The 144179-nt window shown below is 35.0% G+C and overlaps 4 protein-coding genes across 16 annotated transcripts; 2 read left to right on the forward strand and 2 right to left on the reverse strand.

The window, feature by feature from the left end:
- Window positions 1-4415: 4415 nt before the first annotated feature.
- On the forward strand, window positions 4416-73525 carry Nse1 (SMC5-SMC6 complex component Non-SMC element 1). 3 transcript variants are annotated; one of them, XR_016323254.1, is made up of 8 exons: window positions 4416-4466; window positions 4499-4655; window positions 5116-5411; window positions 5762-5920; window positions 6657-6793; window positions 8322-8491; window positions 43545-43602; window positions 73469-73525. XR_016323254.1 is itself a non-coding variant. In XM_089728365.1 (7 exons), exons 2-6 carry the CDS (start codon window positions 4556-4558, stop codon window positions 8482-8484), a joined length of 855 nt encoding a protein of 284 aa, XP_089584491.1. In that variant the 5' UTR covers window positions 4416-4466; window positions 4499-4555; the 3' UTR covers window positions 8485-8491; window positions 24056-24283. The 3 variants fall into 3 exon arrangements, 2 of the variants coding, with proteins under 2 accessions (XP_089584491.1, XP_089584490.1); XM_089728365.1 differs by lacking the exons at window positions 43545-43602; window positions 73469-73525 and adding an exon at window positions 24056-24283; XM_089728364.1 differs by lacking the exons at window positions 43545-43602; window positions 73469-73525 and having other exon boundaries at window positions 4423-4466; window positions 8322-8776.
- LOC114241301 (uncharacterized) lies at window positions 8776-28856 on the reverse strand. Its single transcript, XM_028172087.2, has 31 exons — window positions 26804-28856; window positions 26480-26720; window positions 26279-26396; window positions 25931-26185; window positions 25274-25860; window positions 25034-25191; window positions 24047-24232; window positions 23269-23392; window positions 22409-22562; window positions 21465-21688; window positions 20707-20917; window positions 19434-19630; window positions 18393-18557; window positions 18116-18322; window positions 17831-18035; window positions 17211-17397; window positions 16958-17135; window positions 16328-16549; window positions 16086-16253; window positions 14959-15057; window positions 14819-14893; window positions 14638-14738; window positions 14516-14565; window positions 14223-14421; window positions 13128-13340; window positions 12847-12988; window positions 11858-12002; window positions 10932-11110; window positions 10126-10347; window positions 9694-9777; window positions 8776-9014 (listed from the first exon to the last, which is right to left on the reverse strand). The coding sequence occupies exons 1-31, from the start codon at window positions 27862-27864 to the stop codon at window positions 8853-8855; spliced, it is 6519 nt and encodes a 2172-aa protein (XP_028027888.2). The 5' UTR covers window positions 27865-28856; the 3' UTR covers window positions 8776-8852.
- On the forward strand, window positions 33846-105684 carry how (protein held out wings). Of its 11 annotated transcripts, none has more exons than XM_028172197.2 (8): window positions 33846-34184; window positions 73469-73602; window positions 91720-91836; window positions 92575-92715; window positions 93787-93907; window positions 96018-96311; window positions 99606-99721; window positions 102773-105684. In XM_028172197.2, the coding sequence occupies exons 1-7, from the start codon at window positions 34058-34060 to the stop codon at window positions 99677-99679; spliced, it is 1008 nt and encodes a 335-aa protein (XP_028027998.2). In that variant the 5' UTR covers window positions 33846-34057; the 3' UTR covers window positions 99680-99721; window positions 102773-105684. The 11 variants fall into 11 exon arrangements, 9 of the variants coding, with proteins under 9 accessions (XP_028027998.2, XP_028027999.2, XP_089584488.1 ...); XM_028172198.2 differs by having other exon boundaries at window positions 93787-93892; XR_016323251.1 differs by having other exon boundaries at window positions 33848-34184; window positions 95991-96311; window positions 97787-99721.
- A 21817-nt stretch (window positions 105685-127501) lies between these two features.
- On the reverse strand, window positions 127502-131994 carry LOC114241348 (uncharacterized). Its single transcript, XM_028172159.2, has 2 exons — window positions 131508-131994; window positions 127502-128875 (listed from the first exon to the last, which is right to left on the reverse strand). The coding sequence occupies exons 1-2, from the start codon at window positions 131694-131696 to the stop codon at window positions 128735-128737; spliced, it is 330 nt and encodes a 109-aa protein (XP_028027960.1). The 5' UTR covers window positions 131697-131994; the 3' UTR covers window positions 127502-128734.
- Between the last annotated feature and the right edge of the window lie 12185 nt (window positions 131995-144179).

Consider the following 144179-nt stretch of genomic DNA (forward strand, 5'->3'; position numbering starts at 1 on the left):
GCCAAGCCGCTGCCTACCGCATAATACTCTCCACAAGCCTCGTTTGAAGGAGGACATGTCATAGCTCGGGAAACATCGTGGAGGGGAGCTCATTCCATAGCCGGATGGTACGTGGCAAAAAAGACCTCTAGAAACGCACTGTGGATGACCGCAGTGGCTACAGGTAGTATGGATGAACTCTACTCCGGTGGCGGGCGGTGTGATGGTAAAAACGAGATGCCAGTATCATCTCGAACAATTCCTGCGTAACTGCAGGTAAAACGTGTAAGCTATATGACGTGCTTGGCTATATCTATTTGCGTCCCTATATGTGTGTTTTCTTCTTCTGGTCGTTCCCTCAATGCTGAGAACCGTGACTGTATGTCAATCTTCTCCACTCGGTCCGGTTCTGCGCCATATGTACCGCTCCCCGTAACTGGCCTCCAGTGACCTCCTTGAGTTGGTCCACACATCTAGCTGGCGCTCTTCCTCTAGCACGCTTCTCCCCCATTTGTCCGAAAATGATGAGTTTCTCCAGGTTGTGCAATGGGGATCGCATTATGTGCCCAAAGAAACTCCAGATCCTTTCCTGGCACGTATTCAGCAGGCGCTTGGTGACCTTCAGCTCTTCGAGGATGGAGACGTTGGTTCTCATAGCTGTATTATTAGTATTATTTTATTAGTATTGAGTGTATTTTGTTGTAGTATTTCGTTTAAAACCAGTGGACTCGTATTTATCCACAAACTTGCAAGTTGCATGGCTCGTGCTGTCTTTATGTTTCCAGCAAACTTTTTAAAGCAGTGTAATCATCCGTGCCCACCGACCGGAGGCGGTAAACTTTAACTACTATTTGGCACACTTTCAAACTTCAACCGTGTCTGCCACGGGTCTTGTATTGGTATTATTATCTTTTTTTGGAGTTCGATTAAGATATTTAGTCGCATTTCCCATTCTATTCGTGTATGCCCTGCACTTGAATGAATTTTACAGAGAGGTGTATGGAAAACTATAGCGTGTTCGAATTTAGTCGCAATAAAATGAAAGAAAAGTACCTACCGTAAATCTTACTGAGAAATATCATATACCTAGATTGAGTTTGCTAAAATAAAAGATAAAATGACACAGGAATCAAGAAATAACGAAAGTATCAAGATAAATTTTGTTGCACGTTCAATTCTCTTGTCTTGTTGAAGTCAACTGCTTTGACTTCAATGTCATCGGAATCTATTTAAACAGCAGTAAGTAAATATTTGTAAGAAAATTTTGTTCTCGCACGAATACCGGACATTAATGTTTGTATGAATCGTACTTACAGAGTCGGCCGTACGTATACGTGGTGTTTGGTGTTTTGAATGCGAACCAAATTGACTCCATTAAAAGTTTTGAAAGCGCTCGTAGCTCAGATAATTTACTGGGAGAGTTATGCCGTCTATGAAGGCGAAAGGTAGGTTTTGAAAACTAATGAATTTATGTGTTTATCTTTTGGGATTAAGCATCGGTTCGCCGATGCCTTCAGTAATTCACCTTTATACTTAAAAAGGCATACGAATTTACTATTTCGTAGTAAATATTAAGTTATTAAAATGAAATAGTAAAGCTTTTAATAAATAAAAAAAATCGAAATTACTCGTAGTCATTAGTAAAATAGATTAGAATTTTTAGTTTTACTAGTGTTCGCCCAATGATCGAAATCCGACCTTGTTTTTGACACCTCGAGATTTGGATTCATTTCAATATTATATTTTCTTTCTGTCGCGTTAATGACATAAAAAATATAATATTTTCAAGTTTTTTTTTTTAATAATGTTTCCCTTCGTAGACGTCGACTTCTGTTTCTGCAGGCTCCTGGCCCCTTCTCCACCACTCGACACTTCTTGGAAATAGAAGTGATCGCGAATAGAATCACAGTACGAAAAACTTATATGTAAATTAATATATTTTTGCAGCGATTTCAAGCGGTTATAATTTTTATTTTCTTCTTTTTTTTGCCGTTTTTTTTTTTTTTATATCGTCTCCTTTTAGCGGTAATTTTTATATTATCACAGATTATATAATATTAAGCAGTGTTCTCAAATATTCGTTTTTTAAATGTTGTAAATAAATTCGTTGGCGTTACCAGATTATCAGAGGAACTCACGATTTATTATACTTATTGCTAAGTGTTTGAGTATTAGAGCCTAAAGCCATCTGAAAATGATTGCCACCGCTGGCTCTTGATTGATACATTTAGAAGAAGTCTCAAATTTATTGATACATATCTATGTACCCTACCAGTAGCTGCAGTTAGAGGTAACCGAAGTCTCGTAGCCGTAAGCCTTGATGAATCGGCCTACATAGTGTAGGTATGGCACCAGTGAAGGATTCTCTAACCTTTTATTTCACCTACATAAACCTAATAATTAATCAGTAAAATACAAAAATAACATAAAAAAAAACGGATCTAGATTGTTACAAGTATCCAAGGCCTCAGCTAGAAAGCATTTATAAAAAATTACAAAAAATTACAAAATTACAAAAAATATAGGAGGTAATGAAATTAGCATTATTCTTTTAAAGTAACAACAGAATTAAGTTTTTTTTACAAAATGATGAATATCGGTGCCTCTTTAAACTTTATTGAGAAATAAATTATTACAAGACACATACCTAGTCCTATTTTATATTATTCCGTTATTTTTTTTGGTTTAGGATAAAATATCTAACACTCGCTTAAATTTCCCAAAATAAGTTCTGTACAATACCTAAAACTGAAATATACATAGTAAGTCATAGTTACTGACATACAGCAGTGCAATACAGTTGTTAATTCAATCTTATTTTATACATAAATTTCGCCTTCGAAAATAGGACTTTGGCTTCCTATAATTGATAAGAGAGCATGGAGACAGGACGCAGTAATTAGGGAGAGGAAAAGCAATTACAAATTTAATAGGAGTACACTGTTCGCAGTAGTATGTTTGTTCTAAGCTTAGGTATAATTAATTCATGCATTTAAACAATAGGATAAGAAACATTTAAATTATGTTAAAAGTAAATTTTGACTTTTTTATGGTTGAATAATATGAGTGGCCCGGAGGCCTTTCCAGTTTCACCAGGACAGGTGGGTGAGCAAAGGCTCAGCCAGAAGGGGTGGGATTTGCTAACAGCTGCCCGAGCGCCTCCGAAGGAGACCTAACAACTCAAGAGCAGCTGTTTCGCGAATGAATCTACTACCGGATCGGAATAGCGACCCGCTGAGAAGACCCGGCGAGAAACTCAGCAGGCTGATGCATGGGTTAGGTCGCATGTCGACCTCTTTGTCGAAGTTCGACGAGTACGGTTATCGGGTATTTTGACTATGGTAACTGTTGGATCGAAAATGCTATCTGTGTTTCCAAAGTTTATAAGGTTTACAGGTTTACTAGTTAAATAAAAATGTATGTAAGTCATAGCATAATAATAACATAAACACGCTTTGTTAAAATAATGCAACAGAGTGAACATTTAAAAAGACCGTTTTTATTCAACATAAAACATTCGGTTCCTTCATAGACGGAATTAAGACAACCTACCTTAAAAAAACGCTACCTAAAATTTTTTTAAGGCTACCTAAAAGAAACGTTCGTCTGCTCTAATGATGATATCCTCAAAAATGATGGTATGGATTCCCACGAGGCAACTGGGCGTCTTATCATCTCATTTCAATAAAATTTACTGCATAAAACCGAAAGAGGACTGAATATCAAATGCAGATCCTTTATTATAGAAAAAGTGAAGAATATTAATTCTGCTTCACGGCAGAAATAGGCAGGGTACCTACTCGTGCGGACTCACAAGCTTTCCTACTACTTACACTTCCTTTGGTTGCCTGGTAGAGAATGCCTTAGGCATTAAGTCCGCCAATATAAATTTTACAGGAAGTACACTTCTGTAATAAAAAAATAAAACAATAATTAGGCAAATTATAATTTTTGCGGATTTGATTTTTATCATACGTTGTTATTCCTTCACCGTGGAAGTGAATCGTGAACATTTGTTAAGTACGTATTTCATTGGAAAAATTTGTACCCACCGCGCCGGTGCGATTCGAACGGTGCATCGCTAGATACGAATGCACCGAACGTCTTATCCTTTAAGCCACGACGATTTCGACCACGAAATGTGGTCTTGCGTATTTTATTTGTTTATATACCGATGCATCGCTGCATATATACATACATATACTATACATACATATACCTAACTTTGCTCAGTATTACAATTTGATGTTGTGTGGCTATTATTGAAGAATTGTTTTGGTGAGTCCCAATGGAATGAATGGGATCAATCTGTGAATTTCCACCATTTTACGAGAATAGTTACTAGAGATAATTTGAAAAACAATGATGGGCTATACGATCATAAGCCCAGTGACCATTGACAGGTAGAAAAAAGCGACACTGACAGAGACAACGTTAAAATCATAGTTTCAAATTGTCAAACAAAATATTAATTTAGGACGTTCAAAATTTAAACCATAGATTATACACTTAATATATTATTTAAACCGCTTCGAAACTTTATAAATAAACACAAACTAAAAATTTTTAACCAGCCATGTCTTACAGTAAAGTTCACAGATATTTTTTAAGAACTATAGCCAGTAGCGGTGTTATGAGTGTTGATGAAGCTCATCGAGTCCTGATTAAATTTACAGGTATGTTCAAACTAAAGAAAAAAAAAAATTGCAATAATTTGGTTTCACGGAATCACCTGTGCAGTAAATTTACATTTTCTGTGTGAAATACAAAACTCATGTAGGTAATGTTGATATTGACAAGTAGCTGTGGCAGATCAAAGAAAGAAAGTTTGTAAAATTTAAATAATCTATTTTTAAGATCCACCATCCATTCCCACCTATTTTTGTAAGCCGATAAAAAAAGTTATATTTTATAAAGAAATTTACATTTGAATCACAAGTACATAACAGATTAGGATTTTTGAAAACAAAACATTGCCAATTTTTAGAAGCTTTGTTTTAAATACTTTAAAATTTATTCTTAAAAGCTCTCAAAATTATTTTTAACAAGTACATTTCCACCGACCTCAAGGCATACATAATGATTATATTTACAATACGTAGTATGCCACTAAAGCTAATAAAAAATATGTTTTAGGTGAGCCGATCTTGTTAAAGAACTGCATTCAAGAAATTAATGATGTTATCAGACCATATCAGCAGTCAATCAAAGTAACATACAATGAAAGTACAAATGAAGAAGTAGTTATATTCTTAACCCATGCTTGGGATTCAATATCTGAATCCCAAAAGATCTTTACAGCCAAGGAATTAGACTATTTCAGATTATTAATTGAAGAAATAATGAGTATTGATGTAAGAGAAATCACAGGCATTAATGCAATTAATTTGGTTAATAAAATGGGCCAGAAAATATCAATGCTCCAAGCTGAAGTATGTATTACAGTATTACTAATTGAATAGAGTATTTATTTTCTTTAAAACTTTTATTTTATAAACAGTATGCTATATTGTACAGGCTACTAATGTGACAGTGTACATAATGTAAATCCTTGAATAAGTTAAAATAATAAAAACAACACAACAAACCATAAATGAATATAAATAAGTTTGTCTCTATGAAAATTTTATCATAATCTCTAAGTCCCTTATGACTTACCTGACCATCCTACAGAGAGTGATCCTTAAAATTGAGTAAAAAGTTAGCTTTTTACTCAATTTTAAGGTCACTATGATTACAAATGTTGTATTTAAATGATAAATTTCATATCGAAATGTTTCAGAATTTATTGGCTAAATGGTGTAAAATGTACTACTTAGAGAAGATACAAAATAAATACCGCTTAGGTGTGAGAACCATAAATGAGTTTCAAGATTATTTTGAGAAATACATGCCTGATGTAATGAAAGATTGTTACATTTGTAAGAAAAATGTTTTTTGGGTAATATATCTGAACTTTAACTAATTATTGTATACTTAATAAACTAAATGCTAAAAAAGTTGCTATCATAAAAAAAATACTGCAAGGATTGTGATTGATAGGCAGTGTAGATTAATCATTCATCGTGTTATTTTACCTATTCTGTTGATACTAATGCCTTCCCGGTCTGTTGGTTAGTGTCCATAGATACTTTACAAAGGGATTTGATTTTTATTCAAAGTCATTGTCTTTGTTAAATTGGAGTTCCAGATTTGAGTGTAATACTGATATCTTATGTACATTTCCATTACTACCCACAAGATGAAAAGCTCTTAATTTGTTGCCATTTAATACAGAATGTGTTAAGCTAAAGTGCATAAGTTAACTAGTTAAATATTCCTCATTGTAAAACTCCTCTTGATTAATTAATTAGAAATCGTCAATGAAGAATCATGCATATTTTTTGTAATTGAATTACAATAGCAAGTTACATTATCTACACAATTTTGCTGCCTAACAATCATATGAAAGCCGAAATACAATAGATAAATATGGTTTTCTGCAAATTTATCTCCCTAAATATAAGTTTTTAAATTGTTTTTATAAGATCTGCATAAACTCATATTAAATGACTACATTTCATCTAGTGTCTATGGAGGTAAAATGGCATATAGGGAACTGACTTAACAAAATTATTAGGCTTCTGTTTTTGCTTAATAAAAAATATTTACTGAATATTTGAATGATTCTCTTTCAGGGGGCTAACTGCATAGCATGTGAAAAAGCTATTCATACTAGATGCCTTAATCAGTATTTAGAAAAAATAAAAAAATGGCCTTGTTGTAAAATCGACTTCAGTCCAGATCAACTGAAACAACTTAACGAAAGCCAGAGGTGAGTGATTCTTCTCGTTATAATCTACAATTTAAGGTGTTTGATTGCGACTCCTAAGCTCTTGCAATAAGGATGTGCTACAGTATAGTATTTTTTTGCTATCTAAAATTAAAATAAGAATAACATAAACCTATTCAGAATTTTTTATATGTTCAGAACTACTTTGAAAAGAAATTTGGGTCACGCTCCGCAACATTGTCATTATGGTGAAGTATATTATATAGTGTTATGCTCCTTCTTGTATTCAATTTAAAATATCAATTGTGATATCAGTTTCCATATTCTTATTCAAGCGAATATTGTTCAATACCAAACATACAAGAATTACTTGAAATCGAAGGGTGTTTATCGATATGTGAAAGATAATTGGCCCTAATAATAATTGGCCTTTTATCAATTATTACAAAAACATTATCGTATCGTATCGTTTATCGATTCAAATTGATCTCAAATTACAATGCATATAGTGCTACTAGTTTTCCGACAGCTTTGACCATATGGTTTTCACTTTATATTTGGTGGGCGGAGACTTGTTGGGATAAATGATGGCCTTTGTTTTTTGTCTATTATAATGAAATTTCTGTACCGAATGTCGTCTAAATCGGTTCACTGATTTTCGCGTGAAAATCTAACAGAAAGACAGAGTTACCTTCCTTAGGATGTATACTGTTAGCATTGATTAGAACAGGGCTGTCCAAACTACGGGCTAATTAAATTTACTACGTTGACAGGGGGCCGCAGGAAAATATATCCTCAAAAACAAAATACATTCCGGGAATTCCGCCAATAATAGTAAAATATAGCTTCACTTATAATTGATGTCATGGGAATGGAATGTTACAAGAATGAAGATAAATTATACCAAATATTGATTAGGTATATGTTTTGACAAAGGATTCTATGATCGTATTCTATGATATGAAAGTATTTATATCCAAAACTATTTTCTGATTAAAACATGCTGTTGCCGCGCCGTTGTCTGGACAGCCCTGGACTAGAACAATTCGATTATAAAAAAAGTTTAACTTTTATGCATAAATGTAACATACTTTGTGACAATTCTTAATATTACTGCCTCATCATTGATAGGCTCATCTTTTTAACTTTTTTTTATTGCTTAAATGGATGGACGAGCTCACAGCCCACCTGGTGTTAAGTGGTTACTGGAGCCCATATACATCTTAAGGTGGGTTTAAGATATAAGCTGTAAGGTCTCAGTATAGTTACACCTTACATATTACCGCTTCACGGTAGAAATAGGCAGGGCGATGGTACCTACCTGTGCGGACTCACAAGACGTCCTACCACCAGTGTAACTTTTAAGACGTTTAAGTTATGTACGATTTTTTGTCACTGTTATGCTGAAGAGCAGTTTAATCCGTAAGGAGAGCTAGTTGACATCAATCATTCTGATTGTGTAAAAGCCAATCAATCATTCAAACCGAGATATGTTATTTCTTCGCGGCAGTATTAAATAAGCGATGACCTTAGAAATATGATTTAAAGAAAAAACATAAATATATTTCAGAATGACTCAGATAACTCAAACCTTTGAAGACACACAGTCCATTGAAGAAAGGTCGGAGAATTCAACAGCTTCCAATGTAGAAAGTGATAATACAGAAGAAATGGAAAGAAGTCAAAATACAGATAACATACGACGTCGCTCTAGAAAAAGGAAGAGAGAATGAATTTATGGTACAAAATGTATTTTTATGTAGTTGTAGTTTTGTATGTGGAAACTTAGAACAAATATATATTTTTAATTTGCCCTTATTTTTGCCGTATTTACAAGCAACGTAATTTGGCTGGCATAAATAGTACGTAGCTCTTTAATACAAAATGTAGCTACGCAATTTATCTACACGAGTAATGAAGTTCGGTCAGAATTCTTTTCTAAAACAGACCAGTGTTTCAAATCGTGTCAATGTATATACTTATTTTCTCTATTCTGTATTTCTCAAATAAAATTCATCAATTTAACATTTTATATTTTTTAGAATCGAAAATTTCAATTTTTAAAACCATAAAACATTTATTCAACTGTTTCTAATTAAAACTAAATAGCTAAAAACATATTCTCAACTTTCTTCTGGACGATTTTCGCGGATTTCGGATAAAAATCCAACAAATATTTCCATTGTTCCAATTTCAAGTATACAATATCGACGACGGTGCGCGCTCGAAATGAGAAATGATGTAAGACTCCAACGTATAAACCCTGTAAAGAACATAATAATATGTTTTTAAATAACTTGAAATGGCGAAACTGATTTGAATGACCTCATTGACGTAATGATAGTTTTGTATATTGGGGGTGTGGCGGTAGCCATCATATAACGCAAGATATTTGACAAATGCCTGAATCTCGTTAATGACTTTTACAAGATAAGCTTGCATGTATACAAGTTCCGAACAACAACATTCGGACCGTCGATCACCCGCTCGGTAGAAGATCTTCCCTTTGTCGTATATCTATAGGGGCTATGCTCAATTTCCTAAGAGATGCCCTCCTCGTTAGGTTTGATAGATCCACTAAACAAGCCCGCTGTACTTTAACCCGTACAGTCCGAGCTCTGTAAAGAACGGAACTCTGGAGAGGGGCGACTGCGGTTAATACTGGAAGTAACTTCATGACTACCTCGAAGACCCGTGACCGATAAGCTTGTGGTCCATCTCGGTCGTGTCGCTTGTGTGTTCGGGACACTACATTGCTCCAACAATTTCTTGTCAGAATTGAATGCGATGTATGGTCAATCGGTAACTCAAAGTACTCATTTTAGAACTAGAGGCGACAGTATTCGCAACGTTGGCAAAGGATACCTTAAAGCTAACATATCTGTATTAATCGTTGATTAATCTCTGAAGAGTAAGATAACCAAGACAAGATCCAAACGTACTTGTGCGATACCGAAGCTGTCCTCGGGCCCCAAAATATCGTAAATAGACTCCGTCAAATTAGGATGAACTGTCAAAACTTCCACCTGTAAGGGAACCGTGTTGTTTAAATGTTGCCAAAGTTAAATTTAATACATTAAAATTTGCTGAGAACTAATGAGAGAAATGATATTTGCGATAATCTTTAAATAAATCATTGATTGAACATGATATGTTTCGTCTAAATGCTTTATAAAATTTGTACAAATTAGCAATTATCTCCAGTTTGATTTTGTTAAATTGCGTACGCCGTCTATTGAAGAAGATAGTCACAAATTACTGGTACATTTATGTGTAGCTTACCCGGAATTTTTTTGACTACTTTCACAATAAAAACCGTGTTAGTCTACTTCAATCTCCTTCTAAATAATCTACAACCAAAACTCAACAATTACTTGTCCTCTGTGGATAAAATAAATGCATTGGTCCGAGTCTCCGCACTGGACTATGTAGTTTCCGGGGAAGAAAACGCAATGTCTCATCCACAGAGCCAACATTCTCCGAAAATCTTCTTCGGTTCTCTTGAATATAACAGAGTCCCTGATATGAGATCCGTACACAGCCAACATCACCTGGCTGCGCAGACGACTTGGCAAGTTCAGGACTAATTCAGGCATCTACAATAAAAAGTATTAAGCAATTTTAGTAAATTAATACCTACTATAGTCGCTATGAGGCCCAGAGGTGGGAGCAGTGTGCTTAGTGCGAGCTTTTTAACGTTCTCGATGGCGTAAAAGTTAGCTCATATTTGTATGGAATGTGATCGTTTGCGTACGTTTGCCGCTAGGGGCGCTGTTCCAACTGCATACAAAATTGGGTTACTTTGGTAACTTTTACGCTATCGAGAATGTTAACAAACTTGCACTAAGCACACAGTATTCCACACGCGAGGCTGGACTTATGCTTTATAAAGCGAAAATCTCTGTGCAGGCGTGAAGTGCCGCTTCGCTCTGGTAAGGACTCCCACTATTTTGGACGCCAACTTGACTTTGTCCTCCAAATGACTCCGAAATTGGAAATCACTCGGAACGTCGACCCCAAGTATCTCAATATTCGTGGAAAGTTGTAGGGAAATTCCTTGGAATTGCATCAGCAAAAGATTCCCTTAAGATGTTTAATGTAAAACCGCATAACATATCCCCCTATAACATTTACAAATAAAACATGAAGCAATGTTAATGTAAACAACGGAACTTTAAACCTGTTTTCCTTGTTGTCGATTCCACAGTTCTTTTACATAGGCCCACATTTTTTCCATTTGATGGCCGCTCAAACCCATGTCTCTTAGGCCATCCCTAAGCTCATTTATTCCGTAGTCGTAAGCTATTCGCGATGATGAATGCGCCGATATTAATGCTGACATCTCCGATATTAGAAGACCTATACAAATTAAATGATTTTTGCGATTTTTTACGAATTACGAATATAAATTTATCATTCTTATAAACGGGACGAACAAGCGAGTTACAAAAGCGATGAATATACTTTATACCACTTACTACGCTGTTTGATATGCAAAAAGATCAAAAGTTTTTCCTCCAAACTGTTAAGACAACACTAGGTTTTTGTTGTCGTTAGGGCTTATACTCGTAGTCCATTGGATCATAAGCAAATCGATATGTGAAAAGTACATGCCATAACGCAATAGAAACTTTCAGTGCTGATATTGCCCGGATAAGCTGACGAGCTCTCGCCTGCCATATACATTACAACCCGCATGCTTGAGTCATGAGATCGAAGCCTCAATGACTGTTTCACTCTTCAAATCAGAACGCATTAATGATTTGCGGCATAGTTAAACTTAACCTTAACCATACGTACTCATAAAGCCAGTTTTATTATTATTTTTATTTATTGCTTAGATGGGTTGACGAGCTCACAGCCCACCTGGTGTTAAGTGGTTACTGGAGCCCATAGACATCCACAACGTAAATGCGCCACCCACCTTGAGATACAAGTTCTAAGGTCTCAAGTATAGTAACGACGGCTGCCCCACCCTTCAAACCAAAACGCATTACTACTTCGCGGCAGAAATAGGCAGGGTGGTGGTACCCACCCGCGCGGACTCACAAGAGGTCCTACCACCAGTAAAATTTACATACAATACGTTATACAGTATACGAGCACCTGTGCAGAATTTTATAATGATAATGATGATAATAGTTTCTATAACTTCGAAATTGTTTTGTGCTGTTACATCTCCAGTTCCCGTAATGGTCAGCAAGTTGATCACGTACCACAAGGACGCAATGTAAATCGTGAAGTAACTTTCCTGAAAGTTTTTTCATACGTTTTCTTTACCCAAAAATAATTATTTTGTTAATTGAATCGAGATAAAACTTGGCCGGCAAATGCTGGTCACGAGAAATAGAGTACCGCTTATCGGCTTACAATAGGAGAAAATACAAAACTGAGCATTTGGGGCCATAAAAACTTCGATATGTTCGACCCGGCTGAGGAACATTCTGGAAACTAAGGTCTCATTTTTGAGCAGTATCTTAAGACTAAAGTCTACAATTTATGTATGTTGACAGTGAGGACTTAAGATCATGAAATTAAATTATTCATGTCTACGAGATACTATAACGAAAGAAGAGCGCTTGACTGCCAGCCCACACTTAGCAAGCTGATGTTGACATTAGGCAGGACACATAGCGAGAGTAGTAAATAGATTTGAATAAGAATTGCGAGAATTCTTGATTGGAAATTAAATTGGGATTGCAAAGCGAACAGACAATTAGACCAAGGTTACAGAAACCCGACTTGACTTTAAGCGCTTGTGCTATATGAGGAAATTGTATATTCAGCTCTTTTTTTTTAATGCTTAGATGGGTGAACGAGCTCACAGCCCACCTAGTGTTAAGTGGTTACTGGAGCCCATGGACATCTACAACGTAAATGCGCCACCCACCTTGAGATATAAGTTCTAAGATCTCAGTATAGTTACAACGGTTGCCCCACCCTTCAAACTGAAACGCATTACTGCTTCACGGCAGAAATAGGCAGGGTGGTGGTACCTACCCGCGCGGACTCACAAGAGGTCCTACCACCAGTATATGACTGTACTGAAATTTATATACATAGACGATTATCATTATTATTGGTTTACAGTATACCTGTATATACTTGTGGGTTAAGTTAAGTTCTTTCTTCGACATCCAATTAGTGGACGTACAATGCACAGGCGTAAGGCACGATAACTTGAAAAATATGCAGGCGTTTATATGTGAAAGTATTGTTGCCCAAATTGCAATAGATCTGTAGGAAACAGTATTTTTAATGAATGACTTTGATGCGTAAGCTTATTCTTTTGATCGACTCAAATAGTTGCTTCAAGGATTGGTCTTGCTGTTATCATTGTTTGATTATTAATTTTATTTATACGATTGGCACTTACGTCAGTTTAAATAGTAGATTACCGGTTCCTATGTTTGTATTTTTCTGGCTTCGATAACTGAACATGTAAGAAATCCTGAATAGCTGCGGCGTGCGAAGATAACAAAAGAATATCATTTGCGTTGAAGGTTTTAGCGATAGAGTAAAAGCTATATAACTAATTGGTAAGTTCGCCAAAAAATCAAGTCTACGTAGAAAAATATTCGAGAAGTACCTGAAAAACGGAAAGAATATCTGTTTAGAGTGGATCGTGTCCACTGTTACGCCGGTAAGAGTATCTATCGCCGAATAGTCGAACGAATATCGAAGGATCTAGAAGCACCTACGCTCGAGAAGTACAACGCCATCTATTGTCAGATAGCGGAAACACAATACTCGAAATGTGGAATATTCTCGATAATTCTAGGGATGTAGTTTCGACTATAAAAGGGTTGCAGGGATGGCACGCAGTCTGTCAGTAATCTACCATTACCTGTAGCACACTTTATACACTTTACACACTTTATGTAGCGATGCAACGGTGTTCCAATCCCGCAAGCAAGTACCAATTCTTCTAATGAAATACGTACTTAACAAATGTTCCCGATTGACGTCCACGGTGAGGAACATCGTGTCATAAAAATCAAACCCGATAAATTATAATTTGTGCAATTACATGCATAAGTGACATAATAATATAATTACTACAACTGATAAGTGATGTCAATTATATTCATACGATTTTTACTTTGTTATCCGTGCATTTTTGCAGTCCACGGTTGATATAATTTTACTCTTGTTTTTTGTTATTGCACTCGATGTATGAACGAGAACATGGCCCACCTGCGGTCAAGTTGGTGTCGGAGGCTAAAGTTACCACAACATGAAGTCTGCTATTGGGATATGAGCTCGAAATCTGTCGCACCCTTCAAACTGAAATACAAGCTTCGCCGCAGAAGTAGACAAGATTGCGTTACCTACCCGCGTATTTTTTAATTATTTCTAAATAATTTTAATTAATTCTAATAATAAGGATATTATCATGTAGATCGATAAGTTTTGAAATAGTTAATTAGAAGATTAGTTAGAATAAAGCTTTTTAAGGTTTTTTACACACTTTTCTCGGACTTTCCTTGGGCTCAAAACGTAATCTCCATATCTGTTCAAGTATCCGGTGTGAATGTCCAAGAACAATTTGAAAATGAAAAGAGTGTCTACCACGACGCATTCGTAAAAGAAATAAGTAATTGATTGGAATGCCATTTGATAAATAAGCAACATAAAGTCGACGTAAGATGCGACGATAATTAAGTATTCTGGAAAATAAAAAAATTATGACTTATAAAGCATTTTTTTTATTTTTATATTTTAAAATTACTTAATTGTTTTATCCTTTGTTTAATAACTTACCCATGAATATTATAAATTTACTGTCAGGTATGATGCTCCGTCGGAACCATCTGTAATGGAAAAAAGACTGAGAAATAAAAAAAATAGAGTGACGTTCAAATCACAATCAAAAAAAGAAATACCTGTGTGGCTTAAAAATCAAGAACGTTGCCGATGTGAAATATAAATAGGTTGATGTTAATGATCTTGATCCGTGTGATTCGGCAGTACTTTTTTCGGGACTCTAAAACATATTAAATATAGGATAATTCGTTGATACCGCACATTGATACTTATGTACAGCTTAACTAAAAGAGTGCCTACCTCCATTTGTGAAATATCAATTTCGTTTTCGTCATCATTATCACCGGGCTCGTAACTCATAGCATATGTTTCAATCTGTAAAAAAAAACAACAATAAAGTAACTTTAAAATCAAGTTTTAGTTATGGTATTATTACTTACGTCATCGCTGTCCTTATCAAATGAAAACGTTGGCAATACGTAATCTTTGGCCGCTGAATCAACCGATTCTTTAACTTTCTTTAGCACAGAGGGATAGCTCTGTAACGAAGTTAACGTAATAACTCACTAATAAGATTTAAAACTATACAAACTTAAACTTAAAACTATTATATATATTATTCTTCTTCTTCTCAGTCGTGTCACTCTTGACAGAGTGGTCGTGATCGTCATGTAGTGTTGGAAGGGGCAGACTTGATGCGTCTCACGATGTCGCGCCATCTCTCCCTGCTCGAAGCCATTCTACTGCACTCATTTAAGGGACCTCCCACTGCAGTTTTAATTTGGTCGGTCCACCGCATTGGCGGCCTCCCGCGCGGTCTTGTACCATCAACGCTTCCCTGTACAACGAGGCGTTCTATGGACCGACCATCTCGTCGCGAAACGTGTCCGAAGAAATTCACCATTCGAGACTGTACTATACCAAATATTATAGTATAGTATATATAGCAGTCTACGAAGATAAACGAGTATACGACGCTGATGATGAGTGCTAACTGTCGCTCATAGACTTGAACACGGCTATAGGCATAGCAAAGTAACTGCTTATTGCTCATCGTTTTCAAACCTCGATTAAAAAGGACACAGCGGAGATAATTCCGAAGCCGGATGGTACGCGGACAAAATCTATACTAATATATAAATCTACAGTGGTTTTTACGGATGTTCCGTTATAACTACTGAAGCATGCATCCGATTGACTTGAAACTTGGTATCCATGTAGAATATACATGTACTTAATGGATAGGCTAATATTTATATGAGTGTTGGACTCCCTACACCAGTTGCGGAGGCGTTAATGATGAGAATCTTTATGGGGATGAGAAATAATAATGTTAATTTTAAATGCCCAGCGAAGCGGACGGGTACAGCTAGTATTCCTATAAAAGTATTGAAAATGATCGCAACCCTTCTACGTACCTACTGAGGATGAACTCTGCTCCGGTAGCGGGTTGTGTGTAAAACGAAAATAAAGGCTTCATTTCCACTAATTCCTTGAAATAGACCTCAGAGAACTCCTACGTAACATATGGTAAAAAAAAACAGAGATAACTGCTTGAGAACCTTGCCTTTAGTAAATTATAAAATTCTCTTCCGTCAATACTCAATAGATCTGTATTTCTGGAAGCTATAACGTTTGACTTGGTCAAGTATCTGCTTGCACCTCGTATGTTCCCGAAAATACCTCCAGGTCCCATACATGCCTCGACTTCATTTATATCTGATACTATGTCCACCTTTTTAAAAAGTTTAACAGACTTTAATTCACTAGAGTCATACATATATTTGATACGGAAATTGTTGATAGTACCTTGCCACGATATATTATATGCATATCACTCATTACTTCGTGTGATTTCAAAATCATGAAACCTTTTTGAAAATATTTCTCTTGAAGCTTTTTAGCCACCGCTCGAAAAAAAGCATATTCCAGGTTTTCGAATAGTGGTATTTCCCTAAGCGTTTTCTCGTACATGTATAAAACTGCGTCTTCTTTTAAATTCGAATGGAGTTTATCAAGAATTAACTGATGCTAAAAATAAGATTGTGATTTATAATAATTTATGTGTGAATATATATTTTTTTATTGCTAGATGGGTGGACGAGCTCACAGCCCACCTGTTGTTAAGTGGTTACTGGAGCCCATAGACATTTTCGACGTAAATGCGCCACCCACCTTGAGATATAAGTTCTAAGGTCTCAAGTATAGTTACAACGGCTGCCCCACCCTTCAAACCGAAACATAACTGCTTCACGGCAGAAATAGGCAGGGTGGTGGTGCCAACCCGCGCGGACTCACAAGACGTCCTACCACCAGTAATTACGCAAATTATAATTTTATGGGTTTCATTTTTATTACACGATGTTATTCCTTCAGCGTGGAAGTCAATCGTGAACATGATGATTGTCCATTGCCTTGCCGTACGAACTTAATACTTACACACCATCCACCCGTTCTTTTCCATTGATATTTCCAATATTCAATAACTGACTTCTTCAAATTCAAAGGAACCTTTTCTCTATTCAAGAACATTTGTAAATGTTTCATATTTTCTTGAAATTTTGTAACGACCGTATTGGCGATCGCTTTCAACGACGCTATCCTAGCGTAAACGTATCTAAAAGAAAAAAAAATGGAATTAATTAGTAAAAATGAAAATTGGAACTGTTAATATTGATCATAATTGATTCACCCAAAAAATAGCAGTCCGTGGATATTAGCGCATATTGACAATACAAGATGTCCGGTATCCTGCGCTGTGATGTCTCCAAAGCCTGCGCCACTAAGACTTGCAGCAGCCCAATAATAAGCCAAGAGAAAAACTGTTGATGGTGGATACTGCGTATCATTTTTTTCGTCTATCATGTCAATCCATGAACCTATGGAGTAAAATCCTATTATATGTCAGATTCCGTTTTCTATACTAATATTATAAAAAGGTTAGATTTGTTTGTTTGTTTGTATTGAATAGGCTCCGAAACTACTGAACCGATTTGAAAAATTCTTTCACTGAATTCTCGTTGAAATTTTTGTTAAAGATCCGAGCGAAGCCGGAGCGGGCCGCTTGTAAATTATCAAACACTGTAAATTTTAATGTGAGAAAAATGATTATACTTATCCGTTGATTTGCTGATAAGATTGATTAAATTAAATTAATTAAAAATGATACATTATTATCGATAGTACGATCATCAACCTTGCGACATGAGGTGGAAGTCTTAAGTTCACAACCTTTAAATCGGAACATATTACTGATTCGCGGTAGAAATAAACAGTGATAGTATACTCAGTAAACAGCGATAGTGTACTCACCACGCAGACATGCCATATTTCCACCTGGATTGTATTCAGACTTTATATACTTTTCTAGCGATTGCAATCGATTTATTTTGACTGAATAGTCATTTATATCTGTACCAATAACGTATGTACAAGATAGCATAATCAAAATTGAAGCGTATAGATTCAAAAAAAATAATGTTAATAGAAAGAATTGGACAACGCTCATGAGATACGCCTGCAAAGTACAGAAGAGTTTAGCAGTAAATCTTGGTCCGATTAAAGTGATATTAAATACCTACTAGGTGTATGACCTACCCGTTTCAAACCACTGATAGAATCAGCCCAAAAAGCCGTGCAGAGTTTATATATCTGCAGAACATTTACCATTTTTACAATGCAGTGGGAAAAGTGATTATGAGTCAGATGATCTTCAGTTGTGTGTCCTTCATCATGTTTTGGTATGAATAGTAACCATAACAAAAACCAAGGAAAACATGTTATCAGGTCTACAAGGAATGGACCCTGGAAATAATAACATTTTTAATAACTTGTCAGACTGAAATTACATAATTTTTGATGTGTGGATAATAACCTTAATATATCGTTTAGCTGTTAGATATGGATGAAATATTAACTGGTTTTTTTCTCCGTAATATGCCACATGCATCATTACATATAGATCTAAGTACATAATGTATTCAAAAGTCGATATTGACACTGCAAATGACCCGTATAGAGGAGCCATTGCTACTGCCACCTGTATTGAGAGAAAGATTTGTTAATTAGCCCTTCCGCAAGTATGCTAAAGATCAACCGTCACAATTCAATTTAATGGTGATATGGCATTAATTATGAATTTTGGAACTAAAATACTATAATAATAATAAAGCTTTCTTTATTCCATACAAAAATAATTAGCTCTTAGTTACAAACAATTTGAACATACATTAATGGATTAAAAAGTTAGTTTCTTGTATTAATTAACTGTTAATTATTATTTACATTATTTCTGTACGGACATCAAAAATACTGTAAAAATACATAATTTAAATATTTTGGTACGTTCCTGTGCATAAATACAAATGTATCGCAGATTATTGGAATGGGAGGTAATAGCCATGAGGGAGTTTTTAAAGAGTCCCTTCTTTATTTCGCCGTAAAATCGTGTTTTATGTAATTAACACCACAGTTGGAACAATATAAATTTTATTGTTATAGCGGCATAAACAATTCTAAGTAATTACATTATATTAGTTATTTATCACATTATAAATTATTTTTACGTTTTAAATATTTGGCGGTAAAAAGGTCCCGTGTCACAGACTATATTCTTTTTCCCACCTCTCGTGCGTTCCGGCTTACGCATCATAAAAATGTGCGTTCATAAACGCCACAGCCATATTTTGTAGAAAGATTTAAAATAAAAAACGGATTAGTCGGTTAAGTTTGTTTAATAGCCTATTTTTAGGTCTTTGGTTATTTTTGGAGTAAACAAATAAAATACGCAAGAGCACATCCCTTTCCTTTTTTCTCGAGGACACAAACACATCTTAACTCCGACCAATCTATTATTCTCTCTATGGTAAATTTGCTAAATGTAATCAAGATATCAAAATATTCTCTGAACCATTACCGGTATTAATAAACTGAGCATAAATGCGGAAAAAACTCTGATTATGCACCAGATGTTTAGAAATATTCCATCAGGTTTTATTACGACTGGCAGTAGGACATAGCGTGCGATGTTACTGAGCGCGGTGAATTGATTATAAGAATTCATATAGTTCATTTTGTTTTGGTTATAATAAGTGATAACGTTGATAAAAGAATCTGAAAGCAAAGGGTATTAATGGGATTAAAAAATATTGATATTGGATCTAGACATGAAAAAAGTACAAGACCTAAATTGTTTGGATTTCTGTTTCCTGTACCTTACGGATTTTATTTAACATATAAGCCAAACATTGCATAACATTACAAACTGATCCACGTTACTTTAATTATTTTTTTCATTCGTCAAAACCATTCTTGAAAATACAATCACGCCCTGTCCTAGCCTCTAAGTGTCAAATCTTTGATTTTTCAAGTTAAAAAAGGCACATCGTGCTAATTCTGAACTATGAATAGGATGGGTCATGCTCCACCTTGTCAGGGCCTTAAATTGATTGTCTTCTGCGGTGTTCGCTGAAGCATAGCTATATCGAAATGGGATGGGTCTTTGCGACGCAAACAAATTATGGTGTACTATTCTCCATTATCTATTAAATGTTCATCGTGAGGAGTAGTGCAAGTAGCTTCTCGTCTGCCTTCATTTTGCTAGGTTTGTTTTTGACTTCGAACGCCCATGCAAAATATAATGGTCTTTTTCGGGAAAATAACATTAGGTTGGTCTAATAGAATTTGTTACACAGCATTCAAATGTCCCCTGCTTATATTTTAACAATATTTTTAACACACATCAATCCGGGTCTCTACCGAATTTTGTCATAGCTTTTCTCCAATTAGTTTCCTTGGAGTACATACATTTTCCTCAGCGATCATAATTGAAGGCTGACTTACAATTTTCATCAATTAAAGGAAGATCCAAAATGAAACTACACGTAACTACCTCTTACGGTGCCGCACTGAGATGTTTCCCCAATTTGAAAACGTGCAAGGCAATACAATCTTGGGAAGAAAGTAAACTTGCGAAAATAAATAAAAATCACGTCTGTCAAATCTATCTAATGGACTTTGATCGTTTACTTAAAAAAAAACAATTTCTATGGCGTATATATTCTAATTTATTAAAAATGAATAAACGAGCTTTATATATATATATATAAATATATACATTCGAATCTCAGATATTTATGAGTAGAAGTTTGTCCCTTAAGTAATGTCATATCATTCAGATTTTCACGTACCGTCAAAAAAATCTTGAAGGATTCCTGTAATTTTAATTACTTTCTTACTTCTCGGACAAAATCGATGTTTAACGTACATATCAACGTTTTGCAATTTAGACAATGATTCAATGTACTGGAGCTCATTTGAAGTTAATAGATTCTCGTGTTCTTTCATGTCAGGGAAGAGACTTAGAGCCGACGAGTATGCCGAATAAGTTATAGATATCAGCTGGAAAAATCAATTTTATGAAAAATTTGAGGGTAGTTATCCTCAAACATAATCTCATTTAGTTTCTTGAGTTACAAGATACTTCAAACAACTTCAAACTACCTATTTTGTCTATGGAGTGGAATGGAGTGTGTTATTGAAATCTGTTTATCTGTCTTCCAAGTAGTTCTTCTACATTTGAATACCACATTCAGTTGTCTTTTAATGATAGTATTATATGAACGGTATATTTACGTTTTCATCTTGTACAGTTAGTATAAAGTCGTTTTAAAAATACAAACACCCAAGCAAAAATAGATCCTATGTACGATCCTACTACTGGGTTATTGCTGACGGTAGGACGTATTGTTAGCTCAGACGGTTGCGTACCATGACCCTGGCGATTGACTTCGATACGCCCTGATTTCTTAGTATGGTCTATTTGTTTTTTATTTCGTACATTAATAAACTTATACATTGAGATCATTATAAATCTGTTAACTCAAACATTGAATTGTATGTATGAACTATTGTATGTTTTGAAAACAAATATCAAATAATGACTTACTTTACAATGAGTTTTTGTAATAACAGTGTAAATAGCAGGGACACCGTACAGTAGCACCAGCAGACAAAGATGATTTCCTGGACCTATAATCCTTTCATGTTTTTTGTTGTTTTCGGTCATATAGGTAAGCATACAGTAGCCACTCTCAATTACATACATTTCCCTGGTAATTGTGCCGCTATAGTACAGTATTTCACCGGGGGGCAGTATGACGTCATGGGCCACTAAAAGAGATAGATTCTCAATTTTAAATAGACCTCAAAATAACCTAGTTTCATTCTACAGAGATATTCGTTCCGGTTTACATTCAATAAAAGTGTACTTCTTTTTTTCCTACCTATGCTGATAGCCTTGAGAGGCTATTTCAGCTTCGCCCTAACATGTAGGTGAGCTCACGGGGCTCAAACCAGAGTGTTGTTAACACTGGCCCTAGCAAGAGCCCTTCGTCGCAATGGAGTAGTTTGATGAGGACGGTGACCGATGCTTGTGATACCTAAAAGCACCGTTAACGGATCGGGAGGATCCGTAATGATGTGTTTTGGGCGACGTCGACTATTTACCATTCGGAGTGTACATGCAACAATCGTCGTGGCCTAAACACCAAACATCCGGTATACTCGTATAAAGCCAGCCAATATTCAATGCCAGTGTGTACATTGTGGCATTCTAAGCCAATAAAGATAGGCACCACGATCTTACTTATTTCTGCCGCGAAGTATTCATGCGTTCCAGTTTCAAGGGTGGGACAGTCATTATAGAATACTATTGAGATTTTACCCTATATGTCAAAGCGAGTCGTGGCTTTCACATAGTACAGATCATAGACTCCGGTAAACAATTAACACTTGATTTTGTATTTCATTTACATTTCGCTACAAAGTACACAACAATTGTAATAATAATAAACAATTTAAACTAAATAGAATGGCACAAAATGTAATTACTTTCAGTTAAACTCTGTATAAAAGCCTTGTTTTTTACTTTGAAGTAACGTATAGACGTTATCACTTTGAACCTTGCTTGATGTAGAACTTTCTTTCGAAGCTCTGACGGTATTACCGAGCTTTTTATCCAATTTTCTTCTGTTAGTTCTACGCCCTGTAATATAACAAGTTATTGATTTTGACTAACGAGGTACTGTTTTATATGTCTTTGTAGGCAGACGAGCATACGGCCTACCTGATGCTAAGTGGTTACCGTCGCTCATGGACGTCGCTGTCTACCATCTACTTTTGTGAAACACGTGAAAAACATTATAAATTATTTTCATAAACCATAATCTGTAAATCCATTAAATACCTACCGCACGCGTATATACCTCCGTTCATGCTGCTTATTTCCGCGGCCAAGCAGTCATGCATTCGGTTCGAAAGGTAAGACTGCGGTTAAACAATATAATTGAGATTTCGATCTCATATCTTAGGCTAGTTGAAATTCACGTTGTGATGTTCTATATGGTATGGGCTCCTGTAACAACTTTCTTTCATTTACCCACGTAATAAATTTATAAACGACTAGCTGTACCCGTCCGCTTCGCTGGGCATTTAAAATTAACATTATTATTTCTCACCCCCACAAAGATTCTCATCATTAGCCCCCCCGCAACTGGTGTAGGAAGTCCAACACTCATATAAATATTAGCCTATCCATTAACTACATGTATTTTCTACATGGATACCAAGTTTCAGTCAATCGGATGCATGTTTCAGTAGTTATAACGGAACATCCGTAGAAACCACTGTAGATTTATATATTAGTATAGGTACGTAAAAAGTACGTGATATAAGAGGGTTTGCATTCGTACCGAATTGTATTGCCACTGTAGTTCGTAGAAAGCCATAATTCTCGACTTTATCGTTTTGTGCATGTTGTTCTCTCTCATAAACTTGTTCACTGTTAAAATTATTTCTAGAAATGCTGTCTTAGTTCTGTGAAACATTATTAATTAAAAAGCTAATAGAGACAAGTGAGTAAATAATAGCAATCACTTTAGGTAAGGATATCGGAAATTGCAAATATCGGACTTGTATTTATGTACCTATGTATATTATATTAATTATGATTGTCATTGAAAAAAAAAATCCGATTTCAATGAAAACTATACATATTAAAGTTTGAGGTATCTTCTATGTGCACAGAAAATATGTACGTGTGCAAAATAAATATTGTGGGCCATAAAGATTTATTATTTATTATAGATCGTTAACGTTAAAAAATATGCTATGAAATCTCTCTTTTGTTCCAGTTAACCAATTATTAAAAATAACTGAAAACTACACTTTCAAACTGCATTGTAGTCTTGGTGTGTAATTAATTGCTTAAGGAATCAGTGTGCTTAGTGCGAATTTTTAACGTTTTGCCGCTAGGGGCGCTGTTCCAACTGCGTACAAATTTGAGTTAACTTTTACGCGATCGAGAACGTTAAAAAACTCGCACTAAGCACACAGACAGATATACAAAAATCGGTTGACTATTTGATATTTGAATAGCTAAATACGGGCATTATTTATTAGTCACAAAAATGGATTTGTTGCTGTTGTTTGTTTGTTGAAATAAGAACGTTTTAAAACCTATTGCGTTACCTTGACCAGTGCGTAACGACTGCTGAGAATTCCGAAATACAGTATCCGACCAATAAAACGCCATATAAACTGAGAAAAGCCACTACTGCCACATCGTATTGATCAACAGGAACGAAATCCCCGTAACCGATAGATAACATTATCGACGTAGAAAAGTACATGGATGTTAAAAGTGGATACGTTACTCTGAAATGTTTAGTATTAAAACCTAAGTAATACATTAGTTTATTGTTTTCATTTTAATTTATTATTATTAGTGAATTTTGCCACCCACTTCGAGAGATTAAATCGATTTAAGTCTCAATAGTATAGAATCATATTTATCCCGATCTTCAAACTGTAACGCAATACTGCGTTCTGGCGAAAATAAGCAGGGCGGTGGTATGGTATATCTACACTTTTGGGCTCACAAGACGCCCTACCATCAATAATTAAGCCCGCAAATTTATTTTATGCGGGTTTGATATTTATTACATGATCTATTCCTGAACATGTTTTAAGTACGTATTTCATTAGAAAAAATTGTACCTAGATGTGGGATTTTATGGGATTTTACACCGGCATAGTGTCATAGCTCGATACGAATACACCGGACATGTACATCTTGTCCTTTAGACCACGAAGACTTTGTAAGGTTTGGGGACTCCGAGATCAAATAGGTCAATGAACCCCCCTTTTGTGAGAGAATGATGCACTTGGGGGAGTCACAACCCTCAATAATGAGGAGAGCGACACAAGGAGGAATAGTTTATAGACATCACAAAGTACCGGTTCGTTAAATATAAAATAATTATCAAATGATATTTAGGAATTTAAGAATCAGTAATAACATACATATTAATATAATTTAAAATAAAAGTTTCTTAATCTTTGATTATTTAGTAGATACTTTAGCTAGTTCACAAATACTGCCGTATTAACTTCTATATTTTGTGAGGCAACATAAAAGAATCAGTCGGCTAGCCTATCATTAACATAGACACGCACTTGCTAGAAGCTACGTTACGTTTTACTTGGTCCTCGACAGTGCGAGCTCGGTTGAACCAAGATATTTCGGGGCATCGCTTCACATAGCATGATTCCAAATACAAAACAATTCCACACCAGTAACACAATAAGATTATGTAGACGCAGTACTTTAAAATCTGAAACATAATTCAAATAGAATAGAAGAAACAATAGCATAAGAGCTTAATAATACGAGGCCTTGCTAAACACATATTATACCTTTATTATAATGGTATTCAAAAGCAGTTTATTTTCCAATTTCTCAAAGTAATCACACAATCTCCATATCAAACACAATTTAACTCCTTTGCAAAAATAAAACAGATGGTCTCTATAATTGTCCGAGTAATGGACTGCTTTGTGAATTGTAACTATATATTCAAATGGAATTATTGAAATAATATCTAGGTAGAAACCTAGAGTGTTCATCCTATAACTTAGTATGCCTTTGAAATTTCTAATGTATTTCTTTTTCGTCTTAACTGCAGTCAAACTCGTAATGAATACGTTAAGGATTAAAGATATAGTGATAATTGTTTGAATGTAAAAGGTTAATCCATCTGGAAATTTCCTTAAAATACCGATAAAATATGGATAAAATATGCAAATGTATAAAACAAGCAGCAACATGTAGTGCTCCCAATATTTGGCAAGATAACAGTCTGCTTCCAAGATCCAAGGAAATGACGGGTTTATGCAAGTAAAAGAGGCAATTCTTTTTTTCACATGATCTGATATCATATACAAATCTAAGTAACTTTCTTCCAATTGATCTTCGTCGGTTATACTGTTTACATCTGTTTTACCTGTTAATCAAATTTAGATTTAATTTTTCATAAGATTAAACAAAAGCTGTCCCTAAAATTGCCAACTTACCTTGAATGTACCTTAATTTGTCTTTAAGACATTTAATACTACTTTTTTTTCGACTTCTTGAAGCATAAATGTTCAATGATAATCGCCTTTCATTTTCCCGATTTCGTTTTGTTCGTTTGCTTTTTTGTATTCGATCTTGAATTTCCGATCTTAATTTCTCATTTATCTCCGGATAAGTGATCATAAGTTGTATAAAACTTATTTTTGATAGAACTTGACATTCTACGTACGTCGCGGCTTTAACTGTACATCTTGCTGTAAGTAATGCAATCGTAGGTATTGAGCTTAAAGTCTAAATTCAAATTGTAATTTATGTAGGGTATAACAACCTAATTCATGTCTACAAACCAGGTATGTTGTGGAATAAAGCTATTTCGCCCAAACAGGTGCCTTTTGAAAAGGAAATCATCGGGCTCTCGTCATCTTCATCAGATAGTATTTCTATAACACCCTTAGTGAGACATACCTTAAACCAAAAGCAGCTGTTAATGTTGTTCTTATGATACCTAATTAAAAATTAAAAGTTATAAATAGAAAACAAAAGATTACCATAAAGGTCTTATTCTGGTTGTGACTATAAATAACATCACCCGGTAGGTAAAATTGATGAGTCATAGCCAGTGACAATCTCCTAAGGAACGATTCCGGAAGCTTCCTAAATAACAAAGAGCAATACAGCGGAACGGCGTTCAGATCGTAACATATTTCCATTTGCAGCGGAGACGGCAACATTTTCAACAGTACAGGTTTGAAAACTCCAGATTTCTGATACCAAAGATCTTCATAGTATCTAAAAAGGGAATTTTATTCATCAACTTGACGGTAAACAAACTTTTGCTCGTGACACCAAATATACAATCTAAATTCACTCACTTTAAGATTCGTGTGGTAGTTTCAGAGTCCATATTAATAGTCTCGAGGTATCTTCTAATTTTCGTCAATTGTCTGACATATTGTGCTCGTCTAGTACTTATTGTTAAAAATTGAGAGGTTAACGAACCCACAAAGACTATGGTCGTTAGTAAGAATCCTAACAAAGTTGCTAATATCGCAGTGATTCTCTCAATGGTCGTAACAGGGTAGAGGTCACCAAGAGCATTAGTAGTTAAAATCGTTACTGACCAATACGCACAAACATAATACCAATCTAATGTAGATTCAATCGGAAAATAAATCGCCGAATGAGACCAAGACGAATAAAATTTGTGCAAATCGAAACTTTGATTGGCAAATAAATACCAGATACACGTACTCGTGTGAACGGACAGTAAAAACAACGTCAAATATTGAAATAAAAATGTTGTCCATTGGTTGCTCCCAGCTTGTGAAGATTTATTGTAGAAGTACTCTATGATCCGATAAACTCGCAATGCGGCAAACAATGGAGATAAACTATGACAGTAAAACGAAAAATCACTATCAACTACTAAGTAACAAAATCCACATGGCAATGCTAGTACTGTATCTAAGATGACCTTGATCGTATCTGGTTCAACAATGTTAAGTGTTTTAGTCCACTGCTTGAAGAACTTTAAAAAAGCTTTTACTATCACATCGAACATAAATATGAAGTTTAAACAGATTATAAGTACTACAATACAAAAAGGGCGTTGGTTGGGCTTGCAAAAAGTGTAAATGGTACTGTCTAACAAATATGAGATAAATAGAGAACATAGTATAAAGAGGTCCCAAGAACTATTGGTGTAAATTAATAATAATGATTTTAGTTTGTTTTCAGAGAAATCCTGGCGTGTTTCTTGCAAAATTGCGTATGTTTTATGACGCTTTTCCTCATCGATCTCCAGGTAAACGTTGGGAGCAATAACTCCTGAAAACCCTTTTTCATGTTCGGACAGATTTCCTAAGTTAATTTCTATCTCGCTAGAAAAACGTTGATCGTCGGATATATCCTCTTCCGTTTCTCCACTTTGCATCTCCAGTTAACTATTTGAGGTCTAAACAGTTTATCGATACTTCTGTCCGTGGAACACTTACGTATTTGCGTAGAACTAGGTCGCTAAAGTAAAACTTTGTTTCGCAGAAATCATCACATATTTAACTACTCTTGTTCCCGTTTCTTGTAGGAAGTTTCAAATAATCTAACTGAAGCGAATTTCGTCACAGTCTAGTTGGTTATGCATAAAACGCTTTGGTATCGCACAACTGACATTCGTATTTTCAAATTTATTTGCGATGTTTTGAGTTTTCGTATTGCATCGGAGTTTCGAAATTTTAAAGTTGAAGTTAAGTCTTTAGATGGTTTTGTGACGTAATGTTTTCTCGCCACAAAAATCGTAGGCAGAAAACCGGATAAGTATATTGAAGACACGAGCTGTGCGCACGGCACTCCAACCTACATACATGATCATAAAGTAAGATAGAAAAAAATATGTCCACTTATTTTAAATTGTAGATTTTGTTAATCTAAGAATGCATGTTTTGTTATGATCATTATAAAATGATAAATAAATAATAATAAATAAATAATAAATAAATATTTACTAACAATCACGCCACGTTAACTGGTCCCGTGATAAGTTCGTAAAGAACTTGTGTTACAGGTATCAGATAACGGATATAAATGTAAGATTTTTATTATACACATACATATATTTAATATACATCCATAACCCTGGAAAAGACATTTATATTTATCATACAAATATCTTCCCTTGGCGGGATTCGAACCCGCGACCCCCGTTGTGTAGTGACCATGTCACTTACCACTACACCAGACGGCCGATTAATGATAGTGTTTATTTTCGTCACTTTAATATTGTGTATTAAAAACTAGGTTCGGATATTTGACGAGTGTTCAAGAAGTATTTTGTGCGTTCTTTTGCCATTAATCTGGTACATTTTAGATAATATAGTATGTATTATTGAAATATGAATATATGACAATTTGAAGTCGTCGTGGCCTAAAGGATAAGACGTCCGGTGCATTTGTATCTAGCGATGCAACGGTGCCTGAGTCCCGCAGGCGGGTACCAATTTTTCTAATGAAATACGTATTTGACAAATGTTCACGATTGACTTCCACGGTGAAAGAATAACATCGTGTAATAAAAATCAAACCGACAAAAAAAATTATAATTTGCGTAATTACTGGTGGTAGGGACCCCTTGTGAATCCGCACGGGTAAGTACCACTACCCCGGCTATTTCTACCGTGAAGCAGTAATTAATGCGTTTCGGCTTGAAGGGTGGGGCAGCCGTTGTAACTATACTGAGACCTTAGAACTTATATCTCAAGGTGGGTGGCGCATTTACGTTGTAGATGTCTATAGGCTCCAGTAACCACTTAACATCAGGTGGGCTGTGAGCTCATCCAACCATCTAAGCAATAAAAAATATATATTGAAATGCTGTGTGAATTTAAAAGAAATTTAAAGTGCGTCATTAATGTGTTGATAAAGTTGATTATGTAGAAACTGTTATTTCCACAGTAGATAGTTTCCATGTTAGTACATCCAAGCTCCAAAGCGCCTAGATAATTAGACTCGAGACTAGCTACCATAGTCGGCGCGGCCGCATAATCGCCTAACGTTTATGGAAGTCGAGACCGTGTATCGGTGAAAAATGTTGTCATAAAACGATTTTAATTTAAATAACTTTAGCATTTAGCCGTTCTTGTGTTGAGCTAATCTCAGTGTCTGTTTATTTAACTGAGTGACTTACGTACTTGCTGTAAGGAAAATGGAAGAAACATAATGATCGTCGATGATAAACCACATCTGTCACGTAACAATGAATAGAATCCTACTAATATTATAAATGTGAAAGTTTTTAAGAATGTATTAATGTTTGTTTGTTACTCTTTCACGCAAAAACTATTGCATAGATTTTCATGAAACTTAACAATAATATAGCTTACACATCAGAATAACACATAGGCTATAATTTGTAAAGATATTGTGTAAATTACCCAAAATATAACGATAAGTGTCAAGTAGGTAGGAAAAATCTGCCATCTGCAAGTTAATCTGGCTCGCGCTGCAAAAACCGTTGAAGTTAGACGTATGTTTGTGTATAATGTATGATGGAAATGGTTATCTTAAATAGTCCATCAAGCCCGCGACAGCATATATCTATCTTTTATCTGTAAACTACAGCTCTCGAAGCGAGGACCGGTCGCTAGTAATGAATGAATAAAGAAAAGCACGATTAGATTCATTTCAAATAAAATAAGTAAAGGGTATCGGAAAAGGCAATATTACATATTTTTTTGGATATAAGTTAGTCTATTAATACCTACTAATACTTTCAGTACAATGAAATTAACACTTAAACCTTATCATTTAAAGCCATCTATGAGCTCCTGTAACGAATTACACGCATTTCTTGGGGAAAAGTAAAAAAAAAAAATTGATTAGGCTTACATTAGTTCATATCTTTCATACATAATACCGAAATTGTTATCCGTTTAATTTGATAGATCCACTACATCAGATGGGGGTCAATTAACCATTTATCCTTTTAACGGAATTGATAAAACGTATCTATCTTGTGGGATTTTAATTGATCGAATGTACCGTTTTATAAACCAAATGTAGTGGATCTCGTGAGAAGCTTAATTTTTGAATTGATATTTAATTGAATGATTTAGTCTCTTAAAGTTTTATTTTAATCATTTAATTACCTATAGAAGTTGTAACTTCGAGAACCATTATTTAGACTTCGGTGTGATGTGGTTGCATAGATTATACACTAATGTACGACAAATTGTTGTGGTTATTCTGTAGGGTGTGTGCTTGATCATCTATACATATAAATAAAATTGGAGTGTCTTTTTGTAATATTGAAATAACCGCTTTTTACTACATGCATATGAATATACCTAGTCAGGTCATAAATTCTATCACATGTTTAATGTAAAATAATTGAAACAAGTTTATTCATTATGTAACCATTCATATACCAAAATGAACTTAACAAAACATAGATTCTTATGACACTAAAGTTTATTCAAAATTACCTCCGTGATTTTGAATACAGGCCTTCAATCTGCGCGGCCAGTCGTCTATCGCAGAACGAACGAGGTCCATGTCAATATCGGCGGCTGCCTTAATCAAGGATGTCTTGAGTGACTCCAAATTGAGATGAGGCTTTGAGCACGCCTTTTCCTCCAAGTGTTGCCATATCTTGTAATCTAACGGATTCAAATCCGGACTGGAGGAGGGCCAGTCTTCGTGCCGGATGAAGTCGATTTCACGCGCCGCCAGCCAGTCTTGTGTGCTCTTCTCTCTATGAGCTGGCGCCGAATCTTGTTGGAATACCCAGTGCCTGTTATTGAACATGGTATGAGAAACAGGTTCCACAAGGTTCGTCAGGACTGTATTTTGATACACAACTGCATTCGTTTTTACACCTTTCTCACAAAAATGTACCTCTGTTAAGCCCCAATAAGAAACTCCCAACCATACCATGAGCGAGGATGGAAAATGACCTCGTTGGACACGCGTAATACGGTTGCTCGCTTCTTCACTACTGTGTGCGTACACCTTATCATTTTGTTTGTTGTAGCTCTCTTCTACGGTAAAAATTTTTTCATCCGAAAAAAGAATTTCCCGATATTTTTTTCCCGCGTACCGCTTCAACAAAGCGCGGCATCTCTTCAGTCTCAGGTCCATTAGACGAGCATTCAGACGATGTCCTGTTTTTCTTCGATATGCCCGAAGCCCTAAGTCTTCATTTAACACCCTTTTCACCGTGGTTCTGCTTAACCCCATCTGAAGGGCCAACAGTTTACGTTTGGGATTTCTTTGAATTCGCGCCTTCACAGCTTTTATCACTGCTGGAGTCCTAACAGACCGAGGGCGACCACTTCTTGACCTGTCATCTACACTAGAGTCTTCATTGTATCGTTTGATGGTACGATAAACGAATCTTTTGGTTATATTCAAATTTTTCAGTATGTTAAAAATTTGAATTGGCGCGTAACCGCAACGATGCAACGCAATAACTGCAACACGGTCGGTTTTCTTTAAGCGTCCACTCCATATTTAAAAATGAGTAAAAATTCTAAAAGTATACATTTTTATTTTCATGAACAATTCGAAATTCGAATTCAATAAACTTTTTTGTGGCCAGCATTCTAAAAGAAAAGTTTTTACTGTGTGACAATACTTATGACCTGACTAGGTATATCTACAGTACATACACCAAAATGACATTTTTTACAATTTTTGTCTGTCTGTCCGTCTGTTTGTTCCGGATAATCTCTGGAACGGCTGTACCGATTCTGACGAGACTTTCACTGATAACTAGCTGAAGATATAAGGAGTAACTTAGGCAACTTTTTTTAGACTAGCTTCGCCCCGCGGGTGAAATCGCAGAACTCAGCTATCAATAACAAAATTTACACGTCATCTCGGATCCTCCCGATCCACTAACGGTGCTTTTAGGTACTTCAAGCACCGGTCACCGTTCTCGTCGAACCCGTCGCTTGCGACGAAGGGCTCGACGAGTAAATTAACTCTCAGACACAGCCCACTGAGTTTCTCGCCGGATCTTCTCAGTGGGTCGCGTTTCCGATCCGGTGGTAGATTCTGCGAAGCACGGCTCTTGCTAGGGTTCGTGTTAGCAACGTCATCAGGTTTGAGCCCCGCGAGCTCACCTACTAAAGTTAGGGTTACGCTGAAATAGCCCCTAGGGCTATCAGCATAGGTAGGAAAAAAAAAAAAAAAAATTTAATGTTTTAAATAAGTCGCTAGTTTTAAATAAAGTAGTGGGTTCCGAAGTTCTAAAGTGCTAAGAAATGATGATAAGACACAAAAATAAATGATTATACATAATTGTTTCGTATAAAGTAAAACTGTGGAACTAAGATAAGGTGGTTACAATTTATGCATTCGTTGTACGTAGGTAGCCTGCTAAATGTCAAACGATTGAATTTAAATAAAGCCAATTGCGATGACTCGCTGTATCTAGGAAATTCGTATCCTTGGATATCTAGGAAATGTGTATTCACAATAATAAATATGTATATAAATGCATATTTTCCTAGTAGAATTTCGTGGCTTGCACATTAGTGTGAATATTTTAATATATTTTTTCAATAATATAGAAACATCTAATTTTTTCCAATACTATGTGTTGCATGTAGAGTTCATTTGTTAAACAGAACTCATGCCGATCTGTGGTCAAACCTGAGTTTTAACATAAATTTAAAACTCAAGAATATAATTAAATACTTAATGTTTACAAAAAAAGGTAACCGTGATTAGGCTCTCATTGTTAAATTAAATAAATAAAAATGTTTTTCCTATTTGACTGTACCCACAGTTTTTTTAAAGCCATTATTATAGATAGCACCGTCTGGATTAGTGGTAATTGATCACTGGAATTCACGAACCGGTGGTAGATAGAGGAAAACACTGCTCTTTTTGGGGCTAATGATATCAAGTCCTCCAAGGTTGAGCCCCGCGAGCTCAGCTAACAAATCGTGCGTAGCTGGAATCGCCTTTTAAGCTGCCTGTCATTAGGTAGTGAAAAAATGAACTAATAACCGCCTAGTTGTGAATACCGCATTTAGTTTTGAATCATATGGGCGAAAAACGGCTGTTTAACAGCATCAAAAACAAGAAATCATAATTGCATTTATTATGATTTGTCGTTAGATAAATATCCTTATAGTTTATTACACCTGATGTTTTTAACCATTAATTATTGTCATGTCAATAATGAAATAAATTGTGGCTACCTACTGGTCAGTAGTTATTGGCTAACCCATTAAACGTCATTATGATTACAAAAAAAATGCACAGATGGAGCTACTGTTCCCCTCGCTAGCGAACGTAAGACAAAGACAACCACCTGTTTATCTCTACATACGGGTGCGAAAGAGCTGAATAGATGTTATTATTACGCCTACACTGTGGCCAGTAGTCGCACGCGCACGAAAAATCAAGAGCGCAAGCGCACCGCTATCGCCCACAACTTCACTTCGGTCAACTTCGTCATTCAGTGGTGTTCGAAACTTCGTTGTGTGTGGTAGTGAATATTAACTTTTCTAACACATTCTCACAAAAATAACATTTACTAGTAACTAAAGTACAATATACTGTATCTCAACGTGTTAGAATAGAAATATTACGTGACACTAGTTCTTTACATAGGGTTCAAAATGTGTGATAATACCAATCCTTCAACGCAAAGTATAGCGGACTACTTAGCTCAGTTGCTCAAAGACAGGAAGCAACTGGCTGCGTTCCCGAATGTTTTCATGCACATGGAGCGACTTCTGGATGAAGGTACGTTTCAACCCAGCTAAACAATCTAGATCGGCAGACTAAAGTGTAAGATTCTGTCGTTCAGCTTGTCACTGAGACGAACACAAATTCGATGCGTCGACAAATGCTCCAACGCACGCGATATTAAGTTTATTTTCGTCTTCGCTCGCCCGAGTTATGGTCCAGTGGTGTCTGTAATGTGATCTTTCATTTCGTAAAGGGAAACAAAATCGAACGTCAACCTGATGATTTGCGGTCAGTGACGTTAGATTGTCGCCAACGAAAGAGATCGGTGAAATGAGTGTATTAAACGGGTTTGGTGTCCACACTCACGTATCGCATTTGGCCACTCGACATCGCTATTGTAAAAAGTAGATTTTGATCACAATGGTATGACTGATTTCAGTTTTGAGGTTATAAATTAGCACGGACACGTCGAATTCAAAGTTTGGGTGGTTTATTGTTTTTCAGTGTTCGATTTTGCCTACGTCACTGGAATGTCACCGGTCAGTAGGTACCGTACGATTTACCTCTTCGAGTCGTAGGCGCAAGATTTGTACGCAGCGCAACGCAGGCGCAACTTCCAGCTCTACGTGTGTGTTTAGTTATACTTATATTTTATAACCTGCCCGCAACACAACCAGTCCATCGGTATTTGGTAGTTCTGTATTGTGTAGCCCTTATCTTTATTACTTCGAACGTAGTAATTATAGCCTATGCGCCTAATTTGCAACTTGTATTTTAATTGCTCGCTTTGTTTTTGTCATGTTTTATTTTACATACTTATTAATGTAGTAAATGAAATTCACATTTAAAATTCTTATTATGCTATATTACGACATTTCACGAAATCTGCTACGTCGTATGTCTTGAAGTGAGAAGTTTGGAACTTTGTATTCTATAACGAAGTACCTAGAACCTTTATAATGTTGGGCTTATCCATCTGTGCCCATAATATTATGTCACAATCAATTTACTCGGAAACTGATGGCAATAAATAAATGAAATTTAATTTTTTCGAGATTTTATACATAATTAAACAATGATCTCTGAAAAACAGAAAATAATATGCAAAATATATTTGCGCACCTTTAATAAATTGTTGACATATGAAATACTATATAGGGTAGTATAATACGTACTCCTTCAGAGTATAGCTAGAGGTATTAACATTAATTTTTTTAGTCATAAATGGGAGTGGGGCTGGCCGGGAACTACTATCCTTTTAATTTCACTGTTTCCAATATGTCGTTGTCCGTTTTTATAATCACTAACCACCCGAGAATTTATTTATCATTGCTTCGACAAATGTTGCAAATTTCGATTTCCGAACATAATCAAGAACTATTACAAAATTTTAGATTTAACCTTAAATTAATATAAAATTGTCTTTTGTTTTCGTCATAACGATTGAAACCAAAAATTATCTTTATTATTTTAACGCCATTAAATATGAAAAGTTTTAAGCTACGCTTCTATCACGTCACGCAACCTGTTAAATGATTCAAAAGATAAAGTTTCATTGAAACTCATTTGAAACCCAAGTCACGTATCGAAGCAAAGCAGAAACTATACGTTACATTTATAAGTATTATTATGCTTCTACTTTCATAAGATTGTGAATTTGAAACCGTTGTATAATAGACGTCCTTGAAACTATTTAATTGGTTTATTATATCTATAGACTGACATTGAACAAATACATGTAATGTTAATACAGTATTCACTTACAGTAAATTTACTGGATTTCAAACGATAGGTATTCTTCATAAATGCTTACGTTTGCTGTGAACAGAAGCATCAGCACATGGCCTCATCACCGCGTTGGTCTGTTCGTCTAATGTTTGCTTGCATTTCAAGGAGAAGTTACGACACGGAGCCTTTTATGAACAAACATTACTGTCCTGTCAATAAGTATCTAGACTTAACAGAACTTTAACAGTAATTTAAAAAAACAGCCACACTAATGTGTACCGTAAATTATTTTAAAATGCTTTAAATGATACTCGATAATATTTGGCTTCGGTTATATTCCTCTATAGTTGTCTTTATATGTATATAGACAACCATTCGGTATATGAGAATCACGTTTTGAATCGAATGGCGAAACATGTAAAAGATAATATAAATTATGTTCTCGTATATAGTTTCATGGTTTGTTTGGTATGTCGCTTTGGAGATCGACATTAGCGTCGACTTGACGAAAATATCGACGACAAACTGACAACTGACAGGCGTTGCATATCACGTTACGCTGATCGAAGGAATTAGAGCGCTCTTTGAGATTTTGGAGATAAAAATACGAAAACAGATAAAGGGTTACAAGTTACAAAATATATTTGGTAAATATTGAAATCTTAGTTTAAAAATACTTCCTACTCCTGATTCATGCGAATTGATTGTGAACAAGAAATTCAATTTAAGGAACTTTTTAAATCGACCTGATCATCTCCATTGTTTGCATTCCAATCCAAAGAAGGCTGGCTTGAACATCATCACAAAACAATGCACCGATTAAAATAAACATATTCGTCAATCAGAACGTTCAATTACTTTAAATAAACATATGATAAACATGGAATACAAGATAAAGGAACATCAATGAACAATACGATTTCGCTTTATCAGAAAGATACTATGATTGCAATATATTGTAAAAAGATGAACTGATTTGTAGATAATTTTTATCGAGTATGTTGTACACCCGTACTGTGGATTATGTACAGATAATAGATAAACGAGTTTAATAGCCTTTGAATATTGTTCTTATCGCTAAAAAGTTGTCACCCATTGAGATAATGCTACTTAATAGTATTTGTTTGAAAAAAAAATAGAAGCGCCGGTATAGTTTAAATCATAAAGATAATCTAGCAATTATGGTGGTTCTATTTTATTTTATTAAGTCTACAGTGTAGATTCACGTTTCTCCTAATTCTGCTAAAAATGATATCCACATAACTTTTAATTGAAGGTTTTGTTAGGTTCATAGTTTTTGTTGGAATAATACTACAAAACAAGACACTAGAAAGAATTGTCATCATATTGAAAGCTGATACACGTTGAAGTACAAGTTGAATTAATCTTAGAATTAATCTTAATTCAATAATAATACATACATTTAATTCTAAATAAATTTATGGAATAATAATCGAGATGTTTATGCGTAGGAAACGGCACCGCCTACCTATATGTTGACGAATCTGCAACCCTGTACCGAAGCGATTCTTTGTTGGGTCATTATAAGGTTGCTTAGTACGTGATTAGGCGCTGCGCCCACGCAGATGACCAAATAGGGTTGCCGTGGGTAGCGTGGAGGTGTAGAAGCCAAGGCTGTTCCAGTCGCTCTGTAACGCGTCGCGACTTACTGTGGGTTGTTTAATTATTATTATTCAATGATTTTAGGAAGAAACGAGTAGATTGCTTTTAAAAGTCAACAGGGTCAAGAAGTGAATTGGACGTAAAACAAAAGATTTGTTTTAGGGCCAGTATTCAGAGGATTATCCGGCAAATTTTTCACGCATTCGTTTCCCGTATTTGCCCACCAAATGAGATTAGTAGCAAGTCTTTAAAAGATAAATCGGGTCAGCTGTGAGGTTAATAATCGGCGATAAAGAATCAAAATCAAGGGGGCCGTACAGTCGACGCGCTGCATAATAAAAATAAAAACTGAACTAAATTTGTGTACTATGTAAAATAACAATTCCTTTGTTTCATTAAATTGTCAAACGAAACTATGTAGAAATCCATGACGTGGTCGCTGTGTGAAAACACTTGCCTTGCTTTCTTCCTTTGTGTCGCAACTTAAGAAAATGCCACAGAGTGCAAATATTGACACGCCATTCATTATCGCACCGACCTCGATAAGGCCTGTATCTCTGGAAAATTAAAGTGGATCAAACGAGGCGTCTATTCTATCGTTGTTCTCACGACACTGGTGTCGCTTAGTAGGTATATACAGATATCCGTTTATCTCAGGCGACGTGATTGTATTAATAATGAGAAAATGTACAAGGCAAGTACCTAAGAATAACAGCTTCCGAAGGGCGTAAAACAAATGTTTTTTTGTTTACCTGAGACACTTAAAGTTATAACTTATTGAATAGGATAATTCTGAATGTAGTTTTGCTTGATTATCTAATTTGTTAAGTACAGGAAATCAATACAAAATGTAGTATATTAGACGAACTAAGAAATATAATGCGTTATATTAGAGTAAATCATGAGTGCAAATTAAATATAAAACCGGGTGCATCGAAATACATTGTGAATCTCATATTCTAGGTAGGTACTCAATCTACGCCTTTAATCCGTACTATGTGTATAAAGATAATTGAATCTGACTGCTATTAAAATAAATAATTTACAATTCGTGTTTCTCCTTTTAAACTTGCATTTTAAAATGCTAATCGTCCTAATTGTATTTAATTCACTAATTTTCAGTATGTGAAACTAATAGATTAACTTCGAACTCACGAGTTGAGGAAATCTATTATTCAAACGTGAATACATTTTAAGCGCTCACTTGCAACGATACTTAATTTAGCATACGTGAATATTCAGCAGAGCACAACTAAGTAGGTATAGTAAGGCTGTTTGTTACACTGCCTACCTCTAAGGTTGGCCTTAAAGCGTGGGTGGTTCAACCCACGGTCCACGAAGGTGACTCCGGACACGCTCTTTTAATTTGTTGCCTTCGATCAGTTTGTTGTGCAATATTGAAAACGTTGATATACACGCAAGGATACAAGGATATATTATAGTTTCCGACTAGTGATCTAGACTGAAGCTATAACGAAATTAGTAAACCTAATTCCTTTTGCCTGTCCTTTGTGTTATCTGGCGGATGCTTTTATCTCACCCAAACAGGCTAGGTGTGCCGTGTGAACTGACCACAAACGTTTTAAGCAAGTCGCAGGATGTTTGAAAAAACTTGCCTAATATATTATTTACTTGCTTGTTTAATAAATGTCTGAATGAAAAAAAGCAATTATAATAGAATGGGAGCAGTAACTAAAGAACATAAACCGGCGATTTTTTTATTATTACTTTTCTGTCTTTTGTTTTTTTTGTTCGCTCAATTTTTTGGTATATTAGCGTAAACGAATTTTAATGCAGCTTTCACAGGTAAACAAATATTGAAATATATTGCTTTCAATAAAAGAGAACGTTGCCAAAAAATGTAACTTAAAAAATAAACTTTTCCTTGACTAAACTAAGGTACTAAATGAACCCTGTAAAGTTTTCAACCTCTGAACTGATTTCGACGAAATTCTGAATCGAAATAGTCTGAACTTTGAAGGTTACCTTTTGACGAGCGAAGCTGTGGGCAGAGAGAGATCTTTGAAATTATAAATTATGCCGAAAAGCTACTTTTAACTGACTAAGTAAATCAGCGGTCACAATAAGTGACGTTAGTAGGAAACGTAAATGCACGTACGATGGAAAATTGTTGACCCACATGCTACTAATGTAGCACAATGAGCAAATAAATCTTCTAGTTTAGACGGAATACATTTTCGATACATTGAAATTTTTATGTGAACCAGCTGCGCTACTATCACATTAAAACATTACCAGTAAAAAAAAGGCGGACATTAGTAGTTACCCTACAATACTTAGTGTTACATAATTTGTTTGGTTTTAATTGTCTCTACAAAATACTGTTATGTTCTAGAAACTAGTTGGTCACGATCGTGAAAATTGCTCCGGCTTATTTTTATCTTATACCTTTAAATGAGCAATTCTTGTACATTAATATATACTTATATATAATCTGAATCTCAGAAACGGCTCCAACGATTTTCATAAAATTTAGTATACAGGGGATTTCGGGGGCGATAAATCGATCTAGCTACGTTTTATTTTCAGAAAATGTTGTTTTATTCGTGTTTTCAATAATCAACTCTTCCAGACATCTATTGGCGAATAATAATACTATTTTTCAAAAAAAAACCGATCATCATCTAGTTATTATTCGTTGAAAACGAACGAACTTTTTTCGGATGTAATAAATATCGATTATAATTAAATTCAATTTGAAAGCCACAGATAGAATAGTTTTCGAATTTAAAAAAAATCGTATGTACGAACTATGTTTTATTATTAACTTCACTATAGCTAGGTGCGATAACGTTGGCTGGCCTTCACGCACTAATCGCGATGCAGTCGGGTGTACGTTGTCTGACCTGTTATTTAATATTTACACTGGCGATAGGCGATAGCTACCAATAATGACTAGTTATTAACTATTAACTTTTATAGCTTTACGTTCATAAATTATTGTAGTTAAGCTAACTGATAATCTGGAGGTAATTTTTATGAAATGCTACTTTTTAGATGATTGCTTTTACGATTTGAAACTATTGTAAAAAAAAGGTTATATTTTTTGACTATAAAACAAATTGACTATAAGAAATACGCTCTGAGAAGTGAAAACAGAAATACGCCGTTTAAATGTGGACAACTTAACGATTTATACCAAACTGGGCCAGTCTAGCTTTTCAACTTTCTCCAGAAGCTAGTAGGTGGCGACACCGAACCACATTTGCGCACTTACCTTGTGATAGCGTGGTACATCACCATTTCAGTTTTTCTTTGCCAGCAGAGAGAGAATAGAGGCGCGAGTATATTTCGGCAGCATCTATGTAAATTTGTTCAACAAACTTAGGAATAGTTATGACATCAACCTCGAATATGGCCATGTTTTTTTTCACGTGTGCTCCCGAGATTCGCTTTCTATAATCGATAGGTAAGGCGTTACTAACAAACAAGACAAACATGTCGAAAGTGCCGCTGTTGCGCCATGTGTGTGGGATGCACGGGCGCCAGTCGGCCGTCGGATCTAGTGTGTGCAGACGGCTTAAAGGGTCCCATTCATTTCGCATTAAGCAATTTGGTGAACGCACAAAGTTTACCGGTTCATTCATGCTCTTGTGTAATGGCTCTTTGTATCAACATAACGAGAGTCCGTTTTAATTTTGTTGCATTAGTTTTCCATGTTTCCGCTAAATGTAAACACGATTCGAACACTTACAATTTTTTATATTAAAATAAACAAGAGATTTGAAGGGATTTTTATACAAAAATCAACTTTAACGTCATTAGGAAACCGTTGAGTTAAATCAGTGTAGGAAACATTCAAATTAGATCTGTGAATTAATATAAAACTTGATTGGTCTGCGAGGAAGTGTTGATATTTATGTGAAATGATTTAATGTACTGGTCTAGATATTCGTATAAGATCTTAATAAAAAGGTCACGCCAACGTGAGTCATTGGCGCAAACTCGTCTGCACATGTCTTTAGCTTCGTATGTTCATAGATTATATTATCATCTCACTCGTTCCTGTCTACCTCACGATAGTTTTGTCACTCTCTAATTCTTTTAACACAACTACACGGTTCGCCTACGCAACATCATCTGTTAATTTAATTACTCGCAGTGTACATCGTCCATTTGATGCGCTCTCAATTTTTGTGAAAACAGTTTTTTTTCTTCTTTTTTTTTCAAACAGATACCGGTCATTAAGCGCTACAGGAATTGTTATATATAATGTTTTACTGCTGTCACTATGAAGTCCACATTGAGAATGATGTTGAATCATTTGATACTGAATAGAAATTCCTTTGTACAGTAATGAAATATTAAAAAAAGAACTGCAAACGATGCGTTTTTTTTAAGATATGCAACGGCGTGGCTGTGGCTTTATTGTTGATGTCCCACGCGAGACAGTTGTTGTCACTTTCCATGAGATGGGTTGGTTGCTCGATTCGCTGTTGAGGTCATACATGGACTAATTTAATTTAATTACCGTTTCTTCTTGGAACAAAGACAAGCTAATAACAAAATTTATATGCAGACTCGTTTTTGAAAATGTCAATAAATTAAATCAGTTTCTATTCAACTTGGACAGAATTCTTAATGAATTAATAGCTTTCGAAACTATTTCTAATAGATTGGCTAGAATAATGCAAACTTAATAAATTTCCTTTTTTGGGCCTCAAAATTCTGAGAACGCAAAAATATAATCTCAATAACATGTTTATTGATGAGATAAGTGGATCAATAAGTTGATCCTCATTTATTTTCATATTTTTTACTTCTACGTAACTTGATTATTGCATTATTACAAACATTGTTTTTTATTACCCAAGTTGAGTGCATATTTGCAAACTTTGACAATCATATTGTTGTATTGAGTACAATAAAATACAAAAAAAAATGTTTTACAACATGGCTGTCATATCAATAAAATATTAACAGCGTACGTGAACTAAATTCACATTTAATTTGGATTCAGGCCAATGAATAATATAATTAGGACGTTTAGCTAAGAAAATTTCCTAACAACATGTAAACTCTGCTGGTACTATAGCGGGCATTTTCATAGCTGGCACTATTATTACTCATTTTAAATTAAATATACAAATGCAATAGTAATATAAGTATTCCCTTTGAAACAAACTTTTGATGATTGTTCACAAAATTAATGTCCGCGAATAATTGACTGCTTTACATGTCAATGTCGTTATGATATTATTATCTCATACGGCTTTCAAAGCTATTAATCACAGAGCGATTGTGACTTAAATTCTAATTTCAGTGATAGAAAAAAATCTACACCCACGCCACTTAAAAATACAAAAAATCGTCATACTTAAATTTACCGGTTTTTTGTCCGACCAAAGTGTTTCGAGAACGAAAACAAATTATTGCCCAGGAAAGCGACCCACATGATTAACAATCGAAATGCTTACAAAAGCAGACTTTAAATTATTGGATTCATAACGTGTCTTTTAATATTTTCTAATAACAACGCCTGTAACTGTTGTTCGTTCTTAACCCGCATACGTGGTTATTGATCTCGCCTGCATTTCCCATTTTAAAAAAAAATGTTTATTACCTACTGCTACAAAGTCTTCAGACATTTGCCAACAAATATGAGCGTTCGAATCAAATTCCGCAATGCCAAATTTCATTCGATTGCATGTCTGGAAATAGGTTTGTTACGATTATAAATACGCGTTCAGCAAAAATGTTACATCGACCGTTCACCGGAACACTGTAACGACTCAAACAGACTTCTCTACTATACGTCTAAAAAATACTGAAGCTACAATAAATTTACAAACCATAAGGAACCTTCTCGCTATGCTTTAAGATTGAATTTTACTCGTTAATTTTCATCAAATAAGACTTATTACAAATTAATTGGATATTTTTAATGACACGGCGGAGGGTATTTATAAAACATCTGGATGCGAGAGGCCCACGGATATGGTACTTAGATGTAACATTTTAACCTGATTTGAGCTATAAGGTAAATTAATCTAGGACACATTTTATGGAATTGGTTTTTCATTAATTTGTTTCGTTTTTCAGGTAAGCTATACATGACACCGTGTTGGTGATAATGAAGGTTTAACATCAACCGTTTTGAGTAAGCAATTGTATTTTTACCTTAATTTATAATTAAATATATATAGATAGTGCATTTATTTTTTTAATTAAATGGGCCGACACGCTCTTCCGGGTCTGATGAAGAAACAGTTTACCGGATTACAGGTGCCCATAGACATCTTCGGTTGGCGCCTTTGAACAAGAACGCGATCATGCTGTTCATTAATAATACGTTGGCTGGTGCTTACTTCCTACTACCTTTTTTTTTTATTGCCCTTGTAGGCTGACGAGCATACGGCCCACCTGATGCTGAGTGGTTACCGTCGCCCATGGACTTCAGCAATGCTAGGGGCAGAGCCAAGCCGCTGCCTACCGTAACGCTACATACTTGAAACCTCTGTGCTTATCTACACCGCGTTTTCAAATATAAATTTTACCACGTATCCGGCTCTAGAATGAACTGAACTCCATATTCTTCATAGTGGTTCCAGAGGGTAATGACAGGTCCTCATTCAAACAAGATTGAAGGAAACCACTCTGGCCCTGGGATTACTAGTGTCTATAAATGATGATTACCACTTCATGAGGTGGGCCGTTGAACGGCCAAGGCAAAACAAAGGCGTATTAAATTGTGCCAAATCTATAATCTATAATTTATAAATAGACATATAAATACAAAACATTTCGGTATCCTGTTTTTCTCTATTTTCCACTGACTTTATATTTTGTTTACTTATTACTCGTTAACAAAGGTTAGTATTATGAAAAAGTAAACAAATCGAATGTGTACAAGATAAATGTGAAAACAACAAAATAGGTAAAGTAATAAATACAAAAAATGAATGCTAACGTCAGTGATTGTGGTGGAATTTCAATTATTAGGCGAACACTAGTTATATTATTAGCAGTTATTGATAAAGATCATAACATTAAATTCGCAAACAAGGAACATTATATATTTTGTTTATTTTTTGGTTCCTTCAAAAGTACAGTTTAAAAATAGCTGTATCCAATTTTTTTTAATTAACTGTACGGAACAGAAATAAAGTTGACAAGAGTGCGCTCATTAAACAACAATGCAGGGTGGGGTTGCGTGCCTAATAAAAATTACAAGATATCCAAAATGGGTGTGCCTAATGGACCCGTATACTCCGACTTTCGACTATGTGTAATCGTTTTGATCCGGACAAAGAATGTCGGCCATCTCCAATTAAAGCTGTAATTGATTGTAGTATGTATTAGCGAACTATAACATCGTCGTAAATGTCTTTGCTTTATCGAACAACTGCACAGTGGAATTTTCCATCTAATTAAATTAAACTAAACGACTTTATGTAAACCGTTATCCTGTTAGACCTTCAATTTGAAGCGTTTCACAAATGTAGTCTTCCAAAATTATAGATACGAACCCAACTAGTATTAAATAGCGTCTGTCACATATTTACTGATACTTATATGAGAATATGAAATGATCGCTCTGGCTCTGATGATGTGTGGCATGAATGGATGTTGGCGAGGCCGATGTTGGCAAAGTTTTAGGCCGAATCAATGACGCGAGGTTCCGCCAAGCTTCCGCCGGCGCCGCGCCTCTCCCGTCGCGCGTAAACAATAAAGTCGTTTATCTAGCCCCCCTCAAATAAATATATTAGAAGGGAACAAGGCCTTTATAGTACTCTGTACTCGATGTTAAACATAACGTAAGCTCGGCACCTACCTACAAGCGATGCTGTGCAGCGAGAAAACAAATTAAACAATGATTCATAATTGAATCAAAGGATGAAGCGTTACAAATGTTGCAAGAAGTATACAAATTTCGATAAATGTTGGCAAATTGCACGTTAGAAACGACCCGTTTGTCTAGCATTTCATGTTGGGTAAGCGATCCCGATTTATACTGGAACTGTGACGGTAGTTGAATAATTTTGTAGATGCAGCGTAATTATTTCAACCTTAAATAGTTTTCTCTTGCAGAGATCGCGTTTCAAATTACGCAACGAGAATGCGTCGGCGCAGATTTCGTCACCACGGAAAGCGCGCTGGCCCATTAAATTGTTTTATTATGAACTCGACGCCATCTTGTGTATTTTTGGCTGAAGTTTAAGTGTTTATCTGGTTGGGACTCTGTCCAAAGAGTAATTAGTTAGTGTGATTTTATTTTCGATGTCCTCGGGTGGTGAAAACAAACAACGACCGGTCGGCCTTTATGATGAAAAGCTAAGACCGTTTTTATTTTAAGTTCTTCAGTAAACGAATGTATTCATTTAAAATACATACTGCACGTAATTTAAACCGTATTCGTAAATTCTAAAGTAGCCCTAAAATTCACGTATGCTATCCAAATGCCAGATTACCTCCATAGCGTTCCTATACGTGAAAAGTTGAATGACCGGAACACCTCTGTCATCCTGCATCTCGTGGTCTCGCAGCTCTATCCGTTCCTCGCATCACTTGCTTCATTTTTCACAATCGTAGTCGTTGTTGCTATTGCTATTTTTAATTTCGGCTAAAAGATTATGAATGAGTCGCCACAAAATGACGCTGGACTATGTTACGCTGTCGCTTGAAATAAAATGTCGTTGCGCCACAAGGACGATCGTGTTTGAAAGTTAATGAGAATCGAACGGTCGAGCTTAATATATATACATGAAAAAATATCGAGAAATTTAATATTTATTTTTATTCGAGTTTGTATTCGGTTATTTTTTCTGTGATTTGTATAGTAACGTGTTTATTGTTTGTGTGTCTATCGTTTGAAAAACACGTAAACTATGTAGTTTATTCCATGTTTTCGAGCACCGCAGCATCGATTCGTTTTATGTAAATATAACCTTGTATGGTAATGATTAAATCTAGAGTAAATGAATGCACAATAAGCAAAGCATGACTTGGAGGCTTAGAGACAATTTACTTGTCATAAACTTTCCAGTCGGTTTATCCATTTTCGAATTTTAACTCATAAGTCACTACTAGGACCATAATAACGATTTCAAAGAAGTTAAAAAAATATTTTGTTTAAAAGTTATGAAACTGCTGGGTGAACTTAACACAGTATTGTGCTATAATTTGTTTTAAATACTTATGGGAAAGACTTAAAATAACTCGGATAACAAATAAAACAAAGGTTATTGGTCATCTTAAAATTATTCATTCAAATTTATATATTTTACATTGCCCACTTAATTTTTTATGGATTATTAATTTATTCACCATCGAAATCTCAGATTTAAGTATCTGATTATTCAAAAATGTACCGCTCTTTTGTTAATTCATAAATTGGTTGATTTTGTTAAACTGGTTTCAATATGCGTATTAAATTGAAATTGATACAAATAAAAAGAATTTAAACAACACAACTGCTCTTCATAGTTTTCGTATCGTGTGCTGTCAGCTCTGTTATTCTTGTTAGTGTTCTTGATCTGAATTATTGAACAAAACAGGTAAAACGCGAACATTTCGTGTAAACACGATTGCGATACTGTTATGCCATTTTCAAATTTCGGTCTGTTACTGTATTCCTGGCGTCAGACAATATTCATGTTACCTATTTGTTTTTGTTTGCCGTTTAATGATAAAGACAATATATGAATAAAATTACATTTGAAACTTAGGTTTCTAATAACTATAATTGTATTAAGTATAGCTTCAGAAAGTATTTAAAAATAAGCCTCAGTAGACTTTGTACTACTACCACTGCGCTGGCGCTATGGCCCCAAGAGAACTTGGCCTCCGACAATAAACATCGCCATTCGTCCCGTAAATATACATTCATATTAATTCATACACCTTTGTACAGTAAAATGTAATAAACACCAAATTTTGTTTTTTTTCAAATGGATTGTTTAATAATTTTAATGACAAGTAAGCGTATCATTTATAACTTTTAGTGACGGTAAAACGGCTTAGGATAATTTTGGTAATGTTTTTGGTTTGAAAATCTCAAGCAAGCTGCGTGGGAGACAGTTTCGACCCGGCACGCACTATAAATACTCGGCTAGTCCTTATCCGTTCATCAGTAGATTCCTGATACGGTACTTAGTAGAAAGTATAGTTTTCAATAAAAATATAATAACATATTTCATACTTGATTTTCCAGTTGAGCGAAGAAACATATGTGCAAAATGTGGAGCGTGAAATACAACATAGTTTACACATTTACAGTTACTTAGGTAGCAGCTTAAACCCAAACAAGTATAAGCTCGTGTTTTATCTTAATTTCTAAAAATCGATCTTTATTTTTTGTACCGTCCTTAAAATTTTACATGCTCCGTCTGAATACCGCAGTTGCGAGCCAACTACAAATTGTTTCGGCAAAGGTCAATGCCATCTTTAGATGGTTGATAGCAATTGAATCAGTTCCACTTGCAGTGAATTAATGTTGATTAACAGCGAATAGTGTGACATGACTGACTACTTTACTACTTAGAATCTGTTTCGTTTTACTCCTCTAAAGTTTTCATTTATGCATCCTATCTTATGTCATCATTGGATTGATTTCGATTTTATCACTCCAATTCAACCTGACTGCTGCTTCTATAAAACTCACTAAGTCAACATTACCAGATCTTTACTATGTTAAGCTAAAGTCACTTTATACTCAAATTTTATTCCCATTTTCAAGAATGAGGTAAAAAAAAAACTACGAAATATTTTCTGTGAAATTGATGTTGTTCTTTAGGTCGCGAAACGCAATTCGATCGTCCCTGATAACTTTCCCGCCACTAGGTCAGTTTTGCTTGGCTCGTATAACGGTACAATCAGGTTGTTGCCGTTCGCCGACATGTTATAATGTGATTGCAGTTTTAAAACGTTCATCGCGCTTAATACGATTCTAATAAAACTAAATTGAACTCTGTGCACCTGTAAAATATAAATATAAATTATCGTTCAATTATTAGGCAGCAGAACCTTGAACTTGGTATTTGAATTCGCATACACGATTGAACGTATAGTTTAGTTGGTTCGCATAATCAGATTTTCCAAGAGAAATAGGTCGAATGCGCGGATCGTAAATGTTATAAAGGGTCATAAAGAAACCTTAAGTCATACTTTCGCTGCGTTGTTGTCGACAGCTTGCTTATTTTCTTAAATAACGCAAATTAATAGCACTATCTTGTTAATGTATTTGTCGTGAAGACTGAACAGTTTTCGCGACGTTTCTTCCTGTCCTTGTTTTTAAAACATCTTTATTGATTCATTGAAATAATGAATACATTTTACGCTTGAACTTTGCTGGCCTCCAGAAGATTTTTTGGGGTTATCAGTGCTGTTACGCGAAATGCCTGATTACGTAATTGATTACTAACTATGCTTACTGCAAACGTTTTGGGGTAAACCAGATGAACTCTTTAACACGCTAGTCATTGGTGTAATATTTCCAATGAAAATGATTGTTGGCGTAGATATTTGCCTTCGTAGACACGTGTGGGGTTCGAATTAAGGCTCCTGTTACTACGGACGGATGATAAGTTCATGAGGCCGGGGTCGCGCACCGGTATCTTCTGATAAATAGTCTGGCAGAATATTATGAAAGATCCTTGGGCTTCGGTTGATAGTATGCGTTATGACTGGCTAAATCCACTGTTACGTTTACAACGCTTGAAGATATTACATTTCCATGTCACGTGACTGGATCTTTAGTCAAAGCATGACATCATTTTCGGACACTAAAAGATTAGTAATAGTGTAAACAGTGTTAGGCGTTTTATGAGCAGGTCCGGAATATACTTAGGATATTTTGCTTTCTAAAGTAGTAGGTATTTATGGTTTTTATAAACTTTTTATGACCAATGCTTGTGATTAGTAATTTTCTAGACGTGGACTAAGCAGGTTTACTAAATAGTAGGATATTTATATGTGTTATTATTATGTATAATATATTATCCCAAGAAAACAAATGGTTATCAAATTGCACTGCCATTTCTTAAAATCAAAATATAATAGCTTAAAATAAAGTTATGGTAAGAAAAACATATTCTAGTTTCGAACAGCAATACGCAAGATGTGTCACAATTTAGCAACAAGAACACTTTATTAAAATTCAAGACACCATGGATACGAAAGCATAATAACATCTGAATAACTGTACCCACTACCCACAAGCGAGACCGCTGTAATAGAATAAGAGATCCCTGTTGTTATTCGAATTCCTTTGGTGGATGACGTCATTACGCTCGGGAAACGCTGAGGTAATCTACAAAGGTCTTTTTAAAAAACCCGTAAAGGTATGCTTAGTTTTTACTCGACAGATTACAGAATAACATTAGTCATTGAAAAATCTTTAATTCGTTTAACATACGTTGTTCGTATATCGTAAGGCTTAGTGATGTCACACTTGCCCGGCGTTTTATGTCCGTTCGAATACTGCGCCTATAAATACATCAATTAAGATTTTGATTTACCGCGACGTAATCAAGGTTTGTGCTTAAGTATATTTGGCCGTTCTGAGCCTGAACGAATATAATTTTTTGTGAAGCTTTTGCAAGTTGACGCATTTGACGAACTTTTATTTAAGATTTTTCATTTAATTTACGCCAATAGTTTATCTTTAAACGTTGTCCAATAAAATAAACCTATCGATCGGTAAATAGTTTTGTTATACAGTAATAATACCAACTGGTGATACAGAAACAGCCTTTTATGACGTCTACTGGAAGTGATGTATCGGGGTTATTATACACCAATACCACACGGACTGTATGAACTGCCTCTAGGGCTATGGTCCAGGTGTCATATAAATCCGTGAAAGATCCGTTAAAAGCTTAAGTTTTTATTAGTACGAAAGAAACAAAAGTACAAAATTTTTAAGTCCACAAAATTTAATTTCTGTCTGCTTTAAATTTGTAATGGATTTTACGAAACATTAACATGGACATTCCGCAAACATATCTATCCATCACCATTTTATTTGTATCGTTCGGTGTTACTAAAGTACAGTTAACTTCAAAGACATTATACGTCCTCTTGAAAAACAATTCACGCGTTGCACAACATTTTCTTCTACACATCGAGACAAAGGGATGACCGTTAGTGGCTTTTACATTTCTGTTTGTTACATGCGATGCAGTCTTTACAATCGCTTTTCTTGTTTCCTGTCGTTCTACATTTATCGTTAATGTACTGTTTATTGTTGAATGCTGAAGCAGGTATGCCGTTATTTACTTAATTTTGAAATGAACTAGGATTAAATTTCGTCCTATATAAGTCCTCGAGTTTACTTATTATACAATTCGTGTAGGTTTTAAGGAGCACTTCATTTCAGAACTAATATTATACTTTAACTGAAAATTCAAGAAATCTTGATCAAGAAACGTTTTTGCACGGTACGGGTAATGTGGTTTCATTTTTTGATATACAAGCGGTGTTTGGTAAGGTAAAATTACTAATTTTAATGTTAACATATATAATTTAGCGGTAATAGTTATGAAACAAAACCGCTACTATCCGTAACAATATAACAATTGTATTTCTATTGTGCTTTTAACCGCAAGTCTCGTGCATTGTAAGTAAATTAAATGACCTGGGATTTCTAAAGAATCCTCAACATTAGACCTAAACATGGTGATTTCAGATTCTGAATTACAATAAAAAATTTCCACAATGAGTACTGTTTTATCATTCGAACCGACATTGAATTCAATTGCTTCGCTAATAAAATCTATTTTTGGTATTCGATTGTTTATAGCATCTGTTAAGTGCGTCGGCGTTTCGAGTTGTAGCAGACGTCTCGTGTTTCAGAAGCGTGATAGATATCGCATGCAACCGTTCTTTGTGGCGATCTGTGTGTTTACCCGATCCTGTAGACCGAATGGCAAACCGTCGACGTCGCCCAAAGCACGTCATCACGGATCCTCCTGATCCATTAACGGTGCTTTTAGGCACTACAAGCACCGGTCATCGCCCTCGTCGAACCCGTCGCTTGCGACGAAGGACTCGACGAGCGAATTAACCCACAGACACAGCCCACTGAGGTTCTCGCCGGATCTTCTCGGTGGGTCGCGTTTCCGATCCGGTGGTAGATTCTGCGAAGCACTGCTCTTGCTAGGGTCAATGTTAGCAACTCTCCAGTTTGAGCCCCGTGAGCTCACCTACACACGCTGAAATACCCTCTCAAGGCTATCAGCATAGGTAGGAAAAAAAAAGAAATCGATCTATGTTAGTATGTAGGTACCTTTAGTACTAACTTCGATTGTGAATAATGTAATTAAAACTACTTTTACGCGTTCACATATATTTTCATTTTATTACATCCGATGTTTCGAATCCTTTGCAGTGTCTGTGTTCTACAACTGACTAGTGTGTGTTTTATATTGTCTACGATTCGCGAAAATCGAAGAATGTGTTCTTGCTTTTTTTTTATTGCTTACATGGGTGGACGAGCTCACAGTCCACCTGGTGTTAAGTGGTTACTGGAGCCCATAGACATCTACAACATAAATGCGCCACCCACCTTGAGATATAAGTTCTAAGGTCTCAGTATAGTTACAACGGCTGCCCCACCCTTCAAACCGAAACGCATTACTGCTTCACGGCAGAAATAGGCAGGATGGTGGTACCTACCCGCGCGGACTCACAAGAGGTCCTACCACCAGTAAAAATAAATGACGTTAACTATTTCATTTGATCTCAAGAACGGCCGTCTGGTGTAGTGGTAAGTGACATGGTCACTACACAAGGGGGTCGCGGGTTCGAATTCCGCCAAGGGAAGATATTTGTATGATAAATATAAATGTCTTTTCCAGGGTTATGGATGTCTATTAAATATATGTATGTGTATAATAAAAATCTTACATTTATATCCGCTATCTGGTACCTGTAACACAAGTTCTTTACGAACTTATCACGGGACCAGTTAACGTGGCGTGATTGTTAGTAAATATTTATTTATTTATTTAATGTGAAAACATTCTAACCAATATAACACCAAATATACCATAAACAAGTGGTATAGCTCGAATATTTAAAACTGAAGCTTTAATACTAAAATTGGATTGAATTAAATTAAGTAGGTAAAATATGTAGTACGTAACTTATTCAGTATGAATTAAATTGGAGCTTGTAAAGGTTAATACATATGATGATTCATTTGTTTGTAGATCTCATTAACTAATCTGATGAATTTAAAATTTTAATCTAAGCATATTTCGTTATATATCCGCTCTATATGCTAATCAATAGTACATTTAAAGAAATCGTGAATATCGCCTATTATATAATTCGATCATAATCCATTCGTGACACGTTCTAGGCGTGTTTGAGGTTACTGTTGATCTAAAATAATATCAACGCATAAAGTAAAATCAAACTTGAATAGCAAGCTACGAATTGTTTTAAACTTTCATGGCTATTTACATATTAAAAAATATTGCCAAACGACGATTTTTATTTGTGAATGCTTTGATCACGGGTAGACTGATGATTTCTGGTAAAACTTTACAAAAGTAACAAAAGTAAAGTATGTAAAGTAACAAAAAGTAACTATAAAGGGAGAAGACATATCTTTTCCAATTCCAGTAAAAAAAAAAAAACGTGTGGCACTCTGGAACTGCCGCCGGTAAAGCTATTGCATAGCATTTTTTATCAACCTATACAAATATAATTAGACAATGATAATTTAATATTAAAACAATAATAAACTAGACCACGCTATATTAAACATTAATAAAAGCAAAACTTTAACTGTCCCCTTCACACTCATAAGCTAGACCGCGCGAGAGAGAGATGGGCAGATTTTTTATGATGCGCATGCAGTGTGGCGTCACGACACACGCTTATTCACAAACACTACACAAGCGCAACATGTGAATGTGTTGAACGCGAGCTACATGATAGGCGGAGTGAGGGTGTAAGGTTTTTTTCGTTACGGAATTTCATGATTCGGTCGCCGAGCTCAAGGCCCGCGATAAAAGCTATGCAATAGCTTAAAAATCGCCTTCTCCGTTAGCTATATATGGACCTTGTGTAAATAGTCACTTATTAGATTTAAAGCTTATAACGCCATTCTGACCCCATTTGCTAGACATTTCATCCCATAATGTGAAGCTTCTTACAAAGGTGTATTTAAAGGTTACAAAGCCTGTCGCGACAAGAATCATTCTTCGAGATTAATAGATGAACTAAATTGGAATACAAATTATCTTATTTATCTATTAAGAAAACCAGTATTGGACGTAACGAACGTTAATTTTATTTACAGTTAATATTTGTTATAATGACAATAAAATTATTGATGAAGCTTAAAATGTCATTCGTTTTGTTGAATGTCACATCATACGAGTATTTACCGTTCCGACAACGATTTCACGCCTCAATATGCGGTATTGTTACACTGAGCTCTGTATACTTGGCAATTTATCATAGGGATACAATAGGTCATGCATAGAATGACATAATAACTTTTGCGGTATCAGCACAGATAAGATATACACTTGAGATTGGCACTGAAAAGTATTGAAATTTTACTGCGGAACGATAAACGATCTAAATCATTATTTCTCATCAACATGCAACAGTAATGCTAGCCAGAATTCCGCAATTAAAGAAATATTAAATTAAATAATGAATTAAAGAAAAATTATAATTTGCGTAATTACTGGTGGTAGGAACTCTGGTGAGTCCGCACGGGTAGGTACCACCACCCCGCCTATTTCTGCCGTGAAGCAGTAATGCGCTTCGGTTTGAAGGGTGGGGCAGCCGTTGTAACTATACTGAGACCTTAGAACTTATATCTCAAGGTGGGTGGCGCATTTACGTCGTAGATGTCTATGAGCTCCAGTAACCACTTAACACCAGGTGGGCTGTGAGCTCGTCCACTCATCTAAGCAATAGAAAAAAATAAAAAAAAATAAAAAAATAAAAAATAAATTAACTAAAAAACGCATACATGTCAAGAGTTTTGAATAATAAAATTGTCTACCTTTCATAATAGGATCATATCGATATTATAATCAGCTTGTAGATTGTGTCACACCTACTGCCAATACATTCAAAACGTTTCCTTTTATTGACGCATGTCCTGTCCTTCAAACACGACATATTAAAAAAAACATTTTATTAATTATGTTATTAAAAGTCGTCCAACGCGCTATGTAGGCACCGAATATTCTTATGAAACACGTATTTAACACTTTCACGAATTAATTTCATAATGAATGAACATGAAACTAACAAAGGCATCTGGGGTAGGGTGGACCTTGCCTCAGGATGTCGGTCTTCTTTTTCTCCCTCTTCTCTCTTAGGTGGCGCCGGAGTCCGAGATAACCCGGTCTGTTACCCCTCTTGACCGGGTATCCGTAAACGGATTCCCCAGCGTTAAAAAAAATTATTGGACCTTGTCTCAAGGTGGGTGATGACATTCCATCATTCTTTGTGGTGGAACACCGAGAGGCCCGTGAAGCTTGTTCACCCGTCTATTTTTTTTGTTTTTTTTTTTTTATCGTGTATGCATACGGGCGTACGGTACCTTCGCTCATCGCTTTGCAGACTACTTGCGATTTAGTAACTCTCGTAAATCAAAATTTTACAAATTGATGGAAACATTTTATGAATCAGTCATTTATGTTAGAATGTTTTTAATATAGATAGAACAAACAGTTTGTATCTCTATATACGGGTATGGGTCGTGTTTTAAACGCCACCTACACCTCGCTCTTTAAGAAAATCCATATATGCGCCTATGGGCGTTCTGGCCAAGACACACGGCGAATTGGAACTCTTTGTTGTAAATTAATTGATGACTGTTTTTGCGGTGGGCGATTTCCCTTCGATATCGAAATCATCTAATGTAGGCGGCAGGTGACTAAAAGAGTGCCAAGGAAATAAAGTTAATGCTTTTGCTTTTGTAATCGTGGTTTCGTATCGAGTGTAGGAGGAATCAATGGGAGCAATTTTTTTTCGTTCGCTATCATTAAGTATTGGTAAATAAGATCTAATTTCATAATATTCTTTTCAAAACTAAATGCTGTAAGGTTTGAATTCTCATGATGCCATTAAATTCCGTTGTTACTGAAATTACATGCATAGTTTAATACGGAAAAATAATGTCGACTTCGAAATCTTCCTATGTTTAATATACAGCTAGGTTTTTCAAAAACTTAGTGGCTATTTTCAGCGACAACCCTGCAAGACCATGGTTTGATCGTCGTTGACTTCATTACAGATCTTTGATGGTATAGTAATAGTGAAATCATCAGTCGATGAATCCGGGCGATAACAGAATACAGCATAAAACAGAGAGCTGAAATTGCATTCACTATAAAATCGATAACCGATAGTCCATCCATCATTATTTGTCTTTCTAGAATATTCTAAATATGGCATCCACTTTGCCAATTTCGCCTTGCTTAAAAAACGCTGTTGACAGATATTAGAACACCGCTTTCCAATTCCAATGTGTGATAACGAATATATATGTTCCCTCTACCTAATCGTGGGTAGCTTAACACTTGCTAAAACTAAGCTTAGCAAGAGCAGTGCTTCTCAGATTCAACCACCCGATCGAAATCGCCTCTAACTGATAAATTCCGGCGAGAAATTCAGTGGGTTGTATGGTATGGGACATGTACCAATTTGAGGCACTACGAAGTCTGCCGGGTGAGCTAGTAAACAATATTTATGCATTGCACACACGTGCACCACATTTCTAAAACATTCATCCTTAATGCAGAAATAATAACCAGCACCTAGTGTTATGCAATCAGCCGGAAAATTTCCTTTTTTTAAACTATATATTTCGACGTAATGCTACAATGAGACTCTAATAACTTAATAAAAAGATGTGTGGTGTCGTGGGACACCGGATAGGAACGAAGTTCCATATAAAAAAAAAAAAACAAAAAGAATTACGAGAAAAAATCGCGTGGTGAAATATCGCTGTGCGGAAAACAAGGCCTTATTCCACGGACTTTTTCTTACGGTTTTACTATCACATTTTTTTTGGTTCGGTCGCGCAGCTAAATCCCTACCTCCTCCAAGCCTGCCGTAAGGAACTTCGTTCCAATAATGCATTATTTTTCTCTTCTAAAATCTACACTAACCAAAACAAGGTTTGATTGTTTTAGTTTAGTCACGTTGAAGTGGCCATGAAGTGGAAGTAAACCACTGCAGCTATTTCAACTACCGTTCATTCAGAGTCGTACACTTAAATAAATTATTTCAAGGACCGCGCTTGAAGTTGCCGAGTTACTCAATATCTCTAATTATAGATGCACAGATGACATAATCGTAGCATTAGGGTTTCAATACAACACGCCTATACATACATTAAAATGTAGGTTCAAATTATCTACTGCTGGTAGGACCTCTTGTGAGTCCGCGCGGGTAGGTACCACCGCCCTGCCTATTTTTGCAGTGAAGCAGTAATGCGTTTCGGTTTGAAGGGTAGGGCAGCCGTTGTAACTATACTGAGATCTTAGAACTTATCAAGGTAGGTGTCGCATTTACGTTGTCAATGTCTATGGGCTCCAGTAACCACTTAACACCAGGTGGGCTGTGAGCTCGTCCAACCATCTAAGCAATAAAAAAAAAACGAAATTATAATCCTTATTAAAATTGATATGAATCTATAGGTCCACGTTTGCTTTAAGCGCCAATGTTAAAACATAACTTGGTTTAAATGATTGATTGAATGGGATTCGTTATATCGACGATTAAAGTGTTTGAACTAATGAATTGTTATATTACCAACTCATATGTTTTCCTATGCCACTTCAAAAGCTGACGTAATGTTATTAATGTAAGCGTTTTTTTTTTATAAATTTCATTGAGTTGATCGACGTCTCATTAAGGGACCTCTGAACTTTGTGTCACATAGACAATAGTTCCTCAATCAATTAGTTGTCTAGCTCCGTGGGTGGTCCAGTCGGATATATTGCTTCATAATCAATAAAAATGCGCCTCTATTCGTGTCAAGTCAACTGACGGGTTGATGTGTTGGGCTTCATGTGCTAGATATGTAATGTACACTGTATGATGCGGCGCCAAATCCGGACAGAAATGTATACAAATTGAAACGGAAAACAAATTTTGCTTTTGAAGTTTCTACTTGTCTAAAACAAAATACCTTTAGAATTATTTTTTAACGTACCTATTCCTTTTTTTTGTTTGTTAAGTTTTCCCTTTTCAATTGTCTTGTATGGCCAACATAACGCAATCCGACTTGTTGAATAATTGTAAATTACCAACAATTTAACAGTGGCTTCGCAACATGGAGTAATAATTTACACGAAGCTCGAAAAAGGCAGCGTGAGATAGTCAAGATGTTTGGTTTGAATCGACAATGCTTTTCTATGATCAATAAACAAGAGAACCGAAATAGCCTTCTGTTAAAAGCTCAGTAAGATTCGTTAGATCATGACCTTCTACAAGTGATCAAGCGAATGTTATATCGAAATCCTTGGGCTATGGTACGGAAGATATTTCGAGAGCTGGACATCGTAATTTCAAAGTGAAACATGTTTTCATTAAGACCTTCAAAATGACAGTGTATAAGATACGAAATAAAAAAAATGGATTTTTTTATTGGAGTCTCAAAGTGAACTAATAAAGATACCTTCGACAAACCCTGGAGACTTTCTTTCCTTACAATTAGCACTACTTTGGCAAACGACTATACCGAATTCTGAATTTTTACCGAATTCTGCTCGTTTAAGGTCCCTTTTTATGTTCTAAAGTATGACCGCCAGGTTCATCTGACTTGAGCTTGGATTAGTGTTTAGTCTATTTTAGAGTCAAGCGACTGTGGACATTACGCAGTGTGTTGATGCTCTGAAGGTAACACTAATTCGGGACTGGACGAAACTGGACAAAATAACAAAAGACTAAATACCGAAAATTCATTGTGAAATTTATTAATATTTGATATATAGTTTTACTATGAGTAACGTACGAGTACGAATAAAAAACTTAAAAAAATGCAATAAAAAAATTCAATTTTTATTTTATTAATACTTTTTTTATTATTTTGTGAAAAAGATAATGAAAAAAATGTATCATAAATTGATTGTCTACATTGTTAGCTTTCAAATGACACCTCTTTCGTCTTCTTAAGACGTTTACATTGATATCAATGATTAAATTAGTCCAGGCGCCTGAGCTGCGAGGTAAAAAAAACAAAATTGCTGCCATTCTAGTATGGCGGGCCCAAAGAAAAGTAGTATAGTGATTTGTCGATAAAAATACCCATATTTTACCCCCCTTAAATCTCCGACACTGGTGCACGGGCACATTGTATAGTTGACATTGTGTTTACGATTTTCCTATGTTGTTAAATCTACATGCATTGCATCGCAAAAATAGACTAATTAGCTGCTGTTCACTCGAGGAGCAAATAGCCAGAACAAAATAATATAATTCACACTTGAGTCGTCTATTATCAAAGGCGGCAATCTGTACATTTGGACAAAAAAATTTTATTGATATGTCAATACAGATTTATTTGAATATAATCGTCTCCTTCAAAGAATACGGTTCAAAACCTGCATTAAATAAAGGTTAATAGTTAACCTGTTATTTATCTAAGATGTCGTTCCGAAGAGTTTTGTGACTGCCAAAGGAATACAAAGTCAATAATTCGTTTTTCTGATTTACCAATCATTGTCCAAAAGTCAGATTGCCGCCTTTGATAATAGTCGACTCACTTATACGCTTGTCAGCGGGATTTTCTTTAAAGAATGTCTTAACATATTATTATTTTTTCATAATATTCTATCGTGCCCAGTTTGACACGCGTAAAAAATAGAGTGAGTGCCAAAACTTTCAGACACATTAGCACACTCCTTCGAGAGAGGCAGTTATTTCCGACAACTACCTCCACTTTGATATGAGTTCAGTCTAAATGAATCGCAAAATGTTATTGGCAAACATCCGTTCTTTAAGCCTGTTTGACAATTAGAAATGTATTAAGGCGAAGCGCTTGTTTGTTTAGAGCTGCTAGAGATTAGTTTTGACAGTAATCTGAATGGAATTCAAAAATAAAATTTAAAATAGTTCTAGTGTCTCGAAATCGACCAGTAAATTCTACCGTTTATCTATATATTAATACGTGAAGCAAAAACTTTGTATCCCTTTTTACTTTTAAAATTGCGCGGACGGAGGAGTATGAAATTTTCCACACTTATAGAGAATATAGAGAGGAAGTGCAAAATGCTAATATTTTTTTAAAATAATGCATAATAATACATTAAATCAATAAAGAATACATTACACACACTACATACCATTTATTTGACGCACACACGCATGCATACTATTTATTGTCAAACTTTTGTTCTTGATGTCTGTTGTCAAATTAAGATTAAATATTGTTTGTCTTTGTAAATATTTTTTATAGTATAGTCTTGGCGAAATTTGTGATTATAAAAGTATAAAATACAATCATAATAGTGTATAAACTTACAATTCCAATTAATTATAGTCGAATTTCGACTACTGATCTTTCCGTTAAAAAAAAATCGACATAGTGCTAGCGTTTACTGTCGTTTTTTTTTTTGCTTGCTTTACGCTTTGCTTTAAATGAATATCAGTATAGTACATTACCCTATCAATGTAGGACAATGTTCTTAAATATAAGCACTTATTACTAAACCAATAATGCTGCCGCAGAATTTTTGTGGCGCGTCAACATTGCTAGTTAAATACTAAACTTTTTAAAACGTCTCAGTTGCATCACGCGTGCTCGTGCCAACTCAACTAAGATGCTACACGGATTGCACAACAGTAGACATATCGTCCGATTTATGAGTATATTGACATATGCAAATGTTTTGGCAATTAACAATGTAACCGGTCGATCAAACGACTTCCGGAATTATTAGAATAAAAACTAATTTAGAAATTATGTATTACATAAGTATAGATTTTGTAGACGTTAAAACATTTTTATTTATTGAAAATCTATAAAGTCATATGTATTGTATGTAATAAAATAAGTCTAACAGCATTCGATAGACAGAAATACTAAAACGCTGTATTGATTTTACTTTATTTATGTAACGACGGTGCCCGAGAGTAATGTAACCGCTTCAAATTTATTTGAAAGAAAAAGAAAAAAAAAACAATAGTTATTATTAAGATGTATCAAAGAATACGTGCCCTTGTTTTTTTATGCATATAAACACGGCGTAGCTTTTACGTTAAATTATTTTAATCATGCTTAAAACTCGCGAAAACTGAAGAAAATACTAATTCCCCACAAATTCATGAAATAAATTTAAAATAAATGATAGTGGTGTCGTAAGTAAGTCGCTCGGTGTTCTCACAGACTCACAGCGTGTCATCATCGTGTTGTTGACATAAATAAATATTTATGTACCCTAACAATCAACAAAACGACTTCACGCTGAGGGTAAAAAACTGCTTGTAAAATATAAGTAGTTAAATTTATGGATATTCTTGTAGATAGTGGTAAGGAATTCAAAGCCCGCACGAATGGAAAAGACTCCTGCTTATTTCTGCCGCATAGCAATCATATTGAATTCGGTTTGGAACGTATTCAAATATACTTTGAAATATTTTCTCAGGCTTGCCGGTTGCTGAAGGGGCTCTGAGTGGACCGTTGAATTAACAATGAAACGCTAAATATCTAGACTTATCTACTAATAAACGCGATGTAACGCCGCATGAGGGAGGACGTGTTATTGCTATATATTATTTCGCGAATATCGCCATCCCCTAGAAATATGAGAACGAAATCCTCAATTGCTTGTAAAACGTTTGCTACACAATCGTGTTTTGAATGAAATTTCGACCCATATCTTAAGGCGGGTAGCGGTATTACATTTTAGATTTTACGAACGCGACATTGGTAACGGCCCAGCTTTTAATACCACTATCAAATAAATAATTACGTACGTGTTTTGTTACGTGCGTAACAACTATTTTAAATTATTTCATCGAATCTATTGTTCTTTTAAAGACGTTGTATTTAGTTACGTGTGCCAAATTCGAATGATAATTCTCTGTTTTGAATTTGCTTTGATAACGTTATTTCGAAAGCGGGTCATAAATTTTGCACGAAATTTTATTGTCAAACGCATAGCCGGTGTTAGAATAAATGTTATAGTATTTTATATAATAACAGTTGAAATATAAATTATAAAATTTAACTACATATTACGAAATTTAGTATCGCTGTCACCAAGTCAGTGTCGCATATTCGAAGCCTTTCTTTTATGTTAATGACGAAATGTGAGTTTATGCAAATGTGTAGTATAATTTAAAAAAAAAACGACTACTTTTAATTGGTGTAGAAAAAAATCTAATTGTAATGCTTGCGTTTTAAATAAGCGGTATTACAGTGTTACTCCTGACAGATTTTCTTCAAGACATTTCGTGTTTACCCTTTTTCTTTCTTAAAACCATAATAGATTTTTTTATTCTAGGTGATTCCCCGTTCTCCCGTAATGATTGAGATTTTAATCGTCCGCCTAGTGTTGTTGTACGAAGTAACAGTGCTATTTTATTATATAACATTATAATATACACATGCTGTTCGGTTGCTCCTAAAAAAAATTGCTTGATTTGTGTAATTCTTTTATGGGTATGGAAAGTTCTAGAACTGGTCCCAAAAGTAATTCATTAACTTTAGTTGAGTGGTAGGTATTTAGTATTTAGTAGAACCATTTGATATTGCGTCTCGAACAAATTGGCGGAATTGGTTATGAGATTTCGGTAACCACTTGAGACCAAATATGCCGCGTGCTAGTCTACTTATAATTCAGTAAATAAATCAAATATCACTACAAAGATTGTATTTTTTTAACACGGGCATATTGGAAAAAAATATATCGACGTCTATTTTAATTACCAGCAGTTGTTGATAAATGAATTTGTTTTTTGCTATTCATGTATAGTACAGTTTTATTTAGAAGATCAAGATAAATGCAGCTACTTGTGTTTTAAATTATACTGTATTTTCTTTATTTCAATTGTTTTCATCAATGTTACTATACTTCTATATAATTTCTAATATATACTCTGCCTCATTTTAGAATTTTATCGGGATTTTGAAATGTTAACAGTATTTCATAAATTATGGTCAAAGTCATGGTGATAAAGATATTTTCCTGGAAGCCCCTGATTAGGTTCGCCTGACCTGGAGTTGACTCAGTCGTCGTGGCCTAAGGGATAACTGGCATTCGTGTTGAGCGATGCACCGGTGTTCGAATCCCAGGCGGGTACCAATTTTTCTAGTAAATTACGTACTCAACAAATGTTCACGATTGACTTCCACGGTGAAGGAATTACATCGTGTAATAAAAATGAAACCCGCAAAATTATAATTTGCGTAATTACTGGTGGTAGGACCTCTTGTGAGTCCGCGCGGGTAGGTACCACCGCCCTTCCTATTCCTATTTCTGTCGTGAAGCAGTAATGCGTTTCGGTTTGAAGGGTGGGGCAGCCGCTGTAACTATACTAAGATCTTAGAACTTATATCTCAAAGTGGGTGGCGCATTTACGTTGTAGATGTCCATGGGCTCCAGTAACCACTTAACACTGGGTGGGCTGTGAGCTCGTCCACCCATCTAAGCAATAAAAAAAAGCCTGAGTTTTTTTAAATATAATAACATCCCATTTTGGAATTTATAAGATTAACTTAAAGGCATTATTCGTTACGAACTATTTCTTCTTGGAAATATTCCCATTGTATTATTGCGTTCTATTTAATGAGAAAGTCGTTGTCCTATCATTATAATCAAGCTAGTTAGTACATTACTACTATGTACGCTAAGCTTGGACTGTCTATTGACAACAAAACGTCTTTAATACGTGAATAAGATAGTAATATACATACAAATTTCCTTCGCTCTGTATGGTCTGATGGTCCACGCCGACAATTCCTGACATTGTACCCTGGTGCCCAAAAACGAGGAAGGCTAATTGAAGGAACAAGGAGACAAAGAAGAAGATTAAAGGAATTTGTTTATAAATGTAAAATCAATGACTTCATGTCCTAAGGGCTAATGCGTCGTCTGACCTCAACAAAAACCAGTGTGATGTCATCAATATTAAAGGAAATTAATAATAGTCAGCGCGACGTTAGCGAATAATCATCAATACTACATACTACTGTTGTTGTTTTTGTTTCATAAGGAGCGTCTTAGTTATAAAATATATTGTGGATGCGTTTTTAGGCTTATAAGAGCGTGTTCACTTTTTGCTGTTCTTGAAAATTCTGCGTACCTACATGAAAAATAAAAAATAATAAATTTTTTGTTCAAAATGAAACCTGTTGTTTATCAAATTTTAATTGTCTTTCATTGTCTTATGAAATTTTAATGAAGAAAAGCATATATTACTGAGTCTCTGTTATGTTTTTTCATAAAACATATAATTCAATTTAAAACAAATAGGAATGCAGTGTGCTTGTAGAATATAAAATAACAAAACTTGAAACAAAAAATGTAAATGTCCTTCTAAATACGTAAATAGTGTTTCCATACCATCATATTGTTTACAAAAGTCATATATTTAGTCCATGTCCATAATTTAAAATAACCTCCACATTCACAGCTAAGTAGATATAGTCAGTTGTACCGGTACGACCTCATGCGGATTATTTCCACCTACGATTATTCCAACGTTCTACATAACTAGATTTTCTGTGTAATCACATCTGTAATTGTAATTACATGAAAACCTTGAAGAAGGAAATAGCAAGCATTAAGTAATTAATGAAAATAATCATACTTCATTATCGATCAGTATTATTAAGAATTTAGTTGGTGTGACCGTCCCGTGTATTTTGGTCGCGCGGTTCCGGTCGAAATAAACCACAATTTTGACTTCTACCCAGGGCCCTGAAACTGCGATACTCTAAGACATTTTTTTTATATGGAAACTAGCGACATCATTTAGCGGATGCCCCTAAACTTATGTTGTTAAAGTTAAGGCATTTAATTATTGTATAACTAAACACATAAAATAATAAATCATAAAAGTTTTTATTGGTTACAAGACAAATTGATTAAATTTCATCAATTTGTAGTTTTTAAAATTTACAAAACCATTCATTAAAAATAAAATATAGGATAGGTAATATGTTACTGCCATCTACAGGAGCAATAAGAAACTCATCGAAGTGAAGCCATCTACTGACCGACGCCCGTAAACATTTTTGTTGAGCGTTCTATGCTCCTAGCCCCTGACTTGATTAATGATCGTGTGGATTGTGTTATCTCTTAATATCAGGTTAGCCGCAAGCTAGTTTATGTAGACAACAGATTGGCTGTCTGGTAATGGTGATGTTCACGTCCAGTCTTTTTTTTACCTATGCTGATAGCCTTGCGAGGCTATATCAGCATTACCCTAGCGTGCAGGCTAGCTCTCAGAGCTTTAACCGGATGTGTTGCTAACACTGCGCTAGCAAGAGCAGTGCTTCGCAGAATCTACCACCGGATCGCAAACGCAATCCATTGAGAAAATCCGGCCAGAAACTCAGTGGGCTGTGTCTATGGATAACGACCAGTGTTGACTACTTATCATCCATTGTATGTCAAGAAGTGAAAGACTGTTTGGTTTAAGCGACATTTTTGCAACATTACAAGTCATTTAAAGTTTAAAAAAAAAAATGTATTGATTTTTCATATATTTGAATGGAGCAAACTTAATGGAAGTTTAATTCAAAACATCGAACTGTTGATGCTAATACCAAATAAAACGCAAGCGATAATGTATAATATATAACAATAATATAGTTTAATATAATAGCGTATAATGTCGCTTAAACCAAATATATTTTCACCCCTCGATATGCTCGTAGGGTCGCCGCACACGGGCAACTAGGCACATCCACAATCGCCGACACTTGAAGCTAGAAGCGGCTACAAAAGAAGCTGACGCGCGAGACAGTCACTTGTGGTCCATGTTGGACACTTGCGGTCGGTGGCCGCTCCTTTTTTAACACGTGCTTGCAGTATCATAATGGACTCCGACGAACAAATGAAGGGAGAGGGGGTGGGGAGTCGCGCGAGTGGCTTGTGTCGGCGTTTTGTGGCCGAGCCGATCACTAGAGGCGAGGTAGTGGCGATTTGTGGCGTGTGGCGACCACCGTCGTCGTCTACAGTGTGCGGCGAGTCCATGCAAAATGTATGAAAACAACAGGAAATAGGTCGGTGGCTGCGTTTTGTGGTTGTGACTCGTGACTTGTGTGCGGCGACACGTACATTTGCAATTAAAAAAAACCTACAAGCTTTAACCATGAGTAAAAAACTTAACAATTTTATGTTATCACTGATATGAAACAAATTACTAAATTCAAATTTATGAATTACACATTCACACGTATTATAAACGCGTTATTTTCACCATGAGGCTACTTGGTAAATGCATTTCCGTGCCTTTAAATTAATAATAAATGAAAATATATTGTTATGTGTAAACGACGTGTCTAATTTATTTTCGATTAACACTAAAGAGGATTTAATTATTCTACCATGAGTTGACGTCAATAGGCAATTAAACATTATACCCGGTGATATTAATGTAAGAATAAGCCTTTGGGTTTATAAACTAATTTGTATTCAACTGTATTTTGCAATTCCAACGAGCACCTATACGTTAAACAATTGTAACTGGTTTCTAACTGCTTAGAACTCTGTTACTGTGTTTTCATAATGACACCCACAAAGCCTGTTCAATAGGCCTTAATTCCTCGACACGGGCAGAACAGAAGGCAATGCATCGATACGCATAGTTTTATTACAGAAGCAGTCCTATAATATTCGTTTTATTGAATTTTACTTATACCTACCTAGTCAGCACAAACTAGTTTAATGTCTTCCTCCTAACACAAATTCGTGAACAGCTTTATTAGCCACACCGGAGGTTATAAAAATTCTATTGGGCAAACAGAATGGTGTCTTCGAACCACACTGACGCTACATTGATAAATACTAATGCGCAGTGCTAAAAGTCGTAACAGTATTCTTAGGGACGATCAGTAAACAGTAATCTTGTATGGCACCGATAAAACATTAGAAGGAAACTCCGGCTTCTCCAAACCGTGACCGTTTTGTATTTACAAACGGGTCGCGCGATTAAACCGTGAAAAATAAATATTAGGCGATAAATCAGCGAAAATGTCTGGTTTACTACATAGCTTTTATAGCCAATAAAAGAACCGTCAACCGTGGTCTGCGCTCAGAGAATAAATAGCGTAATTCCGAACGACGCACTGGAAGCTTGAATGCAGATTAACGAGTGGATTTACAAAATTTGACCCAATTTAATTTGAAATTTAATTTGTTTAATTCTACTAAAATAAAACTACTTCGTGTTGGGAGTGCGATTTCAATGTGTACCTTTATTCGTAATTATCACTATTGTTCATTGTTTAATTCTATCTATCTATCAATCCCAAACAATATATCTCCGCTTGTTTCGAACACTACTGTCAAGTTATTTGGGAAATAAATTTTTATAGTATATTAACTGGACACAAATAATACAAAGTGTCATTGATGAATATTTGTGCCTTTTTGTCTATTGGTTGTTAGGTTTTGTCAGAGCTGTTCATAAGCATGTTCTATAGCATTTACATAGCTGGTTTGGGCAATGCAATTCATGGCGTTTTGCTTCAAGTATTCTTAGCTATGTGTACATATATATTTTGTAGGTTAGCAACCAAGTTATTTGTGTAAATTAAATCGTGTCCCACTTACATTAAATTGAAACATTTAACAGAGTTTTGTTCCTTTTATATTTTGTAGGTAGAAATGTTGTCTTATTTATCACGCATTTATATTGTAAAGCCGTCAATTTATACTGGATCATTGAAATTCGCATGTACGACTCTGTGCTTAATGTATTGTTTTTATGCAAATATGATTCATGTTGTTACTTATTTAGTCACTTTTCTACTGAGAATTATTGTCATTCATCACACGGTTCGAAGTAATTACTGATGAGCGTTGTGGAACGACCTTCTCCGTCTCCGTATTGAAATCCCATTTGTTAAATTGATTTTAAGTAAAACATTGCTCTTCGGATTTCGGTACGGACGAAAAGGACGCGTGAAGAACGTTGTAAATATTATCGTGTCCCATTTTTGTATCTAACAAGAGCTGATACGTCGTTCAACGGTTTCTGTCTTTGAATAATTCATATTAGATATAATACATGACAGGCCATCGGTGATACTTGACATCGGAACCAGGAAGTCTATGTTATTGATGTCTCGCAGTTTAAACAAACTGATGCAGCTAGTCGACACATTCCAGTGTACTTAACAAGGCAGAATTATGTCGCCATACCTACCTTTTATAAAATTTTGATAGTAATTTAATACTACTATCTAGTCAAAGTATAATTCATATTGTAAGGTATAAACTTCAACGTGGTTCCAAGAATTAAATCTTAATTTGCATTGCAACGATATTCTAGTGTTTGCTTGCCCACACAGAATACGATTATACGAGTATTTATAAGGGCTTATGTCTCCCGGAAAATAATGTCAATTTGGTTTCTCAACTGTGATTTGTCAGGCGGTACTTGATTACAAATAGCCTCTTGTCTACCGATACAATGCAACAATGGTTCCCCCAAAACACGACGGATACGTACGTGTTCTTTGTTTGGTTCTGTCATATAAACTTCATTTGGTCGGAGGTTATCTCGCCTATGCTTAATTTTGTTAACTAACTCGTAACAAAAGGCTTGCTGTACAGCGAGACATGTTAATCATAAATACACTTCATGTCAAACTACGATGATTACGTCACACCTTTATAATTTTCGTGTCGACGCGAGGTGCAAATTTATGGCTCTTTATGTATTAATACTCATTTGTAAGCCATGGTGTTTTATTCTATACTAGCGGCCCGCTCCGGTTCCGCTCGGGTCTTTAACAAAAATTTCAACGATATTTGACGTTGTTTTATTTTTTTAAATAAAATAATACTTATTGCGGCATAACTATAATAGTTAGACATATGCTGTCGCGACACTTTTTGTAAATAATAATGTGTTCTACAAAGTCGTAGTATATTATTTTATTCTATCATCGATAGTTTACGCAGGGAACGCGACGTAAAGAATATTTTAGGTAATTTTTTTACCCTTTGGGGTTACACTATTGGAGTTTTAGTAAGAATCCCTATTTTTTTTCAAAAAATATTATAGCCTATGTCACTCGCGAATAGTGTAGCTTCCAAACAGTGAAATCATTTTTCAAATCGGTTCAGTGATTTCGGAGCCTATTCAATACAAACAAACAAACAAATCTTGTCTCTTTATAATATTATTAGTAGAGATTTATTAAAAAAAAAATATTTTTTTAGTTGCATTTTATATAAAAGCGTATTTTGTTAGTTTTTTTAAACTATTTATTAACTATGCACCTGAGATTCTATCGTAAAGAATTATGCGGCGATTGTTAACGTTTCATTGTTCTTGTCAATGCCTTGTTTTTACACGATTTGATGTCGCCTGTTGGTTAATTACATATTTAGTATTGAAGTGATTGCCTGCTCTTTGATTGCGCGGTTCGTCGACTCAACTAAACCATTTGCAATAGAACCGTGGTATGCGTGATGCATCGCTGCTTCCCGTGTGAAAAATTCCCGTTGACTTCATTGTTATAAATTTATACCTGTTTGTAAACGGTTCATGTTATACTAAACGAGAAAGCGGAAAAGATATCAGAGCCGTCTTTATCACACAATTATTATTTTTATCTGCTATCAAGAAATAGCTCACAGCTCTGATGTAAGATGTAACCGTAGGCCCATACCACAAGGCCTTCAACTTGATATCTAAGTCCTAACTGCTTTGGTACAACGGTTATCCTATTCTTCAAACCACACACCTGATTGGTTTACGACAGGAGTATGTGGGATTGTGATACCTACTTGTAACATGTACCAGTACAAAACCGCACATTTTGTTAATTCATAAGAATTTCTTTATCTTAATTGAGATTTTCTGCATAAGAAAATACAGATATTCTAACAATCAAACCATCAAATGCTATGAATTCTTCATTAATAAAATTGATTAAAATCGTCCACGCTCTGATTACTTTATCAAGTTTAATTATTAAAACACCAGGTTCCATTTTCACTGTCTAGACAATTACGCAGCCGCTCGACTGATTTACGCCACCTTCGTAATACACTACGGAGACGTTGCTTAAAGAAACTAATTGCACATACTGAATGAGTTCGAAAATAAAAGTGGTAACGATATGGAATCACAACGCGGACGACATAAGTGAGACCTGTATGCGTTTAGGTATGTAACTAACTGATTAACGTATACGTAAATATAACTCTTATGCTATTTCAACGGGCGTTTTATATAGTAGAATATAACTTTTATTAATACGCTTTTATTAGCTTCAGACGTATGTATGTAACGGAATCTTTGAACATGATTTTGACCCCCTTCAAAACGTCGGATTAACTCGAAATTTGGTATACTTATTAAGGACCGATGATAATTCAATATTAAACTAAATTTAGAAAAAAATTAAAGTCGACTAAAAATGAAAATAAATAATAGTTTAAAAAAACTAACAAAATACGCTTTCATAGAAAATCCAACTAAAAAATAGAAAATCAATTTTAATAAATTTGAATTAAAAATATGTAGTGTAAGAAAAAATATTTTTATTGTAAAAAAACCCTGGGGTGGATGGTATCAGTAGTTATAAATATTTTATTAACAGATATGAGTAGAAGGGTTATTTTGATAATATCCTAAAAAGCACCCCACGCAATAAAATCATTTTTTCTTACACTATTTTTAATTCAAATTTGTTAAAATTTATTTTCTATTTTTTTGTTGGATTTTCTATAAAAAGCGTATTTTGTTAGTTTTTTTAAACTATTATTTATAGGATTAACAATACGATGACAAGCATTGTGTTAAGGAAAATAAACTTTACGTAGCAATACCGGACCATAATTTAGGTTAATTCTGTTTTTCTTCATACATTTTATATCGAACATTATTTGGACGATCACACCAAAGGCCATAAAAGTGGTCTTAAATTTTTAATAAAAACATTAAAACAGACGTGGGCGGCGAAACGACACGGTCCGACATAAAAATCTAATCACGTCCAAAGGCGTCTAATTCCGTGCACTGATAGTTATCTCGTGCATCGAGCTACGTTATGCTAAATGAATAAATAAATGAGAATACACTCTACCTGTGGTAGGACCTTTTGTGAGTCCGCACGGGTAGGTACCACCACCCCGCCTACTTCTGTCGTAAAGCAGTAATGCGTTTCGGCTTGAAGGGTGGGACAGCCGTTGTAACTATACTGAGACCTTAAAACTTGCATCTCATTGTGGGTGGCGCATTTTCGTTGTAAATGTCTATGGGCTCCAGTAACCACTTAACACCAGGTGGGCTGTGAGCTCGTCCACCCATCTAAGCAATAAAAAATATATATAATGCGGGAGAGGTATTAGTGAATTAATGCAGTGACTGCAGCCCTGTCATTGTCGTGAATGACAATGGAAGTGAGATTGTATTGCATTAACTGAAACCGGTAACAGCGCTTGTATGTAGAGCGGGCAAAGCTCTCGGAGAAATCGTTAACGCGTATCTACTCATTCGCTATCGTGTATTTTTAACGGAAAGCCATTCGTTCATCTATGTATCATTAGTTATACTGTCACTTTTTTTTTTTATCTATTGCTGATGTCGTTACGTAGGTGGTCTTGAAGCTCGGAACGGCAATTGACATTTGTCATACACTGACAAGTCGCTGGTTATCCTATTGTAGTGGACACTCTACCTACGCGAGAGGCTCTCGACAGATCTTGAAAGTTTCAACAAAAGAAAAAACTTCAATAATTGAATATGCAATTTCGATAAGGGCACATGTCGCATATTTTGTCAAATACGTTTTTTTCATATACATGTAGTGTTGAGGCTTACCTACACACGTTTTATAATAATTCCAGTTATTTTCAATTGCTAATTAACACTAAAATATATCTCAAAAGTTAATATTTTAAATTTTACAATGCTTTAGAAAATAATCAACTTTTTTTTATTTGCTGAACATTTTACATTTTCGGAGATGTGCCCTTTTCGAAGTTGCATATTCAATTATTTTCGATATAACTTAAATCACATTCAAACACGTTAGAGTCGCTACAGTACAAATGGAGGGGACTCGAGAGGCTAAAATTACCTGTGCAGAACGGTCTGGATTGCGGTTAGGGTAATCTGAGCGAGTGGTAAAATTAAACCAATGTATCAAAATAATATCACGAGGTTTTAAATCGTTTGTGGAAAATATGCGATCGTAATTAATCTCTGTAGTGTTTATGAGCCATTTAAAATATATAAAGATGTATTTCGATTAAAATCCCATTGTTTATTAATTAAAAATTGATTAAATTTTAGGCTTGAAAGAAGAAGCGAATCATGGTTTTCAATCATCTTTATCGCTCTGCATTATGTCATCAGAAACTGAATGAATTCTTAATGTCTGTCAATTATCAGATGTAAATCGTAAGCATACTTGCGCAAGTGACCTTCTCGACTTATTTCAGAACTGGTCATCGTCTTATTGGAATACATTAATCAAAATCTAATAATTAGGAATTAACAAAGGAACAGCTTCAATGACAGTTACCTCAATTATTTTCCAGTTTTTTTTTTTGGCAAGGACTGTCATTTCAAACAGAAACAGCCTTATAGTATTAAATATAAACACAATTTAATATATGTATAGGTACATATTTTTTAAGTTGCTCTGGATACAGTCATGTAACTCCAACCATTATTTAATTTGTCATAACGTGTTGTCATAATTGACAACTGTTTGATAGGACGTATTAAGGATAAAAAACAAAAGTTACATAGAAGAAACCTATAAAGATTCGGATGACTCACTGCGTATGTTTTGTTTCTTTCTTTTGTAATGACCTAATAAAGCCAGGATCCTGTTCGCAATTGGGGTTATAAAAAGTGAAAAACATTATCTTGCTGTATAAAATTCGTGGGCATCGATGAAGTGAAGTCAGCTATTAAGTATATAATCCTTCGGCTATCACGTGAGCCCTGTAGCGGGTTAACGGCTTGTTAACTCACTCTGACCCCTTATAAGGTGTGAAAGCTCCTCCGCATTGTCGCCAGCCCCGATGGACCCAGTATGGGCAGCCTGATACGTGCTCCTTTCCACAAGAGCACATCGAGGTTGTAAGGAGATCAACAAATCCGTTTCAATCGATTTATGTCGAGTACACAAATGATTTGCAGCGTGCAAGAATTTCAATATGTTTGAAAACGGAATAAAACAAAAATTTAATGAAATGCCGGTTTCTTTTGCATTAACAATAAGTAATTGTGTAGCGCTCGCGATTCGGTTCGAACGGACATGTTTATACGAATTACAGAAACAGATGGTCAATGATTGCAAATTCCGGAAATTAGCCTACGTGAACTATGAGTCATCGATTCTTTATCTGGATAAGCAAGATAAAACGAGACTCCGTTTGCATAACGATTCTTCGTTTAAGGAGGGGAAATTGAGGGGAACTTGCGTAGGACTAACTCCATGTATGTATGTCACACCGACACTGACTAATGTTTGAAAACTAACAGTTTTGTCATCATTATTTGTTTATTGTAGGCTTTTTCTTCAAAAATGCTATTTTTAAATTGAATATCACTAATATCGTACATGTGCCTACACAAAATGCCGTCGTGATAATTTATTGGACACATGAAATTGAATTACGACCTTTTGTTTCAGCATTAATAAAACTTATTTCTATCCGAAGAACTATTACTAATAATACTCTTTTTTATCCCGAGACATTCTGTTTTATATTTACTCGTATGGGACGATCTTCTAAAATTATTTTCGCGATATGACATGTTACGTTTTGAAAATTTATTATAACAGATGCTTCCACGCGTTACTAATTTGAAAACATTTTTCTTTACAGAAATAGCAAAGGTCCGAGCGAGTCTATTTCAAATCAATGGAGTGAAGAAGGAACCACTCATATTACCAGAACCAGAAGGCATGGTGACTACACTCACAGAAAAAGTGTATGTGCCAGTCAAAGAACATCCCGATGTAAGTAATTTACTTTATAATAATGTTAGGGCAATTGGTTTTTTGTTATAATAGACTCTGCTCACTAAAATAAAATCGTTTTTTCACAATTACTGTGGTGACTACGTAAAAATATATAACGGGATCTATTCAACGCTGTTTTCATAAATATACACACAAATCGTATTTTGTTTGCATATATGTTTACAATGTTTTCTTATGTATCTCCGAAAATACGCTTTGCACTTGTCGAAACCGGGTCATCGACGGCTGCGTGTTTAAAATCAATCTGCTCCTCCACTTGCTGCTTTGAGAAAGTCAAATCAAACCGTATAGTTTGAAGTTTTAATAAAGAAATACAAGTCGTCAGATCTGGAAACTAGCACAATAGAACCGTAAGGCCTTTTATAAGTTAACTAGAGGTCCCGCAGTAGTCGAAATTCGACTATAATTAAATGGAATTGTAAGTTTGTACACTATTATGATTGTATTTTATACTTCTATAATCACAAATTTCGCCAAGACTACACTATAAAAAATATTAACAAAGACAAACCATATTCTATTCTCAATTTGACAACAGACGTCAAGAACAAAAGTTTGACAATAAATAGTATGCATGCGTGTGTGCGTCAAATACATGGTATGTAGTGTGTGTAACGTTTTCTTTATTGATTTAATATATCTTTTATGCATTATTTAAAAAAAAATATTAGCATTGTGCACTTCTCTATATTCTCTATAAGTGTGGAAAATTTCATCCTCCTCCGTCCACGCAATTTTCTTAAAAAGGGATACAAAGTTTTTGCTTCACGTATTAATATATAGATTCTTTACACAGAGGCGTGTTGTTATCGTTAACTTTTAATTGGGAACCATTTTAGTTATTTCGTCAACCTGTTCGTTTCTCCGATTTATGAATACTACGTATTTTTAATTAGAAAACAACGAAGTGATTGTCTTTTTGTCGGTTATGGAAATGTCAAGAGTTTGTTTGGTTTTATTTATATTCGTTTGATAATCAACAACGACTTTCATTAAGTTATCAATTTCCCAAACTTAATTAACAAGTGAAACCAATGTATCGAAAATATCGAATTGATACGAATGCATGTTGAAAGTGTCTGTGTTCTTCTTTTTTTTTTTTTTTTTTATTGCCTTTGTAGGCAGACGGGCATACGGCCCACCTGATGGTGAGCGGTTACCGTCGCCCATGGACTTCAGCAATGCCAGGGGCAGAGCCAAGCCGCTGCCTACCGCTTAATACTCTCCACAAGCCTCGTTTGAAGAAGGACATGTCATAGCGCTCGGGAAACACCGTGGAGGGGAGCTCATTCCATAGCCGGAACTCTTCTGTGAAACTTAAAATTTTTAACTGGTGGTAGGACCTCATGTGAGTCCGCACGGGTAGGTACCACCACCCCGCCTACTTCTGCGTGGAGCAGTAATGTGTTTCGGCTTGAAGGGTGGGGCAGCCGTTGTAACTATAATGAGACCTTAGCACTGATATCTCAAGGTGGGTGGCGCATTTGCGTTGTAAATGTCTATGGGCTCCAGTAACCACTTCACACCAGGTAGGCTGTGAGCTCATGCACCCATCTAAGCAATAAAAAATAAAAAACATTATAAGAACACATAATAGTTTCATTTTGATACCGTAATTCTATCACAACAGTGAGCGCAAAACTTGTGTTAGTCATACAGACCCAAGGCAGTCAGCATGCTACATTTGGAGACTTATGTCAGGGCTATCTCGTCTTAGGGGCGACCTGCGCGACCAGTTGATGTGTATCTAAACATTGTTATAAAACCTACAAGCATCTACTCACTGTAACAAATAAATTCTGGCTCATCCACAATAGAACGCGTTATTCAAGACCATATATAGCGAATAGTTCAACGAACTAAATGATTCATTCATGAATATTTACCCAATAATCAACATTTTCCTATTATGGTAACAGACATATCTCTGATGGCTGCCTGTGATAATTCTACAGACTTCTCCATAATATAAGAAAAAAGAATTGAAACGTTGAAGTCCTAATCAGTTGTACAAACAGTTACATTAAAATTCTGAATAGATTTAATATTGATCGCAGCCTTTGCAGTTCATTCGTATCGGTTATAAGTTTTTTACTGGTGGTGGGACCTCTTGTGAGTCCGCGCGGGTAGGTACCACCGCCCTGCCTATTTCTGCCGTGAAGCAGTAATGCGTTTCGGTTTGAAGGGTGGGACAGCCGTTGTAACTATACTGAGATCTTAGAACTTATATCTCAAGGTGGGTGGCGCATTTACGTTGTAGATGTCCATGGGCTCCAGTAACCACTTAACATCAGGTGGGCTGTGAGCTCGTGAACCAACACGATTAATAAAACATCCCAAATAGTGGTTAATAATTGAAATAATCATTCAATTCAATGTTTTTGCGTAACATTAAATTACCTATTTATATAAAATGTAGCAATTGTAACAGTTTTAACAGCAACAAATGTAGTACCTAGGCGGCACTGAAAATTTCGGGAATTAACGAAGTGACACAACATTACTATTTAAAAATGTATTTATTGCTTTTCGAAGTATTCTCCGCGAAATTTGACACATTTTTCCATACGATGGAACCAATCATTGAAGCAACCATTCCATTCGGAAGTTGGGGTCTCCAAAATGGCCGTTTTGTAGGCGTCCACAGCTTCTTCAGGTGATGAAAATCTCTGTCCACGCAATTTATTCTTTATTTTAGGGAAAGTATAGAAATCATTAGGGCTTAGGTCGGGGCTGTACGGCGGATGGTCTAATAATTCTATGTTTTCTTGCTCTAAAAACTCTTTTGTTCTGTGCGCGGTGTGAGAACTCGCATTGTCGTGATGGAGGATGATGCGGCGGTTGCAGTTCTCTTTACGGAGTTCAGAAACGACCTGTGGGAAACAAATGCTAGCATACCATTCTGCATTAACCGTTCTTTGTCCCTCAAGAGGAATAGTCGTAACATGGCCGGTTTTGGAGACAAACGTGGCCACCATTTTTTTTGCAACACTCCGTGAACAAACAATTTTTGTTGGCTTTAACTCATTTTCGAACACCCGAACTCGTGACTGGTTTTTTGTTTCGGGTTCGTACGCGTATATCCAGGATTCGTCACCTGATACAATGTTGTATACAGCATTTGAGGATCCTGCGTGGAATCTTTCGAGAGTTCTGACGCACCAAGTAACGCGAGCCGCTTTTTGCTCTTCACAGAGCGAATGCGGTATCCATCGGGAAAACAACTTTTTTACACCTAATTGTTCATGCAAGATTATTTGTATTTGACTCATGCCAATGTCTAAAGTTGCCTGAATTTCGCGGTATGTCACATGTCGATCTTCCTCAATCAGCTTACGCACAGCATCAACGTTTTCTTGGGTGACTGCAGTTTTTGGACGACCTTGACGGAGATCATCACTGAGCTTGACACGTCCACGTTGAAACTCAGCAAACCAGCGATAAATTGTGGTTTTGGATGGGGCTTCATCACCAAATGCAGAAATCATCCGGTCAACACACTGTTTTTGTGTTGAACCACTTCGAAAGTCATAATAAATCATCGCTCTTGAATTTTCTCGAGTCGATTCCATTTTCTCAATGACTAAACAAGTTTGACAAAACCCCGTGACAAGACCGAGAATCTTTTTTTAAATAAATAAATAAATGGTATTCGATTTTTAAAACCAATGAGTTTTCAATTAAAAATATTTTAATATGACAGGAACAGTGGAAATATTCCATTCCCGATACTTTTAGTGCAGCCCTCGTATCAACCAATCGCAAATCTATAGTTAGCCCGTCATAAGTGTATAATGGATCCAAAGTCGTCACACGTAATGTCGTGTTGTTTTCATGCATTTGTAAATTGTACGCAATAATTTTGGAAAATAAGTTTGTCCGTTTACTGGTTTTCGCTTAGTGTCTATTTTGTACTATTTAAATAACATGGATCAAGGTATCGTGACTTAAGCACAGTATTTTCGATAAGCGTTAAATTTAAAAACATAGTATTTGCTAATCAGAAATAGAGTCTTCTGCTGGACATCGAGTTTTTTCATTATTGTGATGTCCTTTGATTCGACTAATACATTAAAAACAAAAACAAAAAACTATACCCACGTAGTTTATATTCTAACAATAAAATAGTCAAGGTCCTATGTGTATTATTTTAAATTAATGAATACTAATTAAATGCGCGTCTATAGATTGATGATCAACAATATTCCTTGGAGACAGGGAGCGTGACTTGAATATTGAGTTTGTCACTATTCATGTGTATAAACGCGTGGAATGTTACAATGCAAACGTAAATCTTAAGATAAATTGAAACGCGGGATAGACATTGCTTGTACATCAAAAAGCAACTCAAAAAACCAGCCACGTACCTTATTAGGATCAAACGCAAAATTATGATCAGTCACAGGTTGTGTTTAGAACCTCGTTGAAATACTACACGTGCCTATTGAAAATGCGTATGAAAAAGTCTCCTACAAAACGTATTGCGATTTGAAATATTTTTTCCACCGTAAATTATTGTTTTCGCAATTGGCAATATCGCCGTTGTTGTTCCGTACGTTTTTTTTTTTTTTTTTTTTTATTGCTTAGCTGTGTGGACGAGCTCACAGCCCACCCGATGCTAAGTGGTTACTGGAGCCCATAGACATCTACAACGTAAATACGCCACACACCTTGAGATATAGTTCTAAGGTCTCAGTATAGTCACAACGGCTGCCCCACCCTTCAAACCGAAACGCATTACTGCTTCACGGCAGAAATAGGCGGGGCGGTGGTACCTACCCGTGCGGACTCACAAGTCCTACCACCAGTAAACGTTCGCGTAAATGCGTGTTGTAAAGTAAACCGGTGGCAGTCCAAAAATATATTGAACAGTATGCGATTCGTATGTCGGAGCATATTGTCGAAACAATAGTTTCGGTGCTTGGCGTGTGACTAATATCTTAAAATGTTTTACTTTTAGATTTTAACATTCGTTTTTATAGCTTAAACAAATGGTAACGTGTAAATGCTTTGATATTCCATTGTTTTAGACGTTACGTACAAGTATTTGGGATAAAACATAATGTACGCGTGTATTCATTATTTTAGAACAGTTTCTTTTGGTACGTGATCCGTGAAGAACATTTTTTCGTAGTCTCTTAAGAGTTGAGACTATCTTAAGGCCAACTAAACAGATTAAATATAATTGAAGTTTTTTTGTGTTATAAGCTACGCCATTAAAGTTTTTGATTTTAAAATTCAAATAACACGCATAGATCTCTTTCTATGGATTGAGATTTTCTAATGACCTACGAGAAAAAATTGTATAGTTAGGACGGCGCATACTCGATTCCGCATAGCTATTGCAACATAAGATATTCTGAACACACTGTCACTGCGTATGCGTATGGGAATCCTACCCGTCCATTGTGCTAAGTCATGGTTGACACAAGTTCCTGAGCACCTGAGCCAGTTCTACAGGCTGCTTAAGTATTACAGTAAAGCTTGTTGGCTGTATTAACAAGGACAACGAATTGATGTAACGTCAATTATTTCTGTTTTGATTGTGAAACACTGCCTCAGTTCATTGCAAATGAAAGATGGTTTCGTTTTCTTTATCTTTTCCTCAGACGATTTCGAGTAAGTAACTCAAATCTATGTCCGCCTTACGGTTTTATTATGATCGTCATTACGAAATCGCTTAATTTGATGTCTATAGTTATAAACTCTGTTATTACTTATAAAAATAATATAAATGGTGTAAACTGTAATGATATAATGCAACAAACGACTATGATCGAATCGCTAAGTTGTTTACTCCAGAGTCTACCTCCAATTACGGGGAAACATTATTAAATCCTGCCTTACTAGTGAGAACCGCTAGCTCGGCTTTTTACAGTCCACGAGGTACCATTTGACGCATGCTCTGACTGAAGGCTCGGGTTCATTATCTATCGACTCAGAGACGCCGACTGACGGAACTAGTGATGACCATGTTTAGCTATCTTAAACGAGTCCCTCCTCATCTACTTTACTCAAATATTAATTACAATGTAATTCATCATATCAACATTTTCAGTTCACCTTCAAACAAAAGTATGGAATTTTTCTTTGCATTTGTACTAACGAACCATTAGTTGGAAACAAAAATTATTGTTATCTATAGTACGAACCCGATCTACATTTTGTTTGTCCGAACATTTTAACTTGCTTTACTGAAAACATGTCTGGAGCGAGCCGTATGTGCTTTATCTATCATTCACGAGTGCAAACATCAGTAAAAGCCAGCGAATGTGTTTCATGAAGATAAAACAATCAATGCTAGTGTACCGTAACGAAATTTGTTTAGTTTACCGTTTGACTAGCGTTTTAGGACGATTGAAATTCTTCAAGAAGTAACTTTGTGTTTTTCGTTTATTTTGTATTTGTGTTAACGGCTGAGGCTAATGCCTTGTAAAATATAACAACGAACAAAAATGCTCGTTAAATATCGGATGAGGTAGTCACAGAGAAATCCAAAATTACGATACATTTATCTTTGGCGGAAGCATCAAAGAGTACGACAGTAGACATAAAATAAAAATAACGTAAGGTTTTTTTTTTGAATTACAAGTACAAGATGCCCGTGTGATATATTGTCATATTTGACAAACAAAAAATGAATAAATAGTGCGCGTGCTGTTGCCGTTTTAAATTGATACTAATATTCCTCATTAAGACCGATTAAAACTGTTTGATGTTTCAAGTAATGTCATTAGATTACATTTTTTTCGATTTTGATTGCATTAACTACATACGTTACTTCAAAAGCAAGCGTAGGCGCGTCGCTAATTTCCGTCCCATTTATCTCGCATGCCGTGTAAATCTGGACAAATGAAGAATGGATTCAATGAACTCTTCCAGCATCGATTTTCTATTTTGATCCATTATTTTTATTCGAGAATGTGTTCGAATTCATATTGATCATTTTGAATGGCGCTTGTCGTCCATGGAATGTTTAACATGCCGCGAGCATATTAAACGCATGCTTGTATAATGATAATAAATAGCTTGCACCGGTCCACCGACGGCAATGAGGTTGATTGGATTGGATGTGCTTCAACGCGGGGTCAGAGTTCACGAGCCATAACGGCTACCTCACAACGAGCGCTGCTTGTGCTGCATCAAAATATCTTATCTTGCTCTTAAAACACAAGTCTATTAATAACGGGCGATAGCGTCGGGCAACTACTGAGGCCTTATTCATGCTTTACTTCCCAATCAACTTAAATACACTTGAAAATAATGCCTGCGCTTTGTTTAAAAAAAATTAAGGCGTATATTCTTAACATTAGGTTTTCCGGTAAGATTTAAATGATTGCAGACTAAAGATAGCCGTTGTCTATTCGTCGTCCTTTTTCCCCTACCTATGCTGATAGCCTTGAGAGGCTACATCAGCTTCGCCCTAACGTGTAGGTGAACTCACGGGGCTCAAACCGGAGTGCTGTTAACACTGGCCCTAGCAAGAGCAGTGCTTCGCAGAATCTACCACCGGATCGGAAACGCGACGCACTGAGAAGATCCGGCGAGAAATTCAGTGGGCTGTGTCTGTGGGCTTCAAAATTTAAGTCGTATATTCTTAACATAAGTCTGAAAGTGGCACCTATGACAGAGAATTTGAGAAGTGCGCGTTTGGGATGGTATGGACATGTGATGAGACGAGATGAAAATGGAGTTGGTAAGAAAATGTTAACTATCAATGTGGAAGGATATAGAGGAAGAGGTAGACCTAAGAAGAAATGGATGGATTGCGTGAAAGACGATATGGGTAAGATGGGGGAAGTGAGCGAAGAAATGGTATATGATAGAAGAATATGGAAGGAGAAAACATGTTGCGACCCCAGGTAACTGGGAGAAGGGCAGAATAATGATGATGATTCTTAACATTAAATTTTCCGGTAAGATTTAAATGATTGCAGACTAAAGATAGCCGTTGTCTATTCGTCGGATAGTTAGTTACCTTTGTACCGCAATGCATCGAGAGCGGTAATGAGCCCGATCGGATTGGTTGTGCTCCGTCGGCCGGGTCACGGGTCGAGAGATTTAAACTCTATCTCGTCTAATGCATTCATTAACCATATTGTGTTGCATTTGGGTCTTGTTTTTTTTCTAATATCGTTAATTTTATAGCAACGTTTTCATATCGCCGTGATTAGAACACAATTTACTGCAAAGTTAAATAATAATTCTCACGAGTTTTTAATTTTCAACAGTACCTGATGCTGTTATGAAAATCATTGAACTATTGTAATAAAACCAATAATTTATTTCATATAATTAAGTGATGATTTATTATACCCGGGATCATTAAATAACATTTAGAAGTCAAGCAATTTTAGAAGTAATAATGTTACGAAAATTTATATTGTATCGTTCGTTCTCTTTGGCACATCTGGGTAACGCTAATTATTCATAAATAAATTTTAGCGTATGCTACGAAATCACAGCCAACTTCTAAGAAAACTATATTACTATTTGTAAATTCTAAATACGCCATCATATTGGGTTAGAAGTTCAAAATAATTGAATGCGCATGTACATTGGTTCGTGACTATTTTCATTGGTGAACCTTGGTAAATCATTAAAGTGTAAAATTTATTGTGAATTTCGTTATTTGTTGTAACAATGAATTATGAAAATGTGTAACGCTTTAAAATTTTGTATTCTAAATTCAATTTGTTGTTTTGGTCGATAGTAGATTTATTATTCCAAATATTTTATTTGATTGATGTGATTTAAGTAAGTTCTTTATGAACGAATTTATTTTCGTTTCCGAACACTATACTCCAGAACATAATATATTGGCGTATAGTTTTAATGTATTAAAATAGAAATCAAATGTGAAACGGCGATTATTTTCGGAAAAATATGAATAACAATTGATTTTTTTGACCACTGTTTTTTTTTAATATTCTTAGATGGGTAGACGAGCTCACAGCCCACCTGGTGTTAAGTGGTTACTGGAGCCCATAGACATCTACAACGTAAATGCGCCAACCACCTTGAGATATAATTTCTAAGGTCTCAAGTGTAGTTACAACGGCTGCCCCACCCTTCAAACCGAAACGCATTACTGCTTCACGGCAGAAATAGGCAGGATGGTGGTACCTACCCGCGCGGACTCACAAGAGGTCCTACCACCAGTAATAACTGATTAACTAGAACAATTATTTATGAAAAAAAAAATCCAATAAATTAAACGGAAAACTGATAAATCAGAGTGCATGGACCTAACGCTTCTCGGAACAAATAACTCCAAAGCCCTAAGGCCCCATACACAGATACTTACAGGGAATCGTGACCAATCATCTACGACAATAATAATTGCACTAGAATTAAACGATAAACCGACTGCAATATGGGAACTGTTTTAGTCCACCTGCAGTCGTCTCATATTGCGTTTAACAACCGACAATTGCTGACAAAAGGATTTCTGATCGCTATTGTTTTACTATGTGGAATTGTTACTTAGTAGAAACAACGTTGGATTTAAATTGTATGGATATGATCGTAATCCGTACCTTTCCTCTGTTTCTTATCTTAAACCTTATCAGGACGAGAAAATATTCTTATTTTCATATTAGTTTAGTATGAAACAAAGTCGCTTTCTCTGTCCCTATGTATGCTTAAATCTTTAAAACTACGCAACGGATTTTGATGCGGTTTTAATAGATAGAGTAATTGAAGAGGAACGTTTATATGTATAATAACATCCATTAAATAGTGGAGAAATCAATAATAAATTACAGTTTCCGAAGCGAAGCGAGGGCGGGTCGCTAGTATCAGTATAAAATGTATATTTGTTTTGTTGTAGGAATAACTCAGGATACCCTCTCTTTTCATGTAATGTTTGCTAATTTCCACTAATCAAAACCAAGAACCTACAGTAACAAAGAAAACAAGCTTGCTTAACAAAGTTTTAAATAAATTTAGATGTATTTTAATGACTTGCAGACAGATTGTACCATTCCTATTTGGGAGTATAAAAATGCTCTGACTAATTTTTGTTAGTAAGTACACAATAATTTAGTTTCATGATTGTGCAGAAATAATATGAAGTTTTGAATGCGAATTTAAATATTATGTCATTACTTAATTGTTATTTTGTTTTTATTAAAAATGCACAATTCTATTGAGCTGTCTTTTTTATGAAACAATGCAAGATTGTGTAGGTGTAATCTATGCGAAGACTGAATTAGTCTACATCATAGTAGTCCGTATGATTGGCGTTATCACATCCACCCACAGGGACCTATAAAACTAACCACTCAAAGTCCATTGGACTTGACAGCTTGCCGTCGTGAACGGCAAATGCATAAGTCATTTTAGAAACATTCGTGTTTTCTCTTGTTTTAAAGATTCTATAATTCCTTCAGTTGCTAACACTGATTTAGCCACAATGTAAGTCAAAATTGAACGATCCTTTTGTATAAATAATTATCAAACTAGACTCGATTCGTTGTTTGGCTTTGATTCGATCAGTACCGAAATTGACTGGCTCCCCCCCTAGACTAATATAAAGATTTCCTGATTTCATCGAAATCGGCCCAGACATTTCGGTTTCAATAGGAAACATGCATCGATTTATCTATATATCGATTTATGTATAAACTAGTTAAGCCCCGCTGTTCTGAACTGTGACAATCACTAAATGAATCCAATTCTTCAAAATATTCTTGCGTGCCTTGCAATGCATTAATTACCATTAAGGGTTTTATGCGACGAAAAATTCATGGAACTCAGTACAGCAACATAATTGCACTAAGCACCCACTGAAAAGAAATCTTATACATAAACATAGCTATTAATTGCAACGAGGTTCCATCCGCTTTTAACTTTGAATAAAATTAATGTGCGTAATTTAAATAAATGTACTTGTAATACGAGCTCATCCAATATTGTTTGCTACCGGCTATGAAAGATAGTGGCTTTATTTTTAAATAGTCAAGGGATGTTACCTAACAGGCTCGCGTCATCTTACACAGATCCCGTACACAAATATAGAGGCATTATAAATACTTGGAAATAAGTGTATATAACGTGAAATACGCATTTTTAACTAGAGTTATTGCTTAACAATTGACTAGTTGCTTCAGTTCCAAATGATAACAGTTAAAAATGTTATTATTAGATAATTAGAAAATTAATTAATAGTAATGTACTTACTAGCTACTTTTTTCTTGCGATGTTCAGTTTTTTTTTTGTTTTTTTTTCATAGATTGTGTTATCTTACTGCAATGAAAAAGTATTTGGGTGCAGTTATGAAACTAAATATTTCATCCACCTGTTTCTTTTTCGGTTTTTTTTTATTGTTATTGTATTCAAGGCTTCTGATGTTTAGAGCAACGTACACTTGAGTACATAATTTGTGTGTGCATCAACGCGTGGATGTAAATCCGATAGTAAGACGCCTTTGTAATTGTAGACGTTTCCACGTCTCATCTGATGCTATGTAAGCGGATTCGAGAGGCCTTAGGTATCACTATGTAAATACCACATACTATCTTGATACATCCAAGTTGCATTATACGCAGGACAGTTGCAGAAGTATCCAGTATTGTGGTACCTGCGCATGCGGCCGGACAGCTCCCCCCGCTAATTACGCAAATTCACGGTTTAGATTTTTATTACACGATGTTATGCCTTCGTTGTGCTTTCAAATCAAATCAATTTTTTTTTATTCAACATAAATGAAACTACATACGTGTTGAACGTCTGAAAACTAGCCTCCGTCCTGAGAAGAATTGGCAAGAATCTCAGCGTGCATGTCTTTTTTTTTTAATATTAGATTTTTTTTTAATATTCATATTTACAATGAGTATTATAACGTAACAATTATTATAATATTGAAATGCCCGGAGCAACTCATTCCCACTTCGTGCAATCTTCTAGATATTCCTTGACTTTATAGTAACCTTTATTGCACAGATGTTCTTTAATAGTTTTCTTAAACCATTGTATATGTAGGTTCTGAACATCTTGTGGGATTTTGTTGTACAGGCGCACAGTAATGCACCTTTCAGAATAACAAAGTTTGGATGTAGGTATATCCTGACCATAATTTATGGTTGGCGGCCATACAATTCGAGTGGTTTGCGGTATCATCGACGCGCTATCATTACGGCATAAAACCACTGCCAATTACGTTCGGCGAAGCTGCACATTTCTACTGAATACAAACACCATTGTAGTTACATTAGGGGCAATGTCACGTTAATTTAACTAATATATCCGGGCTTCGGTGCATTGCGTGAATTGTTGGAGTTGCTTGTTACCTACGTATCAATTATGGTTTTTTATTTATTGCGTTGTTGGGTGAACGTGCTTGCTATCGTTAAAAGAGTCCATATACATGACAAAGCGAATGTTGTCATTCACCTTGAGACATGAGGTCGAAGTCTCAATTGTATTTTATAAAGGCTGTCGATAGCTACCTAGAGCTACGTGTGGGCTTACGATACGTATTGATATGAGTACACTGGGTGGGTGTCTTACACTTTAGGCCAAGACGATTTATTGTGTGTTAAAGTTGCTATAGCAAAATGGGAGCATCTGCATTTAAATCGAGATTGAATGAAATTAAAAGTGATGGATTAGTTATTGAAATTATAAAAATATCATATCTGTTGGTTGTATGGTCCATGGATAATGCATGACAGATAGTAGTATTTATGGCTATTAGTATGCGATCCACTATAAGGGTATGCGACTGATGTTTTTCTATAGGTTCCCGTAACCTGATGATGAAATTTGATCATCTCCTGTGACCTACCTTGATTATGTGAGCTCGGTATTAAAATTGCTGCCTATTTTTGCTGCGCAGAAATTATGAGTTCCAGTGTATTGTTCATTTAAACATCTCTCTCGAATGGACAAAATGCACCACGATATGTCATTGAATCAATTATTTAACGGACCCAATGCGTAGGTGAGTTAATAACTAAATTGGAATTACATGAGCTGCCTCGACTGGCGTATGATCCAGTTCTGCTGCATTCCCTTTCTAGAAACAATGTGGCGTTCATCAAATTTGTAAAAGGTATACAATAAATCACGTTATGAAGTGGTCCGTCCAGAATTATGATTTCAGAATCAAATTAATTACCACTGGACCGTTATAAACCACGACGATTGAGTTTTAAATTTGAAAGTAACTAGTCAGGTCATAAGTATTGTCACACAGTAAAAACTTTTCTTTTAGAATGCTGGCCACAAAAAAGTTTATTGAATTCGAATTTCGAATTGTTCATGAAAATAAAAATGTATTATTTTAGAATTTTACTCATTTTTAAATATGGAGTGGACGCTTAAAGAAGACCGTGTTGCAGTTATTGCGTTGCATCGTTGCGGTTACGCGCCAATTCAAATTTTTAACATACTGAAAAATTTGAATATAACCAAAAGATTCGTTTATCGTACCATCAAACGATACAATGAAGACTCTAGTGTAGATGACAGGTCAAGAAGTGGTCGCCCTCGGTCTGTTAGGACTCCAGCAGTGATAAAAGCTGTGAAGGCGCGAATTCAAAGAAATCCCAAACGTGAGCAGAAACTGTTGGCCCTGCAGATGGGGTTAAGCAGAACCACGGTGAAAAGGGTGTTAAATGAAGACTTAGGGCTTCGGGCATATCGAAGAAAAACAGGACATCGTTTGAATGCTCGTCTAATGGACCTGAGACTGAAGAGATGCCGCGCTTTGTTGAAGCGGTACGCAGGAAAAAAAATTTCGGGAAATTATTATTTCGGATGAAAAATTTTTTACCGTAGAAGAGAGCTACAACAAACAAAATGATAAGGTGTACGCACACAGTAGTGAAGAAGCGAGCAACCGTATTCCGCGTGTCCAACGAGGTCATTTTCCATCCTCGCTCATGGTATGGTTGGAAGTTTCTTATTGGGGCTTAACAGAGGTACATTTTTGTGAGAAAGGTGTAAAAACGAATGCAGTTGTGTATCAAAATACAGTCCTGACGAACCTTGTGGAACCTGTTTCTCATACCATGTTCAATAACAGGCACTGGGTATTCCAACAAGACTCGGCGCCAGCTCATAGAGCGAAGAGCACACAAGACTGGCTGGCGGTGCGTGAAATCGACTTCATCCGGCACGAAGACTGGCCCTCCTCCAGTCCAGATTTGAATCCGTTAGATTACAAGATATGGCAACACTTGGAGGAAAAGGCATGCTCAAAGCCTCATCCCAATTTGGAGTCACTCAAGACATCCTTGATTAAGGCAGCCGCCGATATTGACATGGACCTCGTTCGTGCTGCGATAGACGACTGGCCGCGCTGATTGTAGGCCTGTATTCAAAATCACGGAGGTCATTTTGAATAAACTTTAGTGTCATACGAATCTATGTTTTGTTAAGTTCATTTTGGTATATGAATGGTTACATAATGAATAAACTTGTTTCAATTATTTTACATTAAACATGTGACAGAATTTATGACCTGACTAGGTATAACCAAACGATAAGCAATAGTTGAATTTAATAATGAAATGTTCTTGTATTTATGTTCTCATCTAGTCGTAAATCTAATAAACTGACACGCACGTAGAGATATATATATTAAAATAATATATAGTTTCCTTTAATAATTAGGCGCCTGCAGCATTAACAGCGTCTGTAACAACGTAAATAGATGTTGATTTATTTACATTACGAATCGATTATTTGTATTCGATTATTTTCCTGTTATTTTAGAATTGTTTCACGAATTATCGGTGATAAACGTTTCCAGTTATTGGAGACATCTGAACTTTGCTGGAGCATATCGTAAGATACCTCATGAAAAAAAAAACCATTTCTGAGAGACAAAATGTTATCTGTAACAACACGACACGATTTGCGATATGAAAACTCCTTGTGTGTAAATTATTAATATATTTGTTTGATAGAAACAAGTCAGAAATTAAAATGACCATACCAATTTTAGATTACTTTTTTAATCAGGCTCTCTACCTTGTAGGAGGCGTTTCGTGTTGCCGTAGGCTTCGACTCGAATGCAACAGAAATTTATCGGTCTGATGTGCTGGCGGCCAATTTCCCATAGGAACTATTGTTTACACCATAAAACGATTTCCTTATCTCGTTTCGAGCAAATTCGTTCTCGCAATCTGTTCATTCACGACCCGTTTAAAGTTGTAACGGTAATGAAACAGGTACATTGGTCGTCTTTGTTAATTTTGCTGACAATAGATGCAATTTCAGTCTCTTGCCAAGATATATCAATAGGTTTTTTTTTTATTGCTTAAATGGGTGGACGAGCTCACAGCCCACCTGGTGTTAAGTGGTTACTGGAGCCCATAGACATTTACAACGGAAATGCGTCACCCACCTTGAGATATAAGTTCTAAGGTCTCAGTATAGTTACAACGGCTGCCCCACCCTTCAAGCCGAAACGCATTACTGCTTCACGGCAGAAATGGGCGAGGTGGTGGTACCTACCCGTGCAGACTCACATGAGGTCCTACCACCAGTGTAAGAAATACATGCTGATCTGCAGTGTTGGTGTACAGAAACCGTTTAACTGGTATCAGATATACTGAAGAAAAGGAAAGTCGTGAAAAAATATAATGTAATTATTTTTTTGCTGTTTTGTGTTTGTATTTGAATAGGAACTAAAATTAACTGTGAGAGCCGTCCGGAGTAGCTCTCACGTTGTTTATTCTAGCGAAAACAAATCTAACGCACCATTGGATAAATATTATAAATTTATACAATGTAATTGCTTGTTATTTGCATACTAGTGTTGTTTGTGCTATCGCTGAATTCATTGTAGCTTTACACGTGTCAGCTGTGCCCAGAGACTGCCACGAGAGAAGCGTTCGGTCTAAAATAAAATACGTCGTGAATGTCCAACGTGATCGTTCTAACGTTCGTTCGTGTTTATGTTATTTAAAAATAAAATAATTACTTTTCTCATAAAAATATTACTTAGAGAGGGAAAGATGGAGTAACGTAAAAACGGGCGCGCTGCCAAACGATCGGGATTTGCGACAGAATTTCGAAATTTCTTAAATCCCCGAGTTCGTTCGTCTCGTCATTCCAGTCGTTTAAACATACACGGAATTTGTTTATCAGTTCCTTATTTTAAACGAATTCTTTTACGAAACTCTAACGCTGCTTTACATGGTTTTTGTAAGGGTCTTTGGTATTCTGCCAACGCCAATTTTTGGAACGAAGTTCCTTATGGGACGATGCGGAGGGGTACCCTAACCGGGAAAAAACGTCCGTAACGTAAGAATTTTATTAGTAATGCACACAGTGTACGACTTAACTTTGTAATAACGTACAAAAAATAACATATTTTTATTATATATTTTTTATAAATCAATGTGAATAAAATAAAGTTGATAACTTTGTAAAGTAGTTTTTTTTCTTTTATAAAAAAAATGATAATAAAAAATGTATAAGTACTCGAATAATTATTTTCTTTATACCTCGAATAGAACTTAAAATTCATATTTTTATAATAAGGAACTTCGTTCCTATCCGATGTCCCACGACACCACACGTCTTTTTTTTTTAAATATTAACTTTATATAAACACGAACTTACATGGAATTGAAAAAAATGTTTATAACTTCTCAGTGTTTATGACCGATCTTCTAAGGTGAGCTGTTTGTGGGAAGCCACTAAGTACTAGTAGTCCACTACAATTAGGGCCATTTGTAGATAACTGCTAGGTCTGTACGACTTCGGTAAACCGCGACAATGAACAAGAGAAAATAATACCTTAGAAACTGTATAAAAGAGTTCCGTATAGTTGATTTTTTAAAAATGGGTTATGTATGTTCTATGTTCATACTGGTCCAACATGTTTCTTTCTTTATATTTCTCTGACGCGAATAGAATGAGCTAGCAGTAATTAAATTTTCCGAAATCTTGCGCCATAACTTCTAATATAAATTGTATAGCCTAGTGAGCCTTCGGGTGCAATTTCTGAATTGTCAGATATGTATGAAATGTCAATATGTGATGTAGCTTAAACTTACAAAAACCACCAACAATATACAATGTGCAACTCTTGCGCGACAAAAAATACTTTATCTAAATTGAGAATTTGCCAATCGTAGTTAAATCAACAGATTGCCTCGCCTAGTTGCACAGTTGGTTAGTTTCATTGGACTTATTCAATCGATAAAGATATGAATCGGCATGTGAAGATTCGGTCCGTCTGTTCTTTGAGTGATTTATAATTTGTCGTCTATCAGCGTCACAGTCGCTGGACCGCGACGGGTAATGAATGCTGTCCCGTCTTGTTCGCGGCGCCTATTTCCGCGTCTCATATTTCTTATTGAAGTACATTGTCACAATCTAAATAACGAATCTATTGGTGTCGGTGGAGGTACACACAGTAAATGTGATTTATAACTGTACGATGAGTTGCGCCCAGTTTTTTTTTTAAACTTAATATTAATTTGTTATTGTTGATAAATTATATTTTTCAGTCATAACTAATGACATCTTCCAGCAATTTACACGCTGTCACAGTAAACAGCTTACCATGAAACATGCGACGTATTTTAACCTCAATATTTGTTTACTACGTTCGCATGTTTCTAGCGGACCGAACGGTTTCGTTCCTTGAAATATCCCTTCGAAAAAGTGTCAGTACAAAATTCATCGACAATTTGGCCTCTTGCCAACTAGTACATTTCTCGGCATTACTCTCAGATGGTTGAATGATACTGGTTCACAGTTCGTATATGTTTACTGACCACGAGTTAGAAGCATTCGGTTCTGTACAAGTTAAATTTACACTAGCACATTAAAATACACAGGAAATATGTTAAGCGTGTAACGAAGCGAGTAATTAATCCAACGGCTAATGGTGTTAGATCATACAATGCCATTTGGATTAGATAATCGCGAAACATTATAATCTTCGAAAATAGATGGTCCAAGAATTTGGGTGATTATAAATATTTATGAGACAATTATTAGCTGACGATGTATTAAAAAACTCTAACATCCGTTCTTACGACTTTTCGTTGCCAAGTTCCGTAGCAGTACGCGACGAAGAATATTTTCAGTCAAATTATAAAACTTCAATGTTTTTTTTTACAGTTCAATTTCGTGGGAAGGATTCTAGGACCCAGAGGTATGACCGCAAAACAGCTGGAACAAGAAACAGGGTGCAAAATTATGGTCAGAGGAAAAGGGTCAATGAGGGACAAGAAAAAGGTAATATCGATAACTTAACATGTTTATCTTGTTTTTGAATACATCTCTGTATATCTCTCAAGTGATTTCTAAAGCTAATAACTGGACACGTTTTACTAGTAACAGGACTGGATTTAGGTTTTGATTGCTCTTCAAATGAGATTCTATGTTTTGTAAAATGACAGAAGCCAATCGTAAATACGTTTGCTTATTTGTTAGTTGTTTAATAAATGATTTGATTTCCGTTTTACACGCAGCTTCGACGGAACCGATGTGAGATGTAATGTTTACATTCATTTTCCTTAATGATGTATTTACTGTTTTCGTTGTTAAAGCTAAATAGAAAATGATTGATTAAACACTTACGTCACTAGCTGAACGATCCATAGTCTTGTGCAATGTAATAAATGAAATTCTTTTTGAACAGACCTTTGATGTCAATAGTCTTTTGTGTTTAGTTGACAATCCAAGAAAGGAATATAATTGTTGACTTTCCCTAGTATTTGTATATTGTCACAAGTGTATGTTATTTCTGGATCAAATTCCTCTAGCTTAAATGGTTTGATCGATTTTAACTTCATTAACGGGATTTACATGGCTTATGCATAAATCTATTAATATTTTATCTGAAAATTTTCAACCTAGTTAAATATAATTACGTATTACTTTATTAATTACGTATCCTACTATTGTTTGTTTTGTTATTCGTAGAACTGAATAAAAATTAATTATTCTGTATGTTTTACTACAATATTCCAGGAAGATGCAAACAGGGGCAAACCCAATTGGGAACACTTAGCAGATGACCTCCACGTTCTGCTGACAGTTGAAGATACTGAAAACAGAGCCAAGATAAAGCTAGCGAGGGCCGTTGATGAAGTGAAGCGTCTCCTTGTGCCAGTAAGTATTCTAAAAACTGAAATATCATTACACGCGCTCTGTTGACTTCAAATTCCAGGAAAAAAACGCTGCAAATATATTAATGTATCGTGATGACCAACACTCAATAATTAATAAATATTTTAGCATATGGGTCATAAGAGAGTAACTTAGACGAGTAAATTAAATAATTAAAAAGCATTTAATAAATGGTTTTGTTGGACGACTCCATTGATTTCATCACAGTATGAATGAACATACAGTGGTGAAATCAAAAAGCATTTAGAATTCGATGTTAGTGTTTCAAGACGCAAAAATATATTATGTGAAATATTTTAAGAAACTTTAATCTATTACATATATTTAACTACTAATGTGACTAATATTCCACATTTGCTCCAAATATGCGGTTGCTAAAAATAATGGATTGTTAATAATGTGTAAATGCGATATAAAATATAATAGAATTACATTCAGCATTTATAGGTATCAGACTAGGAGTTCTCCAAATGGAGAATATTTTGAACAAACTTTGTGACTCCAAGAGGGTACAAAGTAGCTATAGTCACATAACAAACTAACGAGGCGACCATTGAAATCACGTGGTGAAACTATTTCTAGGTTACACTGCTCGTCGTAAAACACTTGACAGTTGTTAACACATTATCTTAATACAAAGGTTAAGATGTAGCGTATTTTCGTGATATTTAATATAAATTAAATTTGTATTTGCTATTACAGCGCGAAGTCCTAAGACGGAACGTAAAAAAACTATTCAGGACACTATTGAATACGCATTATATTTATTTAAGGTCTGATTACGTCATCTGTTTGAATTTTAGAACATTATCTCATTTTTGCTAATGAAAAGTATTATCCAAAAATAATACAATGTCATAAACTGATATTATTGTTCTTTTTTTGATATAAAAAAATCTTGTTTATTTAAATTCTACAACAAAGTGAACAAAACATAATGTATGTACTTTTGAGAATTATTTATAAAACTATCAAGGACATTACTCGTGTGTGTGTGTATACATCGTGTTCTTCAAATGAAATTTAAATATTTTGTTTAATCTTGTTTCACAGCAAGCTGACGGTGAAGATGAACTGAAGAAGCGCCAGTTGATGGAGTTGGCGATCATAAATGGAACTTACCGTGATTCCAGCTCGAAGGTGTCCGTTCCTGTGAACGGTCAGTGCCTAATAAGTATGGTCGCATTCATGTTATGTCACTAATATTTAATCATAAGTCACTAATTATTTGCAATAGGAATTACCTATTTAAGTTCAGTTATTAAATCTTCCATTAACGAACGTTTCGTAAAATTGGCGTCGTCCCGAAACATCTTTTCGAAAATTAAATTTAAATGATTCGTCGGACACAGATAATTTAATAATTCCATAGACAATACCTATACGCGATTCAGACAATAAATGTTATAGTCTACGAAGGTGATAAAATTAAGTTTCGATTCTGTTTTATCACTTCATAACGTAGTGATGTGCGATTTTATAGCCTCGGAACTGGTATTTCCTATGATCAGCCTCAAAGTACAAAACCGATGTTGTCTGACTAGTCTAACTAGAATAAATGTCGCCTCGAGGAGTAATTAACTGAACGTTTAGTCCGTAACTCAGGTTGCTTGATGATGCTTCATCGTTTCCTGAGAAATTGAAATTGTATAAATTGAAGAAAACTTATTTGATACTTTGTTTCGGAATGTAGAAACAATTCATTATTACCTACATAAGTATCGGTGTATTTTTTTTTTGCATTTTCCTTAGCAGTCACTCAGTTCTTTTTTGTATACCTTAGCGGGATATCAGTTTGATCAAGTGTTTTCATCCGTCTCCCGTGTTTTAATTAATCAATGTTTTCATAGCGTTTCCTATTGTAGCAACATGAGAATAAATTGAGCCTTTTGTTTGCCGAAGTGACTCATACAGGCGAGATGACTAAATTGATTTTTATGGCATGCTAGAATCAGTCCTCTGAGTTTTTACTGGACCCACTTCTCTTATCGTCGCTTGAGTAAGAACGTGCATTACTCGCATGATTGTTTCAAGCAACCGTCTGTTTGAAATTTGCAGTTATAAGTTTTTATTTTTCTTTCTTTTTTTTGGGTTTGTGTTATTGAAGTTTTATGAAACTGTCATTAACTATTATTTTACATAAAAAAAAACTGTGTTGGTTGGTGTAATATTTTTCAATGTGTGGAATAAGTTTATTTCACAGGTGCGAGGCGATGTGTTTTGTAATTAAATTTGTGGGTTTTGGTGGTAACAATGTGAGCTGAAACAATGTTTGCAATTCTACTTGTAATTTAAGTAATAATTTATTGGTGCATATTTTAATCGGTTTGATTTCACATTAATTAATCTCTGTCAAAATAGTTTTAAATTCTTGTTCGCTATTGCAGTTGGCATTAGTGATCTTGACTAGGTCTTAAAGCTTTTTTAGTAATTAAGGCAAACCTTGTGTCACTATGAACTATGTGGTTGACCTTTTACTCATAATATAATGGGCCTACAGGCTATACCAATTCGACTCGTTTTCATACGAATGTAGTATGTCCATGGGTTTGATTATTTGGAAGAAGACGACGATAAATTCAGTGGTCACACTGCAAGCGATGAATATTTAATCACAAGCTTCTAATCTAATGAAGAGGCCCGAGAATCTTCCATAATTATTTTTTATTTGACTAGTATTCAATAGTTGAAGTTAATTCAATACCTAGTTAAGATATGACAATTTTGACTTCGGTCCAATGTCTCAAGGTTTATATATAGTATTTGTTACCAGTAAGCTTCGGTACCTCTGGTAAAAATACGATAAGGATCAATTCTATTTATCTACAAATAAACAACTGGTCATTACAAATATGATAACCGTGTAAGGTATTCCGTTTTAATTTGGTTTGATAAATATTTAGGTATGAATTAGGAATGTAATAAAAATCATACCCGGAAAATTATAATTTGCATAATTACTGGTGGTAGGACCTCTTGTGAGTTCGCACGCGTAGGTGCCACCATCCTGCCTATTTCTGCCGTGAAGCAGTAATGCGTTTCGTCTTGAAGGGTGGGGCAGCCGTTGTAATTTTATTATATTGAGACCTTAGAACTTATATCTCAAAGCGGGTGGTGGCGTTTATACGTTTGGCGTTGGCTCTTAACATCAGGTGTACTGTGAGCTCGTGCACCCACAATAAATAAATAAAAAATGTAAACGGTGAACCGTAAAATATGCACAAGTGGATAGTGAGAGCACTTAGACGAATCCGCAGCTGACGAGGAATGGCGGCGCGTTGCAGCGGCGGCAGCCGAGACTCAACGTCTGCTGGCTCCCGGGGGCGTCGGCGGGGTGACCCTGCGCACTCCCGCGCCCCTCGGCGCGCCCCTCATCCTGTCCCCTCGCATGTCCGCGCCAGCTCAACCCGGCCTTCTCAACGGGGCAGGGGCGGGAGCGGCGGCTGGCCTGCTGTCCCCGGGCGAGCCCGCGCATCAGCTGATCTACGCGTCGCCCTACGACTACGCGAACTACGCAGCTCTAACCGCGGCCGCGAACCCGCTGCTAGCCACGGAGTACGCCGCTGCTGATCATACCGGTGGGTTGTTCGCCCGTTGATTTATTCTATTAGGGTTATGGCGTCGCGCGTTCGCATTACACATAGCACGACACACGACACCCGAATAATCACACAACTGTAATTTTACATACGTATGTTACGCTACTGTCTATATTCGTACACTTTCTGATAAGAACTCGTACATATTGGATACACACGAGTATGCAATAGTATATTAATTATTGCAAATAGATGTAACAGTACTAGATTTGATTGAATCTCAAAATATTAAAGTGTATTTCTATATAAGAATTTACTAAGTTAATTCTTAAGAAATTCATTGAAAGTTTAATTTTTTCGAACCGTTTATTGGAAATTTGGTCGAGACTATACACACTCACACACATACAAAAACTATTCAACAATATGATATGATTTTCTAGAACGTTCAATAATACGCCTTCACAGCTTCGTGCGACGCCTTGTCGACTAAATGTTTACTCAGTAATGAATCTTTAGTCAAGAAGGTTATTAATTATGAAAAAAAAGATAGGGCTCTTCTTATTTAATAAAATAAAACACTAACGCAGAAAATTTAGTAGGAGCGTCTCAAAAATTTTATTAAGCGGTAGGGTACTTAGATCGTTATGTCTGTCCTGCTCGCGCAAAAAGTATTATTATAAAGTGAGAGCGGGATGTAAATAAATAGTTAAGTAAAGGCTGATTGTGGAGTTTCTTGAAACTCCCACGTAGAAGACGTCCAGTGTAATCGTGAATAAATATCATACGCTTTAAAGAGTAGAAATAAAGAGCCATTAAAAATAAAATAACATAATAACAGCATGTTTTAAAGTTTGAACGCGATGTATTTTAAAATCAGTGAATGCTTCGATTTTTACCGAAACATCCGAATAAAATAATTAAAATAGGACCTTAATAAACAGCTATACGATTTAACACAAATTCCACTAATCACAGTCGAATGATAGATTATATTTGAATATCGTTAAAGCGACGGAATAAATTAACACGATGTTTTATATCGCCTCGTTGGTCTACATCAGTGTTTCCCAACCATTTTTGTGCCATCCCCACTGTAACGTTTCTAAAATTTTTTATGCCCCCAATCCATACATAATTTTGAACCGTAAAAATTTTTTTTTGTTCACTTAAGAAACATTGACGATAGGTTTTAGGAATTTCATAGTGATTTATGAAATTGTTATCTGAACACAGTAAGTAATATTTCAAAATATATCACAAAAAACTGAAATTCAAATTCAAAATTAAGTTTAATACAGATTTTCATATTAATTTAGCGCGATTTTACCCTTAATTATCAAATTGCCCCTTTGTCGGCCTCACGTTGGGAAACACCGGTCTAAATTGTGGATCTACCGCGAGATACCGTCGGAAAGCCTAACTTCATAACTTCTATTAACAATGTATTAACCAGTAACACATGGTGTGCGGCTCATGAACTGTGTGTGATATTGTTTTGATCGGGTTTACAGCGTCGAGGTATCTGCTAGCTGGCTTTTGACATTGGCCGCTACAGTCACAGCCGACAATAAGATACGGCGTCCACCAAACGCCGTTACACACATCGCAACATTATTACCATACTCCGTTCACGTATTAAAATTAGCCTTCGAAATTCACGGGACGTTTCTTAAAGTCATATATAAAAGCCATGATCAATCTTTAGTGTAAGATTCGTTTTAATTAAGATACGACATAGCGTATTATAGCGTCTCGAAATATTGTTGTTTTCAAACTTCTTTTTTGTTGTACGTTTTTTTTTTTCTGAAGAAATTTTGTTTTTGTTTTCGTTCGTTCAAAGATTATTATTTATTTTATTTCAGATTTTATTTATTCGTAATAGTAATATAATTATTGTTTGTTTATCGAATCTTAATTTTCGTGTTAATTCTAACGGCGGTTTGTCGTATTTAAACTGCCAATGGAATCTTTTAAGTTACCGATGTTTCATTTACGAAGACAAGTCCTATAACAGTCCTTGTTCGTATTTATATATTTTATCAAACACGACATTTTCCGAATAAATGGGAGATAGAGAACTGTATAGTTTCAACCATTTAAAGTAATTGTGATAACCCTTGCTTGTAACACAACTAATATTATTAACAATACGTTAATTTGTCCAAAATTCATTTAAAATTCTTAGTTGATGTGTAGATTTAAAAGAATAATATTGACACGTAATTGCATACGGTTTTACCGTTCGTCGGTTTTGAAAATTTCCAGAATACTTATGAATAGTGAATAAATTTGTTTTGTGCTAACAGTATCTTCAGTAACTTATATTAAAACGTCGACTACAAGCAAAAGGGACCAAATATTATTTGAATTGCAAACGAAAAAAAAAAAACTAGTTACTCATCTTTTATGCTACTTACATATATATATTTTTAACAAAACTGACAAAATTAATCGAGAATAAATTTCAATTTATTACTGAAAACTCTGGAACATTCTAGGTGGTTAAAAATTGCGCGTTGTAAAAGTAATGTTTTGTTTTTGAACAATATCGGGACAAAGTTTTACTTTTACGAAACAAAATCTTTACGTAAACTTAATAATTTATTAGCCATTTTTTTAATATATATTTATAAACATACCATAGGATAAGTATTATTATTATCTTTTAAAGATTTATTAGTTAGGATAGCGAAGAGTGAGCTTTACGAGTGAAATATACGCCGGTATATTGAAGTTTATTATTTAGATTTATTATGCAGCAGTTTTTGTACTGCCGAGTCAATTTTATTTAAAAACAAAAGAATATAGCCAGCCATTATCAGTACCTTAAATAGACCTAATACGGTCGGACTTTATAAATGTTTTATTTTGTTATTCTTTCCAAAGCAATATAGGTAGATAGTAATCTTATAGGCCTAGACATAATAGCAGAGATTAAGTGTTACTGCCATAATAAAAATAATATATTATACAAATCGATGAATCTGTGGCAGTGATAACTGGACTTGCGTTTAGGTTAGTGGAAGTGAACTTTTTCTATTTCTTCATAAATATTATATGAGATTATATTTAAACTTCAGCATTTATACGATGAAAGCCGGTTTCGTTTAGATTTTTTTTGAAAGCAATTTATTTATAGGCACGTCGAATTATTAAACATCACTACCCTCATATTCTCAAATTGATATACAATTTTTCGTATCACAGAATTGCCAAAAATTCTGAACAAAAATAAATTAATTTAGGTTTACCTTTAGGTTGGAACGAGTTTTGGAGGTTGTTGTATTATGTTCTGATTGAGACACAGTATAAACGTGAATGTGCCGCTAGGTGTGGTGCGGAGGGCGGGGCGAGTCGCGATGAGGGAGCACCCCTACCAACGCACGGCCTTACCGGCGCCTTAAACATCCGCCATTACGCGCTCACGCCGCCATTTTGTTAACAAGGTGAGAAGCGCGCGCGCACGCATGCTGATGGAATAAGTTTGCTTGCATCGTAGAATTGTGGCGCACATTTCGATTTCTTGATTTATAAACTGGTCTTATTATTTCATTGTCTTTTTAATCATGTTTCATTATTTTAATCATTACTTGAATATAAAATTCGTCATTATGGTTTTAAGCGCGAAGTTCCTTTTCGATTGTTAACTATGGTCCACTTGAATCACTAATACAACATCTTTTAAAGGTTTTTAGTATTAAAAAACAAATAATAACTCCCCAAACAGACAGTCCTTTTTTCTTGATGATAGTGAATAATTCAGTCTGAATATTAGTCGTTTGGTGACGTAACTCTTGCCGAAGATAGGAAGGAGAAAGAAGTGGAATGAGAATACATTCCTTGTGTGCATATCTAGTTTGAAAATTTTAATTATGGATCTCAAATCGACTTGACCAGTTCGCAAATTGAGAAACGATTTGTGGAACTTGGAATGTAATAGTTTTTAGATTAACGATGACGTAATACTTACGTTTTGGAAATATAAGATTTTCAGTGATGATTCTTTTGTAGCGTTCCAAGTTTCATGTGTTTTTTTTTTCTTTTCAGCATTCATATTCGTCTCAGTATGCGTGGGTGTCTTTGCTTTATTGTCTCTCTGTGTCACTATTTTTTATGTATTTATTATATTGTGTACTTATTAGTTACGTTCTTTTATAAGTATGAGAATAAGTTCGTTCACGCTTCGTACCGGATCTGGAGTGACACTGCATAATTTGAAAACTGTGATTTTTTTTTTATATTTTTTTTTCTCTTTTTATTTAATATAGATATTTTATAGACGTATTTACATGTTGTGATGCGAGGCATTATTTAAACCGCGATACGCTTTGTATAAGTTTAAAAACATTTCATCAGCGTTACCAAATTCATTTGTTGTTATCGATGATGTTGTTGCCAGAGTTCATGTCACAACATGTGATCTTCGAACAATCATTTTTCGGGTATATTCGAAGTATGCTCTAGGGAAGAAGGATTAAAGTCTAATTTCCTGTAGCCGTGGTCGTATTTTTCGATATTAGAATGTAATTGTGTTCAATATTGCCAAATAAGAATCCATTAAGGTGCTAAAATCGGGTTGTGGAGTCCTTCTTTCCTGTTTCTCGCCCAGTATTAGTCAAAGGAAAGTGCATTCTATGAAGTTGTGCCATCAGTCCAGTATTAAAAATAATGACCTTCCTTTGACTTCAAATCTCTGATAATCATCACAACTTTCTCTTAGTCAATGTAAGTTTTATATGAAAAATTTAAGCTAGTTGTTTTATTTTTATCATTATTGCCTAAGTATTTTATACACTTTCGTATTTTGAAAGTGTTTATTATTAGATAATTTGCACTTGTGTCCTTGTGGATTTAAAAAGGCATCCGTATTATGCCGTTTACGTATTTTTTCACGCTTTTTTATTATTATAATAATTATAAATAAATAAAAAATGAAAATTCAATCAGTAAAAGTATTCGTAATTTTATAAAATGATCTATTCTATATATACGATGATAAGTGAAAATGTTTTTGTATCGTTTCCGTTGTTGATTGTAAATAAATGCATTTTCAGAGGATTATAAATTTGAATAAATTGTCTGAAATTTCAATAGAGCGTTTTCTTTTTAGTCGATTTTCGCGGTTATTATTGAGTTATTAAAGCACAATTTCATGTGAACAATGTCGAATAAAGTTGATGACGTGAGTTATATGGTCGATTGTAGCCTCACACGACTAACATTGCAACTCCACAAGGCCAAGTTCCCGTTTTATTTTTTAATTTAATTTTTAATATTTTTAAGTGCACTTTTCATAACAGCTATCGGTCACAATTTGCAGATTATCTGTTACTATGTATTTATATTATATGAGTCACTAACATGCAAATATGTAATGACATTGTCCCGTTATCACAAAAATTAACAAATTTTATGAGAATGCCGCCATTTCGAATTATTTTAGACACATAGCAACGTTGTTTTGAACTAATTACATACTTGCATCTGGGTGCTATGGTTATAAATAAGTGTTAAGATAAATTTATGCTTGTTTGTTTGAGGAGTGCTTGATTCATTAAATGTTCCCATGGCAATATGATGCGTCAAGCATTGCTCCAATGGGAACTATTGGGCATTAATCCTATATTTGTAGATCATTATCATACTAAATTGAATTTAACAATTTTTTTTTATCAACACATTAACCGCGTAAACTAATTTTTGTTTCCGTGCAATTGTATTAATTAACTGGGCCGCAAAGACAACTTTATTTCGTGGCGCGAATGCCTGATAGCCTTCCCCTAATGTTTTTATTATTATTTATTTTTATTGTGAATTCCGTACACCAGTCATCAATCCGTTTAACGGTTTATCGCTTGAGTAGAAGCATGTCGTGCCCCCGAATGTAAATCACTACGAAAATTATTTTTCAATAATGATATTGTAATATATTTTTGTTTCATGCCAAACGCAGCTCGCAAATCGACCTAACGTATATATTATTATTATTGAGTGTTTATTCACTAACAGCTTGGAGTAAGTTTTTCATTTTATTTCAATATGTCCAAGACTGTTTTTAGATAAACACTAAATCCCATTCTAATTTGATCTCTATCAACTGCTGGCAGGGGTTATTTCAATAATGGCCCGATGACCCCAAATAGCTGTTTTTGTGAAGCGATTCTGATAGATGCATGAGTTTCTTTGTCCATTGAAAGCGTCGCTGTAGCAGTTTTACGCTTGCTTCGTGTTCAGAGCGGCAACGTCGCAATCTGAATTCGATTTTAGTTATAGCCGTACCTATACAAATTAGAGCCAGCTAAGCGTAAAATATCCGTGACATTTTAAATTATATTATGTAGTGACGTTTTCACTGAACATAGCGCGACACGCGATAATACTTGAAGCGTCTTTGAAACCGTAAACAGAGTGATCGTTACTCGTGTAGTCGGACCACGTGATTTTGATCGATACTAACATTCTGTTTTTTTTTTCTCTCTTCTCGTTAACATGGCTAGGTGAGTGCTAACGGCGCCGAGGAACTAACAGGAGACGCGTTCGGCCGCATCCCGCCGGGCCCTTTGCCGCCGCGTAACATTATCATCGGAACATCGACCACCATGTAGCTATAGCTGTTGGGCCTTTCACGTTAACATATACTATGTATTATCATAGTCTAACTATTAACATTATATGCCTGTTATGTTTATAACATGATGAACTTTATTAACAAATTTATTATTATTATTATATATATATTTTTTTTATTAAAATGAAATGGCACACGCCATCGACTATATTTACTTGTAATTTGTACTTCTGTTGTCGCTTGACCGTGACGTTGTTAAACCACGAAAATTTTAGGTTACCCTTTAAAAATAGATCGCGTTAAAAGTGTACAAAAATGGCTTCTGGATAGTTTCAAACTAAGATGTTGAAAAAAAATTATTGTTTTTCTGTTCACAAACACTTTTAACGCCGTCAAAACGAAACATAAGCCTTAATATCAGGCTTAAAGGTGAAATTAAGATAAATTACAGCATATATAGGTACAGAAAATGGTCTATAAATAACCTCTGTATACAGAACTAGAATGATCGTTAGCGCTAAGTGAAAAGTATCAAAATCGGTTGCGCAGACTATGTCGACAAGATGGCGGCGACATGAAGTAAGTACTCATATTGTAAACAGTTTAGTTTATCACGGTTAAATCTATTTCACATATCGTACAGTGATTTCGAAAGTTTATTCTAGGATAGCCTTCGTACACTCGTTGACCATATTTGTTTTAACTTCGGCAATGTTTCATAACGAAACCAAAGAATAACATTTTAATCGTGTTTTTTTTTTAAATATATTGTTTCGTGAGCTCTATTAGCCTAAATTAAAATCAAAAATGTCTTCCTCGTATAAATCACTTTATATTTGCGTCAACGAGTGTATGGTATTTATATATATTATATGTATAAATAAATATTTCAGCTATTTAGGCCGTTTACCAATTACAGCATAAGAGCGCATTATGCGGCATAATGCTCAACTAAGCTTCAGCATAATTCGGCATTGTGCGTCACTGAGTCGCATTATGCTCTGTAATTAACCATTACTTAATGGTACTTTCCAATTTTAGATGCACAATGCCGAATTATGCTGAAGCTTAGTTGAGCATTATGCCGCATAATGCGCTCTTTTGCTGTAATTGGAAAACGGTCACTATAAGTTACTTCTACAAGTTAAAAGAACGTTCGTGCATCCCCAAGTGCCTTAATGTACAATAAATATATATATTTTTAAAATGGTTCTATAGATTTGTTTATCGCTTTCATAATAGTTGATTTAGAAGAGATTAAATTATTGTTAACTTTGCTTAATGTTAATCTTTTAATAAAGTTCAGAAATATTTTAGGTATTAAGTATAATAGATATAGTGTCCAAATGTATTTTATTAGAATATTATTAGTGAAAGTTTGATTTGGACAATAATAATTTTAAGTGCCTTCGTTACAATCTCCAATGGAATCTCGGAGTTCGATCCCTCCTAAATATAGCAGAGATCTGTGTTTAGCAGTAAATTACATGAATTAAAAAAAAAAATCTCAATTCTTAATTTTCCAGTAACAAAGGCAATTACGTATTTTATTTTTTCTAGAATTGTAATTGTTATGATGTGTAGCTTAAATTGTTTTTTAAAGCAATAATAATTTTGAATAATATTTTTTTACATTTAACACTTAGTGCAATAGAGATGTTGTTTTCTATTTAAAAAAAAAATGTTTATTTTATCTCAACGTAGTACTAATAGTTGGGCGAATATTTTACACGAATACAGATCTGATATTGAGATTAATTCGGTAGAAGAAAATATATCGCGTTATGTTGTGAATAAAGAAAAATATATTTTCTATTAAAAATTACTTAGCGTAAAAAGTATATTTTATAGACGTATTTTGTATGGCACGACTATTTTTGTTTTTTTTTAATTAGGTGCTTTTTGTAATCACACAAAAGAAATGAAGTTTGAATACTAAATGTCGTTATTAAAAAGGCATTTCCCTAAATCATTACAATTGTTAATTATCATTACCTACCAAATCTTTTAAGTTATTTGTTAATCCGTCCGTTCAACGTAATCTACACATAATGTACTTAATTTTTTTTTTTAAACCACTACACCCGATTCGCTTATTAACGTTTCTCAATAATCTTGACGCGCTTCACTCACGTCCATACTGAATTCCGATACACATTTATGTATTTGGAAAAATAACGTATCTAATTGAAGACTAGATATTCAATTTTGTACACTGTTACATACTGTCATGTAGTATATATTTTTTTTAAATAATTAATAATTAAATAATAAATTTAAAAGAACCTCATCCGTTTCGCCTATCTGTAAGTTTTAAAAAAAAAACCTATTATAACTGGTGAGTGTACAAAAAAGCATTTGTTCAAACAGAATCATATTAAAATGCCATATAAGAAAAATAGCGGTGATTGTGATGAAAATTAAATAGCGTACAAATTATGTTAATAATTGTCTGTCTGCAAATAACTAGTAATAGTAACATGTTTCGTGGCTTAACGAAATTATTATTATCTCTTAATTGTGAAACATGCTAAGTGCCATCAGCAGACCGAATTTTCAATACATCTTTTTTTGTTTTGTATTAATTAATTCGTACTTATTTTATATGTAAACGTTACGGCTATCGCAAGTGCCTTAAATGAACTTGTACATATTTATTCTTCGAAATAAAGTATTAATATAGGGAAAGCAAATTCTTCCGTTGATAGAATCTTTTTCCAAAAAAAAAAAAAATCTTATAGATAACTTTTAATATTTTATAGTTAAGTGAGATTGTGCATATTGTCTGTTTTGATGTGTGTCTAAGATTGATTTGGCATTAGTAAATATCAGGAAAATGGATTTTGCGTTTTTTTTTTTTAAATAAATAATTTGTCTACCTAACCCCTATTACATAAGTAACATGTGAGTATTTACAAGTAAATGTAAGTATTACATATTTATACATACACATATCACCAAAAATAATATTAACCAAACAAAATAAGAATGAAATAAATTGTGTTTAACTCCATCTGCCGGCGTATTTAGGCAATTTTAATGTGCTTTCTTTTAGTATCTACATTTTCACTCTCCATTTTATATTTAGTTCAGTCAAGACAAAATAGATGGCAGTCTTAGAACAAATTTTAGAGCTCGACTCATTACAAACAAAAATCAACTTTTCTGATAGTTCTATTTTGTATTAAATGAGAAAGACATTATTGGTTAAAAGTTTAATCAGACGACTTTTGGATTGCGGTCAGCGTTCATAGACATTGTCAATGACTGCCAGAACTGCCGCCACCGACTGTTATATGATAATTACAGCTGATGTTAAATTGACACAACCGCTACCTCATCTATCTTTTAATATGTAGTCCCTCATGATTCGTCCATATTAACAACCAAAAAGTTTTCCTTCCTTTAACTTAATAATAAACTTAGCAGGTATAGGTACTGCTTTTTTAATGCTCATATTGTTGACAAGCTCACTTATTGTTAAATGGTTACCGGAGCCCATAGACGTCAACGACGTACCTAAATGCTGCCCCACCTTTCAAACCGAAACGCATTACTGCTTCACGGCAGAAATAAGCAGGGTGTTGGTAGCTACCCGCGCGGACTCACAAGAGGTCCTACCACCAGTAATTACGCAAATTATAATTTTGCGGGTTTGATTTTTATTACACGATGATAAGTGACTTGTTCCCAATTTATAATTATTATTATAAATTTTTATGATATAAATTCAAACCATTGCCTATTTTCGAAATTTCGACATCAGACTTTAAAACGCTCATGAAAAATTAAAATATTTTGAAAATGAATTTAAAAAAGTGGTCTCATTCATTCAGTCTGTGGTCTCCGAATAGACATTCAAATTAGGTACCTACCTATTTCAAATTATAGTGTGATCTTTTTTAAATATAATACGTAGACCTAACAGCTAAGTATTATTATAGCATAAAACGTGAAATTTTCGCTGAAATACGAAAAACATTCTCTCCCAGACCGTTTCAATTCCACAGTTATATTATTTAACTGAAAGCAATTTGAAGTTTTCACTGCAGTTCGAAATGGAATTTTAAATTTGTAGTCGCGTGTCCATTCCCAGGGCATGTGGGAACAAACAGCCGTGAACGTGGGCAACTACTGTGTATTCGCCGTTTTCGTGTTTCATTTTTCAGCCTGCCAACAAATATAGACTACGTAAATGCTAATTATTAAAAATGGCTTTTCATTACTGCCGTAGCCCCAATGTTTTTCTGTTAAATGTTTCTTTTTTTGTTGTATTTTTTAACAAAGACAGGCTAATTGAGTATATTCGTTGCCTTTATTCGTGTGTTTTTCTCTTCATAGTTTGATGGGTGGGGCAGCCGTTGTAACTATACTGAGACCTTAGAACTCATGTCTCAAGGTGGGTGGCGCATTTACGTCATAGATGTCTATGGGCTCCAGTAACCATTCCAGAATCCGATTACACTATCACTCTGCGGCTGTGCTTACTTAAATGAATACATAACTCACTGCCCAAATCATCTTCAGCGGGTTCACAGACACTAACATTGTGAATGCTAATAGGACAGGGCTGTTCTGCCCTTTTAAAAAAAAGTGGCAAAATGGAACCACTTGCCCATGCGGACTTGCAGTATGTTTTTTAGGTTGAAACTTGGCACCTCTTGGTGGTATATTGAACACAGTTAAACTGACAAAAGAATCCACTAAATCGTCCGATTTGGAATAGTACTTTAAGTGAAAGCATTACAGCTTCACGGCAGTTCAGTAACGTTTCGGTTTGAAGGGTAGGGCAGCCGTTGTAACTATACTTGAGACCTTAGAACTTATATCTCAAGATGGGTGGCGCATTTACATTGTAGATGTCTATGGGCTGAAGTAACCACTTAACACCAGGTGGGCTGTGAGCTCGTCCACTCATCTAAGCAATAAAAAGAAGAAAACAAAAATTTAGTTAAACAAAAATATCAAAATAATCAATAGGTCGAATGCTCACATATTATTATATGTATCCGTGATAATCTTAGACGGCGTAACACGAAAACGGCTTACGTTTTAAAATTATAATAAACACTGCCATTACGTAAGTAAGTCTGATCGATTTAAGTAATAAAATGGACTATAATATCACTATTTACGTTTACTTATTTCTTTAATAACATATAAGGATAAAAAAGCAATTTTATAACTCGTCATATTACCCTCGCCCCGTTTCTCTCTTAGCTTGGAATTGCCGATAGCATCAGCTCGTTGAGTTTCTTGCCATTCCTTCTGAGCCTGTTACGTTTTTGATCCGGTGGTAACTGCCTTTAGGATACTAGGCCTCAGATAGCAAGGAAGCAAATTTCGAAGTCATCGTGGCCTAGCGGATAAAACGTCCGGTGTGTTCGTATCGAGCGATGCACCGGTGTTTATTACGTTGTAGATGTCTATGGGCTCTGGTAACCACTTAACACCAGGCGGGCTGTGAGCTCGTCCACCTATCTATGCAATAAAAAAAAGCAAATATTCTTCACCTGACTGAGTCTTCGACTTCAACAATCCGTTCTTTCTAGGCGACGAAGTCTCTAGAACAATCGTGATCCTCCATCCCAAAAAGAAACTTGACATATTCAAGCTGATATTTTCTGAGTATAGTTCATCCGTACTACCTGGAGTTACTGCATTCATCCACAGTGCCAGTTACTAGAGGTTTTTTTTGCGACGTACCATCCGGCTTTGGAATGAGCTCTCCTCCACGATGTGTACCGAGCGCTATGACAATGACATGTCCTTCTTCAAACGAGGCTTGTGAGAGAGCACTTAACTGTAGGTAGCGTTTTGCCCCTGGCATTGCTGAAATCCATGGTCGACGGTAATCACTCACTGGTAATCAATCAACTCACTATCAGGTGGGCCGTATGCCCGTCTGCCTACAAGGGCAATAAAAAAAGAGCTATCCAGAATTTTCTGAATGATTTTTCCAGTTACGTTTAATAGTGTCATTACGCATAGGCGAGGCCAGTGGCGAACGGACACATGTCCTCTTATTAAAGACGATAGCACCACGAAACGATAACATTGATTTATATGCATGAGTTCTTATAAACGATGCATAATTGGAACTGCTTTTATTTTATCGCCATTAGTCGATGCTTATAATAAATCATCGTCAAGATTTATCGTGATAAGCCGTTCGTATAGGATGGTAGTTAAAGGGTGGTGTTTAGACTCCATAGGCATATTTTATGAAATGTTTTGAGATGGTATCACGTGTGGGTGGATACATTAGGCTTTTAATCACTGTCGAAGCCTTACGTCGACCTTAAGGGAATTCACTTGTGTGTAAATTCGGGATATTATATTAGAAAAACACATTATTTAATATATTTTGTACACACAGCTGTTAGAAAAGACACGTCAATAAGGATACAGAGTACAAGGGCACTACTTATTTCATGCTGAAATCTCTTCCAGTAGACCCGCAAAAGGAAAGAAGAATTAGGAACACAAACCTAGTGCATACAGTAAACATTACATATAGTAATATATACATATTACAAGATACAAAACAATATATATACATACTAATACACACACACACACACACACATACATATATATAACATACACACATATACTTACTTTATATTATAATACATTATACAAATATATAAAATTTATTTAAGATGGTAAGGATAAATAATGTTCCTTAACAGATTTCTTGAACGCTGCTATGGTTTTGCACGCTCGTATGCTTGGAGGGAGGGAATTCCAAAGTTATGCATTTTGCATTTTTCTTATATTGTTTTATGTATTTAAGGTCCTAATAATTTTTAGTTGTACTAGCAGGATGGTACCTACTCGTGCGGGCTTAATAACTCTATCTCCAATAAAGTTTTCAATTATCTCAGTATGCGGGTAGTTTACTGGTAATTTACTCCGAGAACGCCGCTGCCTATACTCCGGTGAATCTCTTAGTCGCGTTTTATGACACCCACACGAAGAGACGAGGTGGTGATATTCTAGACCATAGAGCTAACAGTTGTTAAAAATTTTACAGAGCAACGTTAATTTCTCAATTAGAACATGTCTTGCAAATCTGCTTCACAAACAAAGCGTCAATCGTGTTAAATAATTTTGTTTGTTTCGCTTCGGGTTGTGCGTGTGCATGGCAAGGGGTTCATGGCCGGAGGGGCAGCCGCTCGTAAAATTGCAGCGACCTGGGGGAGACGTCTCAAGACGGTCGTGCATTCTTACTTCGCGTAGCATATCTAAAAGAAACAGAATAACTATGGCAATTAAAATAGTCAGGAAATAATCATCCCGTTTAAACATCTGATTCCGAGACACGAAAAGTCATATTATGAGAAGTAACGAAAAAAAAAAACAGAAACGAACAATATAAGTCTAATATTTTGTAACTATTATTAGATTTTTATAGAATGTTAGTCATTTATAAATATTTTTTAATTTCTATCAATCAAAATATAGTATCGATTCATCTCTGCCAGCGGTAATTTAGTGGTAATTTTCCAATAGCCCTCTTCAAGAAATCAGGTGTATGGGAGCCAATAAGCTCTTCAAAGGCATTTTGTAATGCCTCCGGGGTGTTGAATTGTTTTCACCGCCAAGAGACTGTCCAAACTTTAAAAAATTAGAAGTAGCCGCAAGGTCTGATAAGTAATTCCACGATCGCCTTGAATTCCTCATTGTTGATTTTAGTTACTGAGCGACCACGGGGTTCATTTTTTGGATAAAAATTTCCATTTCGGAAGTGTTCAAACTAATAACGAGTAGTACTGTTACGCCGGTAAGAGTAACGCCATCTATCGCCGAATACCCAAACGAATATCGAAGGATCTAGTAGCATCTAGAACGCTCGAGAAATACAACGCCATCTATTTTTAGATAGCGGAAACACACATCGAAAGTAGTCGACTTGTAAGGAATGTTCTCGACGATTCTAGGGATTTCGTATCGACTATAAAAGTGTTGCAGAGATTGCACGTAGTCAGTTAGTAATCGGAACTACACGAAGCAAAACAGCGAACAAATAATAATAAAAAATTGTGTCACAGAACGAAGGTGCTTTTTAGAATATGTCTGTGCTACTATTCAACAACAGCTACGAGTAGGGTATTACCGTCTCTTTAAGTTAATTATAACCCCAATTTCCGTTAAGTTATATCTCTAATTTAACTTTCACAGTTATCTTTAATTATACTAATACCTAGTTATAGCATTTTGTGAACACACAAGGGTGAACTCCTTTTTTGCTGAAAAAGAATCACACGATTTAATAAGAAGGTTCAACTGGTTTCTGTTAGTATACTATACAATGTCCTCAAGAAATCAACCCGGACTTACGGCGACCTAGGGTGCCAGTGCTAGGGCCGTAAAACTACTTCCCCTAACATCAGGAGGTTACACGGTGCGATATTATTCACTTTTCCTTCCGACATTCCTTATAGAAAGAACGCATTATAGAAGTAGCAATCAGAAATTCGGAAATGTTAATAGGACCTAGAACGGAATTTTGTTAGTGGAAATCGAGGAAAATGTTTTTCTTTCAAATTTATTTCCCCGAACAGCTTAGGCTCTTAAAACGATACATGATATGTACTTCTATCGAGCGGGAGACGTTAGTTGGACCGACATAGCGATAGTCGAATTTTGTTCGGAACTTGTCTACATGCAAGCTTCTTTTGTAAATGTCATTGGCGTAGTTCATCCTTTTATATAGTACCAGTGGTCCCGCAAAATTGGTCAAAATCCGACAGACTTTATGCAATAACAAAAGTTTGACAATAAACAAAGAGTATATATGTGCGTGTGTGCGTGTGTTTGTGTGTCAAATACATGTTAGTTGTGTAATGTTTTTTATATATTTAATGTATTATTAATGCATTTTTTTTAGATATTAGCATTCTGCACTCCTCTATATTCTCTATAAGTGTGGGAAATTTCATACTCCTCCGTCTGCGCAATTTTCGTAAAAAGGGGTACAAAGTTTTTGCTTCACGTATTAATATATAGTATAGGTATGGCATAAGTTATAGACTCGTTAACCAAAACTAAAGTCAGTCTAGCAGCAGGAAATATAGAATACAAATCATGTATAGTAAAGGATTGTTTCGGATCTCTGTTATGAAACAAATCAATCCAAACTCGTACACGCCCTAGACCGCTTGATCACTGATTTTAAATAGCTTGGATCGATTGTGCCTACTGAAGCTAAATTTAAAACTTAAAGATGATACTTAAAGCCTCTTTCATCAAAAGACAATTTGCTTTAGTAATGACTTCCACAGTTCGGATTCCACCTCATTTTGTAACAGAATGATTAATGTCGAAGTATATAATGTTACTGGTGACCTGGGTAGGTCATGCCCAATATGCATTATTAAGGATAACTCAAAAACTACAGGTCAGATCTCCATAAAACTTTAATGGTATCACACGAGAAGGATCGGCTTTCAAATGAAAAAAACAAAATCAGTTGCCCTTGAAAAAAATTCTGAAGTATTACCACACATAAAAATACAGCTGAATTAACAAATTTCTTCGTTTATTAAAATTGGCTAAAAAGAAAATAATCATATATTCAATCTCTCTTTCTTTTATTATAATATGGTTTGCCAAGGCTTTGTCTGTTTTATTTTAGAATAATTGAAATAATTTCCCTCGAGAATTACATGCAAATTATAATAGTTGCTTTTGTAAGTATGTTTGATGTAGTTGAAGCTTGATAATTGTTTTTATTTTTATTATCATAACTATTAGGTACAATGTTGTAATGGATTGATGCTATCGAAAGATAATTAAATTTGATAAACAAGAAAATTAAACATTTTACTTCAATAATGACCTAAACTAAAATTAATAAAGGCATCCTTCAAATAATTTTTTTATCATCAGATTACGGAGGTATTACAATACAGATATTGCATAATGCACACTGAAATTTTCGATTCGCTTGTTGTCTAACATTTATGTGAGCTAACCGCGAGCATTTATGATAGGCCTCTGACAAAAACAAATTCCTACTTACACCTAAAGTATACAACAGAAATAACTAAGCAACGACTCTTATAAAATGGTTTGAAACAACGCTGTTCTCATCATGACATAAAATTTCGAAAACCCGTGGGCGTTATTAATAGCATAAGGAAAATCTGTGATATTTCCGTATTCTGAACATAATTGTGCACATAAATTAAAAGATTTCTGACGTTTGTAGCATTTTAAGGTGATTTCGTTTTTATTTTCTTATCGTTTTTGGACTGTATTCGTCTTAAGGAAACATTTAGATATGTTAAACGAACCGCTATATCACATTTTTATTTTACGCTATCGTTTCTACAGTTTGAAAATGTTCTGTGTTATAAATAGTTAATATCGAAGCTTGAAAGGCAAACGTGACTAAGCGACAATAACTACTTTGTATATAAATGATAGGCAATAACCATATTCGATGCGCAAAAAATATATATTTCTATGTCTATTAAAATCATTTCAAACCTACAGCTAGATCCGTTAAAAAAGATTTTTTTTCAGGTATTTCAACTTTAAATTAGTCTACTGTAAAGTTCACGCATTGTCGCTTAGTCACGTTTGCCTTTCAAGCGTCGAATTATTATTTTGAAGTCCTTAATGATAATAGGCTATGACAACTTGCGCTGTAGGTTGTCACCTATTACCTATACTTCAAATAGCCCCCAAGCCTTATTTACTCTTAGTACTTAGTTAAGATACGAAGTGATTTAGTACTGATAAAAACCGTAAGGGGGAGTGCACGTGTCATGAATAGACACTACTACTAGATATTATACAATTTCAGAATCTCCTTACGGAAATTCTAGAGAAGTTTCTAAATATATCCGTCCAAGGTGATTTGGCAAAACAGACTGAATAAATGACAACTAATTTGACAGATGTAGCTTCAACAAGATGGCCGGTTATCAACTGTCCAAGTTCTGAAATCCCTGTTACAAAACCCTCTACTACTGTTACTAAAATATAACATGATCATCTGAAAATTTAAATTTGATTTTCACGTGATATTAATTCATGACAGATTTGTTTACTTGAATCACATCATTTCAGGTATAAAAAAAACAGGTCTGGCGAAACAAAACCACATATAAAAACTAAAACACGTCCTTTTAAATGAGGGCGCATAAACCGAACTACAGCCATACACAATCCACTCAAGTATCATCACAAACATAAGGAAAACGTGTGAAAACGTTACAGGAAAAGGTCTGCTCGTTACAATGATTTATGGAACAACGTATAAAAAAGATGTACCGCAAACGCGTTTCACTGTAAGGTCCTTCTACTTTACGTGGTCAGAGAAATACTGCCCTATTACTTTCTCAATATGTTGGAAGTTTAGCACGGCTTATTTATTGTAGTCCATCATTTTTACGGACTATAAAAGGTTATATTCGACGTAAAACCGGACAGACATGGGACAAATTCGATGCACTCTACGCATGTTTTTAATGTGGGTGAAACAACATAAAAAAATATTACCGTTTTGTTGGCACTATCCGATATTGTTTCTATGACAGAATTTAGTACAGACACTTTGTTCGTTTTGATTAGAATTTTTTTTTTAATAACGACAATGCCAATGATTTGTCTTTCAAAAACTAATATGTGACAAAATTTGTTTGGTCTACTAATTATTCGTTAATTTCAAGACCGGCGAAGGAAACCTACAAAACTCTGCGCTTACATTATTTACAGTAGATTATACGAAATGATAATGAATAAAATCCAAATAATTCACACTACGAGTAAGCATGAAGGCGAAAAATAGGTATGTTATATAGACAGAATGGCGTGAACCAAACAGACCGAATAGCTTTTACGTCGCCGATTTTTTCAGTTTCACCGGCTATGCTGTTATTCCCGTATACTTTTCCACCCTATTTACAGTCATTTGTATGTACGAGATCGTTTCGGTTCTAGGAAACTTTCCTTTGCCAAAAAGCCTTCGTCAAGTTCTGAAAGTGTTTCGTGATTGTTTTACTGATGAGAAACCACTGAGTTACTGCTACAAACTTTTCTCGATGCTGGTTTATTATCTTACTTTCATTTTCTTCGGATCAGTTAGTTTTCCCTAAATAAATGTTTACGACAATAAGTTTGCGGTAGGCAGCGGCTTGGCTCTGCCCCTGGCATTGCTGAAGTCCATGGGCGACGGTAACCACTCACCATCAGGTGGGCCGTATGCTCAACTGCCTACAAGGGCAATAAAAATAAAATAAAAAACTAAATGCTCTTGATATATTTTTATCAGTATTAAGCTAGAAAATGAGCCTCAAACCCATTTTATTGTGCTGATGATATTTTTGGACAAATATCGGCAGTGAGCGTGACTTCGTTCAAGTGTTCAATAATAATAGTCTACATGAAGAAATTTATAAATTGCATGAATCTTTTGGTTTTTTTTTAAATATACACAGTTCCTTTATTCGCGAAGGTAACTATTTAATTCTGTTAAAATTTTACAAGTTTTACTGTCCGAAAGCAAATCAAAATGTTGTAAAAGCAAATATTTTAGAAAAATTACACAACCTTATGCAATGAAAATCGAAAAATTATCGAGAAGAACTTTTCAAAAGAGTCCTGGGAAACGAACAACTAATCTCTTAGTTTCACTAGGATATTGTTTTCTTACGACCGATTTTTATTAAAGACTAGCTGACCCGGCAGACTTCGTAGTGCCTCAATCGAGAAATAAAAGACCTAAACTTTTGTATAAAATAAACTTAAAACAAACAAAAGGAATCCGTCCGACGGGGGACACAGAAAAACAAAATTGTTATTTTTATTTAATTCCGAGCATTTTCATACTTATCTACCTTTTAAACCTTCTCTGGACTTCAACAAATAATTCAAGACCAAAATTAGCCAAATCGGTCCAGCCGTTCTCGATTTTTAGCGAGACTAACGAACAGCAATTCATTTTTATATATAGAGATTTAATTTGTTACAGCCGCAAAGAAAATGGGAAGCTATCGATCGTACAACAAAACGTGAACTACGTCATCAAAAGGTTCCCTATTCGAAATACATTCGAGTATCGTATCATCCCCATCTGAACTGGCCGTAACTATTTTACGAGCTCCATTCAAAGGTCCTATGTCTGGAGCCGCGGGGAATTTATTTAGTTCAAAAGTCTAGTTTTGTTTCTATTACTGGACTATGATGCTTTTACGATTTTAAGACTTTTTTATATTTATTACACACAAATATTTTCTCTTATTTAGAATAATAGAAATTAAAACCTAAGGTGAAACGTATTTGCCGATATATTATTATTATGAAAAAAAACAAAATGTGTGCAATTCACACGTGGTAGAAGTGAAACCTTCCAAAATTAAAATACAATTATCCTAAACGTCTTAAGTATATGTAAAATTTTGTCATTAGCAAATAATTGTAAGGTAGCGCCCTCTGTGAATTGATATTTTAATTTCACGTATAATCCTAAATTAACAAGAGCTTTCATACACACGTTAGTATTAAAAAAACTCACAGATGGCGCTGTATTAAATAGTATGTATATTTCTGTCTCATTCTTTGCTGGCTTCATCCTACACATTTTTGTATTTGTGTCTATTACCTGTCGTTTTTTCCGTTGCATCCGGTTTGAAATCACAACGATTCTAAAGAAGTTTTCACTTCAATAATATTTTAAATCTCTGTTGCTGTCTTTATGAATTGTGTGTAGAAAAAAGCAACTCTAACCAGAACTCAACCTTCAACTATACAAGTTGACACCATGACACATGGTGTTAAAATATTTGCCCTTAAGTCATTAAATATCCAGGAGAGGTAACTTGGAGAAAAGAAAACTAAGCTCAGGTAAATTGAGATAAATGCAGCTCTCATTTCCTCTCAATTTCCAATATTCTTCTAACTTGTGGTGAGGGACGAGCTCTTTATTTATTACAAACTAGCGGCCCGCTTCGGCTCCGCTCGGGTCTTTTACAAAAATTTCAATGATATTTGACTTTGTTTTATTTTTTTAAATAATCTAGTCTATCATGAATAGTTTTTGCAGGGCACGCGAGGTAAAGAATATTTTAAGTAATTTTTTTACAGCTTGGGTTACATTATTGGAATTTAAGTAAGGGTCCTTTATTTTTTCAAAAAATAGCCACTCGGGAATAGTTTAGCTTCCAAGCAGTGAAAGCATTTTTCAAATCGGTTCGGTAGTTCCGAGCCTATTCAATACAAACAAACAAACAAACAAATCTTTCCTCTTTATAATATCTCTATACCTATATATAAAAATGAATTGCTGTTCGTTAGCCCATTGATTTAAACGTTAGCCTCTCTAAAACTCGAGAAAGGCTGGACCGATTTGGCTAATTTTGGTCTTGAATTATTTTTGGAAGTCCAGAGAAGGTTTAAAAGTTAGATAAATATGAAAATGCTCGGAATTAAATAAAAACAAATAATTTTGTTTTCCCTTTGATGTGTCCCCCGTCAGACGGATTCCTTTTGCTTGTTTTAAGTTTATTTTATACAAAAGTTTGGGTCTTTTACTTATCGATTGAGGCACTACGAAGTGTGTCAGCTAGTTAGTATATATAAATAAACATAGAAGCGATCCTAATCTTCGACGAAATCAAACACCAATACATTTATAATATCCTACTAATTACAATCACGGCACGTAACGTACAAAGCAATCGAACATCGATCAGTGGATCCCTGTAGTAAACCCCGAGGCGGCTTACGGGCAAAACAAACGAGCAAATTAGTATTAGAATGGTCCCCTGACTGATCCTGATTGATGGATGGACCACGCCGGCGTGTTTCTTGCGCAATTAGGTGATCAACGATACATGTGGATTCTTTACAAAAAGGGTTTTAATGGGATAACGATATATGATTATATTATTTAAAAGGTGATTTCTCTAGTTTATATGTTAATTTAAATTAATTTTACGATTTAATCTCGCGTTTGTTATTACTATTGCATAATTTTTGACGTTTTGAATACCTTAATGTTATTGCGGTTACGGACGTCTGAAAATAATGAAATAAATTGTATTTTAATTGGATTGTTAAAAAAAACGACTAGTAATCATTTTCTCCTCTATTTGTCGGCCGATTTTCTGTTCCTTATTATTATTATGTTAAATTCTGTTGATATACTGATGAATGAGCATTATTAAATTTAATGTTAATTCATAAAAAATTGGCAATAAATATACTTTTCCAAAAAAATAAAAAAGATCTATACTATTTTCTCTGTATTTACTAGGTATTGAGTAGCTTTAGTATCACCAAAAAAATGGCAATAGTTAGTTTTCCCGTGGATTTTCCATAATAAAACCAAAGAAAAAAAAAGCATCGAATGAATCGAAATTGTCAATCTATAAATACCTGTAAAATCAGCGACGGCGGTATGCCGGTGTGTACTTACAGAACGCTGGTGCTCACCCTTCTGTGGATCCTTTAGTCTCATTTTTCAACTCCCACAAGAAAATATGGTTAGGTGATGTTCTGGACACCAGATAACCAACTGATTTTTTACTTAAACGATAACCGATCAGTCTCATATTGACCGTGCAGCATGTTTAGATAAATTATATTTAATAATAATTATAAATGATTTAGATTTCTGTTAAAAAAAACTAAGTAAAGTGTAATTTTACTTAATTTGGCCGTAAAAATCAATACTATATTGATATGGTTTTTGTCACACAAAATAACTAAAAAGGGTAACTTGATTACTTCAGCGTTATATAGCTTCCTTTGTTTAGTAAAGATGTGTATTTAGGTGCGTCATTCTATCAAGTGAATAGTTAACGATTCCTTTTACAACGGGAAGTTCACTTTGATAGTAGTTTTAATAACAAGTTATGAATGGACTAAATTTATTCACTCACAGAAATGGGTCACTGACTCTTTTGAATAGTAGGTGATCATTTGTACTTTCTGAACATAACAAACAAATGAAGTTCTAAAGAAAAAAAACGATTTAACTTTTAAGAGCATTTTGAGTTACTCTGACATTGTTGAGTTTCGAATGTAATTTTCTTATATGATTAAATTGTTTATTGAGATTATAATTAAAATTAGTTCTCTCACCTTACAAATAACCCAATTTATTATTCCCCTAACCTGTAGTTTTGTACCTTTCTTGGAAATTATTCATATTTATGAAATCTTTTTCTCCACCCTATCCCACTAGGTGGGATCGGCACAGCTAATTTTTCCCTTCCATTCTCTTCTATCTGCCGTCATCTCAAAACTCACTCCTCTCTTTCTCTCATATCGTCATTCACACACTCCATCCATGTCTTCTTCGGTCGACCTCTGCCTTACCATACATCTCCTAGTCACATGCATCTTCTCTCTACGCATAACATGTCCATACCACGCTAACCGTCCGCTCTTTAATTTGTTGTAATCATATTTATGAAATGCTCTTTATAACATTTTCGCACTGTTCAGCGTTTTGTCGTTAAGCACACTAAATAATTAAAATTCTTTCAAAGAGCTCATGCATGGACTTCGTGGTCCCCAAAAGAGTCGCTGTCGACTTTCACTTAACCTACCACAAAGATTTTAAATTTGGCCACGGCTTTGTATCAATATAGAAAAATCTGGAAATACGGTTTTTTAAATAATTTGGCTTTGTTGGGCGGCTCTGGCAGAAGTATCAGTTTATCTATAAAAAAATACGGTCTCTTGCTCGAAAACAGTTCAGGCAACTCCGCTCTAAGTAATGATCGCAAATCTACTACCGTTATCCGATATTATATGTTTACCTAGTCATTTGCTTATAATATATTTTCAAAAACCCTTTCTTATTCTTAACTACTGTGGAATAAACTCCACCCTTTGGTGATGGAAGTGTACTTTGTTTCAAGGTGTTATGTGACTGTACCGAGTCCTGGGGTAGCCAATATTTTATTCACGTGACGGTATTATTCAATACAATAAATCAGGAGGCTGACCGCAAATTTGTGAACTGTCACCAATGAAATAAACTTTGCCGAAGAAGTAAATACATTTTCAATGAAAAACAAGATTCGCTAAAATTATTTATTTAGCCACTTTTAAAATGATTAAATTAAGTTAAGTTATTAGACCGTTTAAAGATGACTGCCTACATAATTCACTTCGCCTTATCTTGAACACCAAGGAAAAATAATTCCATTACCGAAGCAATTTCCCTTTACTGCCATCAAGTTAGAGTTGCACCGTCGCAAAGTGCCTATACTGGTAGCTGTAGCTTTTAAAACTCTTTTCGAAATACCTTCGGTATCGTGAAAGTCTTCACAACAATTTCTTTGCTGCTGTCAACTTAATAATGATTCTTGTGTGTAAGTCATAAAGTTGCTTTCCTTCCATCAGCATTCTCGAATATAGACTTAGGTTTTGTCGGAGTATTATTGGAAATTCCTAAACGTTCGAAAGATATCGAACGTACACGATAGTGGGACTGCGATTGGAGGGAATACCTCGGACGTGGAAGCGTTTCAGTTGCGTGACAGTACGATTTCTTCGAACTGTAATAAAAATTTTAATCTCCTGGAAAATGTGAAAAATGCCGGAATTTGCTGGTTGAAAATTTTCAAAATGGAATCTTTTAATCTTTAATGGTGATTAAGTTTTGATGTTCTTTTTTTGTAATTACTATCTCTATACTCTTATGTAGGTATCACATGGATAAAAATAGTACTTAAAAAATATTTGATTTTATTTTTGATTTTCCTATTTGAACCTATACCTCGAACTTTTTTCGAAGTCTATCGACCTTAAATCTTTTGCCTGTTCCCTAAAAACGAAAAAGAACAAACATATTTGGCGTCGTACCGAAACTAAGGCTAAGTAGAAACTCGCATAAAACAAAATGTCAGTTATTACATTAATAACGACGTGCCTGCAAAACCCTTCTCTTTTTGCTTATCCCCCGGGCTTGGTAACTTCCGGCTCAACGCTTTGATGAAAGGTTTTAGGTATGTCGCTTTAAGCTAAGCTTTGCTATGATATAAATCTGATTTGTTTAGGACAAAAACTGAATTGAAAATACATTGTTCGAAATAACGATCTTTTAATATAGCTCTTCTTTAAAAGTAATTAATTATTAACTTGTTGCGATATTGAACTATATTATTGGGTTTATAATAAAAATTCAGTAAAGCATAGGATAAAGTCACAATTTACATTTGCAGTTATATTCCTATATAACTATAATTAATGAACTGATTTTTATACATACATTCTTGCGATTTACTATTGAATATTAATAATATCAAGAGGTTCATAATTTGTATACACACACCTTATGCAAACCTAAGACATTATATTCTAAAGTAAATCGTACTACAAAACCGGGATTTGCTAGCTGTATTTTTCTCCTTGATTTTATAAGTCTCAAATATTATTTTAATTGATTTAATGAGGGTTAAATTTGAGTTGGGTGCACATCACTACATAGTATAAAACAAAGTCGCTTTCTCTGTCCCTATCTCTGTCTGTCCCTATGTATGCTTATATCTTTAAAACTACGCAACGGATTTTGATGCAGTTTTTATTAATAGTTAGAGTGATTGAAGAGGAAGGTTTATACGTATAATAACATCCATTAAATAGTGGAGAAATCAATAATAAATTACAGTTTCCGAAGCGAAGCAAAGGCGGGTCCCTAGTTAAATTATAATTTAACGAAGTCTTTTCACATTGAAACCAGAGGTTTTTTCTTGATATTATACAATGCTATATTTGATATAGCTATAAGATTTTTCATTAATACTATATAATGCTATATTCGGTTCTTAATCAGAACATTAAACACCATGGACACCTAGTTGAATAATGACAAAAAGGAGGCTAGATTTATTTTATAGCATAGCTAAATCAAGTCGCCTGAGACATACGGTCAGGTGTAATGTCCCTCCAACGTCGTTGTTGTCCACACTTTTTATTCCTCAGATCCTCGCCATGATGCCTGTTTACAAATGCATGAATATGGGGCGCCTTTTTCCGCGCCTTGTCTACTTATGAAAATATATTTGGCCGTTACGTTTTATTCTTTGTCTCGAAAACGTGTTTCGCGGTCTCGAGTTTTGTGCTTTTCTCTGTTAGTTCACAGAATGACTCTTCTAGATTTGTGATGTTTATGTATTTTTATTGTATTTATAGACGTACGATCATAGGGCCTATGAGATGGTGAACGGCACTCGTAGTCGTCAGTGATTCCAAGAGCACAACCAGGCTGCTGTTTACTGGTATAGATCCTCAATCCTCGTTTGAAGAGTATATTGTAGCGCTCGTTTGGAGGTTAATCCCAAAACTGGATGTTACGTTCAACGTTTTTATAAATATTGTAAATTACTTAAACATATTCTCAAATAATTAATATTGTCCAGTTAATGATACATTAGATTTAATTTAATCGGATAGTAGCTTACATATGTGTGTGTGTGTGCGTTCGTGCGGCTGTGTGTGTGTATGTGTGTGTGTGGGTGTGTGTGAGCGTATGTGTGTTTGTATACATAGTATTTAGGCATCAGTTCAGTTGTTAATTTTTTTCTGTATGCTCCTGTTTTGAATTGCAATCCAGATTGTTATGTTAAACATTTAAACTTATAATTTATATGGTTGTAATTTGTTTTGTGCATCAATAAAGAGAAAAAAAAAGACCTCTGGAAAAGCACTATGAGTGAGCGCGGTGGTACAAAGCATGTATGAAATCTACACTGCTGGGGAGTGCAGCAATGGAACCGTTGGAGCCATGGAACGCTGCTAAATACTCAGTGAACCGAAGTATTTTAATAGACCTCGAGAAATGCCCTCTTCTGTATAAAGTCGAATGTAAGTAGCATATTTTTGTGATTTGTTCTATTTTTGTTTGGCAAAAACAAAACTAGGTTAATCTATTTACAATTCGCTTTGTATCTGTTCGTAACATTAAATCACGTCAACTATTTAATTGCAATATTAATTTCACGATATATTTTCGAGGACTTTGCTTGTAATTCTAAAATCCATAATTCACATTCAGTTACACCAGAATTCAAAATATTTCGTCTACGGCAGTAAACCACTGCTTGACCGCAATATTAAAGTTAGTCACAGCTTGACTCTTATCATAGCTATTTTTAGTTTGAACACGACATCGCTATTTTTATACTATCAGTGGACTGTGCTCATAAACATTGAGAAACTTAAAGTATTCCGGGTAATGCCCGTAAAATAATCACCACTGTTTGATCCAATAATGAAACAAATACCTACTGGTTACAAATATCTGATTTGGTTGTTAGTCGGTATTAATGTTATATTTCTCCATCGGTGTTGCTAACTATTCACCATTAGGTATATTTCTTATTGCTTTTTCTATGCAGATGACCACGTGGCCCAATCCATCTTAAGTACTCATCGTTGCCCATGGACATCAGCAATTCCAGGAGCACAACCAAGCTGTTGCCTACTAGCCTGCGCTGCGTGCTCGCCAGTCTTCTATGAACGTAATGACAAAACTAATCATATGAGCAACGATTTTAAAAACTGTTGCAACATTCTCGTACTAGCTGACTGCATAAGACATAAGCTCACAACTCAAGTTAATTTGTGATAGACACTTAGCTATTTAAGGTCAAAAACTCCATTGTAGTAGAATAACAGTGATATTCTTTCTACGACTCTCTTAGATAAGACGTTACCGAGTTGTGCGACTTACGCTATTGATCATATTCCGTAGACATCTTCATTTTCTGAAGGTCATGTCTAGTTTGATGATTGTTTTCTTATCACTCATTTCACAATCCCTCTCCACGTGTCTATCTTTGGCAGTCCTAAATGCTTTGGTATAGGCATGTCGCTAAGAGATCCTATAAATTTTGACCAACGGATAGATAAGCGGTTACGTAGTCTTTTCTAGTGGGATTTCAAGCAGTGTGTCCAAATTAGGTTAGTATATGCTAAAAACAGATTGTAGACAGTCTAGTTGTTGTGTTAAGCTCTTCGAGAATGGACAAGTTTGTCCGGCAAGCGGTCCATGGGATGCGTAACATACGTCTCCAACACCACATCGGGAATGCCTCGATCTTGGATGTAACTTTAGTATCGTTCAGGATTTCAACCCCTTAGAGGAAGATTAAATAAACCAATGTACGCCTCACTTTTGTTTTACTTTAGTGTAATAAATGCTTTATATATGTTTACGAATTACACGAATGACGAATGCACTGTGAAAAAGTAAGGTCGTGTAAAAAAAAAACATATTATCACCAGTTTTTTTTTAATAATTTAAAAAAAATGTCGTACAGTGCTATTGCATATAGATAAAGACTTAGACATTGGGTCTTTTATATATTTTGGAAGCATTCACATTAATTGAGTCTGCGCTGAAAAAAAAAACATTTCAGTTCTCCTCTTTCCTTTTTTTGGGCGGGTCAGAGATATACTTTGATTTATTTTTACTTGCAAACAAAACACAAGTCTACATTACGACTTAATTCGTATGTACGCCTCTTGATGTATAGCGTGGAGGTTTTCCACATAAACCATGTCGTAATTAATATACATGCTTATACAAGCTATAGCATGAACAATTGTGCACCAGATCCGCTTTTGCTTTAAGCTTTTTTTTAAAAAAAGACAAGGTCTAGATCTAAATCTGACATTCATAAAAATTTTATGATTAATTTCAAAACCTTTGTTACTAGGAACAATTTGAATGTACGATCTATTTATTTTTAATGTTTCTAAGGCTCTTTCTTAAGCGGACAGACTGTAGAAGTCTTTGTGTATTCTTGAATTTCTTCTAAAGGTACAAAGGTGTATTACATAGAAAATTCAAACGTAAGGTTTATAAATACTGAAAGGTACTATTGATGATATGTTTATAAATTGTTATTAACAATGAAGTGAGTTATTTTCGTACTTGATAGCATCTATATATAGAAAAATGAATTGCTGTTCGTTAGTCTCGCTAAAACTCGAGAACGGCTGGACCGATTTGGCTAATTTTGGTCTTGAATTATTTGTGGAAGTCCAGAGAAGGTTTAAAAGGTAGATAAATATGAAATTCGGACTCGAACTCGGAATTAAATAAAAATAAAAATTTTGTTTTTCCTTTGATGTGTCCCCCGTCGAACGGATTCCTTTTGTTTGTTTTAAGTTTATTTTATACAAAAGTTTAGGTCTTTTATTGATAGATTGAGGCACGACAAAGTCTGCCGGGTCAGCTAGTAAACAATAAATGTTTAATTCAAACGACTTTAAAAAGAAGTGACATATGTCTTTTTTCGGAAAATTTATGTACCTACATCTATTATCTGGGCGCACACAGACACAAACTTCCTTTTCGTGTTCACCGTACGTACCATAAGTTTATTCAGCAGTGTTTTTGTCGTTGAGATTTACGATCCTTATTACGAGGGTTAAAAGAGGCACATATTAAAGCATGCTGTTATAAAACCTTCTTGCGTGTGTGGTGTTTTTGAGAGGAGAGAAGTTTGTGTTTTACGACCATTATAAAATAGAATTTCATTATTTTTTATTTGGCATCTCAATATATTTATCATTTACTTTTAATGTAAATTCATATTATTTAAGAATGCCAAATTACGTACAAAATATCACGAATAGATTGTAACACAGACTGAACTTCAAAAGTCTGTCCAAATACCAACCGAATAAACATTGAAAATAAGTAAACAGGATTTGCATCTACTGCTAAATTATTTGTCTATTATATGAGAACTAATACAATTACTGACTGTATGCGATATTGCCTGTCTTCAGTTGTTGGACTGACCATGACCACAAAACATATAAATGTGTCGATTACAATGGCTGTCGAAATAATGCTGTTAAATCAAACATTGTAACAGAAATCACGACATAAAGTACGTACTATATCATCTGTATTTTCTTCATTTATTGTTTGACTTCATATTGTTAATTCTTTTGTATGTTTAATAATGTACTAGACCGAGATGACCGAGCTTAGCTCGGTTTTTTTTGATAACGCCGTCTTGTTGTGTCTTTAAAGCGGTTAGTTGCCCTCAATTACGAAAAATAGTATTATTATTCGCCAATAGATGTCGGGAAGAGTTGATTATAATTATTGAAAACACGAATAAAACAACATTTTCTGAAAATAAATCGTATAGCCCCCGAAATCCCCTGTATACTAATTTTTATGGAAATCGTTGGAGCCGTTTCCGAGGTTCAGATTATATATGTATTAATAGGTATACAATAATTGCTCGCTTAAAGGTATAAGATGTCTACGTAATACTGTAAGTTTCCTCTGAAATATAATTTCAACGTACTGGTGATGACTGAAAGATGGTTTACCGCGTCTTTCGTAGCATTCTATGGCTTGAAATTGAGTTTGTCATAAAATAATATTATAATTATATATTAAAAATCTACTTTTGATAAATACGTACGTACTAGAAAAAAGTAAATTCGGTCATAGCGACTATTACATACTGTAAATTAGACCTACTGATTTTATCTACATAGACATCACCACTATGTACGAGTATATTCCATGATGAACTGGAGCTTGACTCAGTCAGTAAGTATCTACAGCAGGCATCATTGCGCCACTTCGAAAAGGCGGCACGACATGAAAACCCTCTTGTCGTGGCCACTGGGAATTACATACCCGATACTCTAGACCAAATGGTAAACGGTCGACGTCGCCCTAAAAACGTCATTATGGATCCTCCCGATCCATTACGAATGATTTTAGGTACCACAAACACCGGTCACCGTCCACGTCGAACCCGTCGCTTGCGACAAAGGGCTCGACGAGTGAAATAAGCCGAATCTTCTCAGTGGGTCGCGTTTCCAATCCGGTGGTAGATTCTCCGAAGCACTGCTCTTGCTAGGTCCAGTGTAACAACACTCCCGGTTTGAGCCCCGTGAGCTCACCTACATGTCAACGAGAAGCTGAAATAGCCTCTCAAGGATATCAACATAGGTAGGGAGAAAAACTAGTATATGATATGTTTCATGTTATACAAATGCATATTGTTACAACTTCTAAATACAATCACAATAAAGTAAACGTTGGTATGACATGAAAAATAAGGTCTCATACTTGTATGTCTATAATGGAATTTCACGTCGTGCATAGTAATCCGTTTATCCAAAATGAAATACGAGCATTGGCTAAAAGATTGACAGCCGTGAAATTAACATGAAAGAAAATGTCCGACACCACGCCACCGGAATTCATAACGTGATGAAAATACTAAGCTTTTTGAATGTCATTTTTGTAAAATATAGTTTAAAAAATGACTATAATATTGTGTTGTTTTTTGTTACGATAACCAGCCCAAAATAGTAAATTACTGAATGCAGTTAATTAGGTTTTCTTCCAATTGCTGGAATATTAATAATAGCGCGGTTTTATTAGTTTTTTGGTAGTTAAACTTCATTACGTTAAAATTAGCATTGTGAGAAAACAGTTCAATTATTTTTTTATTTTGCAATTGTTGAGAATAAAATGACCAGACACGCAAAAATCTGGTGACCTGACACTAAAAAATCCAACCAACAAAAAGTTGAATGGTTTTCTTACAAATTAAATCAGGAGGTCGTTCAATATTTTGTTTAAGGACAATTGTTTTATATTACGGTTCTCTAATTCAGAAAATAAAAATAATCAACATAGCGTTTATGAATTTTTTTACTCAATATATATATAACAATGATAGTAATAAATTCAAGTTAGTCACTATTAAATTATCAAAAACTAACATGACAGCAACTGACGTACAAATAATTAAAGAAAATTAACTAAAATTCTTCCGATATATTTTAATTATTTCTAATTTTTTTCCGACTAAAACGAGATTCCTATTGTTAAACTTACATCACTAAAGTTTTCAGTGCTTAACAAAATTTTAAGATAACTTTTAATATTTTTAAAATATTTATCTACGTATTTTGGAGTATGTAGCCATTATAAATACAACACAGTTGGGAATTATTGAAAACGTTTGACTTATCATTATATTACATACGAGTCTAAAGCGTTAAATAAGTCTCATATTGAAGATCTTAAACTTAAAATTTTAGGTAAGGTTTTTTTTAATCAAAACCTCAGGAGGTTAATGAATTACCAATATGACTTGCTTTCTTTATTACGATACAAACGCCTTAATATCAAGCACTTAATATTTTTTACTGACTTTTCTAACATCTTACAAATACGTTTTTCGTAATAATATGAATATCATTTTGGCAATTTAACTTTAACTATAGCGTATTTAGGAAAAACAAATCTGCCACTAATATTACAATATCATTGTCATTCAGAAAACCAGAACGATTAAGCATTCGATCTGAATTGAAAATCTCCTTATTTTTTATTTGAAATTATAAATAACCTTTTACGTTGGATTTAAACCAGAAAATGAAAGTATAAATCACAAGATTTGAAAATAATTAGTATTAAACAACCAATAACAACGGATTGTTTATCTACAGATGTTAAACAGACTGTGTTTGTACACCATCAATGCTCTGATTGTGTAAACAATATTCATAGATTCATTAGCTAATAGAGAGACATTTATCAGATAAACGAAATCACATAGATTTTATATTTGAAATATTTTAAGATAGTTCTGGAAGATTTTTATAAATATACTAGAGACGTTAACTAATTTAGCAGCTTGATAGTATTAGTGGCAAATATTTTACATTCTTTGCAGAATAAACTTATTTAAAATTTAAAACAATCTAAAAACTAAGAAACAATTACGCAATAAGATTACAGTTAAATATCACACACGGAAATTGTTGCGGGTTCAAAACTAATTACAAGAATTTCTTTTATAATTCCACATTTATAGTTACCGCTGTCTTCCATTTCGAGATCATTTCCTGTAAACTTTGACTAGAGGTAAATTTCAACCTCGAAGTTGAGAGGATGATGTCTTTGGCTTTTCATTCTGACGGTGACAAAGGAGTAGCCGACACCGCCTTCCGTGATGTTAGCGCTGGCGTGGGAGAAGTCATTGTCAATAGCTGCGACACCCTGGAAAAGGAAAAGCATATTAATTTTACAATAAACAACGACTAACTTGCTGGTGCTGTGGTAAAACTTTTTTGTTATTGCTTAGATGGGTGGACAAGCTCACATCCCACCTGGTGTTAAGTGGTTACTTCAGCCCATAGACATCTACAATGTAAATGCGCCACCCATCTTGAGATATAAGTTCTAAGGTCTCAAGTATAGTTACAACGGCTGCCCTACCCTTCAAACCGAAACGTTACTGAACTGCCGTGAAGCTGTAATGCTTTCACTTAAAGTACTATTCCAAATCGGACGATTTAGTGGATTCTTTTGTCAGTTTAACTGTGTTCAATATACCACCAAGAGGTGCCAAGTTTCAACCTAAAAAACATACTGCAAGTCCGCATGGGCAAGTGGTTCCATTTTGCCACTTTTTTTTAAAAGGGCAGAACAGCCCTGTCCTATTAGCATTCACAATGTTAGTGTCTGTGAACCCGCTGAAGATGATTTGGGCAGTGAGTTATGTATTCATTTAAGTAAGCACAGCCGCAGAGTGATAGTGTAATCGGATTCGAAGAAGAGAATAGTTCTCTAGCTATATTATGAGGACCGGAACAAGAACGTTTAACTAACGAGTAACTTTGCGCGGGTCTGAGGTTTCCTATAAGCTCTTAACTAGACGATGACCGAGCTTTGCTCGTTTTTTTTTATAGCGCCCTCTTGTGTTGCTCTCAATTAAGAAAAATAGTATTATTGTTCGCCAATAGATGTCGGGAAGAGTCATAAAGTTGATTATCGATAAAGTTGATAATTAAAAACACGAATAAAACAACATTTTCTGAAAATAAATCGTAGCTAGATCGATTTATCGCCCCCGAAATCCCCTGTATACTAAATTTTATGAAAATCATTGGAGCCGTTTCCGAGATTCAGATTACATCTATATATATATACAAGAATTGCTCGTTTAAAGGTATAAGATAAGATATCAGCTAGAGAGAAAAATTTAAGACGTTCTGCTAACGTTAAAAGTTATTAAATGTCGTCGCGACGTCCTTGAAACAATCAATTTCTTTTATATTTCGTTCCACAGCGAAAGAAAATTCGTGGTGAATTATTAATAAATAAATAGTTATGTTTTACTGTATTTAGTGATTGGCGGAGCCCCTGCCCATCACATCTAACCTTGATATTTGAGGTTGTAGTCTTAACTATGTGGCATTACCACTGGCTCACCCTTCAAACCGAAATACATGATTTGATTAAATTGGCAGAATATGCCAATAAAACGTGCAGGTGTGCAATGCAGACCGTTTCGATGTTGAGCCGTATGTCTTATTTAACGTTTTAGGTTATTGCTGACTGCATAATTATATTTGTTTTAAGATATCATAATTAGGTGAAAATCAATAAAATTAGCTGGCCTTTTTAGTGATCGATTATTGTTAATGCGTTAGTTTTACAACATAATTTTTGTTTATTTCAAAAGATTGGAATTGGAAAACACAACTCTCATACTCCTGCAATACCCCTAGTGGCAGTGAGGAATGTGGATCTTCGCAACGATCTGGGTCACGAAACCATCCGTAAATATCTTAAGCCATCGTCGGAACACTACTACTTCACGTCAGTGGCGAGGCTCGATAACCCACTTATCGTGGACGCCATAACTATACTCCACCCAGGTCACAGAGCAGTCAACCACCTACGGTCCTTACGGACGTTACAGTTGCTTCTGATCTATTCTCGTTGCTGCTTGAGACTACTAGTACTAACGCTAGGTGCAACCAAGGCGTTGATCACCGAACTCGTCGAAAATTTCGACGTGACACTTCAGATCGAGGTCAGGCTGAGTTTCACGTCAGGTCTTCTGACCGGGTCCCGATCCCGATGCGGCGGTAGAAGCATCAACTACGTGAATCTTGATCTATTAGGTCTCTTTGGGGGGCAGTTGTTGGAAAACCCTCCCTTGGCTGGCCCCTCGAGTAGGTACGTCCACCAGTCCTAGTTAAGCTGCTAGGTTTTCGAGATAATCGTAATCCCTACATCCAAAAAAAATTACGAAAAAGTAGTCAAGCCGTTATAATATATGTTAATTAGTAAGGTTGCATGAGCAATCAACTATTACATAAGATTATTTAAATAATGTTATGAAATATTTCTAGAATGTTAGAATGTATGAGTAATAGGTCTCCATATGAGTTATTTGCGCACCATTTTAAATTGCAATAATAGAATTGTAACGCGAATAACTGAAAATGTTTCTCATTTTGAAGTAAATGGTTTTGTAGTATGTAATACTTAATATAAGTGCAATAATATCTGCATGTATGTACTTTCAAATTGCGGAATATTATTTTATTATGCATTTTGTTATCAATTTTCTACAGCAAAATGTATTTAGAACTAATGAAAATAATTTATATTACTGGTAAACAAAATATTTCATTTTAAAATTTTCCTCAAGTCATCATTGTCAATTTTTTTTTCCGAACTTTTTATAAATAACATATTAGTCTTAGAATTTAAAGTATATTTAAAGACGTCATTATGGTAATAAAGTCTATAAATTTGTAATTTTTCTAATACTTATTATACGTACGTGGGTAGCTACAAGCATAACCACAACAAAATTATCCAAACAAATACCGACCTTAATAATCCGCTTCTCAGGGTCGGTGTAACTCAATGTCTTTATTCTCTTCTTGAACGGAATCGCGAAATCTTTGACCCTTTGATGAAAAACCATCTTCCGGTGCACCGTGTCTCCAACGATCATGTCGTATGCGCCGCAAAAACACACCACAGACACAGACAATAGGAGCAATAATACTAAACGCATTTCGATTTCATTTCCCAAAGTACAGTGTGTACTCGGGTCGCCGCTCGACCGATGACTAACAAGAACAAACCGTTGATAACCTCTCGATAACTACGCTGGTCAACAACTACGAAACGGCTTGGATTTGCCAAATTAATTTAACGCTACGATAAATAGATTTAATTATACGTCTGTTCGTATTTAGATAATACGCCGTATTGTTTACTTAGCCGTTTCAATATGACAATGGTGAATGTTTAATTGTTTTCCTTGTTTGGGGTCTTTGAATGCGCTTCTGAAGTTGGTACACTCCGTTTCTATTCGTAATATTCATTTGATAGGTATTTAAATGGTACTGTTGTTAATACGTTACGCTTTCTCTTGTGCATTGTAGTAGTTAATTTGGTGAATTTAACTTGTTTAAAAAAGACTAAAGGAATTTTGATTATTATTTCTTCTACTATTTATGTCGTAAGGCAGCAGTAGAAACAAGAGATAAAAAATATAATGGGTACTGTGGTAAAGTATACTAATCACTCGATTCCAGATGAGCTGCGATCTCATCTGCCAATGCCAATTTTTTTTTACACAATTCATTTTCCTGTCACCGAAGGAAGATACTTTTTGAACGTTCTTTTTTTTCATTTCTTCCTTCGATTCCTTCAGTAAACTTTTTTCGCTGACAGAATGATTAATGACCCTGTCACTTAAAAACTTGAAACTCGCAAAAATCCCTGCGGAAGGTGCGCTTTTGACAGTCGCATTTTCGAATAGTCATCATCTCAATCTAAAAGTTTTAAATTGCTTTTACGAAGTTTGAGAAGTATTGAGATTTATATGATTTATAACAGAATTTGAAATTAACGGGTCGCGTAAAAGTATTCTTCTTTCAATTCTTAATCATTAAAGATAATTAAATAAAAAGCTTTATTTCCCTTGTAGGAAGCCGAGGTAACGCCCTATCTGACAGTGAGTGGTTACCATCGCCAGCAGCCAAGCCGCTGTCTAGCTGTTAGGTACTCCGCAAGTCTTGTTTAAAGAAACAATATCATTTTTCACTCATTATGCTCGTTACAATCATTATCATTGAAATGCTATTATTTTATCTTCCGAGTTTACTCAACGGCTTAATCTGAAGACTCTTTATCTCGTATGGACAAGCCAGAACGTTCCTACTTCCACAGAAATTTAACTTGTTTTAGACTTTTGTATGCGATGCTATGAGTATAATTTTAGTGGACGAACTAATTCGTGCCTCATCGGTTGTGTCCCAAAGTAGAATGTATGATGCTCCAAATGAGCTGATAGACTAGTTTATAATTATTTTTTTGTTGTAAATACCTGAAGAACAAATCGTAAAAACATGAAATCTTCCGATATTTGGCCAAAAACCTTTTGTTAAAAGGTAATTTCATTAAATCTGCAAATGAGAGAAAATAAGCTAAGCCTCCATCTAAAAGGGGTTAGATTCGGTGAGAAATTCAGCGGAATGAATGATTAGGTTTCACGTCACGTTGAGTATGGTCATTTGTGTGCCTAAGCGTCAGGGTTAGACCCTGTATAAGGACATGTTTTGACCGTCAACGGCCACTGGCTTCTGCATCAGCTGCAGGAAGGCTATAGTTTTCTGCGGCCAGGATGAGAGTTTCCGTGTCGCAATGACACATCAAATTAACGTTCCGACGCAGACTACGATTTTTTTTAATTTGACTTAGTTTTAACTATTTTCTAACGATAGCTTAGTTATATTTGAAAATCGACTATCGTTTTCTCCGACCTGACACGCACAGCTGCTTTGTGATAGAATAGTAAGGACGACATTGCCAACCCATATGGTCTCACAACCACTGATCACAAACACCGTGGTTCATGAGGATTGTGGATCTTCATGATGACCTGGAGTTTGACTCCATCAGTAAGTATATTCTGTCGGCATCAGTGCGCCACTTTGAGAAGGCGGCTCGACACGAAAGCCCTCTTGTCGTGGCCGTGCGGACCGAATGGTAAACAGTCGACGTCGCCCTAAACACGTCATTTCGGATCCTCTCGATTCCGATCCACTAACGGTGCTTTTAGGTGGCTCTTGCCGAACGCGTCACTTGTGACGAAGGGTTCGGCGAGTAAATTAACCCATAGACACAGCCCACTGAATTTCTCGCCGGATCTTCTCAGTCGGTCACGTTTCCGATCTGGTCGTAGATTCTGCGAAGCACTGCTCTTGCTTTGGCCAGTGTTAACAACACCTGCTGGTTTGAGCCCCAAGAGCTCACCTACATGTTAAGGTTACGCTGACATAGCCTCTCAAGCTTATCAGCTTAGGTAGGAAAAAAAAGATCACAAATGTTTTTTTTTTTTTGAACATAATCTTTTGTCGTGGAAATAATCTGTGAATGTAACATATTAATTAAAAAAAAAACCGCCAACGAATACAAGACTGATTAAATCCATGGTGTAGAAGTATAAAGTACAGACGACAGAATGTTACATTAAAAAAATACAATAGAAACATTATCAGAGATCACATTGAATGTATCTATTACCTAAATTCGATTTAAATAATGAAATAGCCTAGATACTGTTGCCTCTTAAATTGCTTACTATATCATTTCGATTATTCATTTGTCGTAGTTAGGTAGTAAGTAGTATTTATTTGTAATTTTCCAAATCAAAAAATTAAATTCATAACACTGGATTTTTCATTGCAAAAGTCTTACTTAAAACTATTAAAATAGGAACCGTCAGCGGCTTGCCAAAAGTATTTGAATCATCAGTTTGGTTTTATTGGTAAAAAAGTTTATCAGACTTGTACTGGAGCATTCAAACAAGGCATTGCTATCATAACTACACAAGTATACTAGAGTCTTGCCAATCGATATCCATAGCGGCGGACCTTTAAAGCAATTTCAATGCTACAATGATTTATATACAAAGACGGTCGGTAATTAATACGTATTAATTGTTCACGGGCCTATCTCCATCAAATTTTACACGTAATTTCGGGTACACGGCTCCGTCCATTGTTTCATAAATCAAATTAAACCGTGAAAGCCTTCTCTGATATAGAATTAAGGTTTATTAATCACGATTCGAGCAAAATGGACGATGTTAAGCAGTTAAGGCGATTTATTCAATTAGCGAAATATTAAACTTTATATATGAAACGGCTTAACGTTTAAAATGTTTACGTAAAATATTTAAGCTTTTGGAAAACAGTACATTTTGTTTTGTTTAATGCACTCAAAGGCCTTGTCTGGTGCGATAATCTAAAGGAATAACATTAGGCAGTAATTGCCCATAACGAAAGAAAAGTAATATGCCTAAATTTAATAAATTTGTTATCGTACAAAAACTTACCATTTACACGAGCAGTGTACACAACAATTGCCTAACAAATGCTACGTTTACGATATAATAGTAACTATTTTATATTGTTACGCCGGTAAGAGTCACGCCATCTATCACCGAATCGTCGAAAGAATATCGAAGGATCTAGTAGCGCCTAGAATTCTCGAGAAGTACAACGCCACCTATTGACAGATAGCGGAAACTACTACTAGAGATGTGTGGAATATTCTGGATAATTCTAGGGATGAGGTATCGGCTATAAAAGCTTTATAGAGATGGCACGCAGTCGGTCAGTAATCGGAACTACTCGAAGTGAAACAGCGAACGGATCACCTGAAGCGAAGCGGAACAAGCCAATTGAGAGTATTAAAGTGTTTGTGGAGTGTTTAAGTGTTCTAAGTGTTGAATACAGTTTTAAGCTGTACTTTGGTGAAACTTTATTTGTCCCGAACCCCAGCGCGTAACAATATCAAAGGTAAGAAAAATTGACAATACACTTTATAGAATACCAAAACACATTTAACATTCAGAAACGGTCATCAGCCAGGTATAATTGTACAATAGGTGGTCTTATCGCTCAAAGCGATTTCTTCCAGACTTCCAGACTTCCGTTTTATCTACAGAAATTCTGGAAAAGATACAGCAGGTATGTTGCGGTATACTAATCTTAACAATCTCTCTCAAGTCTCTGAACATAGGCTTTGGCCCATTGGTTTACCATTACGCACATTAATAATGATAATACGTTTATCCAAAAAATATATATGGTATCTACAATAACATGAAATCGCTATATGATTTACATACCAATATGCTTACATAATAAATCAAAAGTATGGAAAAGGTATATAATGTTTAAACAAACAACACTAAGCAGGTAATGTTCCTTAATCATTCTTTTAAAGCAGTTTAAAGTTGGAGCACTTCTCACTGCTGCCAGAAGTGCATGTTAAAAAACAAGCCAGATTTCCATTACTTTGAGATAAATGGAGGTAAAAGACTATACAATGTAGGTATTAAAAAGAACATGACTATTACGGTGAAGGCAGCGGCTTGGCTCTGCCCCTGGCATTGCTGAAGTCCATGGACGACGGTAACCACTCACCATCAGGTGGGCCGTATGCACGTCTGCCTACAAGAGCAATAAAAAAAAAGGCGATTTGGTAAGCATTTCAGTTTAGCGGGGAATTTAGATACATGATCACATTTCCGTAAACCAAATTAGAATCTTATGCAAAAAAAGTGTAGCCTCTCAAGTGCTTGGGTTAGATCAAGATAGCTGGCATCAGCGTAGTCAAAGATTGGAAATATGAATGACTGTGTGAGCACAGTTGCAATGGCTGTTTGAAGAAAATTTTGTAAGTGTCATAAAAAGTTTATTTAGCTGTTGAAGACAATAAGAAATATGTAGTTTATATGGGTGCCATACTGTTCAAAGTATAAATAATAAATAATAATGGAATAAAAAATAAGTAAGTATAAAGTGTGTATAAACGTAAAAGCATAAATAAAAAAATAAGAAAATAAATAATAATAATAATAAATTAATAAGATAATCAAAAACGGCCAAAGCAAAAGTAAGGCATGACAAATTTCTACTATTTAAGCAAATTTTTAAAACCCAACCCAACATTCTCCCCGTGAGGTATGTTTATTAGTATTATTTGCAAATAAGTAATATAAAAAAAAAACTGTTGATCCTTCAAAATTATTTCGTTGAGCATAATTTATTTAGATCGTGCCGAAAAAACCAGTACCACTTTTTTCCGCAAATGGTAACGTCCGTTTTATATGGCTGCTTTATTTAGTAAAGGTTGTGAATGTATTCGGAACAAAACAGTGTTTTGCTTTGTCTAGAAGGCGTTGCCTGGATATATCGTAAGCCGGGATTTACCACGGATTCCCGCCCTCACTATTACTTCTATCGATGGACTATCGTTTTTATCGTCTTTATGAGAGCATCAGTTGTTTTATTTTAAGATTTTTTCGAGGAAGAAATACGCATTATTGTGGCTTTGCTTCATATATTTAGAAATATTACCATTCTTAAAAGAAATTCATAAGTTTCTTAAAATATTACGATAATGCAGACAACAACGTCTTATTTGATGGTAATCACACACTTTAACCTGATTAATAAAAAAGTCCGTTAGTACGGTCACTGTTTTCCCTAAAATAATAAATACCTCTTTCGATTTCAGACTATCTTATCTCTCTCGATTGCTACTGAGGCAGCGTTGAAATTAGCAAAAATTTTAGCATTTTAAGAGCTTTATCAGTGACTTTTAAAAAGGCAGCAGCCTGCGATAACTTGAAAAAGATCGACGAAAATTTAAAAATTGCTTTGAAAATAAAGAGGGCGAACCAACATCAGTCAGTATATGTATTATTAGCCTATGTCCAGCAGTGGACTGTTATAGGCTGATGATGATGATGATAATATCGTCGTTAATAACGTCTCGTTACCACTACGATAAACCAACAAATTTACTTCAAGAAGTTTTTCTTAAACTATTTGTGTTAGTTTTTCTCAATATATAACGATATCTTAAATATTAAGTGTATTATTATCAAAAGATGAACAGTATGTCAAACATTCACTTTTCACTGTTTATAATTATGTTTACAGCCTTTGAAGACTCGACCTTTAAGTCAAAGATATAAACATATTTTATACATAACTCTTTCGATAAAATGATGGAAATTCATAAAATGATGGAACACCCGCAGAAACTATGGCAATTTTATTACAATCTATTATTATACGTATTCACGGAGAACTGGTTTTGTAAAAAAACAATTTATACGACACAATGTTGCACGTTCCAGCAAAAAAATTCTTGTTTCACTGCATTATTTGAGTGCTGCAGTATTTTTAATTTCATTTTCTCTCACCCTGATCACAATTACAGTATCTTATTTTTGGATCTGCCTTTCGCATTCAATTTCCTTAAAGTACCTAATTTAAAGTAACAACGATAAGCAATAGGCGCTTATCTGAAAAGCGTACACAAAGCAACACACACGAGATCACCTAATGATATTCATCTCGTTGGAAAATCGCTTCCTTTATCCTCACACGTGGTACGTTTTCCGAAATTTAGAGAGCTACCCTTAGGGCGTTACCTTGGCAACCAGACGGAGGCTCATGTGGGCTCCAAAACTTTAAATTGTATTACCGGTGCGCTCAATGTATATTTCTTTGAACCCTTATAATAAATCAGTTTTCATTTTATTGAGTTTTGGTACAATGATGTCGAATAATATAATTCAAAAAATTTGATGAAGAATCGATGCTGTAAAATCCATTTCGTTTATTATTTGCGACTATTCGCAACTCTTATTTAATGGTTCTTTGTGGAGATATTTTTATTTATTTTATTTATTTATTTTGGTTCCTGATTTAATAGCTAAGTTTTCTGTTACTCATTTTAAGTATGAAAATGATCTACAATAATATGGAGAAAAGAAAATATAATATAATAAGTTGTTATTAAGTAGCCAATTATAATTTATAATATAATATAATCTATAAAAACTAAAGGCGAAATTCAAATTTAAATACTGCGTCTCGTTGGAAAATACAGCTGCATGGAGTATATTACATTTGCAACGGTAATATTGTACGATTTCAAATGTAAATAAATATAACTGTAAAATAAATTCCTCATTTTTACTGATAATTTTTTTTTCTAAAATTGTTCACGGCTAATTTAGCGATCTTTAACGTAATCGTGTTTCTCTTAGTCCACATATCGGGTTCTTTCACTATTATTAAAGCAGAGCAATGAAAATACATAAGTAGCGTTTTTAATTTTATTAAAATAGCTTAGAAAATATTAACCCAGGCGAGAAAAGTTACAAGCAAAAATCAAACTTTTTTATCGTTCACGATATAATATGTAAGTATTTGAAACGTTTGAATACTTAAATGTATATATACATCAAATCCTCATGAATATAATACGCGTATAATAAAACTCTCATCAAAAATTACAATGGATACGACGATCAATTCTGAGAGGCCCTTTTTAATCCCAGCCTAATGGAATTATACCGAACCTCGTTCGGAGCCGAAAATCCGATATCATTTGAGATGCGATGCTCTGTTATCCCGTATCAGCCTATGTAGGGCGTGACAGAGGAAAACTCAGCGTGTTTTTTCTTGAGAGAGATATTTTTTGATGGTGCCTGACTTCTTATAAACAAGGCCATTACAATCAGGAGTATTGCTCGTAGATTGCGTTAATGCGCTTCGTTCGAAAATCGAGGGAGGAAAAGTTATATCTTATACCTTTAAACGAGCAATTCTTGTATATATATATATATATATAACTAGTCAGGTCATAAGTATTGTCACACAGTAAAAACTTTTCTTTTAGAATGCTGGCCACAAAAAAGTTTATTGAATTCTAATTTCGAATTGTTCATGAAAATAAAAATGTATACTTTTAGAACTTTTACTCATTTTTAAATATGGAGTGGACGCTTAAAGAACACCGTGTTGCAGTTATTGCGTTGCATCGTTGCGGTTACGCGCCAATTCAAATTTTTAACATACTGAAAAATTTGAATATAACCAAAAGATTCGTTTATCGTACCATCAAACGATACAATGAAGACTCTAGTGTAGATGACAGGTCAAGAAGTGGTCGCCCTCGGTCTGTTAGGACTCCAGCAGTGATAAAAGCTGTGAAGGCGCGAATTCAAAGAAATCCCAAACGTAAGCAGAAACTGTTGGCCCTTCAGATGGGGTTAAGCAGAACCACGGTGAAAAGGGTGTTAAATGAAAACTTAGGGCTTCGGGCATATCGAAGAAAAACAGGACATCGTTTGAATGCTCGTCTAATGGACCTGAGACTGAAGAGATGCCGCGCTTTGTTGAAGCGGTACGCGGGAAAAAAATATTGGGAAATTCTTTTTTCGGATAAAAAAAATTTTTACCGTAGAAGAGAGCTACAACAAACAAAATGATAAGTTGTACGCACACAGTAGTGAAGAAGCGAGCAACCGTATTCCGCGTGTCCAACGAGGTCATTTTCCATCCTCGCTCATGGTATGGTTGGGAGTTTCTTATTGGGGCTTAACAGAGGTACATTTTTGTGAGAAAGGTGTAAAAACGAATGCAGTTGTGTATCAAAATACAGTCCTGACGAACCTTGTGGAACCTGTTTCTCATACCATGTTTAATAACAGGCACTGGGTATTCCAACAAGATTCGGCGCCAGCTCATAGAGCGAAGAGCACACAAGACTGGCTGGCGGCGCGTGAAATCGACTTCATCCGGCACGAAGACTGGCCCTCCTCCAATCCAGATTTGACTACGTTAGATTACAAGATATGGCAACACTTGGAGGAAAAGGCGTGCTCAAAGCCTCATCCCAATTTGGAGTCACTTAAGACATCCTTGATTAAGGCAGCCGCCGATATTGACATGGACCTCGTTCGTGCTGCGATAGACGACTGGCCGCGCAGATTGAAGGCCTGTATTCAAAATCACGGAGGTCATTTTGAATAAACTTTAGTGTCATAAGAATCTATGTTTTGTTAAGTTAATTTTGGTATATGAATGGTTAAATAATGAATAAACTTGTTTCAATTATTTTACATTAAACATGTGACAGAATTTATGACCTGACTAGGTATAATCTGAATCTCGCAACCGGCTCCAACGATTTTCATAAAATTTAGTATATAGGGGATTTCGGGGGCGATAAATCGATCTAGCTACGATTTATTTTCAGAAAATGTTGTTTTATTCGTGTTTTCAATAATCTACTCTTCCCGACAGCTATTGGCGAATAATAATACTATTTTTCTTAATTGAGGGCAACTAACCGCTTTAAAGACACAACAAGATGGCGTTATCCAAAAAATCAAACCGAGCAAAGCTCTATCGTCATATATATATTTATATATTTTTATTGCCCTTGTAGGCAGACGAGCATACGGCCCACCTGATGGAGAGTGGTTACCGTCGCCCATGGACTTCAGCAATGCCAGGGGCAGAGCCAAGCCGCTGCCTACCGTTTAGTACTCTCCACAAGCCTCGTTTGAAGAAGGACATGTCATCTAGTAATTATTAAGCATTGCTGTTGTTTTATTGCATTTAAATTTAATAAGAGTGTAGTTATTTGCATTCGTTATTATATTTCCCCGTTTGTTTTGAAAGAACATAGCTGTATGCTGTGTGTGTTTTCTGAAATTATTTATTTTCAATTACACTATGAATTATATCACATCACTATCTACACTACTATCTACTGGTGGTAGGACCTCTTGTAAGTCCGCGTGGGAGGGTACCACTATTTCTGCCGTGAAGCAGTAATGCGTTTCGATTTGAAGGGTGGGGCAGCCGTTGTAACTATACTTGAGACCTTAGAACTTATATCTCAAGGTGGGTGGCGCATTTACGTCGTGGATGTCTATGGGTTCCAGTAACCACTTAACACCAGGTGGGCTGTGAGCTCGTCCACGCATCTAAACAATAAAAATAAAAAATAAAAAACTAGTAGGGAAATTCCGTGTATACAAATTTACAATTCACTAATATGAGATGCGTAGTCTAATTGCATAATCTATTAATTAAATTAAAAAACTTCCAATTCAAATTCCGAACCAAAAAAAATACGCTCAGGTCTTTGTTTATTGTAATCTAACTAATATTACATCAATAACTAATATTTTATTATATCGTTAAAGAGACCACCAAAAGTCTTTCGATATAAAATAATCTCACTAAAAAGCGAATTACAAAGTCATTGAACAATACAAAGAAAGAAGGGAAAACCATTAAAAAGTGGAACCCAACTGTGCCCACGTATTTATTCGTAAGTAATCCGTGCAGTGTCGAACGAAGCCGGGTATTCGCCCGGTTAAACCTGGGTAATTGCAGCGTGGAAATCGATAGACGGATATCCGTGCGGCCAGTCAGTAATTGGTCGACCATTCGAGTGTGCGGATTAGTTCCGATTATGCATTTGATAATTGAGTGACGTGGTATGATTAATGTCACTTAGGTGCGATTAACAAAACACTTCACTTTCCCCCCTTTGCCTTTTCATGAGTTCTGTCTCATGTGAGGTTTGGACGTTGGTTGTTGAGCGACAGGAGGTTTTAGTCGGTTCGACTCCGACATGCTCCGCCCGCCGTCCCCAGTAGAGGGCGGAAGACCGGCGATTTCCTTCTGACAAAAAAAAAAACCACATTTAATAATTAAAGTACAATAGTTTATATAAACAACTTTATGTGAAAGAAAAAAAGAAAATGCCTGCTACCCGTTTCATCATGTATCTTCTATTATCTTTGGTATAAGGTTTATTTAAGAGCAGAACTTTATGGGTTTAAATTCATCAAGATTTTTAGATCGCATTTAATTTGTAGGTTTAGAATATAATATTATAGTTCAATAAAAAAACACCAGGTGATCGATATCCACATAAAAATCCCCAAATAAAGTTCCTATTTATGTGTTTCATTATTACGTACTACATAGTAGAAGTTGTGTTTTTATAGTGTTGTTGTAAACGAGTGTCTAATGCGTATATGAATACTAATTGCTCAGTCGAGCAATTTCAAATGATATAAAGATGAATGATTGATAAATAAGCCAGTCCTGAAGTAGTGAGTTCATACAAAAGGAGATTAATGTATGACCATTGAGGTCGTATTTTCATTTTTCCAAATTTTTTTTTTTGTTTGTGGGTATTCTGACGCGTTCTTGACTAACCTAGTACCAAAGAGGCCGTCGAGACCACAACACAAATATCACTATCTAACTGGAAACATGAGATGAATTCTTTGAGGTAAATTCTACCGAATGATGTTGTTACCAATACTAACTATAATAGTGTTCTACCATATCCTTTACTGTCAAAATTGAAATATTGGAGGTATTTTTTATCTGTAGTAGGAAAGTTTATATGTAGTCATGTATATAGTAGTCAAGTGTTTATAACCTTCTTGAAGCTTGTTTCCTACTTTTTCTTCTTCTATTTAATAGGATAGATAGATATAGATAGATATAGTTCTTTAGAAAATATTAAATAGTAACTGAATAAATTTATTATATAGTTTTGTATCTGTTAACATTTTGGGAACGTATTACACCTAAACTTTGTTATTAAAATCCGAATGTATTCTTTTGGATAAAAAAAAATAAAATTACATATAAATAAGAATATTTGTTGCATTTGTTTCGGGACACGAAGAACGGAAACAATCTAAAGAACACACTTGGAATGTCGCCAGAGCTGCACGCAGACTAGTGCATTATTTATTCAACAAAGTGAACTTTTGCATAAAGTTTAATTTGAAAGGCAAGAAACATTTTTGTAAGATGAAATTTCAAGAATGCTCTTTCACGATGGCAACTGGAACGAAACCATTATGAGAAGTTCGCAAAGTTTCTTTTGTTGAATGTGTAAGGAGTCGTGGTGGCCACACTATTTTCATTGCTATGGACAGAGGGAAAAGGTCTTGCGGTCTGCTTGGCATTAAATGTTAACAGAATCCATAGACTTCACATAAATGCTCCCAATTCCCTGTATATTAGATTTCAAATTTAGAAAAACAATAGCGGATAGTTGTAGGCCCATAAATAGGCGGTTATGGCTCATATAAGGTGAATGATACCACCACTCTGAAGTCTAAACATCAATTGGATTGATATATTGATGATTATACTTGATAAAAATTGGGAAATCTTTTTGCTTAAAATTTAGGACTATAGTTAGTAACAACCACAAGTGTGTGGGCTCATATTTTGTGCTCTCAACTGTATCTGCTCAAACAAGAAATACTGATAGTATTTTATTTGATTTTTTTAAAATGCATTTGGGAAGTTTTGATTAATACATATTGCATTTGTTGAGTAAACGATCTCACCGTCTCCATAGCCCGGAGGCAATAGACACTTCAAATTTAATGAAAATACCCATGTTAAACCTGGGGTATATTATTGTAATAAGTTAGTGGTCTTACATTTAGTAATCAATCATCCGAATTCTTCGATTGTCCTAATTATCATAAATTACCTACCTTTACTTCTCGTCTTTACTTTAAATAAGAAATTTCGATAAATTTTTAGTTTCCTAAATACTAAGGAATAAAAAAACTAATTAGACGAAACCGTCCTTGTTTTTAAATGAAGCATGGTGA

The sequence above is a fragment of the Bombyx mandarina genome, chromosome 06, assembly GCF_030267445.1.
Source record: "Bombyx mandarina strain Sakado chromosome 06, ASM3026744v2".
Lineage (NCBI taxonomy): Eukaryota > Metazoa > Arthropoda > Insecta > Lepidoptera > Bombycidae > Bombyx > Bombyx mandarina.

What these genes read in the sequence shown, in the direction of transcription:
- Nse1 (XM_089728365.1), top strand. Translation starts at nt 4,556, where the DNA reads ATGTCTTACAGTAAAGTTCACAGATATTTTTTAAGAACTATAGCCAGT. An exon ending in AGTCCTGATTAAATTTACAG is followed by an intron (nt 4,656 to 5,115) that starts GTATGTTCAAAC and finishes AATATGTTTTAG; the next exon opens with GTGAGCCGATCTTGTTAAAG. An exon ending in GTAAGAAAAATGTTTTTTGG is followed by an intron (nt 5,921 to 6,656) that starts GTAATATATCTG and finishes ATTCTCTTTCAG; the next exon opens with GGGGCTAACTGCATAGCATG.
- LOC114241301 (XM_028172087.2), bottom strand. Translation starts at nt 27,864, where the DNA reads ATGCAAAGTGGAGAAACGGAAGAGGATATATCCGACGATCAACGTTTT. An exon ending in TGAATACCATTATAATAAAG is followed by an intron (nt 25,192 to 25,273) that starts GTATAATATGTG and finishes ATTATGTTTCAG; the next exon opens with ATTTTAAAGTACTGCGTCTA. An exon ending in ATATAATATATCGTGGCAAG is followed by an intron (nt 16,254 to 16,327) that starts GTACTATCAACA and finishes CTTTTTAAAAAG; the next exon opens with GTGGACATAGTATCAGATAT.
- how (XM_089728361.1), top strand. Translation starts at nt 34,058, where the DNA reads ATGTGTGATAATACCAATCCTTCAACGCAAAGTATAGCGGACTACTTA. An exon ending in GGAGCGACTTCTGGATGAAG is followed by an intron (nt 34,185 to 73,468) that starts GTACGTTTCAAC and finishes TTTTCTTTACAG; the next exon opens with AAATAGCAAAGGTCCGAGCG. An exon ending in TGAAGCGTCTCCTTGTGCCA is followed by an intron (nt 92,716 to 93,786) that starts GTAAGTATTCTA and finishes CTTGTTTCACAG; the next exon opens with CAAGCTGACGGTGAAGATGA.
- LOC114241348 (XM_028172159.2), bottom strand. Translation starts at nt 131,696, where the DNA reads ATGCGTTTAGTATTATTGCTCCTATTGTCTGTGTCTGTGGTGTGTTTT. An exon ending in CTGAGAAGCGGATTATTAAG is followed by an intron (nt 128,876 to 131,507) that starts GTCGGTATTTGT and finishes TTCCTTTTCCAG; the next exon opens with GGTGTCGCAGCTATTGACAA.